We start from the raw sequence: 144,179 nt of genomic DNA, 5'->3' as shown, positions 1-144,179 counted from the left end.
ATGCAGTATAAAAGATATTCAGTAAATATTTGTTTGCAATGAATTCATTTTGAGTGAGTTTTGTTAGTGGATGGCTTTTATATTTGAAATTTTTCATTCTGGCCTTATAATAGAAGACCATATACAAATATCGTGACTACCCTCAATTGGGTGCTCTTAATATAATTTGATATGTATTATTTAACAAATTTTTAACTCACTTTAAATGCTATATATTATTTGTCAAAGGACGAGTTTAAAGTAACTTTTTCTCTTGGACTATTGTAGAACTCAAGTTTTCATTTGGCACATTATTTTCTGATTAGGTGTATACAGAAATGATGCTCACTAACTTGTATTAGAAAACCACTTGAAACAGAAATGTCTTGTTAATCAATAGTAATTATTAAAGATATTATGAAGCTTTGACAGCATACTAAATGAAAAGAATATAGACCTATGCTTTGTTTTTTCCTTTATACATATACATACATAAATATACATCACCTTAAGATAATTTCTAGCACAGCATAAATATATTTAGCATTTTTAATTCAGAATAATTCCCTTTTCCTATTTTTTGAAAATACAATGACAAATTTTTTCCCAAGCCTTTGTATACTTATTGAAATGCAACTTCTGAAAAGTTAATCATACTAATCCTGGCTTGTTTGCTTTTATTCAGTCCTTAGCACACTTTCAAAGTTCTAGTAATATCAATATACCTAGAATAACTCTTTAGATAGCATTCCCTTGTCTACCTTCTTGAACATATAAAGTATGTTATATAATAGCTGTTTTAACATCTTTGTCTACTAATCTGTGTCATCTGTGTCATTTCTGGGTCTATTTCTACTGATTGATTTTTCTCTTCCTGCTTTTTGCACACCTGATAATGTTATCTTGGGTCGCAGACATTGTGAATTTTACATTAATGGGTGCTGGAGATTTTTGTGTTCCTTAACTGTTTTAAGGCCTTGTTCTGGAACGCAGTCTTGGAATTAATTCTATTGATTGATTGATTGATTGATTGATTGATTGAGACAGAGTCTCACTCTGTTGCCCAGGCTGGAGTGCAGTGGCACCAGCCGTCTTAGCTCACTGCAACTTCTCCCTCCTGGGTTCAAGCAATTCTCCTGTCTCATCCTCCAGAGTAGGTGGGACTACATGCATGCACCACCATGCCTGGCTAATTTTTGTATTTTTAGTAGAGACAAGGTTTCACCATGTTGATTTTGATGCTTGCTTTTAAGCTTTGTTAGGTAGGTCTAGACAACCATTAGTCCAGGTCTAATTGGGCCCCAATACTGAAGGAATACCCTTCTGAGAACTTCAATGCCACATGTATTAGATGGTCTTCTCACTCTAAGGAGAATACAAACTATTTTCAGCCTTCTCTGAACTCTAAGGCTTGCTTGGCTTGCTCTTTTCCAATAGTTCTTTCCCAGCCTTAGTGAAGTTTCTTCATAAGCATGTGATGATCAATACTCAGTTGAAGACTAGAACCTTATACAGATCTCCAGAGTTCTCTCTCTCTATGCAGTTATCTTCTCTTCAGTACTCTGCTTTGTGAATTCTAGCTACTGTGGCCTTCTTGGCCTGGAATTCTTGTATTCTCAACTCAGGGAGACTGCTGGGCTCTGCTTGGGTTCTCCTCTTTCCTGTGAGGCAGCCTAGAAATGCCTTCTAAGCAGAAGCTGGGTAATTGAAGGGCTTATTTTGTTTCTTTTCATGCAGGCATCACTGTTCTAAACTGACTATTGTTTCATGTCTTAAACCACTGTTTTACATATTTGGTCTGATTTCTACAATTGTTTAAGGCAGGAGGATACATCCAGTCCTTGTTCCTCTCCATCATGACTAGAAGTAGAAGTTCTTGGATAGCATTGTGAAAGACAAAAATTGCTCTAAGGGTCAGAGTGAAAATGAGCTTTTCTTATTCAGAATTGCCAAAGAATAAAAAAAAAATAGAAATGAAAATTTACCCTCTCTAAAACAAGCCCTTTGGCAATAGTATCCAATTCAAAGTAGAAAAAGAAAAATACATTGACTCTTTAGAGTAAAAATTTTAATTTATATACATATGAGAAGGTAATTCAACAAATTAAAGGTAACCTACCTGTCCTATTTCAAAATTACTTTAAATTCTTAGAAGTCACTAAAAACATTGTTTCAATAGCCAGAAATATTTTCTGATGTAAAACATAAGTTATTTCTTCATTTCTATTTGGTAACAAAACAAAAAATAGTATGACTGCAACACAAATCTGTGCACAGATTTGTCTCAAAAAGAGAGAGAAAGAAAGAAAGGAATGAAATAAACAGAAAAATTGGCCTGAGCAAGCTGGGACTTTTCTTCTTACATGCCCCACTTTGTATTGGTAAGACCAGATAATGAGTAGCACTTTTTCTTTGTAACAATTCATTAATCAGCGAAATGATCCTTGCTAGTGTTTAGATGTTTTACTTAATTTGGTACCTCTGGCCTGCTGCCCCACTCATGCCAAAATTATTATTTCTCACCCAGCAGGTGATAAATAACAACTTCAGTTGTGATTAATACCATGAATCCTTCAACCTGACGAATGCAAAAAAACTTGAGACCTACAGGACAAGTGGGTGATAATTGTTGTGAGAACTGTTGAAGCTCTGCTCAGCTTGTGAGGGAAGAAATCCACAGGAAATGAAGCGTTTGCTAGCAGTCCAACTGATCCTAAGAGGCTTCATTAAGCCCATCTCAGCAACATTCGCCATCTGAATACCAGTGCTAGCTTTTCTCCCTCCCAATACTAAGTTTTAAATATCTTCAGAGAAAAGAAATCATGAACTCATTTTTGCATGCATTTAAAATATTTATTGAATGGATGAATAAATGAATAATAAATAAGAAAACAGAATTTTCGCCCATGTACTAGACATTATAATGTGGGTCATTTGAGAGCTGCATATGGTTATCTCTTGTCATTTCTCTAATAAAGCAATTGTGCACAAGTGTAGTTTTGCTAAAATCCATAGCAAAATTAACATTCTCTGCTGGCAAAAAGAAAACTGTTAGCAATGGCCGGTAACTAAAGCCACATGGTGCCATCAACTTGATCATTATTATTTAGCCCTAGATACCAACATAGTATACCAGTGGTCCTCAATTAGGCAGATGGTAAAGGGACTGCATGTTATTTGAAAAAGCTTCCCAAGATATTCCTTGACTCCTCATTGAGAAACTGCTTTAAATGGTGGTATATATTTTAAGTCACAAGTCAATGGATGCATAGTGATGGTCAACCAGTTGAATATTGCCTACAGACATTTTGGTTTGGCAGGCAAGTTGTTTTAATTCTTTTACTTTAATGCCTTAAGGTACAGGGATGCATTATCCACTTTGGCACAGCCCCTGCTATGCCTTTTGTCTAATAACTAGTCGGTCTCATTCTATTCATTACATATCTGGCTTCTGAACTGAGTTTGTGATCCCTGGCTGAATGGAGAGGTACTAAACAATAACAACCAAAAAAACCAAAAAAGTAAAAAAATAACTTAGCTTGCAATGTTTATCTTATATAAATTTCAGGGAACAGAAGAAAGTGTCACCCAATTCATTTCTTTAAATCAACTTTATTATGTTATAATTACATACAATAAAATGAAGTTTGGTGAGTTTTTGACAAATGTGTACATCTTATAAACATCAAAACCAATATATAGAATTCTTCCATTACCCCCCCAAGTGCCTTGTACATTCAATACAAAAAGAAAACCAACAACAACAAAAATCTGACCTCAGATAACCCTTGATCTGCTGTCATTATAGATTAACTTTGTGTATTGTAAAATTTATATATGCATAGAGAATGTACTTTCACGTCTGCCCTCTTACCTGCAGCATATGCAATGGTTTAGGGATTCACCCAGATTGTTGCAAGTAACAGTTGTTCGTTACTTTTTTTACTGAGTAGTGTCCTATTGTTTAAAGGTACCATAATTTATCTACTCACCTGTAAATGGACTTTTGGACTTTTTTCTAATTGTGGGATACTATGAATTAAGCTATTGTGAACACCCAGGCATTAATCTTTGCATGGACATGGCCTCATTCCTCTGGGGTACTTAGCTGTAGAATTACTGAATCATACAGTAAATATATTTTTAAGAAACAGCCAGTTTCCTAAAGTACTTGCACCAATTTACACTCCCACTAGCAGTGAATGAGAATTTCAATTGTTTCATGTCCTTCTCAACACATATTATCAAACTTTTCGATTTTATTCATTTCAATAGGTGTGTGATGACATTTCATTGTGATTTAATTTACATTTCCCTGATGACTAATATAATTAAGCTTTTTCTTCATGCATTTATCGGTCATTCATGCATTTTTTTTATAAAATGCCTAAGTCTTTTGCTCATCTTTTAACCTTGTATTTTTAGTTGGCTTTTTATTAATTTCTGAGTTCTTTGTTGTTCTGGATACAAGACCTTTATCAGCTATATTATTGCAAAACTTTTCCCCTATGGTAAGCCTTTTTTAATTTATTGTCTTTGGAAGAGCAAAAGTTTTAAATTTTGATTAAGTCCAATTTTCAAAGTTTTTCATAAATATTTTTGTATCCTACATAGAAAACCTTTTCCTACTCCAAGGTCATAAAAAGTTTCTTCCCAATATTTTCTTTTCTTTTTCTTTTTTTTTTTTTTCTTTTGGAGATGGAGTTTTGCTCTTGTTGCCCAGGCTGGAGTGCAATGGCATGATCTCGACTCACTGCAACCTCCACCTCCCAGGTTCAAACAATTCTCCTGCCTCAGCCTCCCGAGTAGCTGGGATTACAGGCATGCACCACCATGCCTGGCTAATTTTGTATTTTTAGTAGAGATGGGGTTTCTCCATGTTGGTCAGGCTGGTCTCAAACTCCTGACCTCAGGTGATCTGCCCGCCTCAGCCTCCCAAAGTACTGGGATTACAGGCATGAGCCACTGTGCCTGGCCCCAATGCTTTCTTTTAGAAGTTTTAGGGTTTTAACTTTTGTATTTAGATCTATAATACATTTTAATTTTTGTGTATAGCTAAGAGTTAAAGTTTATTTTTTCCACAATGATGCTGTTCCATAACCATCTGCCTAAAAGCCTATTTATCTCCCACCATCCTCTACCTTAGAATTATCTAGAGTTTTATTAATTTTCTCTATTGTGTCCCTCTTTTCTATGCCATTTGGGGTTTTACTTATTTTCTCTCTTGCTTATCCATTTCCCATTTTATTGATTTCCACTTTTTTATTATTTCCTTCATAGTACTTAAAGTTTAATTTCTCTTTTTTCCAGATTATAAAAGTAGAAGCTGAGATCATTGACTATAGACTGTTCTTTTCTAATACAAGCATTTTCTCTGTAGGTTTTGCTTCAGTTGAATCCCACAAATTTTGACATACAGTTGACCCTCGAACAACATGGGTTTGAACATCACAGGCCCACTTACGTATGGATTTTCTTCTGCCTCTGCCACCCCTGAGACACCAAAACCAACCCCTTATTTCCTTCCTCCTCAGCCTACTCAACATGAAGACAAGGATGAAGATCATTAGGATGATCCACTTCCTCATAATGAATAGTAAATATATTTTTTCTTCCTTATGATTTTCTTCATACTGTTTTCTTTTCTCTAACTTACCTTTACTGTAAGAATACAATATGTAATACACATAACATGCAGGATACATGTTAATCTACTGTTTACATTATTGGTAAGGCTTCTAGTCAACAGCAGCCTATTAGTAGTTAAGTTTTAGGGGAGTACAAAGTTATATGTAGATTTTTGACTATACACCGAACAACCCCATGCTGTTCAAGGGTCAACTGTATTGTATTTTCATTACTTCTAAATTCAAAATATTTTCTAATTTGTTTTGTGATTTTTATCTTTGACCCTGGACTATTTTGAAGTGTGTTGTTTAAATTCACAATATTTGGGGATTTTTCCATGACCTACGTTCACTCAATAACTATTTGTCAAGCACTTACCATATGCTCAACAAGTAGGCTCCTGCAGATACGGGGCAGTGAACTAGTCAGCAGTTCTTTATCCAGAGTACTCACCTGGCACAGTCCCTGGAAAATAAATGGTGTTTATTGAATGAATGAAAATAAGCACTTTGGAGAATGTAAACATGAAACCTGATTAGAACTTAACTGTCAAGAGTATTATTCTAGTGATGAAATAAGAATGTGATACTGAGAAATAAAGACTACATGGGTATTGAAGATCTTGCTAAAATAATGCTTCCTATGCTATCCAGTGAAAATTCAGCACTTCTAAATTCTCCAAGGGAACAAATAATGGAAACCTACTCAGTTAGAAAAAACTATTAACATCATGTCAAATGACTGCCAATGAATGATTCAGTGGACTTACATTATATGAATATGAGTTAGTGTTTACACAATGATGGCCTTTTATTCTGGAATATATCATAGGTTGTTAACTAATTTTCCAGTCTACTGAAAACATCAACTATTTATCATGGTAAACATCTAGACAGAGTAATTTTTTCCATTTAAAAGCCTACACATTAAAAAAATGCATTAATTGCCTAAATTTCATTAACTTTCACTTTGAGATTACATGTGTGGTCAATAAAGAGATTCTCTCATGTGTTTTTTCTAGATGACATTTCCATCTTGTCTTTCAGATTCTCTGTTTGTTGTACAAGATCTCAATAGCATCCTTAAGTATATTACTTACTTGTTCAACAGAAACAAGTAATTAGGACAAGGAGTTCAAACTAAATGTGTATAACAAAAAGTTAAAAAAAAAAACCTCAATGTCTTATTTTTAATTATCTCTAATTTTATAGGAGTGAAACATTACACTGATGAAAGTGTGTTACATTAAACTTGGTAAGTCAACATTTTTTAATTAAAGAAAAAAATCACTATAAAATTAGTTTTCTGGTTTAACTTATATTGAGCGTTTTTTTTTTTTTTACACATTATTTTTAAAACTACTTTTGTTAAGTTTAGTTTTAAACTTCAGGTAATGAGAAAACAACAAGGAGCTAATCCTCCAGAAACAACTGTCAATGGTATTTTCTTTGAACGTATGATTAAACCAAAATAAAATAACGTGTTCAACATTAACAAACTACACATGTTATTTGGGAGCAGAGAGATATAAGTATGCTCTCCCCTCTGGAACCCACAAATTTCTACTCAATAATCATTGAAATTTCACATATTAAATATTTGGGTGTGAAAACCATAAAAGTACTGAATAATGTACTTAGGACATCACACCAAACTTTGGACATTGCTCTAAATATTCGGTATAAATTAATCCATCACCTAGGTTAATATCTTAGTAATTTGACATTTTTGGTAAAGTTTTCAAATTACTTAGTACATTTGAAGGTTTTTTTGGTTTCTTTGTTTTTTTGTTGTTGTTCTTTCTTTTTTTAAGGTATCGTCTTTGACTATTCTTCACTAATGGGGAGTGAAGGTAGGAGTCAGGGGGAAAAAACACTATTTTTCAAAATGAAATCAATAATACTTTTTCCTCCAATACACCCTCATCAGTATGTATGTGAGAATAAAGTGAATATTATATATCTTTAGTGTTTAAATGGAATGTAAACAAATCAAATAAACTATGTTTTAGAGCTTTACACATTAACATTTACATAATTATTTAAAAATATATGTTCAAAAATGTTCATTATACCTTATACACACTGTACGTCACTTAAATATTTTATTAATAATGGCTGGTTAATGAGTTAGAGTGAATCATCATAAAATGAAACATTATATAATTGAACATGTGTCTACATCTCCTTATACCCATGTCAGAAAAGATAAACATTTTTGAAAGAAGATGTCCATAGTAACAATGGAAAACAAACAAACAAAAAGTGCTAACAGAGGGGCAGAAATTGTGACAAACTCTCGATTTTAAAAGAGCACACAGATCTACACAGAAATAAGTTTGGAGGAAACCAAGTAGTGGCAGAAACTTATCATAAAAATGGCAATAGAGGCCGGGCACAGTGGCTCATGCCCGTAATCCCAGCCCAGCACTTTGGGAGGCTGAGGCGGGTGGATTATGAGGTCAGGAGATCGAGACCATCCTGGCTAACATGGTAAAACCCTGTCTCCACTAAAAATACAAAAAATTAGCTGGGCGTGGTGGCAGGCGCCTGTAGCCCCAGCTACTCAGGAGGCTGAGGCAGGAGAATGGCGTGAACCTGGGAGGCGGAGTTTGCAGTGAGCCAAGATCATGCCACTGCAATCCAGCCTGGGCAACAAAGCAAGACTCCATCTCAAAAAAAAAAAAAAAAAAATGGCAATAGAGTCCAACTCCAGAAGTCAGTGGCATCTTATTATACAAAGTACATGAGGGGATCCCAGGCATTCAGGTGAAAATTAATTCAGAGCAGCCAGGCTGATGGGACACTTCCTCAATCCCCAGCTTTTGCTTAGGAGCAAGGGGCCAATGGCAGTATTTGCTGTCAGGATGCTGTGGGGAGTGCCCAAGTAACAACTAACCTCAAGAAGGATGAGGAACATCACACCCAGAAGACAAACTGCCACCAAACTCTATTTAGATGCTCATCATAGACAATGAGAAGAAGCAGAGTAAGTAATGTAACCAGTATCCCCAGAGAAATGTATACTAATTCTCAAATGCAAAGAAACGTAAGCAGACAACTAAGAACTGTCCAACATGTAAAGAAAACCAAGCCCATGAGAGAAAGACCCCAAACTCAACAAATTATCATCAAAAAAAGAGTCAATTATACAACCAAAAATAAATTTGAATAATATCTTCAGAGATTCCTGGGTGTCCTGTACACATGAAACAGAAAATAAATAGAAATCTTGGAAACTTAAAATGTTATTGGAATTTCAGTTTCAGCTAAGATGGAGTCATAGGGACTGGGTATTTTTAGGTATTTCAAGTGACTACATATTAGTATTCTATTAGTATTTGATTCTAGCCCACCTGAAATACCTAAAAATCCAGACAAAATACATGGAACAATGGTTTCAAGAAATGGAGGCTGAAAAGTCCTGTGATATGTTACCTGCAAACTAGATAACCAGGAAAGTCAGTATTGCAACTTAGCCTGAGTCTGAAGGCCTAGAGGGTTGAGATTGTCTCACAGTTCGTCGATACGGAAGATTTGTTGTTGGTGGTGGTGTTCTCCTCCCTTTCTTCTAGTCTTTCTTTCCTTTTTGCATATTAGTTTGGATAGTTTTGGGTAGGGACTAGTTAAGTGACCCAGTCCAAAGGCCTGAGAACCTGGAACTCTGATGTCTAAGGGCAGGAGAAAACGGATGCATCAGCTCCAGAAGGGAGACTTAATTTACCTTGTCCCCACCTTTTTGTTCTATCCAGGCCCTAGGTAGGTTGGATGATGCCCACCTACATGGGTGAGGGTGGATCTTCTTTGTTGCTGAATCCAATACTAATATCTTCTGGTCATGCTGTCACAGACACACCCAGAAATAATGTCTTATCAGCTATGTAGTATCCCTTAACCCAGTCAAATTGACACAAAAAGTTAACTAACATCACACCAGGACAGGGCATAGGGGAAGGGAACCCAAGTAGGGCCTGGTAGACTCCCTCTAAGTTGAAGAAGTAGAGGGGAAAGTCCAGGGAGACAAAGGCAGCTAGAGTTTGCAGGGCAGAGTAGTGAGAATGAACTCCATAGATCGGCAGTTGGTGCCCCCTGGGAATCAGGACTATCAGTGCATGAATATGAGAAAACTATCTGAGGCCAGGAAAAGGACACCCAAAAGGATTAAAGGGAGCAATACTGAGAGATCACACAAGGGCAAGAATGGTACTTGTTTGCACCAGTGAGATTGAGAAATTTCTTAATTCACAAGGTGTTAAATAGAATACAGAAGGTCCCCATTTTACTATGGTTCAATTTAAGATTTTTCAACTTTAGGGTGGTATGAAAGTGATATCCATTCGCTATATTCCTCAAGGACAGGGTTACATGCCAATAACTACATCAAGGAGCATCTGTGTTTAAAAGAGAAATTAATTAGCTCTAGACTAAATATTGTTCTGCTCCTAACATATTTTAAAAGACCCAAAAGGATTAAAGTGTTTTCTGGAAACTTAACTGCGTTCAACACAAAGTTAAATAATATTTGTAGGAATAGAAAAATATACAGCCCCCACAAGAAGAAAAAAAAATCACAATATCTGGCATAAAATAAAAAATTATCAGGCATGCAAATAAGCAGGGAAAACTTTTAATAAGGAGAAAAATCGATCAACAGAAACCAATCCAGAACCAACACAAATGTTAGAATAAGCACAAAAGGACAATAAAACTGTTGTTACAACTATATCCAAATGTTTAAAACGTGAGAGGAAAGAACATGTTAGAGACACAAAAGTTCTCGAAAAATTTCTAGACACAAAACTATAATGTCTGAGATGAAGAATATACAAAATGAGGTTAATGACAGATGAGACACTGCAGAAAAAAAGAAAGGTGAACTTAGTGACATAGCAATAGAAATTATCCAAACTAAAACACAGAAGAGAAAAAGGACTAGAAGGAGGAGGAGGAAAACAGTAACAACAATACATTATCAATGAACTGTGAGGCAATTCCAAATGGTTTAATATATGTGTAATGTGAGTCTCTGAAGGAGGGGAGAGGAGATCAGAAAAAAATATTTAAAGAAATACTGGCTGAAATTTTTCCAAAATTAGTGAATAGTGTAAATCCAGAAGTCCAAGATCAACAAACCGTAATCACATGAGAAAAAATTCACTAAACTACATCACAATCATATTGCTCAAATCCAGGGATACAGAAAAAATTGTAAAAGCATCTAGAGAGGAAAAAATGTTACATACAGAGAAACCAAGATAAGGATGATGTTTTCTCATCAGAAATAATGGAAGGGAAAAGGCAGTAGAGCAGATGGCTTAAACTGCTGAAAGGGGGAAAAAAACTGTCAACCTAGAATTTGATACTTAAATATCTTTCAAAAGTGAAAGTGAAATACTTTTTCAAATATACAAAAGTATTCATCACCAGTAAACCCATACTACAAAAAAATGATTAAGAAAGTCCTTCCGACTGAAGAAAAATTTTACCAGATGGAAATATGTATCTATACAAAGAAACAAAGGAATCTTTACAAAATAATTGACCATTTAAACAAAAATAGCAATGTATTGTGGAGGATATAACAGAAGTAGGAGTAAAATAATAGCACAAAAACTCAAAGGAGAGAAATAAAAATATACTTCTGTAAACTTCTTCTTATGTGAAATGGTATAGTATCACTTGACGGTAGGCCATTATAAGTTATAGATATATACTAGAAACCCTAAAACAGGGGTGTGCAATCTTTTGGCTTTCCTGTGCTACATTGGAAGAAAAATTGTCGTGGGCCACACATAAAATACACTATAGCTAATGAGATAAACAACAACAAAAAAAAAGTTGCAAAAAAAATCATAATGTTTTAAGAAAGTTTACAAATTTATGTTGGGCCACATTCAAAGCCATCCTGGGCCATATGCAGCCCACACACAATGGGTTAGACAAGCTTGTCCTAAAACAATCACTAAATAACAAAATGAAGAGTTATAGGTAGTGAACCAACAGAAATGTTAAGATAAAAAATAAACATTCAAAACAAAAGCAGGCAGAAAAACAGAAAAGGAAACAGAAACAGATGGGGCAAACAGAAAACATAGCAAGAAAGTATATTCAAATTTCATTATATCAATAATCACATTAGGTGTAAATGGTCTAAACACTCCAATTAAAAGGCAGACATTGTCAGATTGTATATAAAGACTCAACTACTTGCTGCTTCTAAGAAACTCACTGTGAAATATAAAGATGCAAATAGGTTACATGTAAAAGAATGGACAAAGATATATCATACTACTACTAATTCAAAGAAAGCTAGAGGATTTATGCTATTAAAGTACATTTCAGAACAAAGACTTTTGTGGAAAAAAATGTCTTTTCATAATGATAAAGAGGTCAGCTAATCAAGAGGAAAGAACAATCCTAAATATCTATGCTCCTAAAAAAATTTGCAAACTGTTCATCCAACAAGAGACTAATATCCAGAATATACCAGGAAATCAAAGCAACTCAACAGCAAAAAAAAAAAAAAAGAGAAAAATCTCCAAATATTTGGAAACTAAATAATACACTCCTGAATAACATGGGGTTCAAAGAAGAAATCAAAAGCAAAATTAGAAAGTATTTTGAACTTAATGAAATATACCTGAAACACAATATACCAAACTGAAACACAATATATGAAAATTTGTGGGATATTGCTAAAGCTGTACTTACAGAAAATTACTTACGCATTAAATGTCTATATTACAAAAGTAGAAAGGGTGAATGTTTCCCCCATAAGATTAGTAACAAGGCAAGGATGTACTCTCTCACCAGTTCTGTTGATGTTGTACTAGAGTTCTAGGGGAAAAATAAATAAATAAAATCAGTCAAATTGAAAAGAAACAAGTAAAATTTTTTGTTTGCAGACATTATCATGTAGGTAGAAAATTTGATTGAATCTACAAAAAAGCTATAGTTATACTATAACTGGTCTAGTAATACTAGAATAAGTAAGTTTACCAAGAGGGCAGGATACGAGAGCGATATATAAAAGTTATATTTCTATATACCAGAAACAAACAAATGGAAATTGAAATTTGTAACACCACCTATCTATAATAGCAACAAAAATGTAAAATATTTAGGGATAACTCATCACTATATAGCCTATGTATGAGTTCTCACCCAGGTTTGTGCATTCTGGAGAAGATGCAGAAAAGGTGGTATGATGTTCAATACTTAATTTTTAAAATTTATCTATCTTATTGTGTTGTCTATGTCTTGAAAAGTTGTTGCAGTTATTTTTGATTGGTTCATTTTTTAAATTTTTTTATTTCAATAGATTTTTGGGGAACAGGTGGTGTTTGGTTACATGAGTAAGTTCCTTAGTGGTCATTCTGAGATTTTGGTGCACCCATCACCTAAGCAATGTACACTGTACCCAATGTGTAGTCTTTTATCCCTCTCCACCCCCCACCCTTTCCCCCAAGTCCCCAAAGTCAAGAACCCAAAAGTAAATACAACAAAAACAAAGATAAATAGATGGGACTTAATTAAACCAAAAAGCTTCTGCACAGATGTTGCAGGAAGTCAAGGACCCCGAACGGAGGGACTGGCTGAAGCCATGGCAGAAGAACATGGATTGTGAAGATTTCATGGACATTTGTTAGTTCCTCAAATTAATACTTTTATGATTTCTTACGCCTGTCTTTACTGCAATCTCTGAACATAAATTGTGAAGATTTCATGGACAGTTATCACTTCCTCAATCAATACCTTTGTGATTTCCTATGCCTGTCTTTACTTTAATCTCTTAATCCCATCATCTTCGTAAACTGAGGAGGATGTATGTCGCCTCAGGACCCTGTGATGATTGTGTTAACTGCACAAATTGTTTGTAGAGCATGTGAGTTTGAACAATATGAAATCTGGGCACCTTGAAAAAAGAACACGATAACAGCAATGTTCAGGGAACAAGAGAGAACCTTAAACTCTGACTGCCAGTGGGCCGGGTGGGACAGAGCCATATTTCTCTTCTTTCAAAAGCAAATGGGAGAAATATTGCTGAAATCTTTTTCTCAGCAAGGAACATCCCTGAGAAAGAGAACGCATCCCTGAGGGTAGGCCTCTGAAATGGCTGCTTCAGGGGCGGCTGTCTTTTACAGTTGCAGCTGTAGGGATGAAATAAGCCCCAGTCTCCCGTAGCACTCCCAGGCTTATTAGGATGAGAACATTCTCACCTAATAAATTTTGGTCAGACCAGTTGTCTGCTCTCAAACCCTGTCTCCTGATAAGATGCTATCAATGACAATGCATGCCTGAAACTTCATTAGCAATTTTAATTTTGCCCCAGTCCTGTGGTCCTGTGATCTCGCCCTGCCTCCATTTGCCTTGTGATATTCTATTACCTTGTGAAGCACGTGATCTCTGTGACCCACACCCTATTTGTACACTCCCTCCCCTTTTGAAAATCACTAATAAAAACTTGCTGGTTTTATGGCTCGGGGGGCATCACAGAACCTGCTGACATGTGATGTGTCCTCCGGACACCCAGCTTTAAAATTTCTCTCTTTTGTACTCTTTCCCTTTATTTCTCAGACCAGCCGACACTTAGGGAAAATAGAAAAGAACCTACGTGACTATTGGGGGCAGGTTCCCCTGATAACAGCAAAATAAATAATCAGCAGAGTTAACAGACAACTCACAGAGTGGAAGAAAATCTTCACAATCTGTACATCCAACAAAGGTCTAATATCCAGAATCTACAAAGAACAAAGAACTCAAATCTGCAAGAAAAAAGTATCCCATCAAAAAGTGGGTTAAAAACATGAATACACAATTCTCAAAAGAAGATACACAAATGGCCAACAAGCATACGGAAAAATGCTCAAAATCACTAATTATCAGGGAAATGCAAATCAAAACCACAATGCAATACCATCTCACTCCTGCAAGAATGGCCATAATCAAAAAACAATAGATGTTGGTGGGGATGCAGTGAAAAGGGAACACTTTTACACTGTGGGTGGGAATGTAAACTAATACAACCACTATGGAAAACAGTGTGGAGAGTCCTTAAAGAACTAAAAGCAGATCTATTGCTTGATCCAGCAATCCCACTAGTAGGTATCTAACGAAAGGAAATCATTATATGAAAAAGACATTTGCACACACAGGTTTATAGCAGCACAATTTGCAACTGCAAAAAGATGGAACCAGCCAAATGTCCATCAATCAATGAGTAGATAAATAAAATGTGATATATATAAATACATATATACATACACACACTCAAACACACACATAACCACACACATACACACATGGAATACTACTCAGCCATAAAAAGGAAAAAAATAATAGCATTTGCAGTGACCTGGATGGAACTGGAGACTATTATTCTAAGTGAAGTAACTCAGGAATGGAAAACCAAACATCACATATTCTCACTCATATGTGGGAGCTAAGCTATGAGGATGCAAAGGCAATGCTTAATTTTTTATTGCTGGTGTGACAGGTTAGGTATTTGAGATAACTGGGGAAGGCACTTTTTAAACATGGCTTACACTCAGTTGGCTCAAGATCACATTGTCTTATTAGTGCCTTTACACTCCTAATAAATAAGTTCCATCTTTTGCTTATGAGTTATGTTTTACATAAGCATAATTAAAATTTTAGAGGTTTACATCTTAAGTACATAGCAAATGCTTATCTTTTACAAATGAAGTATTCTTATCTTTAGATAGCCTATACTCACTAACATATTTATCAATTTTAACTAATAGCAACATGTTTATACAAAATATGGTTTAGGAAGCACACACACACACAGAACATAAACTTGTAGGACGAGGTGTCCTCTACAAAGTTTTTCAAATAACACAATTATCTTCTAGGAAACTGTGGATTATTCAAATAGATTCAAGAAGCAGAAAGCTTGGACAGACAATACCCAAAGGATGAAAAAGCCAACTAATTGCACCTAGAAAATAGCAAATCAGGCTTTCTAAAAAACTCTAAGAGTGGGAAAATAAGTTTTTTTTGTTTTTTTTTTTGTTTTGAGATGGTGTCTTGCTCTTTCACCCAGGCAGGAGTGCAGTGGTGCTATCTCGGCTCACTGCAAGCTCTGCCTCCCGGGTTCACGCCATTCTCCTGCCTCAGCCTCTCGAGTAGCTGGGACCACAGGCGCCCGCCACCATGCCTGGCTAATTTTTTGTATTTTTAGTAGAGACGGGGTTTCACCGTGTTAGCCAGGATTGTCTTGATCTCCTGACCTCGTGATCCACCTGCCTCGGCCTCCCAAAGTGCTGGAATTACAGGCATGAGCCACCGCGTCCAGCCAAAAAATAAGTTTTATGGACAAGTTCTACTGAACTTCAAAGAACAGGACTCTATATTCTGTAAGAACTGTTGCAGAGCATAGAAAAAGATGGACAGTTTCCTAACATTGTAAAAGGCTCACAAAACTTGAGAGACAAAACTAGAGCAGACACACACACAAGCTCTAAACTAAGCAGTTCATGAACAATATGCAAAAATCCAAAAATAACCAATTAAGAAGCTTCAGCAACGAAAACAATCAACAGAGTAGAAGAGACAACCTACAGAATGGAAGAAAATATTTGCAAACTATTCATCCAACAAGAGACTAATATTCAGAATATGCAAGGAACTCAAAGCACCCAACAGCACAAAAGCAAAAAAACAAATAATCCAATTTAAGAACAGGTAAAGAACCTGAATAGATATTTCTCAAAAGATATGCAAATGGCCAAGTATATGAAAAAATGCTCAACGTCACTAATCACCAGGGAAATGTCCATCAAAACTACAATGTGGTACCATCTCACCCCAGTTAGAATGGCTGTTACCAAAAAAAAAAAAAAAAAAAAAAGACAAACGCTGGTGAAGACACCAAGAAAAGGGAACTCTTATACATTGTTAGTGGAAATGTAAATTAGTACAGCCATTAGGAAACACAGTATGGAGGTTTCTCAAGAAACTAAAAACAGAACTACCATATGATCCAGCAATCCGACTATGAGTATTTATCCAAAGGAAAGGAAATCAGTATATCTATGAAATATCTACACCCCCATCTTTAATGCAACACTATTCACAATAGCCAAGATACAGAATTGACCTAAATGTTCATCAACAGATAAATGGATAAAGAAAATGTGGTATATATACATAGTGAAATACTATTCAGCCACAAAAAGAATGAAACAGCAACATGGATACAACTGGAGAACATTATGTTAAGTGAAATAAGTCAACCATTTCTATGTAGATAAATACTGCACGTTCTCACTCATATGTAGGAGTTAAAAAAAAACTGAGCTCATAGAAGTGAGGAGTAGAATTATGGTTATTAGAGGCTGAGAAGGATGGGGGAAATTCCTTTCCCCCCATCCCTCCCCAATCAGGAGAGGTTGGTTAATGGATACAAATTACAGCTAGATAGGAGAAATAAGTACTATGAGTCTAAAGCACTGCTGGGTGATTACAGCTAACAATATTATATACTTTTAAATAGCTAGAAGAGAGGACTTTAAATGTTTCCAGCACAAAGAAATGTAAAATATTTGAGGTGATGGATATGCTAATTACTCTGATTTGATCATTACACATTGCATACATGAAGTATCACTCTGTACCCCATAAATATGTAAAATTATGTGTCAACTAAAAATAAAAACTCCTAATATTAAATTAAATAACTGATAAAATAGTAAATAAAATAGGAGAAATCTTTTAATCATCCATAAATACTCTAAAAGTATTTTTAAGTGTTTGATAGAATTTCATTTCCATTCTTGACTTAAGCACACTGACACATAATATTCCAAAACAAAAACTTTACAATTAGAAGGAAATTTCCTTAATCTGATGAAAGGACATTTACTCAAAACATACGGATACACCGTACTGAATGGTGAAATACCAGAAGCATTTCCATTATTACTGGGAACAGGATGTCTGCTATCACTATCTTTCAACAGTGCACCAAGATCTCGCCCCTGCAGTAAAAGAAAAAAAAGAATGAAAGAAAAAGGAAGAGAAGGAGAAGGGGAAGGAAGAGACATTACATTGAAAGGAAAAAGACTTATTCCTCATTAGAAAACCCAAAAGTAACAAAAGCAAAATAATGAAAGAGATCAGTTAGGTGGCTTGATTAAAGATCAGCATGTAAAAACCAAAGCTTTCTGATTCACCAGCAATGATTAACTTAAAAATGAAATGAAAAAAAAAAGATTTAATTGCTAATATTCCCTCAAAACCATAAAACAAGTAGGCAAAAATTTAAAAAAAATGTTTAACATCTACATGCAGTAAAATATATAAAGCTTCAGTGAAGTACACAAAAAACTTAAAGAAATTTACCATGTTTTAAGAGAAAAAAAATTGTTTTAATGTTGATTCCTATCTAATTATAAGAAAAGGATCTTTCTTGGGAGGCCGAGGCAGGCAGATCACAAGGTCAGGAGTTCAAGACCAGCCTGGCCAATATCGTGAAACCCCATCTCTACTAAAAATACAAAAATTAGCTGGGTGTGGTGGTGCATGCCTGTAGTCCCAGCTACTCGGGAGGCTGAGGCAGGAGAATCGCTTCAACCCAGGAAGTGGAGGCTGCAGTGAGCCGAGATCATGCCAATCCACTCCAGCCTGGGCAATGCAGTGAGATGCAGTCTCAAAAAAAAAAAAAGAAAGAAAAGGATCTTTCATTTTTATTTAGCATTAACTTAGAAGTCCTACTAACCACAAAAAGACAAGAAAAGAAAACAAAAATTTTAAAGATTAAAAAGAAACAAAACTGCCATTATCTAGGGTTTATACCTTTCATCCATGGAAAACTACAAAGGATCCTTAGAAAGATCATTAGAATAAGAGAGCTCAAAAGGATTTTACTAGATGGATTCCATACATGAGAACATTTTTTACAGCAAAAATCTTAAATTTCAATTAAATATCATTTATAATAAATAGAAATGGAGAGAACAGGCACACAGGAACATAATCAACAAAAGATGGTCAAGAACTCCATGGAGATAATCATGAAACTTTAATGAAGGACATTAGAAAAAGCCTAAACATGGTAGCATGACACATTTATGGATATAAAGACTTAATTTTGTAAAAATAATGATTCTCTCTAAAACAACCCTGAAATTCAATGTAAATCCAATCAAAATACTAGTTTTTGTTTTTGGTAGATTCTATTATTTAATAGAGTCATCATAAATTGTCATCAAAAATCCCTGTACAGAACATAGGATCTAGGCAAATGGAAGCTGGTGTTTTGTAGGACAATTCTTCATACTAATCAAAACCTGAAGGACTTTTTTTCTCCTAACTTTTATGTGTGGGGGGGGTACCATGCAGTTGAAAATTATACCTTTCTCAATACGTCTGATATAAGTTTCCCATTGACTTCCTCTACAGATTTCAACAAAAAGTAAACCGAATATGTTCAGCAATCTCATAAAGTGTTCTTTGCTGTATTACTTCTGATGTATGATTTTATTTTATTTTTTGAGACAGAGACTCACTCTGTCACCCAGGCTGGAGTGCAGTGGCGCAATCTCGGCTCACTGCAACCTCCGCCCTCAGAGTTCAAGCGATTCTCCTGCCTCAGCCTCCCGAGTAGCTGGGATTACAGGAGCCTGCCACCATACCCGGCTTATTTTTTGGTATTTTTAGTAGAGATGGGGTTTCACCATCTTGGCCAGGCTGGTCTTGAACTCCTGACTTCATGATTCACCTGTCTCGGCCTCCCAAAGTGATGGGATTACAGGCATGAGCCACCACGCCTGGCCTTGATGTATGATTTTTAAGGTCTCGTTTGATAAAGTAGGCAAAACTTAAAATGAAAACACTAAAACACACAGAAATATTTTGGCTCAACACTACACAATGAGTTATGCTTCCAGTCACCTGCTCTATGGTACTAAGGTCCACCACAACCATGTTAGATCCCAAGACCAACAGGTCTAAAACTGAACTCTGACTTATACATAAGAATTGAGAAGGATGTCCTGAACAAGAGACAAAAAGTTCAAATCATAAAAAAAAATTGATCATCACATTGACTATATTAAAGAATTTGTGTACATCCAAAGACACCATAAAAGGATTGAAAAGACAAACCACAAACTAAGAACAGATATTTATAACACTTATAACCAACTAGATGTTAATATCTATAATACCAATAGGATTCCCATAAATCACTAACAATAGAAAAACAACCCAACAGAAAAATAGACAAAGCAATTATGAATAGCTTTTTCACACATACACAAACACACACACACACAAAGAAAATAGCCAATTAACATTCAAATATACTCAGCTCAATGATAATCTGGAAAATACTAATTAAAACCACAATTGAAAAAATTTAAGTCTAATAATCCCAAATGTTGGCAAAGATATAGACAAGTGTAAGTGTGTAAATTGGCACAAGCATTTAGAAAAACAATTTGGAATTATCTAATAAAGTTAAATATACACATACCTGACAACCCAGCAATTACATTCTTAAGTAAACACTCCTGTATACCTGTACCAGGAGATATGTACAGGAGTGTTCATAAACAGCTATTTTTATATTGTAATGGAAAAGTGGACACAATCCAAAAGTGTACCAATGAGAAAACAGAGAAAGTGTTATATTTGCCTATGAAAAAATACTATACAACAGTGAAAGTTAACCAGCACTAGGCTCAAAGTAGGTGAAACAAAAAAATATAATATTGTGTGAAAAAAGCAAAACAAAACAGAGTACACACAGCATGATTCCATTTAAATGAAGATCAAAAACAGAAAAAAGTTAAATCATGAGAATGATTAACACAAAATCAGGATAATGGCAACCTCCACAGGTGGGGTAAAGAGCTGGGATTAGATGAAATTGCTGTCACATAGAGATCTTCTAAGATACTAGTAATGTTCTATTTTTTCACCTAGGTGTAAATATGATCTATGTAATAACAAAATATTAACAAAAAGAAACATGTTTGTGTAACACATTTTTAAAAGCAGACTTACATGAACGTATATGCAACACATATTCTTAATAAAGCTTATTCTAACAATGGGGGTATAGACGGCCCTAAGTTGGTAACTGTTTAAATGAGGTAGTGTTTGATAAGTACACTAGACTCCTTTTTATGACTTACTCTACTTTTATATATGTTTGAAATTTTTCATAATAAAACCTGTTTTGAAAATTCAGTACTTTTAATTCTAAATGAGTATTTCTTATCAAGAATAAAAAGGAACCTAGATTTCCAGCTTCTGCTTACAATGTAGAAAGATTTAAAAAGCACTGCTCCCACCCTCACAATAACAACAAACACCAGACAATATGCAAATTCACCACGGTTCTTGAACTTATCATACAGCTGAGGCTGCAGGACCAACGAATCCAAAATCTAAGGACAGAAGAGTCACAAGCACTTGCTTACCTGAAACAGATACTACTGGACAATGGTAAGAAAAAGTAAGCTAAATTTTTTAACTAATTGCTAAAGGTTTATTATAAGCGAACAAGAGTCTCTAAAAACCCTGGGGGTCACAGACACAAGGGGAATTCATACTCATTCATAGGTTCTTCTCCAAGGACCTCACAGAAAGTTTTTTTAAAAAAATTGCAGACACGGTAGGAATCCTAAGAAAGTGACCCTTGCTCTTTGGAGAGAACAGTTGCAGCTGTAGGAAAGGCTTAAAGCCCCCAGTTGGATCCTTCTCCCCTGTCTCTATCCCTATTTTGTCACATGTTGATGGAACAAAAGGTGCCAAGGAAAATAAATTGCATAGCCATATGAAAAAAATAAAAGAGGAGACTCCTACCTCACACCATACATTAAAATTAACTCAAAATGAATCATAGACTTAAATGTAAGAGCTAAAACAATAAAACTTCTAAAAGAAAAAATAGAAGAAAAACTTTGCAACTTTGGATTAGGCAAAGATTTCTTACATATGACAACACACACTCCATAAAAGAAAAAGTAAGTTGGACTTTATTAAAATTTAAAACTTCCGCTCTTCCAAAGACACCAGTGAAAAATGAAAAGACAAGCCACAGACTGGAGTACAGTGTGTATTATTTGAACATAAGCTGTGATTAAAGATGTATATTGTAAGCCTTGGCTATTATTAAAAAACTGAGTTATAAATAATAAGCCAAGAGTGGAGACAAAATGGCCTCATTAAAAGTCAATCAAAATAATAAACGGTTACAAGAAGCAAAGAACAAGCAGAACAAATAGGAAACAGTTGGCAAGATGATGTTTTAATCCACCTATGTCAATAATTACATTAAATGAAAATGTCCTAAATGCAGCAATTAATACAGCAGTCCCCAACCTTTTTGGCACCAGGGACCAGTTTTGTGGAAGACAATTTTTCCACTGAACAAGGTGGGGTAGGGGTATGGTTTCGGGATGAAACTGTTCCACCCCAGGTCATCATCAGGCATTAGTTAGATTCTTACAAGGATCAGGCAACCTAGGCCAGGATTCACAGGTGTGGCCAGCGTTCCCACTCCTATGAGAATCTAATGCCCGCTGCTGATCTGACAGGAGGTGGGTCTTAGGCGGGAATGCTCACTTGCTGGGCGCTCACTTGCTGTGCAGTCTGGTTCCTAACAGGCCACAGACTGGGACTGGTACTGGTCCATCACCCAGGAGTTGGGAACCCCTGAATTAAAAGAGAGATTGTCAGATAATCCAAGACTCAATTCTGAACTGTTTATACAAACACAGTGTAGGCTGCCACCATGGCTAATGTCTGTGATCCCAACACTTTGGGAAGCCAAGGCAGGAGGATTGCTTGAGGCCAGGAGTTCAAGACCAGCTGGGCAACATAGCGAGACTCCTGACTCCATCCAAATAAAAAAAAAGAAATAAATATACTTTAAATAAAAGGTTACAAGTAGGCTAAAAGAAAAATGATAAAATATATAAACCTTGCAGCTGGGAGCGGTGGCTCATGCCTATAATCCCAGCTCTTTGGGAGGCTGAGGTAGGAGGATCACTTGAGGTCAGGAGCTCGAGATCAGCCTGGCCAACATGGTGAAACCCCATCTGTACTAAAAATAGAAGATTAGCCAAGCACGGTGGTGTGTCCCTGTTGTCCCAGCTACTTGGGAGGCTGAGGAATGAGAAGGGCTTAAACCCAGGAGGTAGAGGTTGCAGTGAGCCGAGACTGCACCATTGCACTCCAGACAGAGTGAGGCTCTGTCTCAAAAATAAAAAATAAAAAATATATAAACTTTACAAACATTAATCTAAAGAAACCCTGAGTAGTAACTGAAATAATTAAATTAATATCAGACAAATAACTGTAGAACAAGAAATATCAGGGATAAAGACAGCACATGTTGCTAAGGGGATCAATTCTTCAAGAAAAAATAATAATCCTAAATGTATGTGCATCTAACAAGAGATCTTCAAAATGCATGAAACAAGTTGATAGAAATGGTAGGAGAAAAAGAAGCCACAATTCAACATCCTTCTCCCAGCAATGCAGAATACTCCTCTCTTAGCAATGAAGAACAAGGAGGCAGAAAATCAGTAAGATATAGAACAATTAAACCAGACAACCAAGAAGAAAATCAACCAACCTGATCAACTTAATATTTATAGAATATTCCTCCCAACAACAGCAGAATAAAACATTCTTCTTTTTGTTTGTTTGTTTGAGACGAGGTCTCACTCCCTCACCTAGGCTGGAGTACAGTGGCACGATCTCAGCTCACAGCAATCTCCACCTCCTGGGTTCAAGTGATTCTCCTCCCTCAGCCTCCCAAGTAGCTGGGATTATAGGTGTGCGCCACCACGCCAGGCTACTTTTTGTATTTTTAGTAGAGACATGGTTTCACCATGTTGGCCAGGCTGGTCTCTAACTCCTGACCTCAAGTGATCCGCCAACCTCAGTCTCCCAAAATGCTGGGATTACAGGGGTGAGCCACAGTGCCCAGCCCCTAAAACATTCTTTACAATTGCACATGGAACATTCACCAAGATAACCACATTCTGAACCGCAATGCAAACTTGAACATATTTAAAAGACTTCAAATTATATAAAGTCTGTTCTAGAAACATAACAGTTAAAGTAGAAATCAATAACAGAACAAAATCTGAGAAATCTTCAAATATTTTCAAATTAAAGAATACAGTTATAAATAACCCATAGATCAAAGAGGAAATTGGAAAATATTTTGTATTAAATGAAAATAAAAGCATAACATATCAAAATTCCAAGCAGTGTTTAGAAGGAAAGTTATAGTATTAAATGCCCATATTAGAAAAGAGTCTCAAGTCAGTCTAAGCTTCCACATTAAGAAACTATTAAACCCAAAGCAAGTATAAGGAAGGAAATGACAATGATAGAACAGAGAAGAAACTGAGAACAAAACTACAGAGAGAAAAAAGAAAGTCAATGAAACTGGAAACTAGGGGGAAATTTTTAATTGATAAGCCTCTAACCGGACTGACATAATTTACAAATATGAAAAGGGAAAGATGGGATATTACTATAGGTGCCACAGATATTAAAAGGATAATAAAAAAATACAAACAACTCTATGCCCATAAATCCAATAACTTAGAGAAAATGGACAAATTCTTTGAAAGGCACAAGCCAAAACTCACCCAACAAGAAACAGATGACCTGAAGAGTCCTAAGTATATTAAAGAAATCAAAATTTTCATTTAAAATCTTCCACAAAAAACCTCCAGGCCCAGGTGGTAAAATTGGTAAATTCTACAGAACATTTACAGAGAAAATAATAATATCAAATCTAAACTCTTCCCAAAAGTAGAATAGGAAAGAACCCTTTCCACCTCTTTTAATGAGGACAATATTAACCTGATACTAAAACCAGGCAAAGGCATTACAGGAAAACTAGAGACCAACATTTCTCATGACTATGGACATAAAGATCCTAAACAAAACACCCGGCAATAAAATCCAACAATATAAAAAGAGATAATATATCACAATTAAATGTGATTTATCCCAGGATACTAGAGTTGACCTAATATTTGAAAATCAATTAATATAATTAGCCACTTCAACAGAATAAAATTTTTAAAAACCTATGATCAACTCGATGGATGCAGAAAAAGCCTTTGATAAAATATACCATCTATTCATGACCTTAAAAAAAAAAAAACACTCGGCAAACCAGGATTAGAAGGGAACTGCCTCAGCTCAGCAAAGGGCATCAACAAAAACCTACTCTCACACTTAATGGTGAAAGACTGAATATTTGCCCCTTAAGATACCACAAACAAGGTAAGAATATCCATTTTTTCATTCCCATTGAACAATGCACTGTGCTAGTTAGTGCAGTAAGGCAAAACAAAAGCAAAACAATAAAAGGCATACAGATTGGAAAAGCTGAAATAAAACTATATTCACAGAAAACAGGATTGTCCAAGGAGAAAATCTCAGAGAAACTATTACAGTCTTATCACAATCGCCATAATTCAGCAAAAATGAAAAAATAAAGATAGAAATCTTATTTCAATTCTTAGAAATTTAAAAACAAATTAGGAAAACATTTATATCAGTCTAGATATAATCAAACCTTTAAATATTTCCTTTTAAGGGTCAATAAAATTTATAAATGATTTAATATATGTAAACATAAATGGATTAGACATACTACAAAATAGTTGACCAAGAAGCCACTGGTTTTAATGAACAAAAATGTCAGTATGTTCAAAAAAATTACAGTATCTTAAATTTTACTGTGGAATGTAACACCTTAAAATACCTCAGTATAACACCTATATGATTAAATGACAACCATATACAACAGTAAAATACCATTCACTATTTGTTCATCAAAAAAGCATCAAAACCTATTATACTAATCTTTCAGATTGACATATTTTATAATTTCTAATTTTTCTGGATTTAGGGGAGGGGTCCCCAAGCCCTGGGCCATGGACCCTTACTGTTAGGAACCAGGCTGCACAGCAAGAGGTGAGCAGCTGGCAAGCAAGCATATAGCCCGAGCCTTGGCTCCTGTGAGATCAGCAGTGGCATTAGATTCTCGTAGGAGCACAAACCCTATTGTGAACTGTGCATGTGAGGGATCTAGGTTGTGTGCTCTTCATGAGAATCTAATGCCTGATGATCTGAAGTAGAACAGTTTCATCCTGAAACCATTCCCCGTTGCCCACTGTCCCATGGAAAAGTTGTCTTCTACAAAACCAGTCCCTGGTGCCAAAAAGGTTGGGGACCACTGATTTTGAGTACCTAATGAACTAATACTACAGCTACTCATCCAATATTCAAATCAATTAAAAAGTAGTACGTTGGATTTCTAAAAAGTGTCATAGAAGATAAAATTATTTTAAACACAATAATGCAGATCATTCCAGTCATCAAATATGATACTGTAGACATTGTTGATTTAAAGTTTCTCATATGTAAAACCATCATTCTGAAGAACTACTTACAATTTAAATTTTTATTTAAATAAGGATGCATGTGCTTATTTTAAAATTCACAATATATGTAAGTATTTTGGCAGCATTTGTCAACAAACTGGTTTTACAGTGATAATTTTTAACTACTATGACTTGGCTTTCCAAACTCAAATTTAAAAGATAAAGGAAAAAAAAAAACTGAATCACGAAATGAGACATCAGTTTCCATTTTCTATTGTATTGTTCCAAGGGTGATTCACCTCAACACTAGAAAGAAACAAGCCCTCTGAGAGTGAGCCATGTAAGTCTTAAATAAGAGTAAGCATCTCAACTTGGAATAAAACAACCAGTTTCCCAGTGTTCCTCATATTAAGAATACAGTCAGTTATAATCATTAAGATTAGAATATCACAACCAGGCCAGGTGTGGTGGCTCATGCTTCTACTCCTAGCACTGAGAGGTGGAGGTGGGCAGATCACTTGAGCTCAGGAGTTTGAGACCACCCTGATCAACATGGTGAGACCTCATCTCTACAAAAAATACCCAAATTAGTCAGGCATGGTGGCAGGCACCTGTAGTCCCAGCTACCTGGGATGCTGAGATGAGAGGATCCATTCAGCCTAAAAGGTCAAGGCTGCAGTGAGCTGAGATTGCACCACTGCACTTCAGCCTGGGCAACAGGGTGAGCTCCTGTCTCAAAAATAAAATAAAATATCACAACCCATGTTGACATTGCATCTTTATATAGAAAAATCTCAAAGAAAAAATCAGAATTGTGTATACTGAGGTACAAATGGTACTTGTACAATTAAATAAATGTGATGGTAGCATTAAAAGAAAAAATACATCATTATATACCAGTACACAAAAATGTATACAAAACCTGTCATAAAAATTGTACAAAAACACAGATAGCTAGGGATTTTAATAATACACATTACAATATTAGCTCAGGAAAACTACTAAGAGCACTATAGTCCAAAGACAGTACTCAAAGTTTACATGGGATTTACACGAAGGCAAACCTAATATATCCTTTACATGGTATAAATCTCTATCTTAAAAAAAAAAAAAAAAAAAAAAGCATGGTGATGAGAAGCCAAACTCGGCCAGGCACCATGGTTCATGCCTGTAATCCCAACACAGGCAGGAGCCTTGGGAGGCCGAGGTGGGTGGAGCACTTGAGTCCAGGAGTTCCACAACAGCCTGGGCAACATGGTGCAATCCCATTTGTACAAAAAAATACAAAAATTAGGCATGGTGGCATACCTGGACTCCCAGCTACATGGAGGCTGAGGGAGGAGGATCAACTGAGCCCGGAGGAAGGTCAAGGCTGCAATTAGTCATGAGCATGCCACTGCACACCAGCTTGGGTGACAGTGAGACCTTGTCCCCCAGAAAAAAAAAAAAAAAAACTTAAAAAAAAAGCCAAACTGATGTCATGACTCATGGGTGTGAATTCCAACTCTACCATTTACCAACTTTATGACCTTGGACAAGGTATTTTTTGTGTCTCCATTTCCTCATCTGTAAACTGGGAATAATAACCTTCATGGTGTTTTGTCTTTGTTGTCAAGTTTTTATTTTATAATCATAAAATTAACCATTCAATCTAGCCAGATGTAGAAGGGAATAAGGAAAATATGGAACCCAAAGTACTACAGTGAGAGCACAAAGATTATGGGATATTGCAAACAAGGAGAGTGGAAGGTTGCTCTCCTGAGCTACAGAAGGAATAGTCTGGTAGTTAAGATAACACAAAACTCAAATTTATTAGAGTTGTCCACAGTTGGCAATGGTGATCTTCTTGCTCATCTTGCCATTCTTGGACCCAAAGTATTCCATGGCTTCCATGACACTCATACCCTCTCTCTCACCTTTTCCCAAGACCACATGCCTACTATCTAAGCCTTCAGTGTTGGCACTACAGATAAAAAATTGGAAACCATTTGTGTTGGGTCCAGCATTTGCCACGGGCAAGATGCTAGGACCTGTACGCTTCAGGATGAAGTTCACATCATCGGATTTTTCCCCACAGATGGTCATGCCACCAGTGCCATTATGGCATGAAGTCACCACCCTGGCATATAAACTCTGGAATAATTCTGTGAAAGCAAGAACTCTTTAACCAAACCCTTTCTCTCCAGTGCTCAGGACACAAAAGTTTTCTGCTGTCTTTGGAACTTTGCCTGCAAACAGCCCAAAGGAGATGTGGAACTCCTACTTGGCAGCTATGTGGGAGAACATGGAGCTGATAATGGCTGATGGCAGGCGCCTCCAGATGGTAGCAGTGTCTGCAAAGCCATCCTATTTTTATAAGGATTAAATAAGTTAAAATTCCCTGGTACATAAAAAGAAAATATAAAAGTACTATTATTCTAGATATTTTTAAGAAATCATTTTTTACATCTATCTCTTCAGAGCATCCCTGGTTTTATACGATATAAACTATGAGAAAATTTGGAAAGGACACAACATATAATCCTTAGTGTTTACATAAAAATTCCTGTTAATGCTTTTGTGAAAACTATCTTCCCTTCCCCACAAAGGAATAAAAGAGCATTATTAAAATGTTCTTGTCTCAAAAAAAAAAAGGTTCCTCAACCTTTTCCTTTATCAAATGTAAATCACAGCTGCTCTGATGAAATGTTTTTTAATTAAGTCTCTATATAAAGAATGTTCTTAAATGTCAAATCTGCACCAAAATTTAATTACCTTAAAACCATCCATATTTTCTAAGTGCACACTTGTTAAGAACGTTTATTCCCATTATCTGCTTCACCATGTAACTAGCAAGGGAATCTTGGGAGTATGTAACACAAATTACTTGCCTTAGAAAAGACACTGTTTATTCCACATGTGTAAAATTCAATGAATGACTTTCAGAAAAATCAAAAGAAAGTAAATGTAACATCCATACAGTTGTTTAAGCTTTATTTTTAAATGCATGCATGTTTCAAGGAAACAAAAATTTCAAGATACAGAATACAACATATCAGATGAAATAATTCAGAATTATTTTAATGTATACACAAATAACAATATAAAGCACATATATAAGATACATTATATAATTTGAGGTTTCAAAAAGCAGTAATTTGGTTTTAAAATTCTGACATCAATATCTAATGTAACATTCAAGTAAAACACATTTCAAAAGTTAAGACTTCTGAGACTAACACATAACTCTATGACAGCCTGCCTTTACCACGATCTTCAAAATAGTGCTGTTCAATTCTCCTACAGAAAGCAAGGAGGTTGCTATAGTTTTTCACCTTCTCAGAAAGTTCATCATTTGTCAATTGTGTGGTAAGAATGGTGTATAGATGGCCAAATACCAGTGCGTCAAGTTCAGTAGGCCTAAAAGTAGAAATGAGAGTAATGTGAGTAAGTAGCATTTAACTCTTACAATAGAAAACACAGTTGGCCCTCTTCACCCACAGGTCCCATACTCGTAGGTTCAACCAACCTCAGATCCAAAATATTTTAAAAGATTAGAAATAACAATATAGGCCAAGCATGGTGGCTCATGCCTGTAATCCCAGCACTTTGGGAGGCTGAGGTGGGCGGACAGTTTGAACTCAGGAATTCACAACCAGCCTGAACAATGTGGCAAAACCTCATCTCTACAAAAAATACAAAAATTAGCCAGGCATGGTGGTGCTTGGCTATAGTCCTAGCTACTTGGGAGGCTGAAGTGGTAGAATGGCTTAAGCCCGGGAGGTGGAGGTTGCAGTGAGCTGAGATCACACTACTGCATATCATTTAGATTGTGTGTATTGGGTACTATAAGTAATCCAGAGATGATTTAAAATATACGGAGGTACATAGATTACATGCAAACACTGCACCATTTTTTCTTTCTTTCTCAATACATTAAGTTTACGTAAGCAATTATGCCATTTTATATAAGAGACTTGAACTCTGCAGATTTTAGTATCTGTGGGGGTCCCGGAACAAATGTCCTGTGGATACTTGAAAGACCCCCGTGGATATGTTTTTTAAAATCATTTTATTCATCAACTTAAAAGAAAAAAGCCACGTAAGAAACAAATCCTACCACAACTTGATATAACTTTTCTTGGAGTTTCTGCTATATGGAAAAAAAATATGATTTGCTAGTTGTGTGACTTGCTTTCTTTAGTAACAACATTTAAGTGTGTTAAAATAATATAGATGTAATGATCATATTCATTTAATTCATTACTTTTCTCACTAAATATAGCAGATCTCCAATGTGCCAGAAACCATACCAAATGCTAGACATAAAAACAAGAAAAATACTCTAAGACATGTACATGAAACATAAATTATAAAGTTGTTTTAATAAATACAATTTATTAAGTGTTTTAATAGATGCATAAACAAAATGCTGTCAAAGCACAAAGGATTTCGCTGTGGTGATAGGACCAAAAAAATGATACCCAATCATAAATCAACAACAAGACACAACTTTAATTTTACCACATTTAAAGTAACTTAGATTTCTGAAGGAGACAAAATCATAAGGATGGCTTCAACATAAAAATTTCTAGGGTTTTTTTTCTCTGTAATTATATATTACTAACAACAAAATGAAATCTACCCCACTACTAATGATCTATAAATGGGGCATCACCAATTTACATTATATTAAAATAATTACTAATGCAATATTACTAAAACAAGAAAATGTCATCATAATTACGAGCTAATTATTACTGTGTCCCACAGTGATAAAGTTTTTGAGAAAATATGTGCTAGCCTACATAAACGTGAAAATATGTTGCAGTAATCTGGTTTGGCAGAATAAATTTGGGGGTTGGTAAAAATCCAAATTTGAACTCCAATACTATCACTTACTAGCTATGTGGCCTTGAACCCTATTGATAAGTAGTCTCCTAGAGATGCACGGCTTTAAATACCATCTTGATGCCACTGACTCCTAAATATTTATCTCTGGTCCTAATGTCTCCCCTGAGCTCTGGATTCATACATTCAAATGCCTACATAACATCTCCACTTCAATGTGGAGTATCTGTGGAGCAGGATGTGGAGCATCTTGACTAAGATGTGTGGGATACTTTATTTTCTCAATAGCAGTAATTTACAGTATCCCAAACCTGCTTGTCCCCCAAACTTCCCAAAATAAAAGGCACCACTATCCAACCAGCTGTTTAGGCCAAAAATTTAGGGGCTACTCTTGAGTTCTTTCTTTCACCCTCCTATATCCATTAGCAAGTCTGGTGAGACACTACCTCCAAAATATGCCCTGAATGCCACCACTTATTCTTCATTATGATTTCACAGTGTAACCTACCATCATCTGTCACCTAGACCACTGAGATAGCCTCCTAAAGTGTCTTACTGCTTCTACTCATTCTCCATACCATGGTCAGAATGACTAATGTTAGCAGATCATACCAACTCCAAGCACAAAATATTCTAATGGATTTCTGTTCTACTTATACTAAAATGCCAAACTCCTTACACTAAGCACACAGAGCCTTGATAATCTGGCCTCTGCCTGCCTCTTTAGCCTCATATCCTACCATTCGTAGCATACAACCCAAACTGGCCTTGTTTCTTGCATTTGAACGTAACAAACTCAAGCCAATTAGGGAACCTTGACTATAACTATTCCTGCTGCCTAATATACTCTTCCTCTGACTTCACACTGGCTCCTTATTTTTTAGAATAAGGTTTAAATGGCACATCTTAAAGTCTCCTCAGACCACTCAAATTAAAGTGGACATGTAGTCACTCCTTATCATGTGGTCCTTTTTTAATTCTACATTTGATAATTAATACCATATAATTTTTTTTTTTTGCTTATTGTGCATCTCCTCTACCAGAAAGTCCTGTAGAGAAAGGACCTCACCTACTTGGTTCCTGCTGTATCCCCAATACCTAGAACAATTCCTTGCACAAAGCAGGAATTGTGCAATAAATTTGTGTTGAATGAACCAATAAAAAGGTGACACACTTCTCATACCATATTATAACTGTGTTCACTTAACTGTTTCCCTCACTACACTCCAAGCTCTTCAAAGGCAATGCTGTATATATCTTTATATTCCCAGTTCTTAGCACAGTATCTAAGGAACTGAAGTAGCACTTGCTGAATAAATACATGAATTAAAAAAGAAAGCATCCTAAGATGTGTGGAATATTTAATTTTCTCAATAGCAGTAACTTACATTCTTTGAAAGCCTTCCACTCTTTTGACATTCATGAAGTGTTAATCAAAGTCAAATGTGCAATCTATGGCCATGTTTAAATGGGTAGCCAACAGTATAGTTTTATAAAAAAAAAATCTCAAGGGTCCTTAGACTCAACAGCACCATAATCTTATCATCACAGGAATGAACCAATAATGAACAGATCCCTGCAAAAAACCAAGGATGCAGAGTGGATAAATGTGGAGCTGAGCTGAGGCACTTGGTGAGAATAATACAAACACCAACTCTTCCACATCCCTAAACATATTTCTTAAGAGGTACATCTTATCTTACCACTTTAGAACTTATTTTCCTAATCCTTGTTTAGTGCCAGCTACCCTATACTTCTTGTACTAGAGCCTAAAAAAGGTGCATATATTCTCTGATGCAACTTCCAGTAGTATAGATGGGCACCCTTTATTAATAAATGAAGGCTCTGAAAGAGTTCAACTATCAATGTATGCTCAAATGACAGTGCTCCAGAAGTACCCCTGAAGTGGTTTGTTGCAAATATATATATCCACATAACTCCAGAGGTATTGAATTATATATGGGCATGAGCATATAAAAACTGATCTGATTTTACATAAAGACAGCAACTTTGTGGCAAGTTACTTTAGAACATCAACAGAAGTAGAACTCAACAGATTAAACCAAAGCACATACAGTTGTGTGTTGCTTAACAGGAATACATTCTGAGAAATGCACTGTTTGGCAATTTTCTCGCTGTGTGAACATCATAGAGTCTACTTACACAAACCTAGATGGTGCTATACACCTAGAGTATATGGTACACCCTACTGCTAATAGGCTACAAACCTATACAGCACATTGCCATACCGAATACTGTAGGCAACTGTAACACAATGATAATGTGTATTTATGGTACACAAATACTTGTGTATTTAAACATATCTAAACACAGAAAAGGTAAGTAAAAATATATTACAATCTCAAGGGACCATCATCATATATTTGGTCCATCACAGACTGAAAGGTTGCCATACAGGGCATGACTGTATATATCCACACACACTTAACCTTTAAAGCATATTTTTTGTAATTTTTCCAAATTTGAGCAACTCCTTACACTGACTCTGACATATATAAATTACTGATTCCAACAAGTCTTTTTAAAAAGTACAAATAATATTTTAGTTGATAGGTGACAGTTACACAACTGTATGCTTTTGTTAAAATTCATAGAACTACACACATAAAAGTGCCAATTTTACTAGATGTAAATTACACATCAATAAACCTGACTTAACAAAAAGACAAGTAACATATATTTTATCCAGTATTTCTACTGAACTATTTAATCAAGTCAAGATCTTCATATACCTCCAATTTTAATTATCTTGCTATATCATGTGAAGAGAAAACACAACTTTCTACCCTTCTGCTTACCAAATAGTTTGTGATTACAATTCAAATATAGATAGCAATTCCCCTCCTATGAGCTCTAAGATGTTTCATATATTATTGCATTTATCTTTATAGACTTTTTATTAGAAAAATATTCCAGGGTGACAAATGTATTTTTAAAGTCCTAAGAAATTTGATGCCTTCTTACATTATTATTCTTTCCACATTCCTGTTGGTTATCTATTTTTTCATTTGAATATCAAAATAAAAACAGTAAAATTCAACGTTTTCATAACATTTTCCATTTAAGATTTTTCTGGCACTCAGTAAAATTCAACATTTTCCTAACATTTTCCATTTAAGATTTTTCTGGCACTCATATTTTTTGCTTTGCTTATTCATTATTTCACATTTATTTCTCTCTGATACCTTCATAGTATCATCTATATTAATGCTTTCAAAAGCATTAATTTTGTCTGAGTGTTTCCTAATTGTTCTTTCCCATTAACTTTTCATCTCTTTATAGTACTAGAAATAATCTACGTTATCTTTTCTTTACATCCCAATCACTTATCTTTAGGGCTGTCACTCAAGTTTTGTAAATCAAGCCCCTTGCTTTTTGGCCTCTTTTCCCAATTATTATTCTTTCTGTGAGATCTCCCTTAACTACCCTCTTCCTTTTCTCTCATCAAGTAACGGTATTTGGTTTCTTTCACGAGTCCTCCCAACATCCCCAGTAGTTGAGCTAGAAGGAAAGTTAATTCTAATTTTAGGGGATTAATTCTAATTGTAGGGGGTTAATTCTAATTTTAGGACTGGCATACACATAGAGAAATTAGAGTAACTTAGAGATATGTCAGAGCCAAGAATAGAATTCAGACCTTCTGACTTGCAGTATAATACTATGTATCCTGACTTAGGCCACAGCTCTATTCAACATAGTATCTCACAAAGTAATGACTCCTGCTACAGATAAAGGAATGAGAAAAATGTTGGCACAAGGAAATGAAATACCAGTTACTTTTTTCTAAATGTACTTTATTTGCATTTTAGTATTAATTAAACGATCGAATAAAATTAAAAATCAAATCTCTTCTATCTTTAATCTTATTTTTAGGGAAAATGTTTATCTAAGTATCATGCAAAGGAAAATTATGTCAAAACTCTACATCATAATATCAATTAAATAGTTCCTCAAAAGCAAGGCTTTGGTGTTTGAACTGTTCTAAGTTAGAAGTTTTCATCACAAGTTTAAATGTAATTGTGCCCTTATGAAGAAAAATGATATCTTGATATTTCCACTGAGTCACATGCCAAACTCTGGTTACTAACACAATGACAATGAGTTTAACTGAGAAGAAAAGTAAATTAGATCTATTCTCCTGGCCTCCTCTAAAGACAGTGTGCATAACAAAACTAAAATAGAATAATGCATTTCAATAAAACACACCCCTTCTGAGCTTTTCAATTCCTAAGAATTCCTCTGTTAGAAAGAAAAGAAATCACGTAATACTGACATTTGGATACATTTCTCTTGTGTTAGGGACTGAAAAATAGAATCTGTAGAGCAAACATCACTAGAAACAGGAACAGAGTTGTAGAAGCTTTACCCACCAGAATTTCACAGTTTGAATTCTGAAGATTTTTCTGCTTCAAAGATCAACAGACCCCAGATTTTAATATCAATTATATATAGTATATATTACTTGTGTTATAGATTAATATAACTTAAATATTTCCAATTATATATAGTATATATTACTTGTGTTATAGATTAATATAACTTAAATATTTCCAAACTATCATCATAGCCATTTTTACTACAAATATTACCTTTACCCAAATATGTTTGATATGGTTATAGAAGAGGAATGCTTATGACGATATAACACATAATAGCAAATAAAGCCTTTTAGAAATTATTAATCTAAAAATCAAATAATTTTTATTAAAATGTCAAGAAAAGGTTAGACTTTCTAGGGAAAGTTTTGAGATTAAAATGCTTTAAGCCCATCTTACACTGGATCACAGGACAGCTGATTCTGATATATTAAAATTATAATTTTTTAACAACGGAAAATTCATTCTTTGCCTTCATTAGAGTCTTTTCAAAACTGCAAAAGTAAATCTATTAATGAAACATTATTCAACTTACATATATACACATATATTTAACCTATATCCTTTATATTAATTTCTGTTTTACAAATATTTTCATTAACATTTAAAAGATAAGTTCATAATAGTGCTTGTCTATCAAACAATATTTTTTAATATTTAGTTTTATTGACTCTTCTAGTCCTCCAGGTATCATTCTATATAGAAAACCATAGTTACATTAATACTAACTTACTTTCCTTCATGTTTAATAGTACTTTACAAGTTTAGAATTTTGTTAAGATTTTGTAGTTCCACGTATAGCACCTTGAACTACCTCATTAAAACCTTATCATACAATGACTGATTTACATGACTGCCTTTAAGAGAAATTCTTAATGATAAGGGCCATATTTTAGAAATCTTAGTCTCCTAGAGCCTAGCACTGTGCCTGAGAGTAAAGTGCCACAAAAATATTTGAGTACAAAAATTATAAAAATAGCTAAATCTTTTCTTGAAAAAGCAATTCTTTTATGAAAAAAAGAAATTTGCAACCTAACAGTACAGAAAATTAACTTTAAAAAAGTAAAATTTCTTACTGCTTATTGAAGAAATACGGTTGTGTTCCCAGTCTTTGAGAGAGAGCTTGACAGCACTGGTCTACATCCTCTAAGACCTAACACAGGCAATGAACCCCAAGGAAAAGTATTTCAATTAGCAAAACAATAAAAAGTATCTAAAACGTAACTTGTATCACAGTTTATAACAAAAATATAAATTTAGGTTAACCTTTTATAATATATTTTAATAAGACCATAGACCACATATATATATAATACTTTCTATATAAGAAATACTTATAAGAAATACTTTCTATATAAGTATATATATATATAATACTTTCTATACAAGAAATAGGAAGAAATTCTCAGTGGATGTCCTTCAAAATACAAGTACATTTAAGTTACTTATAAGGATTTTGTCAAGAACAAAACTGTCTTCCTGAATCCATATATTCAAATGGCTTTGCATATACCGAAAAATCTGCTTAATAAAGGTAACAACATTGACCCACCATGAGTAAAAGCATTTGAGTTATTTTCCCACTAGTGGAGATAGATTTTTATTTATTCTATCCCTATTCATTTACTGAAACCCCCTTGTGGCCAATGGCACACATCAGTGAGATGGCTGGCTAGTATTAAGGGTAGCCTTGGAAAAGACGGGCATTAATTAACTTAATGATGCTTGTGGACAAGATAAGTATTTTTAAGTTTTGCTACTTTAGTAGCAAAAATATAGATAGAGAGAGAGAGAGAGAGATAGATAGATAGATAGATAGACAGACAGACAGACAGACAGACAGACAGACAGACAGACAGATTAAGTACTGTATTTAACAGGGCTTTTTTTTTTAAGCCCTGATGCTGCAGATCTATATTTAGTTACATAAAAGGTGCCCACAATGTATTGTTCAATTAAAAAAAAAAAAACCCTCAGGTTATACAGTAGCAGGCATAATGATCCCATTTGAGAAAATGTTACTAAGAAACATCTAGAAGAAGGCTCTCCAAATAGTTAAGGGTGGTAATTTCTAGGTGATGAGATTTCAGGCAAGTTTTATTGCTTTTTTACACATATCTGCATTGCATTGTTTGCTTTACATCAAGCATGTAGGATTTTTTAGAAATAAAATTACTTCATGTTAGTGAAAATAACAGCAAATGGTTTTCTTGCAAATCTTATATATATATTTTTTAAAGGAGTATCAATATAAAGAATGATTCTTTTAATGCATAAAAGTTGAGGGTTTTGTCAACTTCAACCTGAACTGACCTGGTCCAGAGTCTTCTTTCCCCATCCAATAGCTTTCATCTTACGTTTGACTTCCCACTGTTTTTGATAGGCCAAAATATGATTCAGAGGCCAAGGGTAAGGAGATCCATACCTAGCATGAGTGATCTAAAGCAAAAAGATTTTGTAAAAAAGGTGATCCTTCCTAAAAACAATGCCCGTTTTTACAAATAGAATTCTAAAAGAAATATATTTTCAGAGAACATAAATAGAGCAATCTGAAAAAAATACACACCTTGCAATCTAAAAAATTAAAATTTTAAGCCATTCCCTTTAAAAATATATAAACTTTTATGTACTTTGCAACCCGTTATATCAAACAATGACACATAGCTTCCCTAAAATGTTATGTGCAAGCAAAATTAAAGTAAGTGAAAAACTATATCACTAATGGTATAAACCACAATGTTTCATTTATGAGCAGGGACTTGCGATTCTGAGCAAAAGTGTTTTCTCATTAAATTTTAATTAAGATAAATGTTACAGAACCACTCACCTCCCCTACTGTAGCTTCATCACACCACTGAAGATACAGCTAGGAACAAAAGAAGAGTCACTAAACTTTAGAATACCAAAGAGGAAAAGGATAAAGAAAGTTATTTTTTGCCAAGGCAATTTTTTATAAGCTAATTTCATAAGTCACACATGTAGCGGTTTGTTTTTCTTAGCTGCTATCCACAATTATTAAATGTAATGATGGTACGTTATAAAAATATTTTTTATTCACACAATACATGTCTAAATACCATTAAAGTGTTTTACAGATATTATTTAAGTAAATTTCAAAAGGCCAAAGTAAAATAATGAGTAGGCAAGAATCACTCCTTTTTATAAACAGAAAAACTAGAACTGAAAATGTCAGGTAACTTGTTCAAAGGTAATAATCAAATAATTTAGGTAGCCAACTCAACTCTAGAATTACTTGACTATTTTCCCATTTCTCAATAACTTTAACCCATAAGAAAGATTATATTTTATGAGAATGAGAGAAAAAGCTTATTTTCAAGCCATATCATCTAGTATTTTACCTCTGCTGTCAACAGCATATTGTTGACTAATTCCATGTAAGCTTTCATTTCTGCTTTTTGGACTTCCTCCAGCCCATCACTAAGAGAATGGCCCTAAAGGGAATTTAAAAAAATTTAAAAGAGCATCATATTAAATATACAAACACTTTCAGTTATCTCACTAACAAATAACATAACATGCAACTATACAATGAATTAAACTTCCAAAATGCCCCCTAAAAATTATTTTATATAAAAGCATAAATAATACTCTGCTATCACTATAAAATATTAGTATGTACTTACTTGTCATTATACAAATGTATCTTTCAATAGAGAAAATTACACTATCAACTACTTCGCAAAAGAAGAAAACAGAATGGTCAGCAAACCTTGTTTAAGAGATTAACCTTATTTAGAAATAAAGGAAATGCCAAAAGACTGACATGTGCTGTTTATAAAGTGGTCAAAGATGAAAAAAATACGTTTGTAAAGATATGGGGGGAAAAACCCACTTATTTTAAAATTCTAATACTCTATAGTAACTAGGAGATACATAAAATGATATAACCTTTAGTTCAATCTGGCAATCTATTACAAGATTTAAAAAGTACATAACCTATGACATCCTAATACCACTCTCAGGAATTTATCCTAAGGTACCAATACCAACCTTAGGAATTTATACAAAGATGTATATACAAGAAAATTTATCTTAGTACTCTATAAAAACAAAAAATTGGCCATGACTTAAAAGCCCATCAATAAACTTGAGTAAATAAAATTCTAATTTATCCAATACAGGGGGAGGGTGTTGAAGAAAAAAAAAATATATATATATATATATATTTTGGAGATATATATATATCTCCAATACAGCAGAATACAACAATGTGAAAGGATGATATATATCTACAGCTATTAATATGGAAGAATTTCCAAACATATTTATGATTTTAAAAGGTATGTTGCAAAATAATATACACTAGTATGATCTAGGTTTTTCTATATATGCAAAAAGTCTGGAATGATTTTTCAGAAACACTAATGGGAGTTGTTCCTTAATAACTATTAAAATCTAAACTGAATAAATGAAAAGCAGAATCATTCAAATGGATAAATACATTCAACTTCAAACAAATCCTGTATCTCCCTTTTCAAAGGTCAGCCAGACACTTCAAAACCTAATAGTTTTTCATTTATGACCACAGTTCTAGTAAGCATAAGTTAGAAAATTATCTACCATTTTGTAAAGATCAAACCATCTCTTTTGACTAGATACTAAAATTACATACCTTTAATAAATTTGACATTAATAGAGAAAAAAAAGCTACCTCTTTTGCCATTATATCATGAAAAAATACTAACTTACACTTCAGAAATATTTTCCAGTAGTTTGCATTGGCATTTTATAAAACTAGGTTGAAATCAATGTAAATGTTAAGACACATTAAAGAATGATGAATGACTTGGTAACTGTGATCAAATACATTTAATATCTTTTTATTACCTTGGCTTTAACAAATTGGACTATTGGACCAAGTTCTGATACTACTTGATTTCCCACATGAATAAAAGGGACTTTACCTGTTGAGAGAAAAAAAAAAAGTATTTATAAAAATACTTCCAGTTTGTTAAAGTTTGTGATAATTAAAAAAAATTAACACAAAACTCAGATATTTATAAATAGGGATTTCATAAACTGTAACTTTTGAAAATTTTTGTCAGATGTGTATATTAAATTCTGTAAGTTTTTAAACTGATTACTAACCAACTTTAGAAAAAAAGAACAGGTAAATTCATTTCTAGAGTTCTCACTTAGATATAATAACAGATCACATAACATTCTCTTTTCAGAGCCAACACAAACATATCACCATATAGCAGCAAACACTAATTATCCAAATTACATGAACCAAGCCAGGACACTGGTACATGACCACTGATATATTTCAAAGAAATTTAAGCTTTCTTTTCAGAGTACAGTGAATCAATCTATACTGTAAACTACATTTAAAAAACCTTTTTACATCTTTTAAGTCTTTGATACCCATTGAGATCAACATTTTAAGCAAGTAATTGTATATCAATAAATCTCTTTGACTCAAAATAGCAAGAATTAAAAGAATTAACAATCTTTGAAGGCATGCTAGTTGGTGAGTTGTAATACAGAGTATGTTCCCAACATGTGGGAAAAAATAATAGTATGTTTATAAAAACTAGCTTCTATAGATAAATGTCACATTAAAAAAGAAATATTTCACTTTAACAAATACTAATACTTGGAATTATTAGAGATGAGAGAACAAAATAATCTCCAAATAGCAAGAAGGGTCTACTCCAAATGCTAAAGAATGAAACCTGCTGTCAGACCTAGTTCAAATAGAGTTCACACTAACAGCAGGCTTCTTCCTGTTCCTTTTCAATAGATTCACTCCTCTCTGGCTCAGTCAGCCTGGGGTAATGGATGAAGTACAGAGGCCTAACAAAAGCTTCAACTGCATCCATAGGACAACATGCATTACAAAGAGAAGGCAGGCCTTTTGGAACACAACTCAATAGAGGTATTGAGAAGATATTTCCCTGTTGCCAATTCTGCATTCCTTCCTTCTACTGCTTTATAAATCTTGCAAAAAAAATATTTTTTTATCTGGTTAAGCATTAGGCCATATTGTTTTCTTAACTCGGGATAAAATCTTTGTAACTACTATACTACCAGAATTATTACAGGTCCCCTGAGATCAAATGATCTGAGAATGAAAACTATTTAGTACCTAGACAAAGAGTATTTGGGGGTATAATATTTTTAGAGCAAAGCATATTCCTTGTTTTTAATGACCAGTTTCAGGTTCTTGGAAAAAAGGGTTTGTATTTTTTCTTTTCTTAAAAATACATTGAGCGTTGTCAATTCTGAAGCAAAAAGAAGTGTGGATAGTCAACTGAGTATTAATCTTATATATCTCTAAATATAAAGAGATATATAAAAACAAACACAACAAATTAGAAGTGAATAATGTTTTCTGTCACTAGCCTGCTTAATGAAAATGGAGCCAATGTTATATCCTTATTATTGCAGGTATCAGGCAAAAACACAGTAAGACAGTTATTTTCTGGTGCGAATCAAAGGTCATATAAGAAAACTGAGGGCTTTGTTTACCGTCTTAGACAGAATAATCACTTTTAAAATTTTTATTCTAAAGAAAGCAAGAATATGTTGCCAAACAAGTTGGCAGATTCAAAGAATGCAAGAATGGATGTCATCTAATCCGACTACCTTATATTACACATGAAGTCACTGAGGCTCAGAGAAGTGAAATTTCTCAAGGAAATAGTTAATATGTGACAAAGTCACAGAAGGATTAGTTAAAGATTTCCTAACTCTTTAGGAAATAAGAGTTTAAGTCAACTGGTCTTCTGACTAGTCCATGCTCTCTGCTTTAAAAATCTACCGCAAGATCAAAGAAGCAAATACAATAAAAAACATTTCCCTATCACCTCAAATCATTAAATGAAAGAGAATACCAATCTGAGATATGATAAAATTTAAATATCTTAGTAGAAAGTGCCATTTTCATCTACCTATAGGAGACTCCTATGAAAGAATGTATATTTTTGTATGTCTCTAGAATATTTATGTTTGTCTTTCGCGCAGTCTAATAAAAAGAAAATAGGTATCTACCTAAATGACACTAAGTATAGTAATTTTAGGAAACAGGTAGATAAACTATATTGATATCTCACTTGCCAAAGATCTGAACTTTAGCATTAGATTACTAACCTTTTTACATAAATATACAAATTGTTTGTATGATCACATAGAGGAAAAGGATGGACAAAACACAACATAACTTATTTCACCAGAATTCTGTAGTTCCTAAAATCTACGTATAAAACCAACACAAAAATGAGTCAATGAATGCCCTCCAAGAATCTAAAATCTGTTTACATTTACAAGCCTAGAAATTATTTTATGGAAATGTTTTCTAAATGTATATTAATAAACCTCTAAAACCAGGTATTTATATAAAAGAACATTATGTACAGAAGGGGTGTCTTCATACCTTTTAACAATTTCTACCACCCTTAAAAACTTAAGGTGGAAAAAAGAAAGTTTAACACAAGTCACTCCTAAATTATCATATCAAAATGAAAAATGTCTCCCTAAAAAGCAATGTTACACACTTATACCAATCAGTTATACTTAATAATTTATTCAAAAAGGAGTAATTCTACTTATTATTGCTCCAATAAAACCATAATTACAATAATCATCCATGATAATTATATATAACATTTATTTATCAGCTTTGTAGCACATATTTATATTAAAAATTCTTTGAATTATTTATTTAAAACAGTAATTTAATCTACTGACATAAAGATAATACTTATTTTAAAAAATAGGAAGCTAAAGCATCTCAAAACCTGTTAAAATTAAGCATTAGAAAAAATAATTAGAAACCAAAAACATTCAGTGATGACTTCAAGATCTAATGACAAATTAATTTTTCTACAATCTCTCTTCTTCCACCTGTATTATGGGAGAATATAATTAAGAAAGACACGTTGAATAATAAATGGATTCATTATTACTAAAATTTGTTTTCTCAACAGGAAAGTCTTATGTACATTAAGACTAGGGAAATCTGAGATCATGTATTTCCTTAACATTTACTATTTAAAACAATTCCCTTACTATTAAAACCATTTCCACACGTCAGTAACCATCTCTGATCACAGTTGAAATGAATAGATATGCCAACCCCAAGATTGTCAAATTTGCAATTGTTACTTTCTAAAACCATGGAAAGATTCTTCAAAGGGTAAACAAAAAAAATCAGGCATTTTAACATGTAGATACAAACTGGACTATCACTATAATTTTATCACTCCATAATATTAACAGAGAAGAAAAAAAAACACACTTACCAGATGGAGACATATATTCTGCATTTGCCCTACAAACTACTTTGATAGGCAAGTTACACATTTGCAAAAAGGCCTGTAAATCAAGATACATACAATAAGCCCAGTAAAAAGCATATGCATATTTGAACAGAAATTTGTATGCATTTCTTTTCTAAACTGAATAGTTTCATACTACAAAACTCTAATAGAAAACAATGAACCAATTTAAAGTGAAGGATTTGTTTTCCAAACAAAAATAAAATGTCATGTCACTACTTAAAAATCAGTATGATTTAGACATCAGTAAATACATGAAACTTAAAGTATGTATGTATACCTAAGGAATAAAATGTAAATTATCCACATTTATATTACTGTATTAGTTTATGTAAACCAGCAATACTATATATATAGCTTTAATTTTCTTAAGTAGATGACTAAAGTCCAAATTTTATAAGCTATTGCTTCATTCCACTACTTTCTATAGGATCATCATCTTCCTCATTTTAGAGGAAAACTCAAAATACTATCTCTGCTACCTCAAAGTTCTCTCCAGTAATACCCTATATTCCAACATGTAGTTTCTGTGCTCACGAATTCACTTTTTAAAGACTTAAATTGTTTATCTTTGTTCATAGTTACAAAAATGTTATAAGCAATTTAAATGTCTAATAATAAGGGTATGGGGTAAATCATTATAGTAAATCCAAACTGTGGAATGCTATACACAATCAATTTTAAAACTCATGCTTTAGAAAAAATTTTACATCAAGAAAAAATGTACACATTATAATATTAAGTAAAAAAATGCAAAACTCTATTACTAGATCACACTAATTCATTTTTAAATGTTTTTAAGACACCAGTGAACTCGGCAAAACCCACTGTTTTTTACAATACTCAAAGTCCACTCCTCTTGTTCTCTCTTCTATGACTTCTTGGCTTCTTTTTCTCTACTCACAAAATTTACTATGTTATTTCTATAAAATCATTCAGTTATTCAATTGGGGAGGTCATAAGTTACAATGGTTCTAATTACCACATACAAATTGGAAGACAAACCTTTTGTCTATTTTGAAATTGAAAGTACTATAAATAGCTGTCAAAAGTAAGATAAATTAATAAATTAACAAGGATATTATTTATCATTTTACTCAACAGAGATTTCTCATAGGTTTATTATAATTCCTTCCTCAACTCTATATTAGAAATAAGTGTTAAGACTCTTAAGTGTTAAGGGTACAAAACAGTGATTAATATCTTGTACAAAGAACTCCATTTACCCAAAAGTATGTCAATTCTCTTCTGTTTTCTCAAAACTCCAGTCCTTTAGAGATGCCTGCCTCCAAAAATAAATCCCACGTGAGTCTGATTCCCCCACTAATTGCATCCTCTGATTCTTACATTGCTCTGTAACTTATGTATGCATGTCTGATCTCAAGTAAATGGAATCTCTTAGAAAACCAAGGGGGGAGATTTTTAATTTTTTTTTTTCAATTCTGTTCTCCTTCCCCCAATCTCCCTCATTTTCCCACAATTCATCTTTCATAGTGCACTACTTATGATAAGCAATATTGTTTACTGATTGAGCCATTCAAAGCTCCCAAGAGCTTATCCTGGTAGAGGCTGTTATCCCTGCCACATATGTTCTCCCCTTTCCCTACAGTGGTAGAAACTATCTGCACACAAGGCTGCCTAAAATAAAAACTTATTTTCCGGGCTCCCTTACAACTGGGTATGGCCAACTGGACTAAAAGTTCTGGACAACTGCTGGGAAGTTTCTTTAAAAGGAGAAAGTATCTCCTCTTTTTCCTCCCTCTTGACTAGAATGTAAAAAGGATGGCTATAGCTATAGCAGCCAAACAGAACCATGAAGTAGCAGCTGAGTGTTAGAAATGGTAGAGCAACAAGAGTAAAGGGGCCCAGGTTCTTGATAATCATGTAGTCACCAAACCTGGATTACCCGTGTTTGTCCGAGAAGTGAACTACCTTTTTAAGCTACCACTATATTGGGTTTCTGTCACTCACTGCCAAATCCAATCTTAATTAATTCACCTACAGTTATGATTTCTAAGTTTAAACACCACCCTGCCCCACCAGAAGTTGATTCTTCTGTGTCTATTTAAGTGGAAACTAACGGTCCTTTAAAACCTATAACCAGTGATTCCAATTCATAGCAATAATAGTGAGCTTCCTGACTGACCCACAAAGATAGGGTAGGGTGGTGATTGATTCTCAAACTTCAGCATGCATCAAAATCATGTCAAAGCATGGCTTGCATGGAAAGAATTAGAGAAAATGAATATAAACAGTTCTTTCAAAAAGCCTGGATCTGAAAAAAAGGAAGAAGGGAGGAGAAGAGTTGCCTCCCTTCTATTACATATGAAGAAGAGTGGAGCTTATTAAAACACAAAGAGAAAAAAAATAATGGAGATAGGCTGAAATTACATAAAACAAGTGAAATAACTGATATACAAGATCCATGTGGCCAGAAGCAGTGGCTCACACCTGTAATCTCAGCACTTTTGGGGAGGCCAAGGCAAAAGGACCACTTGAGGCCAGGAGTTCAAGACCAGCTTAGAAAACACAGGGAGAACCCATTCCTACAAAAAAGTTTAAAGAATTAGCTGGGCATGGTGGTGCACACCTTTAGTCTCAGCTACTCAAGAGGCTGAGGTGGGAAGATTGCTTGAACCTGGGAGGTCAAGGCTGCAGTAAGCCATGATCACACCACTACACTCCAGCCTGGGCAATACAACGAGACCCTGTCTCAAAAAAAAAAAAAAGAATAAGTAAAAAGGGAGGAAGTAAGACCTTAGCTGGAGAGATCTGTTTTTGTCAGAACAGGACACTTTTTCCACTGTAATGCAAGAGGTGGTGGGGAATCAGTGATGATGACTGAAAGTTGATAAGAAAGAACAAGAATGTGAGTGCTCATATTTTACGAAATAGAAGGAGAAATCTTTTGCTGAGAATGAAAAACTAAGAAGGGATTGAGGCCTTCAGTAGAACAAAAAAGAGTTTGAAATAACTGTTTAATATATCTTCTCAAAGGCCTGAATAATATTCAACTGTTAATAATAATATTGTATAAAATAGTAAATATAGTATATTTTGCTAAACTACATGCGTAGTGGTAACTATGCTAATTAATATTCCAAAATGCTGTATTTCACTTAAAATAAAAGCAGAATTGTAATGTTCTGCAATTAAACCTATGCTTCTTTTTTTTGAGACAGAATTTCACTCTGTCGCCCAGGCTGGAGTGCAGTGGCGCAATCTCAGCTCAACGCAACCTTCAACTCCCAAAACCCATGCTTCTTAGTCCCGTGCTTTTAATTATTTTATAAAAACTAACTGACAATTTTACCAATTAAATGACACTCAACTTACTACAGACCTCAATTGATAGCATAATTCTAGTCAGTCAATTAATCTGTAGTTCACAAAAAAGTTTGATGTCACAAAGCATTTTCATCCAAACTTTAAAAATGCAAAAACAGGCCAGTCCCAGTGCTTCCAGAGGCCGAGGAGGGAGGATTGCTTGAGGCCAAGAGTTCAAGACCAGCCTGGGAAACATAGTGAGAGCTTCTCTCTACAAAAATTTTTAAAAATTAGCAGCACAGGCCAGGCGCGGTGGCTCATGCCTATAATCGCAGCACTTTGGGAGGCCAAGGCAGGTGGATCACGAGCTCAGGAGTTTGAGACCAGCCTGGCCAACATGGTGAAACCCTGACTCTACTAACAACACAAAAATTAGCCGGGCGTGGTGGTGTGTGCCTGTAGTCCCAGCTACTCAGAAGGCTGAGGCAGGAGAATCACTTGAACCCGGGAGGCAGAGGTTGCAGTGAGCTGAGGTCGCACCAATGCACTCCAGCCTAGGTGACAGAGCAAGACTCCATCTCAAAAAACAAAAAACAAAACAAAACAAACAAACAAAAAAATTAGCAGCATGTGGTGGCAGGCACCTATAGCACCAGCTACTCGAGGAAGCTATGGTAGGATAGCTTGAGTCCAATAATTAAAGGTAAGCTATGATCATGCAAAAAAAAAAAAAAGCAAAGCCAAAACATTACCATGACTATCTTCAATAATGTAAACACCCTAAAACAATAGCAAGGTTTGACTCAAACAGTATTTCCCCTTTCTCTTGAAAGATGGAAGAAAACACTGGAGAGGCTCACTGTCACCTTCCGCTTTGACTTTCAATATCTTATCAGCACAAAAAAATACTCCAAATAACTGGCATGGCACACTCATCTAAAATATATTTTCTTTTCAATTCGGAAATAGCAGTCTGCATATTTTTATTCTTATGGAAGTCAAAGAAAAATGTATTTCAAATTATAATAATGAATAATGAACTTGGAACAACTCAGCTAACTCTTATTCCTCGGTTGAATACTTTATTCCAAACTAATTTAAATGAATAACAACATAAAATAATTTGAATAAAACACTTAGCACATCCTATCAGAATAACGTTTTATAACTATGCTGTCCAATATGGTAGCCACTAGTCACATGTGGCTCCTTAATTAATGTTTGAATAAAATTTTAAATTCAGTTCCCTAGTCACACTAGCCACATTTCAAGTGCTCAACAGGCACGTGTGGCTAGTGGCTACTGTGTTTATTGAACAGCACAGATTTAGAACACTTTCATCATCACAGTGTGATGTGATGATGTCTACTGGATGTCTATCAGACAGCATGGATATATAACAACAGTAATCAGTACATAAAGGAGACCTTAGCAAGAGAGGCTGACATCATCTGAAAGTGATTATAGCAAACATTATTTTTAAAAACCTGCATAATAGCACAGTGTCCAAAAACCCTGCAAGTGATACAATCAACTTTTGATGATGGTGACACATTAAATACTACATTTCCAATTTCTGAGAGAATATAAAGATTTCTCATTTGCTGAGCAACTCCAATTGCTAAAATGAGGAGGCAAATGTATTCTTATGTGAAAACTAAGAACTAAAGAATGAATTAAAACTGCACCCATTCTTTATATATAAATTTAGTGACTACCTGGTAGGAAATTTTTTAAATGTACACATATGTATATGTACACGTAACATAATTGCCTGCACCTGATTTCTAAGACCCTGAAATTTAATCAGCTTGATGTAGTTTCAACATATTGAATACATTAATTGAATTCATAACATCAAAAAAATTCACTTGAAGGGGTAAGGTGTCAGGGGTAGGGTTTTTTACTTTAAAAAAAAAATTCACAGAAAAAAAACTATTACCAGATCATCAATAACTGGTTAAACATGAAGGACTAAATTTACACATTTATCTCTGCAACCCTTAAAAAAAAAATCTATTAAAATAACAATGAAGAAATAGAAAAGGTATACACCCAGAAAAACATAAAGAAGAGCAGAGGAGATAAAAGCAGACCAGAGATGTCAACCCATTTTTCTAAGATGGAAAGCAGACTTAGCAGGGCAGAGGGCAGAGGAAGCTGAAACCTAAGAGTTTGCACAGTAGAAAATCAATACATTTGCATCACAGAAACTAGGAAGATTCCAAAATTGGAAGCACCAAGTAACACAGAAGGCAGAGGTGAGACACAGGACAGCAAATAAAGGACTGGATGAAAGTCTACATAAGCATTAGACAATTAGCCCTCCCCCAGTCTAGCAGGAGACAAAGGTTTATTCTTTGGAGAAACTGAGCTAGAGGGACCCAAACAGCAGAGGGCACTGGGTGAGGTGCCACTCTGAAAGAGGCAAAGTTAAGGGTAAGTATACATACTGATCGAGGTTCACACAGGATCCCTCTCCCTCTCAGCTCCCAAACATAGGATATCACTCCAGGATATCTCTCTGAGGAAAAAAATCTACATATTGATGGTTTTATTAGGGGTGGGGTGGGCTAGGAATAGTGACAAACAAAAATGACCTCTCAATATGTAATCAATCTACAGTGACATCCACATGTCAAAAAGTCCCTCATCTCTTTAGCTTCACTCTTAACTATAAATTGTTAGCAGAGATCAATAGATACTTGAGGAAAGCCTCAAACAAAATACAGAGCCAAAACAAACCACGGAAAAAGGAACTGGCAAACAAAACTGCAGAGAGCAAGACAACTTCACTGAAAAATTATAACGGTGAATATTTACTGAGCACTTACTCTATGCCAAGTACTTGCACAAGAACTTTACACTATAAGGTATGTACAAGTATCACTATCTTAAGATGAGGAAAAAGAACAGAGATCAGGGTGTAGAGAGAGGGAGGGAGAGAAAAAGAAAGGAGGGAAAAAAGGAAGGAAAGAAGTTATGCGCCTGGTACATAACAGGCAGATAATGATTACCAGATGAATAAATAAATGAACATATGAAAATGTAAACAATATTGTCTAGTTTTAGTCATGTGAATTTTTGAAAACAAAGCAACAGAAACTTCTGAAAATAAAAGTTTGTTTTTTTTTTTTAAAAAGACACTTAGTCAAAATCCAAAACACAATTTATAGTCAACCACTGGTTGTAATATACAATCAATGTGACCTTTTGAGGGCACTTTGGTAAGGTCTACCAAAATTCTATACGTACATATCCTTTGAACTAGAAATGTTATTGCTATAAATACATAATACGAACATATATGTATAAAATTATACAAGATATGTGTAAGGATATTCACACTTAAGCCCTATTTATAACAGCAAAATAATCAATAGTTTGATACCTATCAATAAAAGACTGGTTAAAACAAATTGTGATGCATCCATCAACGGAATATTTATAGCCTTCAAAAAAGAATAAGGTTGGCTGGGCAAGGTGGCTCACACCAGTAATCCCAGCACTTTGGGAGGCCGAAGCAGGTGGATCACTTGAGCCCAGGAGTTCAAGACCAGCCTGGGCAACACGGCAAAATCCCGTCTCAACTAAAAATACAAAAAAATGGACAAGCATGATGGTGTGTGCCTGTAGTCCCAGCTACTTGGGAGGCTGAGGTGGGAGAATCACCTAAGCCCAGGAGGTTGAGGCTGTAGTAAGCCGTGATCACACCACTGCACTCGAGCCTGGGTGATGGGCATAAGACCCTGTCAAAACAAAAACCAAACAAACAAATAAATAAATAAATAAAATAAAGAGCAAGGTTGCTCCTCAACTGGATTTCTTACACTAAATTCCAAAAGACATTTCTCCTCTGGAATCTCTAATAAGGGCTACTGAATTATACAAGATGACATATGCCAAATGCAAAATTGCTTTTCATGAGGCTGTTTCTTCTAATGACCTAGAGCAAAACATTAAAACATAGTTCAAAAAGGCCTACAAAGGCTATTTGGTCCACTATGAAACTTCCTGGTGAGCTAACTTGCCAGAAAGACATAACTTTGAGTACCTACAAAAATAAATTCAACATGTATATACTGAGCACCCACTATGTATCAAGGACTGTCCTAGCTACTGGGACAAGCAGGCAACATAAAGTCTCAGTCCTTATGGGGTTTACACCACAATGGATACAGATAACAAGCAAATAAACCAGAAAATATGCATGGTAATTCCTGCTACTTAGAAATACAAAGCAGTGTAAAGGTATGGCTATTAAATATAGGGTAGTCAGATAAAGCCTCACTAATAAGGTAACATTTGACCATAAACCTAAGAAAGTTAGGGAGCAAGCCATGCAGATATCCAAGGAGAGAACAGTCCAAGTTTAAACACCTGAAGCAGGCTTGTGCTTCAACTATGTTTCAGCAACAGTTAACAAGACCAGTATGACTATGTGGGAGTAAAGAAGTGAGTACTAAGAGATGGGATCAGAGAGGCAACCAAAAATATCATGTAGGACCTTATAGGTAATTGTGAAGTCTTTGGCTTCTACTGAGTGAGACAAGAAATCATTAGAAGGTGTTGAGCTGGGGATTGCTGTAATCTGACCAAACCCTTCAAAGGACACAAACAACTACACAGAGATTAGACTGTTGAGAGCAGAACCACTGAAGCAGGAGAACTAATTAGGAGGCTTTTGTAATGATCCAGGCAAGATATGATGGTGGCCTGGACCAGGGTGGGAGTGATGAAAGTGATACGTCAGATTCTAGCTATATTTTTAAGGGAGGGTCAAGAAGTTCTGCTGATAACTCGATGTGGATATAGGAAAAATAATTCCAAAAATGACTAAAAATTTCTGGCATAAACAACTAGAAAGATGGAACTGGTATTTACCAAGCTAGGAAAAACTGTGGGGTGAGCAGGTTTTGGTGGAAGGAAGGGGACCTACATGTCTTTAGATTGTTGTCTCTAATTATCACTTTTTGGATAGACTTCTGACGAGAAATGAATAGCAGACAACTCTACTCTTTTCTCAAAGGCCTAGAATTGCTAAGAGTACGGCCATGTGCTTTGAAAACCAGATAAGCAGGTTCTATTAAAAATTTGAGAAGCCCAATCCTCGAGGCCACCCAACCTCTTTTATGCACACAACTGACAGAAGAGCCTACAAATGTACATCATACTATCTGTTAGCACTTCCTGCAGGTATGATACTTATCAAGGTGCTAAGAAATGAGAAGAACTACAGATGTCAGGCAGAATAAAAATATAATCAAGGACCATCTTCATCTTTGGTCTTTTCTGCTTCCTGCACCTATAGCCTACCAAGTTTAAAAACTGAAAAGTCAATTTAACGTCTTAGTTAAATGAGAAGTTTTAAGAAGCTAAGAAGCTGTCCCATAAGAGCAGTATAATCTTCTGAAAATTTACTGAGAAGTTACACATGAAGGAACCACTGTTAGCTTGAATCCTTTAAAATCTCAGCAATTATGGCCCAATCTTCAGGATGTCAAAAGTAAACAAGCAGGTCTTATAATTAAGAAAAGCAGGTAAACAGAATAACATTAATGTGCAAATCAACAAAACAAAACATCTTAAATATTATACATATCTAATTTCAAGTCTTCAATCCCAAATATACTAATAATACTCCAGAAAGAAATGTTGGAGGAAATCAGTGAAACTAAATGTAAAGCCAAAAAGTAACCCAATTATTTTACAGAAAAAAGTAAATATATTGGGTTTTTTTTTTTTTTTTTTTTTGAGACAGAGTCTTGCTCTGTCACCCAGGCTGGAGTGCAGCAGTGCAATCTCGACTCACCGTAATCTCTGCCTCCCAGGCTCAAGCAATTCTCATGCCTCAGCCTCCCAAGTAGGTGGGACTACAGGCGTGTACTACTACACCCAGCTAATTTTTTGTATTTTTAGTAGACACGGGGTTTTGCCATGTTGGCCAGACTGGTTGCGAACTCCTGGCCTCAAGTGATCTGCCCGTCTTACATTCCAAAGTGCTGGGATTAGAGGCGTGAGTCACCACCACACCCAGCCCTTTAAATATGATGGTTTCTGACACGAGTAAGGGAACAGACTCTACAACACTTTTTAAAATATCAAATATCCTTTGCTTTAACTGCATTAAGTTGAAAAAAAAAAAAAGCAATACACAGTTCAGAAAATGGTAAAAAGGGCTCAATGTGGTTGAATGGAAATAGCCTTGGTGGCTACTGTGCACAAGAATGACGCTAACTCATTGAGATTGCTGTCCTTACCATCCTTTATTCTTACTTTCTGTTGCTGAGTCATAAACCCTACCACTCATGACTGGGCAACCACCAGCACATTTTACTGATTAAGTACCCTAGCAGAACCTAATGGATCCTAACAGAATACAGACTTTGAAAGCAAGTTACCTAAGTGAAAAAAAGATTCAAGTGAACATACATTTAAAAGAAGGAAATCCTCTGCATCAGTCTTAAGAATCAGTATAGAACAATAAGGCCAGGTGCAGTGGCTCATGCCTGTAATCCCAGCACCTTGGGAGGTCAAGGCGGGTGGATTATTTGAGGTCAGGAGTTCAAGACCAGCTGGCCAAAATGGTGAAACCCCGTCTCTACTAAAAACACAAAAATTAGCTGGGTGGTGGTGGTGCGCACCTGTAATCTCAGCTACTTGGGAGGCTGAGGCAGGAGAATCACTTGAGCCTGGGAGATGGAAGTTGCAGTGAGCCAAGATCGCACCACTGCACTCCAGTCTGGGTGACAGAGTGAGACCCTATCTCCAAAAAAAAAAAAAAAAAAGAATCAGTGTAGAACAATAAGAAGTTAATGAGCAGAAGATCAGAGACAGCTCTCTGGGTAGAATCCTGGGAACTGTGTTAGCTTGAAAAAGTACCTTTATCTCAGAAGCTTTCTCATTTCTAAATTAGACAATCAGGCAGATTAACTGAAGTTCTATATGTAAAACATTTTATACACTATCTGACACAGAGTAATTCAAAAAATATTAGGTATTATTATTAATAGTAGTAACAACATTCATAATAATAAATACTCATTTGTTCATCTGCAAAGGAAGAAAGACCACTTAACCTTGGTGACTTCAAAAGAAAGCTGGCTTCATTTATTTTATTACCTTTTAATGTCTCCTTATGAGAAAAATTAAAATAATTATTATGTACTATAATTTAATTGTATTTACTTCTATAAAATCAAAACCAAGATTGTGTACTGAAATAAAAACTTCTAGAAAGATGTTAAAAGAATAAAGGAAAATAACCAAAAGTACTTTTCTTTCTTTCTTTTTTTTTTTTTTTTTTTTTTTGAGATGGCATTTCACTGTTGTTGCCCAGGCTGGAGTGCAATGATGCAATCTTGGCTCACTGCAACCTCCGCCTCCCAGATTCAAGTGATTCTCTCACCTCAGCCTCATGAGTAGCTGGGATTACAGGCATGCGCCACCACCCCTGGCTAATTTTTTGTATTTAGTAGAGATGGGGTTTCACCATGTTGGACAGGCTGGTCTCAAACTCCTGACCTCAGGTGATCCACCCGCCTCAGCCTTCCAAAGTGCTGGGATTACAGGCGTGAGACACCACACCCGGCCCAATAGCACTTTTCAAAAGAATAGTGAATATATGCTTTATGTTTTCAATATATATAATTACATAATATCATCTTTTCTAACAAAGCAAAAACAAGATATCTAAATATTGAAATAGATGTTTGTGAATAATTTTTAGAGTCATACACACTGATAAAACTGATAAATGAACTGACAGAAGGACTCCATCCCCCAAGAATATATGGTTCGTTAGTATACATAGACAATGTCTATCTTGTTTACTACTTTAGTCCTTGGCATACAATAAAGTCTCAATAAACATTTGCTTAATGAACAAGCCATAGATATTCCTAAAAATAAATGCAAACATTCCTAAGTTCACAGAAAGCTAGTAAACTATAGCAAAAATTAGCATTTTGTAATTTTATGGGTTCAGAGCTCACTGCTTTAAAAAGTTAGATGTAACTCTTGTTAAGTTCAGAGATATTTTAAAAAATCAATAGTTACAAATATCAATACGTTGATACTGCTTTAGAAAACAGTAACAGGAATTCAACTTAAAAACTATTAATAATGATCTGTACACAACTGCAAGAGGGCCGAACAGGAATGGCTCCAGTCTGCAGCTCCCAGCATGATCAACGCAGAAGATGGGTGATTTCTCCATTTCCAGCTGAGGTACCTAGTTCATCTCACTGGGACTGGATGGACAGTGGGTGCAGCCCATGGAGGGCTAGGAAAAGCAGGGTGGGGCACTGCCTCACCCAGGAAGCGCAAGGGGTCAGGGGATATCCCTTTCTTAGCCAAAGGAAGCCATGACAGACTGCCTGGAAAAACGGGACACTTCCACCCAAATACTGCGCTCTTCCCATGGTCTTAGCAACTGGCAGACAAGGTGATTCTCTCCCGTGCCTGGCTCAGTGGCTCCCATGCCCACAGAGCCTTGCTCACTGCTAGCACAGCAGTCTGAGATGGATCTGTGAGACAGCCCCCTGGCTGGGGGAGGGGAGTCCTCCATTGCTGAGGCTTGAGTAGGTAAACAAAGCCACCTGGAAGCTCAAACTGGGCGGAGCCCACCGCAGATCAGCAAGGCCTACTGCCTCTATGCTTCACCTCCGTGGGCAGGGCATAGCTGAATAAAAGACAGCAGACAACTTCTGCAGACTTCAATGTCCCTGTCTGACAGCTCTGAAGAGAACAGTGGTTCTCCCACCACAGCGTTTGAGCTCTGAGAACAGACGGACTGCCTCTTCAAGTGGATCCCTGACCCCCGTGTAGCCTAACTCGGAGACATCTCCCAGTAAGGGCCGAAAGACACCTCATATAGTTCGGTGCTCCTCTGGGATGAAGCTTCCAGAGGAAGGAACAGGCAACAATATTTGCCGTTCTGCAGCCTCCACTGGTGATACCCAGGCAAACAGGGTCTGGAGTGGACCTCCAGCAAACTCCAACAGACCTGCAGCTGAGGGACCTGGCTGTTAGAAGGAAAACTAACAAACAGAAAGGAATAGCATCAACATCAATAAAAAGGTCATCTACACCAAAACCCCATCTGTAGGTCACCAACATCAAAGACCAAAGGTAGACAAAACCACAAAGATGGGGAGAAACCAGAGCAGAAAAGCTAAAAATTCTAAATCAGAGCGCCTCTCCTCCTCCAAAGGATAGAAGCTCCTCGCCAGCAATGGAACAAAGCTGGACAGAGAATGACTTTCACAAGTTGACAGAAGTAGGCTTCAGAAGGTCGGTAATAACAAACTACTGCAAGATAAAGGAGGATGTTCGAACCCATCGCAAGGAAGCTAAAAACCTTGAAAAAAGGTTAGACGAATGGCTAACTAGAATAAACAGTGTAGAGAAGACCTTAAATGACCGGACAGAGCTGAAAACCATGGCACAAGAACTTCGTGACGCATGCACAAGCTTCAATAGCTGATTTGATTAAGTGGAAGAAAGGGTATCAGTGATCGAAGATCAAATTAATGAAATAAAGCGAGAAGACAAGGTTAGAGAAAAAAGAGTCAAAAGGAACAAACAAAGCCTCCAAGAAATATGGGACTATGTGAAAAGACCAAATCTACATTGGATTGGTGTATCTGAAAGTGATGGGGAATGGAACCAACCTGGAAAACACTCTTCAGGATATTATCCACTAGAACTTTCTCAGCCTAGCAAGGTAGGCCAACGTCCAAATTCAGGAAATACAGAGAACACCACAAAGATACTCCTCAACAAGAGCAACCCCAACACACATAATTGTCAGATTCACCAAGGTTGAAATGAAGGAAAAGATGTTAAGGGCAGCCAGAGAGAAAGGTCGAGTTACCCACAAAGGGAGGCCCATCAGACTAACAGCAGATCTCTCGGCAGAAACCCTACAAGCCAGAAGAGACTGGGGGCCAATATTCAACATTGTTAAAGAAAAGAATTTTCAACACAGAATTTCCTATCCAGCCAAACTAAGCTTCATAAGTGAAGGAGAAATAAAATCCTTTACAGACAAGCAAATGCTGAGAGAGTTTGTCACCACCAGGCCTGCCTTACAAGAGCTCCTGAAGGAAGCACTAAACATGGAAAGAAAACAACCAGTACTAGCCACGGCAAAAACAGGCCAAACTGTAAAGACCATCGATGTTACGAAGAAACTGCATTAATTAACAGGCAAAATAACCAGCTAATATCATAATGACAGGATCAAATTCACACATAACAATATTAACCTTAAATGTAAATGGGCTAAATGCCCCAATTAAAAGACACAGACTGGCAAATTGGATAAAGAGTCAAGACCCATCAGTGTGCTGTATTCAGGAGATGCATCTCATGTGCAAAGATGCACACAGGCTCAAAATAAAGGGATGGGGGAAGATCTACCAAGCAAATGGAAGGCAAAAAAAAAAAAAAAAAAAAAAAAAAAAAGCAGGGGTTGCAATCCTGGTCTCTGATACAACAGACTTTAAACCAACAAAGATAAAAGAGACAAAGAAGGCCATTACATAATGGTAAAGGGATCAATTCAACAAGAAGAGCTAACTATCCTAAATATATATGCACCCAATACAGGAGCACCCAGATTCATAAAGCAAGTCCTTAGAGACCTACAAAGAGACTTAGACTCCCACACAACAATAATGGGAGACTTTAACACCCCACTGTCAATATCAGACAGATCAACAAGACAGCAGGTTAACAAGGATATCCAGGACCTGAACTCAGCTCTGCCACAAGCAGACCTAATAGACACCTACAGAACTCTCCACTCCAATTCAACAGAATATACATTCTTCTCAGCAACACATTGCACTTATTCTAAAATTGACCACATAATTGGAAGTAAAGCATTCCTCATCAAATGTAAAAGAACTGAAATCACAACAAACTGTCTCTCAGACCACAGTGCAATCAAATTAGAACTCAGGATTAAGAAACTCACTCAGAACTGCTCAGCTACATGGAAACTGAACAACCTGCTTCTGAATGACTACTGGGTAAATAACGAAATGAAGGCAGAAATAAAGATGTTCTTTGAAACCAATAAGAACAAAGACACAACGTATCAGAATCTCTGAAACACATTTAAAGCAGTGTGTAGAGGGAAATTTATAGCACTAAATGCCGACAAGAGAAAGCAGGAAAGATCTAAAATCGACACCCTAACATCACAATTAAAAGAACTAGAGAAGCAAGAGCAAACAAATTCAAAAGCTAGCAGAAGGCAAGAAATAACTAAGATCAGAGCGGAACTGAAAGAGATAGAGACACAAAAAAACCCTTCAAAATATCAATGAATCTAGGAACTGGTTTTTTGAAAAGATCAACAAAATTGATACACCACTAGCATGACTAATAAAGAAGAAAAGAGAGAAGAATCAAATAGACACAATAAAAAATGACAAAGGGGATATCACCAACGATCCCAAAGAAATACAACCTACCATCAGAGAATACTATAAACACCTCTATGCAAATAAACTAGAAAATCTAGAAGAAATGGATACATTCCTGGACACATACACCCTCCCAAGACTAAACCAGGAAGAAGCTGAATCTCTGAATAGACCAATAACAGGCTCTGAAATTGAGGCAATAATTAATAGCGTACCAACCAAAAAACGTCCAGGACCAGATGGATTCACAGCCAAATTCTACCAGAGGTAAAAAGAGGAGCTGGGACCATTGCTTCTCAAACTATTCCAAACAGGGAATCCTCTCAAACTCATTTTATGAGGCCAACATCATCCTGATACCAGAGCCTGGCAGAGACACAACAAAAAAAGAGAATTTTAGACCAACATTACTGATGAAAATCAATGCGAAAATCCTCAATAAAATATTAGCAAACCGAATCCAGCAACAGCACATCAAAAACCTTATCCATCATGATCAAGTCGGCTTTATCCTTGGGATGCAAGGCTGGTTCAACATACGCAAATCAAATAAGTTAATCCATCACATAAACAGAACCAATGAAAAAAACCACATGATTATCTCAACAGATGCAGAAAAGGCCTTTGACAAAATTCAACAGCCCTTCATGCTAAAAACTCTCAATAAACTAAGTATTGATGGAACATATCTCAAAATAGTAAGAGCTATTTATGACAAACCCACAGCCAATATCATACTGAATAGGCAAAAATGGGAAGCACTCCCTTTGAAAACCCGCACAAGACGAGGATGCCCTCTCTCACCACTCCTATTGAACACAGTGTTAGAAGTTCTGGCCAGGTCAATCAGGCAAGAGAAAGAAATGAAGGGTATTCAATTAAGAAATCAGGAAGTCAAATTGTTCCTGTTTGCAGATGATATGATTGTATATTTAGAAAACCCCATCGTCTCAGCCCAAAATCTCAAGCTGATAAGCAACTTCAGCAAAGTGTCAGGATACAAAATCAATGTGCAAAAATCACAAGCATTCCTATACACCATTAACAGACAAACAGAGCCAAATCATGAGTGAACTCCCATTCACAATTGCTACAAAGAGAATAAAATACCTAGGAATCCAACTTACAAGGGATGTGAAGGAACTCTTCAAGGAGAACTACAAACTACTGCTCAAGGAAATAAAAGAGGACACAAACAAATGGAAGAATATTCCATGCTCATGGATAGGAAAAATCAATATCGTGAAAATGGCCATACTGCCTAAAGTAATTTATAGATTCAATGCCATCCCCATCAAGCTACCAATGACTTTCTTCACAGAATTGGAAAAAACTAAAGTTCATATGGAACCAAAAAAGAGTCTGCATTGCCAAGACAATCCTAAGCAAAAAGAACAAAGCTGGAGGCATCACACTACCTGACTTCAAACTACACTACAAGGCTACAGTAACAAAAACAGCTTGGTACTGGTACCAAAACACAGATATAGACCAATGGAACAGAACAGAGCCCTCAGAAATAACACCACACATCTACAACCATCTGATCTTTGACAAACCTGACAAAAACAAGAAATGTGAAAAGGATTCCCTATTTAATAAATGGTGCTGGGAAAACTGGCTAGCCATATGTAGAAAGCTGAAACTGGATCCCTTCCTTACACCTTATACAGAAATTAATTCAAGATGGATTAAAGACTTAAATGTTAGACCTAAAACCATAAAAAAATCTAGAAGAAAACCTAGGCAATACCATTCAGGACACAGGCATGGGCAAGGACTTCATGTCTAACACACCAAAAACAATGGCAACAAAAGCCAAAATAGGCAAATGGGATCTAATTAAACTAAAGAGCTTCTGCACAGCAAAAGAAACTACCATCAGAGTGAACAGGCAACCTACAGAATGGGAGAAAATTTTTGCAATCTACCCATCCGACAAAGGGCTAATATCCAGAATCTATAAAGAACTCAAAAAAATTTACAAGAAAAAAACAACCCCATCAAAAAGTGGGCAAACGATATGAACAGACACTTCTCAAAAGAAGACATCTACGCAGCCAATAGACACACGAAAAAAATACTCATCATCACTGGTCATCAAAGAAATGCAAATCAAAACCAAAATGAGATATCATCTCATGCCAGTTACAATGGCAATCATTAAAAAGTCAGGAAAAAACAGATGCTGGAGAGGATGTGGAGAAATAGGAATGCTTTTACACTGTTGGTGGGAGTGTAAATTAGCTCAACCATTGTGGAAGACGGTGTGGCGATTCCTCAAGGATCTAGAACTAGAATTACCATTTGAGCCAGCAATCCCATTACTGGGTATATACCCAAAGGATTAGGAATCATGCTACTATAAAGACAAATGCACACATGTTTATTGCAGCACTATTCACAATAGTAAAGACTTGGAACCAACCCAAATGTCCATCAGTGATAGACTGGATTAAGAAAATGTGGCACATATACACCGTGGAATACTATGCAGCCATAAAAAAGGATGAATTCATGTCCTTTGTAGGGACATGGATGAAGCTGGAAACCATCATTCTCAGCAAACTATCACAAGGACAGAAAACAAAACACATGTTCTCACTCATAGATGGGAATCAAACAATGAGATCACTTGGACACAGGGCAGGGAACATCACACACTGGGGCCTGTCAGGGGGTGGGGGTGCTGGGGGAGGGATAGCATTAGGAGAAATACCAAATGTAAATGATGAGTAGATGGGTGCAGCAAACCAACATGGCACATGTGTACCTATGTATCAAACCTGCACATTGTGCACATGTACCCTAGAACTTAAAGTATAAAAAATAATAATAATGATCTATGTAGAAATCAGAAACCACAATTCAATAAGCATAAAAAGCTTTAAAGAGAGTGAATTTATTACCAAAAAATATGAAATGTTATTTCAGAGAACATTTGAAGACATATCACTTCATAGACTGACCTTCCTTAATGAAACTCTCACCTAGAAACTACTCCTGGAATATTTGAGTCAATTTTAGATACATCAACATCTGACAGCTATAGAAAAAAATCAGGTTATTTCTGAAAGCAACAAAAGAGACAATTAGAATAGAGAAAGATATAAGCTTTCCCTGTGATAATTACATATAAATAACGCACTGATAAAACCAATAAATGAATGGATAAAAGCCTGTCCTCCCAAGAATATAAGCTTCATTAGTACATACAGACCATGTCTATCTTGTTTACAACTTTCATAAAGTTGTAGGGTCAAAATTAAGCAAGAGTTATAAAATAGTCAAAAGTACAGAAAGAACAATTCTTGTAACCCAATAACCTAACACAACAGCAGTTACATAGTTAGCACTCAATGAACAGTTGGGGAGAAAACGAAAAAATATATATATTCTTTTTCTGAGCTCCTATAATGAATGCTTCAAAATTTTGTTACTTACGAGAAAATTCCCAACTGATAAAAATAATAACAAAAAAATTAAAATTCTTAGGATGAACTAGCAGATGGAAGGAACATATATTCTTTTAAATTAACTAATAGTAACTCAATATTGAAACACTTGCCAATGACCAGCACCAACTGTCTTCTTTCCTCTTCTTTATTCCAAAGACAAAAATGAACATTTGTCTTTCAAGTTAGATACACAGCACACTCTCTTTAGTTGCACCTAAGCAATAAAATCGGCATTGCTTGCCAATAAAAATATAAAAGTAATTCAAAATTTTAAAGAATTGCCTTTAATACGTTTTTAAAGATTAGATGCTTTACACTGATTAATAACATGAGATTCGAGGCGTTATAAACACAGCTTCTAAATTTATGTAAGTCACATGAACAAAGTTATTCAAATTCTAGATAGGTAGCAATCCATTTTCAGTCCAACCAGGTAAAGCTATCCTTAGACAGCAGACCTCAGGTTTTTCTTCTTTAGGACAAAGCTTCTATTTATTTCCTAATTAAATTTGAAATATTTTATGTAAGAATTCACTAACGACTATTCGCAAGCATGCAATGCCATTTTCAGGACACAAAATAAAAATGATTGTGAATTTTAATTCATATCCTTTTTCAACCAGACACAAAGGAAAATTTGTGACAACTGAAGAATTATTTTCTACCTTACTGAAGAGGCACGATTTAAAATTAAAAACCATGAACAAATCTATCTATAAAATAATTCATTTTTATATCAAAGAGCTGCAGACCCTGTAATTTAAATAATGTATCTAAGGTTATAAATGAAAAGTGTTAGGTATCATTCTTGAAGCGACAGATTAAGTTCCTAATCCAGTTACCATAATAGCCATATTTGTAGTTTAACATAAATTAAGACCTTAATTATATTTGTGACTATTTTAAACAAAATAACAAATTCCTTTGTACCTGTGAATGTAATTTATAGCAAAGCCAGGTTCATTTTCCAAACCAATCTATTTCACACTGCAGAAGTACTCTGGTATAACAGTATAATGTAATTCTTGTTGTAGAATGTTGAAAGAATAGATTCACTAAAAGCACAGAAGGGGTTTGAAGATAAATGAAGATGCTATTCATTCAAGGGTAATTTCATCTTAGAACTATATGAAAGATGTTTCACTCACACAGGGTAGTGTATGGCCTCAAATTTAAGTGTACTTTCAGCTCAAATATAATGCTGCTAGATTGATTATGTTGATATTGTATATCTAATAATGAAAAATTCTAGCCTTTTTCTGTTTTTAAAAAAGGCTGTTGTTTTTCCATCTTACTACTGTATCTTTATGGTTCTGTTTAATAGCAACAAACTATAAAATCCTGCTTCCTATTTACTTTTTAAACAAAAAAGTACACAGCTGATATTCTAAGTTGCACTCTCTCAGAACTACAGGAGTGTGAATTTTCGTTAAGTTAAATACGTATTTACATCAGTAAACCATTACCCTTTATAACCATTTTACCTTATTTCACTAATTACTAAAAACAACAACTCCTATAGCCACCTAATTCTATTTTGAATATACTTCATTTCCACAAGTTCTACACTGCCTAATTTTAATGTTTTATATACACCATGCCATTTAAGTGTTGAGAAACTAATATTGAGATTTGTTTTTTAATCTGCTAAATTCTATTTGCAATTTAAGTTCACAATTATCTTGATAAAGATCACATTTTATATACTGAAATAATCCAAGGTCTTATGAGCATAAATCAGCAAAATGCTTTAACATTTCTGGCACACAAACTGTAATAATGTAAGACAATCAGTCTGAAGAATTTAAACTCAGTGATATCAAAGAAACATCTGCAGCCTCCATTTTGCTTGTCTGGAATACTGAAAAGGATTTTACAAGTCTCTATATCTCATAAATGTTCACTAAATTCTATTTATCCCTTAGCTTTCCTTTCCTTCACCTAATCCTGAAAGTGAATTCAGAAGCCTCATCTGACAGAGGATGATCAAATTGAGAGGAATGTACAAATTTTAAAAACCTAAAACTTTATACTTTATGAGGCTTTAATAAAGTTTTGTCAATTTTTAAATCTTTTTCATAAAATATTATATTATTTATTAAAATATGTCCACTCATGTCATCCTACTTCTATTTACACCAGGTTTAAACTGATCCTTTAAAACGGCATAAAACCCTGAACAACTCATTTAAAACAAAATGTATCCAACCAAACTGAAAATTCAAAATCATTTCCTCTAAAATTCTGCAGGTAGCTGTCTACTATGGCCATTTAAATGACAAGACAAATTTACAGCAGCTGTATTTTCACACTCAAAGTTTTGTCTCTAAGGCAGTAATCAACCTGCAGCCTCAAAAGAAAGACAGATATTCCTCTCTCCTGCTCTTTCCCAAACACTACATTTGGATATTATCATTAGCCAATAATTAATGCACCCTTCTAGAAAGCATCATTTGCTAAAAGGAAAATGCAAGGGTCAGCTAAGTATTTATCATCAAATCTGAAATGTGAGTGTTCATGGCCCAGCATTAATGGGGCCTATAAAAATGCTGACTTTTGGTCAGGTGCAGTGGCTCACACCTGTAATCCCAGCACTTTGGGAGGCTGAGGCGGGTGGATCATTTGAGGTCAGGAGTTCAAGATCAGCCTGGCCAACATGGTGAAACCCCGTCTCTATTAAAAATACAAAAAAATCAGCTGGGCTTGGTGGCACACACCTGTAATCCCAGCTACTCAGAAGGCTGAGGTGTGAGAATCACTTGAACCTGGGAAATGGAGGTTGCAGTGAGCCGGAGATCACGCCAGCAGTGAACCAAGATCACGCCACTGCACTCCAGCCTGGGCGACAGAGCTAGACTCCATCTCAAAAAAACAAAACAAAATGCTGACTTTTAAATTATATACTATATTCAACAGAAATAAAATAGTTTTTTTCTGTTGTCTTCCCTTTCATTTTTAGAGAAAAGTATTTATTAACAAAGAGTAAGAGAAAGTAAAAATATTAAATGGAACAAGGACATTCTCCTTCACTTGACCTTAAATGCTATTCTTACTTGAAGTAAAAAGGACAAAGTAAGATTACTTGTTCATGCAATATTCTAATAATGATCATCAGTTTGAGACACTCTAAAAAACAAATTCAAATTTTTATAATATCTAGATTAAGCCATACAAAAAAAAAACACCAGCTTTTTAAAACTGGCTTCACATACATAAAGCGAAATTCTTTCTAAAACTTACTAGAAAGTCTCTGTTGTGCAACGGATAGCACATTGGACTTCTAAAACTTATTAGAAAGTAACATTTTATTATATAAAGACACTCACAAAATATGTACATAAATCTTTGAAGTCAAAATAGGCACTAATTCTGTATTTGACATCTTACATTACTATTCCTTTCACTTTTTTCAAAAGAATTTCCCATTTATTACCTAACTTGAGCTTCATAATATTATAGAGGTAAGACTATCTTTATCCCATTTCAAAGATACAAAAGCTAAGACATGTTCTTTTACTCCTTAATGTAAACTATTAATCATAAGATATAATTTACTAAGAAATGTCAGAAATAATTTGTGATTAAATGATCACTTATTGTTAGGTGAAACTTCAATATCTGTTATCACTGGACTAGACCAATATGCAGCAAAGTGTTATGAGTGTGGACTGTCAATCCAGACTTCCTGGGTCTGCATTCCAGCTGTGCCACATACTATTTATGTAACTTTGAGCTCACTGTTTAACCTCTCTGCCTTACCTTCCTAATCTGTAGGAAAATAGGAATAATAATAGTACCTACCTCATAGGGTAGCTGTGTGAAAGGATTATTTATGATACCTACCTTATACAGCACTTACCTCATACAGTTGTTATAAGGATTAAATGGGTTAATATGAATTAAGAGCTCAGCACAGTGACAAGCACAGGTGGCACTCAACCAATGTTGTTGTTGTTTTCTGTTTATCTGCACAATTTGTGGGTTCTATGAAATGTGGGCGAAGCATCTTTGAGCTTCAGTTTCCACATCTTTAATATGAGGATAATAATAGTACGGTGCACTAGGGTCATGGGAAGGATTGAACGCAATGCTCCACATAAAAGCTTTCAATAGATTATCTTATACAATAAAAGTATTCAATAAATATTGTTTTAAAATATATTATTCAGTATCAATAAAATTTTGTTTGCATTAAAGCATTCAATATTAATTTTTAGATGATACAAAAATTAATGTTCACACAAACACAAACATGTCCAAAAAAGATTCTTACACATAACATTTGTTTTCAATTACTCTAGTGTTTTCAGGTACTATCAAGGCTGCAAGCTTCCATTCCTCTTACTGACATTGAATACGTGTATTTCTTTCAAAGAATTAGGAGAGAAAGAAGTAATAAACAGCATTCATTGCATATTTACAATATGCCAGGTACTCTTCTAAGTGCTTTACATATGTTAACATATTCAATCCTCACATTCAATATGTTAACATATTCAATCCTATCCTACTCAACAGGATAGCTTCTATTATATTTCTATTTTACATTTGAGCAAACTTGAAACAAAGAGCTCTATTTAGGGTTTGCTGTTTTTTGAAACAGATACCAATTGGAATCTTCTATAAAAGACAGCATATACTCAATCAATAGACATAAACTTCTTAAATAAAACAATTTGGCCAAAACCTTTGAGAGCATATATGTATTTGCTCATATTGTATTCTAAACCTGCAGTGTCTAACACAAAAGCCACTAGCTACGTGAGACTAGTGGGCATTTGAAATCTGGCTAGCATAAATTGAGAGGTACTGTAAGTGTAAAATACACATCAGATTTTGAACTTAATATAAAAAGTCCCATTAATAAATTATGTATTGGTTACATATTAAAATAATATTTGGATATACTGGGTAAAATAATGCATATTATTAAAATAAATTTTGCCAATTTCTTTTTACTTTTTTTAAATGAGGCTTCTAGAAAATTTCAAATCACAAATGTGGCCAACATTGTGTATTTATTAGATGGCTGGTTTGGATTTGGGGGTAACAGAGAATAGTAACAGAGAATTATTATCAAAGTTACTTTTTCCGGTCAGCATAAGCTTAAGTCCCTCAAAGCACAAGTACAGAATGGAAGATATCTCTCTCTCTCTCTCTCTGTCTCTCTAGTGTGTGCATGTGTGTATAACACTGCATATATACACATTCGGCTCAAGGGACCAGAGAAACATGCTATACTAATACTTCACTATACTCAACATACAAGAGTGAAGGAAAGCAAATCTAAGGGGAAATAGCTACAGGAAAAAAAAAATTATTTTTAAACTGAAATCATAAAAGTTCTCAGAGTTCAAAAAGACCCAATCACTTAGTTTCGGGGGTATCATAAACACCAAGTGTATGTGTTAAGTAAAATTTAAATTTCCTAATGGCCTAACTGGCAGACTATTAAAATATCTGATGTTTGATATCTGGTATCTTCTAGAAAATAATCCAGTTTGTGGATACCTGTCACATTGTTTTGATCAATTTTATACATCAAATGTAGGCCTTTAACTGATTCTTCTAAACAAATGCTGGCCCACTATATAGAAGAAAATTACTCCATAAAGTTTATATCAGATAACTGGAAAAGTCACATTTATAGTCATGGCTACTATCAGCTGTCAAGCCAAAGAATATTGAAGAAAACCAAGAAATTTTAATATATGCTGCTTAATTTATCATCGAAGTGACATATGTAGGATAAAAACATTGAAATGGTTAAGGAAAATTCTACATTGTAAAAGGTCCTTTTTTCTGGTTTTATTTTTAATTGCAACTATGATTTGAGAAAGCAAATTAATAGAAATCATAAAAATAGAATTAACAAATAAAATACACAGTAAGATTTATTTTTTCCTCCCTTCTCCGGGTTATTTAAAACGTTAGTTTTTTTAAATGGTAATATACTGGTATTTTGGTTTGTACTGAAAACTGGCTAACTCATCTATTCCAGGGTTTGTCAACCTTGACAAATCTATTTACATTTGGGGCTGGATAATTCTTTGTTGTGCAGGGACCACTCTGTATGTTTTAGGATTTTTAGCAGCATCTCTGGCATCTACCCAATGGATGAGAATAGCACTTCAACCGTTGTGACGAGCAAAAACACTTAAATATTGTCAAATGTCACAGGGTGGTGGTAGGGAGAGTACTAAAGAGCTGCCCAGTTGGAAACCACTGTCTATTCCTACCCAAAATACCTTTCTATTTGATGAAAGTTACTTCAGCACTTCCTAAACTAGTATTATGTAGTTTTAGGGGCTCTTCCTAGGGGATCCAGATAGCTTCAGCAGGGAAATCAGTAAACCTACTGAAACCACATGCAGAATAGCCTGGCTATATTTTCTGTTAAAATGTTCTATAGCTTTTGCCAGATCCTGAAAGGGTTATCCCCAAAACAGCAATTTTAAAAGGGTTAAGAATCAGTGCTTCAACTAAAATATTCACAGTGCCTTCAAACTGTCTTTCCAAAGATATAAAGATTGAAAATATTATTTTATACACAGCAAATCATTTACTTTTACATTGGTTATCAAGGCATGATTACTTTCACCACACTTATAAACCATTCATACAACAGACATTTAGTGGATACAGTCTACATGCTCAGTCCTATGTTAAACTACACAAGCTAAGTAAATAGCAGCTAAATATTTAGCAAAATGTTTGGATAACTATAATTCCATAACCTACATCATAAACATTGTTTTTTAAGCAAACCATCCCCAAGTATCCTATTCTTCCTATAATGCAGCTTAAAGTTTACAGGGGCACTAATTTTTTTTGGATTATACAAATGTTATATACAACTTGAAGAGCTGTTACATTTCATAAATGGTTTAGGGGATAATAAACACTCATGTAATCAAAATATATGAGGAGTGGCTAGAGAACCAGAACACTGCTACAAGATTACCAAACAGATTAAAAGCTAGAGGCCAATGAGTGCAATGAGCAAAACAATGCTTAAAAATATGTGATAAATAAATCTTAACAAATTAGAAAATAATTGTGAGTCCACAAATGAACATATCACCCCAAATAATCAACACCATCATATCCAGCCAAAAGCAAAACAACTGCTAAGACACAGAATGTGCCTAGCACACAAAAGTGATTTCTAAAAAAAAAAATTTTTATGTTTATTTTATATACTGACAATTAACTGAATAATATTACATAATAAAATTATTCATCACAAAGAAGCAATGTTATATAGATAATGGTAAATCACACAGAAAAAAATCTAAACATATAGTATCAGACATTTTGGAAGGGGAAAAATATAACTGCAAGTCAAAATGATGCAAATCACCTAGGGGGTGAAAAAGATATTACATTATTTACATATTTACCTGCACTGCAAGAGAAGCTGCATTGTCAGAAAGTAAAATTTGCTCCCCTGTGGAAATACAATGAAGCATAACTGTTAACCAAGTAGAATATAGTATTTTTATTTTTAAAAAGTATTTCTATTTTTTCAAAGGTATCGCCTACCACTAAATTCTAAAGTTTTATATCAATGTTAATATATAATTATAATTTTGGTTAAATTATCACAAATAATGATAAACTAGGACAGTTTCCTCTAAAACTATTTGATCACTTATCTCATTTTATCAGCAATGTAATTAAAATTGTTTACTTAAAATCCAATTCATTTTTCAAGTTTTCAAGAAATGTTCCTCTTCATTAAAATTAAGTAAAATCTGCTGAAACCTTTCTAGTTAAAAGTAAAAGCATTCACAATAATATAAAACCAGCTTGCAGTTAATATTGCACAGTGTGTCTAGGTCTGTCACACAAAAGAAAGATGACAAGTTCGCAGCAATAAAAATTCCATGCTTAGAAGACTAGGGCTGCTGCCTATTAGTCTTCATTACTTTGCAGTCTTCTGACAACTGTAGCAGGCTGCTAAGCCCCAAATGGGGTCCATAATGTGATCTGATGATATATGAAGAGCTGCTAAAGGGAGCCTGAACCATCCTAGCCTATACATTTTAACAGTTCCTTTTTACTGAGAGCCCACTTTACCACAGGACTTCAAAAATCTGCTGTCTCAGCTATTGGTGCAGTAAATCTGCCAACCGCTCCTGCAACCACATCATTTTACACCGCCTACAGCAGCCAATATAATGAGTCAATAATAAACTAAGGACCTTATAGGCCATGAATAGTTGGTTTACACTGGCAGATACAAGTTCAGGTAAAACCTCCTAGACAAATTATACAAGGGAATCCCTTCTTTACATTTTATATTCTCTTTGCAGTAAATTGTATTACTGAGGATTTTTCTGTAATAAATATAGTTTGATACAAAGCCATTTTTAATTGTGAACAAGACTTACCTTTCAATTGCTGATATAATGTAGCATTTTCAGGCCAAGGTTCTGCAGCTATGGAAACAAGGCAGTGATAATTAGGCACATAAAGCAAAAACATATCAGTAACAAACCAAATTAATAAGCATGTACATTTGCCTACAGCATTTAAAGTCATTTGCTAAGGTTGACTTATACATGGCAACTAATCACACTATCTTAGATTCTATGGTAACCTGTATAAGTAGGTTAGATAACTTGTTTTAAAAGCATGTTTGGTTTATTGTTTGGTGATTGTTTTTTAATGGGGAAGAGGGGAAGATACCTTGCCCAATCCAAAATGAGAATTAAAAAAACAAAATAGCTCATATGCTACAATTCCTTTAGCTTCTTTCAAACACAGACATATCCTAAATATTACTCATATGTATAAAAAGATACTGATGTTTAGTTCACTACAAAAAATGTAGTGAAATAATATTTTTAATATTTTACGGCAAACTTTTAACAAAGTAAAATTTCAAGCAGACATTGTAAGAAAGAATCAAATATATCTGTATCAAGCTGTCCATCTTTCCCCACAATCTGGCAGTATCTAAAAATACAGAGGAATCCTGTTGTATTCCAGAAGATTTCATTGCCTTGACCCTACCAACACCACCCCACAAACACAATTAGAGCAAAGTTGCATGATGAAGCATTACATACCTACAACGTGAAATAATGCCAGTAAAGACAATTTTAGGCCTGAAATGAAACTTGACTTGACCCTTAATCTCTCATCCAGAGAAGACTGCAGCTACAAAGAGAATATTACCAACTTCCCAGTGTTTGGGAAAAGTACTAGATTTGAATTTTGTCTAATCAACTGCACTTAAGAAGCAATGGCTCCACTGACAGAATATATAGGATATCAGGATATCACTTGCTGGATTCTTCTTTGTAAAAGCCATAAAACATCAGAATCACCCATTTTAATAACGTAACTACATTTGATCTCAGCAACTAAATATATGAGATTTGATAATAATTGATATATTTCTAATTGTGTTTATACTACTTTAGTCTCTGTGACATAGCAACAAATAACTTTAATATATAATTCTGGCTGATTTTTTAAAAGAAATTTATACATGTGAAGCATTTTTTTCTTAAGACTGATCATTTAAAATGTTCTAAAGCAATCCCTGGAGTGGGAAAAAGAACTCCTTAATTTGCTTTTACTTATGCTTTAGAATACTTATGCTTTAGAATAAAAAGAAAAACAGTATTATTACAATAAATAACAAATGTGACTTTTAGGTTTATTTTGGTTTGGGCTACACAAAATTAAACTCGTATTTAGAGATAATGCCATGAAAACATCAAGTAAATAATGAACTACACATAGTTTTGTATGCTGTTACACACAATATTACACATATACGTAAGGGCTACTGAATTTCAACACACATACCAACACAGCAATGAAACAAAATTTATTTTGCTGTCAACTTTTAACAAAGTAAAATTTCAATAAGAACCCAATTAACTTGTATAACAGTTTTTTAAATAAAAGGAAACAAAAACAAGCTGACATCAGCAAATTACTGAAAAAATAACCTTTCAGGATAAATTGTATGTAAATTACATGTAAACCATGACATGAAAGAAAAAAAATCTCTAGTTTGTTATTCCCTAGGAATGCCAAAAGTGAAAATCCTAAACTGGGCAATGGATCTACAAATCAATCACGCAGGTATCATTCTAGGAAATGAGCTCTATAACGGTCTTCATATGTAAATCTATGAATCATGAAAATTATTATCCACACCTAACAGAAAGAAAGCTTATTTGTTGGTTTGGGAATACCTATTATGTAAAAGACAAAAAAAGACAACTTCTTCCCTACACTTCTCTTTCCCAAGGTCAAAGTCAGTAATCACCCCTTGCTCCTGAGCATGTGTAAAAGAGGAGATTAAGGATTTAAAATCATGATGCTGACAATATACATTTTAAAAATCTGTGGCATTTTAAAAGGAAAGTCATTTTAAAACAACAATAAAACATTTTTATATTTTACTAGTTTTTCTTCAGTTGACCTGAAATGTTTTAGACCACAAACTACTTCAATAGTAAATAAAATGTCATGACTCACCTACTCTACCTATTTTCAGTTTCTATCACCCTGGTGTGAAGTGCCATTTTAAACACACCTAAAGGAAGGGACAGCCTTAGAAGAAACACAGAAGGTGAGACTGAAAGTTTCTAAAAAAGGGGTTGGTAAGAAATGGAGGCTGAGGAAGAAAGTTGTCCAATGCTGTCAAAGTGCAAGTTACTGGTATTCTCACCACATCAAAAGTAAATTTTATGCTTAAGACACATCAATAGTTATGTGTGGTTCTTGGAATAAAGAACAAAATCCTCAACATGGCCTACAGGGCTCTACTTAGCCTTTCAAGTTACCCTCTCTATCAGCCTACCTCATCACACACACATCCCCAACCTTGACTCTCTGCACTCCAGCCCCACTGGCCTTCATCCAGTTTCTGAATGCACCACTCTCCCCACTGCAGTTTCTTCTGCCTGGAACAATTTTATCCTCCTATGGTATTGTCACATCTCAGCTCAAAAATCACTTCCTCAGGTACAGCCAGGTTCATGAGCGTGTAACCTGTGCAGTTGCATAAGGTCTGCACTTGGAAGGGCCCCCCGCTTGGTTTAATGTTCTGCTGTCTCAGTCTTGAAAGTGGATAATATTTGAACACTTTCATGTTGCACTGGGCCTTAAAAATTATGTAGCCAGTTCTATCCTCAGGGAAGTTTTCGCTGACCTCCTTGAATAGTTCAAACACTCCTTTTAGAAGCTCTTACAGCATGCACTCCCCGTCTGTATTTTTACATTTAAGTATTTGATTGTTTATCTTCTCCATGAGAAAATACGCACCATCAATCCAGCATTCACGTCTGATTTTTGCTTACCATTTCATCCCTAGAACCTAGCACATAGCAGGTAATCAGTAAATGTTGCTGAATAAACATTTGTTTTCATTATTAGCACTATCATCATTGTTGTTATTACTCTGTACTATTCAGGCTAAGAATGTAGCAGGGAAGATAAGAAAAATTCATGGCAAAACATAAAAAAATAAAATAAACTTTACTCAAACAACTTCAACACTATAACCAACAACACAACTCAAAAAAATACTAAATAGCTGCCTAAAATTCCTGGAATTTGAATTTTATCTTTTTTAACTCTACTTTCTTTTTTAGTGTATGTTTTATAATGTGCATGATATATCGGCTCAGCAATTAAAAACTTTATGATTTCTAAATTCAGGCCTGCATGCTCAAATTTTTATTGATAAGGACATGAGATTTTCATAAATGGTGATTCTTGGGTTAGAGTCATAGGAAATGGAAAGGGGAAAAGTGAGACTGTCAGATAAGCTGAACTGAGGAGTGATACAGCAGTAACATCTGATGTAAACTATATATTTAATATAAAACATTGTATAGAAAGAGATTTCCAGTTTCAGTGTTAGTGCAAAGGTAAGAAATATATAGTTAATTTATATGTTTTTCTTCCTGTATCTCAAAGGGTTGTCTTGCACACATATTACATGTAAAGCATGACATGAGAGGAAAAAGGAAAAAACTAGTTATTCCCTAGGAGTGCCCAAAGTTGAAATCCTAAACTGGGCAATGAATCTACAAATCAACCATGTAGGTATCATTCTAGGAAATGAGCTCTATAACTGTCTTCATATATAAATCTATGAATCATGAAAATTATTATCCACACCTTATAAAAAGCTGATCTCTTGGTTTGGGAAAAGACAAAATCCAAAAGGACAACTTCTTCTCTACTCTTCTCTTTCCCAAGGTCAGACAAAGTCAGTAATCATCCCTTGCTCCTACATACATCTCATCCCACATTGGAGAATGCCGTTCTAATTAAATAACTACTTATTTGAAGTTTTTGCAGGAAACCCAGTCATTCATGTACTCTAGAGCAAGGAAGAGTCTTGCTCTCTTCTGATAAAATCATCCTTTTTGACCAAGGAGAAAGCTTGCGGGGGGAACACACATGAATTAGTGAGGAGAATGGGGATCCCTGCCTACTACCTCCCTAACATGACCCTTGTATCAACCAGAGTACTTCAAATTTCCCCCACAAACTTCATACTTTCTCATCTTTGTGACTTTGCTCAAATTGTTCCCCTTAAGTTCAGAATACTCCTTCACTGCCATATACCCAAATCCTATACCTTTCTCAACCAAGTTTAAATGCCACATCCATCAAAAAGGCTTTTAGGACTAAGCAAATCTAATTTCTCCTTTATCTATACTGTCCATAGCAGTCTGCATTTTTCTTATATATCATTTTCTACTCTATCATATTGTTATGTCAATACTTATTTCTCTTTCTAGTAGGTAAATTCCTAGAATGTGAAAAATTCCCTGTGGTCCCAAGGTTATTAAAAACGTGGCTTCTCAATTACTCCAAACTGAAGATGACATCTACAATAATACATGCCAAAATATGAAATTTAAATTAACCAAGATTAAATTTTATATAGGCATCATTTAAGCTAATATCTTCATTATAAGAGTTCTAAATTAAACTACCCACCTTTTAGAAATTAATTATTTCATGATAAAGAAATTCCTGTACCACTTTCATACCAAAGCAATAACTTACTCTAAGGTACTCCTAGTGACCTACATTAATTCACTCTTTAAAATTAGAATTACTATTCTAATAGTATTCTCTAACAAAAGATGCATTAAATTTTTATCATTTTTATAAAGAAGAAATATATCCCTATATTGCAGATAAAAAGAATACCTAGAAATAAAGCAAATATCAGAGCACCTCATAACTAAGTGCATATCCAATTAGTTACTAAAAGTCCAGTTAGTTCTTTACCTACTTCCCAATTTTGCCCAGGCCCTGATTAGTCTATATTTAGTGTCTTCTTTACCAGGAGCAAAAGAGATGCTGCTTAAGGTTTCAGGCTTTAGTGGGAGAGTTTTTTTATGCAAATGAATATTTCTTAAAGAAACTCATAAGTATTTATATTGGAGAACAAAGTAAAATCAAAAAGAAGTGACACATATTCTTGAACTTTTGAAAGCCATAAAATAAATAACGCATAAATGTTAGAAATGCACACATGATAAAGCAACACCCATGACCCAAAAAAATAAGTATTTGCTTCTCATTCATTTTAATTATCTTTAAGTTACCTATTTTTAAGCTTTATCAACCAATACAAAAAAAAATATTCTTTACTATTAATCCATTATCATTTTTAACGAAATGACTGCTAACCAATAAATTCACATATGTATACCCGTAAGTCTCTTAAAGACTTTATATATTACTTGTAGTATTCTCTTAAATATTAGGTTAGGATTATGTATCTATTTATTCCATTCAAATCAACGTATTTCAAAATATGAAAGTGCTATGACCTAAAAAAAATTAGTCTAATTCTGAGGTCCATCTCTTGATGATCTAATATAAGAGGATTAAGAGAAGGGCCATGAAAAGAGATGCCCTGTTTGTTTCTTTAAGTTCTGCCTTCTTGATGTACATGACTCCTCTGCCACATGAATGTAGGTGAAGACATAATTTCCAGAATAATAGGCACTAATATTACATGCTGCTTCAGTTCTGTCATATTTCCAATCCATCAAATTGATTAATGCTATAATAACTCTACACAAACCTATCATTTGTGCACTAATGAAGTCAAACTCAGTTTATCCTTAGGCAACTAGATTCCAAAAGCTCATAGATGTCATCTCTTCAGCACAGCAAGACTATTTAGACAGTGTTATATAAAAGGAGCAAGAAACATGGGTAGCCTATCTCCAAATTTGGATGGCTTCCTGCCAAAGTTGTAAATGCAAATACTGCTATTATAACAAAATGTTCAAAGAGCATTCGGCAGCTCTTAAACATGGACAAGTTACTGCAAGACACACAAAGAAAGGAAGGAAATTTGTTAATTTGACATAAATATTATACTAATGATATCAGTGATAACATAGACACCATGCTCAAAACCCATCAAGTTTTAGGCAATATATGAAGGTTTCATTTAAAATAGATTTTTAAGATGTTTAGACTTAAAATATGATGACATGGGACTTTATCAAAACTGAAATTTTAAGGGCTATATATTAAATTCAAAAGCAATTCAACCTGCAAACTATAGTGCAAGTCAAAAATAACTATATAATGATGGTCATGAAATTATTAAATAGTAATGCCCCTTAGCTAGTGTTTCATAGGGAATGTTTAATGATAGGATACGGGATGTGTAGGCAGAAGTGACTCTTCCCACAAAAGGTGTTTAAAACCATTTTCCCATTACCTTAACAGTCAGAGATCAGTGTTTATGTAAGAAAATGGCTTGTGTTGGAGAACAGGGAAGTGCAGCGTCATATTGTCATTTCCATAAACGTTAAAAAAAAAAAAAAAGCAGTCAGTATTGTGTAGCACAGTGGTAAGGCTACTTAAAAAACACATTTGCAAGCAGGTGTAGATACAAAGATACAGACTACCTTCAATTAAAATAGAAATCCTGAAGCAGAAAGCAAACATTATAGGACAAAATAGAGAAGTATTAGACACAAATACAAAAGAAGTCCTAGATTCTAGAAGATTCTTCTAGAAGAAGATTCAGACTAGAACTATTCCTTTGGCTACACATCATCATAAGCTTTTAGGAAAAAGAAACTTGTTGACTGACATAAGAGTCTATTGTATATCCATTATTGCTTGTTACATACAGGTTGAGTATCCCTTATCCAAAATTCCTGACACGAGAAGTGTTTCAATTTTGGATTTTTCTCATAGTCTGGAATATGTGCATTATATACTTACCAGTTAAGCAACCCTAACCCAAAAATCAAACATCCAAAACACTTCAGTGAGCATTTCCTTTGAGCATCATGTTGGCACTCAAAAAGTTTTGGATTTTGGAGCATTTTCAGATTTTGGACTTTCAAATTGGGGATACTCAGTGTATATAAATATGTATAGTAAATTATACATACATCTTATTTCAGAAAGTAAATTTAGCCACAGCTACAAATCAGTTTTATCGTTCATTCAATAAATACATTGAATGCATATAAAATGTCAGGCACCATTCTAAGAGCTAAAGGCACAACTATAAAGAAAACCAAGTAACTGCCCATAAGGCACTTCTATTTTACAGGTATCATGTGGCCTATCTCCTTATGTGTACCTTTACAATGTCTGAAGTTAAAAACACTGAAGTCTACCTCATTATGACAATATTATCTGGTATACATATAACAAGGCTTAATTCTGTTTGGGATACACATTACACACACAAAAAAGAAAAAAAACATACACGACAGTGTATAATCTCTAAAACACCAATTTAGAGATTTACTGAACTACTGAATTTAGAGATTTTCAGTCCAATTTACTGAACTACGGCAAATAACTCAAATAATATTCCACAAATAACTATCTCCAGCAACCCATTCATTTGGAACAAGGTAGTAAGCAAAAGATTAAAATGACCCAGAGTGGGTCGGGCATGGTGGCTCACGCCTGTAATCCCAGCACTTTGGGAGGCTGAGGTGGGTGGATCACCTGAGGTCAGGAGTTCGAGACCAGCCTGGCCAACACGGTGAAACCTCATCTCTACTAAAAATACAAAATTAGCCGGGCATGGTGGTGCACACCTGTAATCCCAGCTACTTGGGAGGCTGAGGCAGGAGAATCGCTTGAACCTGGGAGACGGAGGTTGCAGTGAGCTGAGATCATGCCACTGCACTCCAGCCTGGGCAACCAGAGCGAAACTCCATCTCAGAAAAAAAAAAAAAAAGACTCAGAGTGAGTAATAATGAATGAATGAGGACAGTAGAATACCCAAGGCAGATGGGTCTTAATACCCTGCCATTCTAGAAGCACAAGATGGAAAGCAACAAAGATTGAAAACACAGAAAAAGGAAGGCAGAACTTCCCTCTCACAACCAAAGTTGGAGCCCAAATAAAACTAGAGAGTAACTAGAATCTATCTCCTGGTCAAATACAAACTAGACTTCTATTTAGGCAGATGATGATTACAATAACGACAGCAATTAAGATTCCGCAAAACTCATACAGCATATATCCAAAATATCTAAGAAACTCTTACAACCCTATAATAAAAAGACAACATAACCCAATTTTTAAAATTGAGCAAGGAATGTGAATAGCCATTTTTCCAAAGGAGATATACAAATGGCCAAAAAGCACATGAAAAGATACTCAGCATCATTAGTCATTAGGGAAATGCAAATCAAAACCACCATGAGATGCCACTTCACACCCAATAAGAAGGTCATAATCAACAAGACAGACAATAACAAATGTTTAGCAAATGTGGAGAAATCAAAAATTCTCACACGTTGCTGATGGGACCATGAAATGTTTGGCAATTTCTCAAAATGTTAAACACAGAATTTTACCATATGACCCATCAATTACACTCCTATGTATTCACCCAGGGGAAATAAAAATAAATATCCAAATAAAGACTTACATACACATGTTCATAGCAGCATTATTCACAATAGTCAAAAAGGAAAGCAACCCAGATGTTCATTAACTGGTGAATGGACAGACAAAACGCAGCATATCCATACGATGGAATACTATTTGGCAGTAAGAAAGAACCAAGTTAAGTACTGATACATGCTACAACATAAATACATGGATGACCCTCAAAAAGCATTATGCCCAATAAAAAAAAAGCCAGACACAAAAGAAAACATATGATTCCATTTATATGACATGTCCAGATGAGGCAAATCTACAGAAACAGAGTAGACCAGTGGTTGACTCAGGCTGGTGGTGGGAATGAGGAGTGGCTGTAAATGGGCAAGGAGTTTCTTTTGGAGGTGATGGAAACCTACTGTTAGACTGTGGTAACTGCAGAGATGAGTGGAAAACTAAAAAAAAAAAAAAAAAAAAAAAAAAAAAAATAGATTGTGGCAATAGTCACACAATTATGTAAATATACTAAAAATCATTGAATTATAAATCTAAAAGGGTATGTAAATTATATCTCAAGAAAGCTGAACAGAAAATCTTAAAAGACTTATTGTACTTACTGTACATGTAAGTGCTTGACATATATTAAACATCCCACAACTTTATGAGGTAGACACTATTATTACTATTTTCCCAATTTTACAATAAGAAAACTGAGGCACAAGCTAAGTAATTTGTCCAAAGTCACAATGCTAGTAAGTGACAGCAGCCAGGATTTGAACCCAAGTAGTGTTGCTCTACAGTCAGTGAACACACAACTAAATTAGCTAACCTCCTGCAGAGCTCACAAATAAACATTCTTGGGAAATAATTATTAGAATTAAAGCAATTATAATTATCTTACAACAGTAGTTCTCAACTCTTCCTGTACACTTGAGGAACTTGATAAAGTTATGTATTTCCTAAACTCAGGAGTTCTGATACTGTAGAGATGAGGACCAAAAATCTGCACCTTTAACAAGCACTCCTGGTAAATGTGATGCAGATGGTCTGTGAACACCACAACAAAGACCATCCTAGAGACACAGATGGCACTTGAGATAAGATTATGTTCTTTTTATCTCTTTCATTCATTTAGCTCAGAGAAAATGGTAGTAAGGATGTGTGTAGATTAATTTTTTTCAAGAAGATTTTTGACCATCTTTTTCTCCTTAAGCATTGTGGCTATGGCTTAAAGCCATGTTTTAAAACATGCCTTAGTAACATGTTGCTATTTTATAATGTTCAAGAATAAGCCCTTAAGATTAATGAACTCAGGCCACATTTATTTTGCAATCAAAGTGGTAACATGATAGTTTTTCCATTAGAAGTATTCGATAAGGAAAGTAAAAATAAGTTAGTAATTATGAATATCAGTTGTGATATCTATCTGTGACTAGAGATCAATTTCAAAATGGTATTCAAGGACCAATTTCGTAAACCTGACAAACTTCTAGAGGTTAACAAGGGTCAAGGAAACAAATTCACAGCACCAACAAGCCAATAACTCAGGTAAAGTAAATAAATATAAGTCAAATTTAAAACTTTCCATTCTTCCTTAATAAGTATGTATGTGTCATGTTCTCAAATGGTTATGTTTAGACTTTGATCCATTATAAAAATAATCCATCATAGCTGGACATGGTGGTGTGCACCTGTAGTCCCAGCTACTTGGGAGGCTGAAGCAGAAGGATCCCTTGAGCCCAGAAGTTTGAGGCACGCCTGGGCAACATAATAAGACCCCATCACAAAAAGAAAAGGAAAAAAAAAGGAAAAAATCCATTATTTTTCATTAATTTCCAATAAAAAGCAGGCCAACTACATATGATAATGATAAATTAACAGAAGAGTCTTGTAATTGTTACTCAAACTTTTTTCATTTTCAAAATGGTAATCTGAAATTTAAAAAAAAAAGAAGCACTGATACTATGAGTTTTTCTCAGAACTAAAAATGAATATGAGATCAACAGCAGAACTATAGAAAAACAGCTGGTTAAGAGTAAAAGTCTAATCCATCTGGCCAAAAAACAGATACAAAAACAGCCCTACACAACTGTCAGACCTCAACAACATTAACCTTCACAGTGCAATAGTTTAATGGTTCTCTAAATCTAACTCTAGAGACAGAAAACAAATATCCTTCAAACTAAGTAGTTCTTCCCATCTAAACCAAATACAATCACTGTAATGACAGCACCTATTTTTTTAAGTATCTACTATGTGATTATGGTTCCAGGTACTGTACCTATACTGTGCTATCTCATATCAAGCTAGCTAACCAAAAAACTCTATTCCTCTTCCTTCACTCCTCCCAGCTAGTTATAGAACAAATTATCCCCCACAGAGAATGACTTATTATTATACCACCTGAAATGCTGACAAAACTGCAAGATTCTCCAAGAAGAAGGAAACAGGAAATGAGGTAACAGTCAAGGTAGTAGTCTATGTGCCACAGCTCTGACTACTGAGTGAACAGGTAGTACTAAGGAGAATTGCCTCCTTAAGGAACTCGATGTTGCTTATTGCTTTTATGACTGAATAAGCACCAATAAAAGTCTGACCTTGTGGAAAGACACAAATGTGTGTGGATATGGTTATATCTCACCTTGTGCCACTCACAACATGTGCCCTGTCTGGATTACTGACCCACAGGATTCATAAACATAAGAAAGTGGCTGTTTTACACCTCTAAATTTAGGGTGGTTTGTTACACTGCAAAAGTAACTTGACAGTTAAGACTTTTGATAGTTACTATTAATCACACAAAATGTTGACTCATCTGAAGCCTCAGAATTCCGTTTATCTAAATCGGTTACCAAGCTGACTCCTGACCATATTATGTTTATAAATTCCCTTTACTGCTTCAGACATAGATTTTGACACTTGCACTTTCCCTACCATCAGTTTCACTTTATTAATCCAATATCTTGAATCTTTGCCTTCCTGAAATCTCACTATATCTCCAATTTGCTGACCACATCACCCTGACTCCCTGGCCTCTAGTCCCCAGGATTTGGTACCCAGTGACTAGAATGGCTTACATCCATCTTTAAAAACTGACCTAAATGGCAGTTGCTACATTATTCACAGATTGAGGAAACAAAAGAGAATCCAAGAGAGAAACAACTCTAGCTAAAGTCAAATCTAACTATATCTTTTCATAAAAGTCAAACCAATAGTCATTTACCTATGATACAAAGATAAGCTAAAACAGTAAATAATGAAAGCATAGTTTATATTTGTCTATAATCTGCACTCTGTAATTTCTCACACATTAGCACCGTTTCTAAATATTTATTTTAATATTAAAATTATTTTATATTCTCCAAACAGCCACCAAATGCTAGTATGAGAAAATCAGTGCACGTAGATGGCAAAAAGGAGAAAACTGTTTAGGGAGAAAATACATCAAAAATAATTCACAATCTCAATGTAAGAACAAATGTCAATTATCACTTAAATAGTTAACATTATGTAACTAGTTCTCCTGGACTAGCCAACTTAGAATCTTAAATCGATGAACAGTAATAACAGTAATAGTAAAAATAACAATGATAGCATCTAACAAAAAACTAGATAGCAACTTTTATTTTTATGGTATTTCTCATAAAGACATAATTTTTTTTTAAATTTATAGAATAAGAAAGAAACATTACTTATAATTCATAATGCCAAAACATTTTTCTATAACATAAAAAAGGACTAACAATCAAAAGAAATGGAGGTCAAAAGAAGGCTAGTTCATTGAAGAGTCAGCTGCCAATATTACTTTACAGAAATAAACACTGGAATAATAATGGCCTCTTCATGTTATACAAATGACACAATTTATTCATATAAAGTTCTGATTAGTGCTCTAAATTGACCAGGTAATAAAATATGACGTGGGGGTAAATACCATTGTAATACTCAAAGATACTGTATCCACTGGAATAAATATACACATCAAAAGCCTATTTTTTCCATCTAAAGACAGATCAAGTTATGAAGAAATTCTTTGGCTTATACAAGTTCTTAGAGATAAAATTTATGATCAGCAAAAAAACATAGCTAAGTGTATAAAAACAGTGAAATGCATTTTATGGTTTCTATTTTGCCAACACAGTTACAGTTAACGAGAATTGTCATGACAAAATGATTGCTTTTATGAAAAGAACCTTCTTTATTACTAACCAATCAAATTTCATTTTTATTACTGATGTAAAAAAGTTCAAAACCATCATTCATTTATAGAGTGTACAAAAATAAGAAAAGTGTTCAAGAATAGAGGAGAGGATCATTTACAAAGCAATAAAAAATTAAAGCATGCATTCCTCTTACTGGCAAGGCAAATACTTCTACATATGAATGTCTATAGCTGGATTTTCTGAATATTATAACTTCTGTCTTTGAAAAAAAAATGAGAAGCCTGAATTTTCAATATCTCATCTCTATTTGATATCTTCAGTCCATCTGATAACCGCTTATCAAGAAACTTCAAAAATGTTTGAAAAATATTAAAAAGTTTGGTGGCGTTTTCTTTCAATTTTCACCAAAATATGGCAAGCCTGGGCTAACGTTAATAACTCAAAAGTCTTCAAAGAAATAAGACTGACAAATTTTATGGGGCACCCATCACCAAAATCTTTTAAGTTAAAAACTAAAAATCATGTAATTTCAGAGTATAAAATGTTAATAAACCACATTAAGTAAATTAAAACTCATATTACAGCCTATGAACTATTTCATTAGCAGAAAACAAGCCTCTGAAGGGATCTTATTATCAAAGTTTTCAAAAATTTACATAATATTGCTGTTAAGAATTTAGTTTTGGCCAGGTGCAGTGGCTCACACCTATAATCCCAGCACTGTGGGAGGCTGAGGTGGGCAGATCACATAAGGTCAGCAGTTCAAGACCAGCCTGGCCAACATGGTAAAACCCCGTCTTTACTGAAAATACAAAAACTAGCCAGGTGTGGTGGTGGGCACCTATAATCCCAGCTACTTGGGAGGCTGAGGCAGGAGAATCACTTGAACCTGGGAGGCAGAAGTTGCAGTGAGCTGAGATCACCCCACTGCACTCCAGCCTGGGCAACAGAGCAAGACTCCATCTCAAAAAAAAAAAAAAAAAAACCAGTTTCAACCTATTCAGCAATACAGTATAATAAAATACAGGATCCACTGCTGTCAATAAACTATATCTTGCCTCTAGTCTGAAGTATAACCTATTTTGTCACTGTTTTGCTTTACCATCTGCACCATTCAATCTCAGCTTCGTATCTTCAAGGTCATAAGCACAACTGTGTAAGATTATTCATATGACTAATATGTTTTTTTTTTTTAATTCTCTTAAACGTGACGGTCGGTTCAATAACTTTTTAATAATTCCTCAGTGCCTTCCTCAATACTGGAAAATCCTCAGAATACTGAGTAAAAATAACAAAATATCTTTATTTTCAAGAGCAAAAGATTAAAGGCTGGGCACGGTGGCTCACGCCTGTAATCCCAGCACTTTGGGAGGCCGAGGTGGGCAGATCACCTGAGGTCGGGAGTTCGAGACCAGCCTGAACAATGTGGAGAAACCTGGTCTCTACTAAAAATACAAAATTAGCCAGGTGTGGTGGCACATGCCTGTAATCCCAGCTACTCAGGAGTCTGAGGCAGGAGAATCACTTGAACCCAGGAGGCAGAGGTTGCAGTGAGCCAAGATTGCACCACTGCACTCCAGCCTGGGCAACAAGAGTGCAACTCCATCTCAAAAAAGAGAAAAATGAATTTAATGCCTTGTATTTCTTCAATTATCTGCTGCAACTGTCATCATTAAATATTCTGATACATGGATATACAAGCCTTTACCATCATTTTCTTCATTGTGAGCAATAGCATCACTTCTATATTACAAAAGCCTTTAAACCTTTATTTTCTACTTCCTTTAGCCTCTGGAACTCTTCTAAATGCTTTTCAAGTCCAGATTCCCCAGTACTCATGTGAGGAGGGACGGAATGAAAACACTTTATTACCAATATAAAAACAAATTTTTAAAAACATACCTGTTTTAATCACACTTTCAAGATGCGTACATATGGGTTCCATGGAACCCTGCAAAACTACTTTCCTAGCTCATACTATAAATTAATGCTACTGCTTAAATGAAGTTATTAATAAATTTAAATAATTAAGCACCCAAATGCCCACAACGAGATAAATGGAATATTCCGACCATTCTTTTTTCATCCTTTATATAGTTTACTGAGCTTCTAAATAAAGAACAGAACAGATATTGTTCTTATTTCAAAAGATTAATAAATTATAGTATGATGAAACTAACTGATGTGCTTAAAATATGGCAAGGCACCGGTGGAGTAATAAATCAGAAAAGATGGTATATGAGTAAAGAAAAGTAAGAATACTTTGGGCATTTTCTGCTGTCCAAAATGGTAACGGGATACTACATGTTAAGAGTTAATATCCTCAAAGGACCCCTTACTATAAGGTGAAAGGCTCTTGGGCAATAAAAGTAACAATAGAAAGTAACATGTACTGAACATTTATTATCTATCACCCTATACTAGATACTTAACATACATTATAAATATATTATCCCCTTTTACAAATGAGGAAACTGAGGACTAGAAAGGCCTGTCAACAAGAAGCAGGGTTGAGCTTACTCCAGCTCTTACTCCAATGACCTTGTTCCTAACCTTTATACTGAGTTTCAGTATTCTTATCCACAAAATACCTAACAAGACCAAATTGTTATTATTAGCAATTACGTATATAAATCATTTAACACAGTAGCTCAAAAGCTTACTCTTATTATCAATAACCAGCTATGGCAATTCTAATTAACAGACCGCCAATATGACCTATACCAAGATTCAATTTTATAATGAAAATAAACATGGCTGGAGCATATCAAATGTATATATCTTGAAATAAACATCCTGGAATAACAAATTATTCTAGGATACATTACTAAGTAATTTTAATAACTGCAATAACTGTATGTAGATACTTCATATTATTGAATTAAATTATCTGTTATTTACAAATAAATTTTTAAAGCTTTACCAAAATTGTATCTTTAAAGTAACACATTATTATTTTCACCATTTTACAAATGAGAAATCTCAGGCTTAAAAAGGCAGTTAATTTGCCCAAGTTCACACAGCTAGGAAGTAGCTGAATAAGAACCCAGGTTAGACCTTTCACTTCAAAATCCATAGAAAGTGTAAAAGCAAGGTGAAGGAAGCAATCAACACTGCAGCCAATTTCTGCTGTTTAGTGCTCAACACGTCTCTCCCTTCTTTTGTGTATCTGGTGGCACTGTGGAGCCCTAATACCTGGAGCCACTCCTGGCACAGGGATGGGCAAGTGAGTTAGGCCTGTCCACCCAAGTACTCTACCCTTTTGGCTGCTCCAAATGTGGTCATGTAGCCCAAACGGGATTACACAACCCTCCCCTATGATATATTCATAACCAACTGACTGGAAGAACAAAATTAAAAAAACAAAATGTGAGTAACGTATTGGAAAATCTCGCCATTAAAAAAAGTGAAAACAAATATACAGGTTATAAAATATTTTTAAACTATTTTTAATAATATCCAGGTCTATTTTTATCCTTTTAAAATTCTAGGCCGGGCACAGTGGCTCACACCTGTAATCTCAGCACTTTGGGAGGCTAAGGCAGGCAGATCACTTGAGGCCAGCAGTTCAAGACAAGCCTGGCCAACATGGTAAAATCCCATCTCTACTAAAAATACAAAAATTAGCTGGGCATGGGGGCAGACACCTGTAATCCCAGCTACTCAGGAGGCTGAGGCAGGAGAATAACTTGAACAAGGGAGGTGGAGGTTGCAGTGAGCCAAGGTTGTGCCATTGCCCTCCAGCCTGGGTGATAAGAGTAAAATGCCACCTCAAAAAAAAAAAAAAAATTCTAAATCCAGCACATCATCATCTAGAGAAACAACTATTCATTCAAAAGCATAACTTACCATTTCTTTCCATATTAAGCTAAAAGAACAGTTCAAAATTATCTTCCACTTTAAAAAATACATTCCAAAAAACTACTGAACAGATGCATAAATATGTTTATGTAAGCACTGCTTACAACAGACAAAAATCACACACACGTGTGATGGCTTTGGGACACATCAGCTTACCTACACTGAATACACTTGCCAAAATTCCCTTTCTACTATGTCTCTAGTTAAAGTGGGCTACAAGGGATATTCTCCGCCAGGTGTTGGGAAGAGAAGAGAGGCAACGTCATTTTGTAGCAGACACACACTTCCTCCTAGCTTTTCTAACCCTAATCTAGGTGCTGCCATAAAGAGAGTCTGCTGATATAATTAAAGTCCCTACTTAGTTAGCTTTACATTAATCAAAAGGGAGAGTATCCTAAGTGGCCTGATTTTATCAGTTGAAAGCCCTTTAAAAAAGGGTCTAAGTTCTCCCTGGGATCAGACACTCCAGGCAGTACCTGGTCTTGCCAGTGCTTAGTCCTGGATCTCCCCCGGCTCCTGACTGCCCGCCTTGCATGCTTTGCACTTACTTTGCCAGCCTCCACATTAAGAGCCAATTCTTTGCCATGTGTTTGTGTATGCATATACATGCATGTGTGTGTGTGGCTCGAGAGAGAAATAGATATCCTGGTACTTCTGCTTCTCTGGTTGAACTGACTGATAACAACTCTCTAAATACCCGTCCGAGTAATACTACATAAGTAAATTTTGGCTTCTTCATTACAATGAAATACTACATAACCATTTTAAAATGATGATGTGTAATTCCATTCACAGACATGAAAAGAGATCCCAATATATGACAAAACAGGTTACAAAAAATTATGCATATTATATGTCGATTTTTTTAATTCAGTGAAAGAGAATGAAATAGCTTTGTTCATCAAAGTTTTAATGATGGATGGAATTTTAAAGTCTTAATCTGTGTGGTATGATTTCAGGTAATTTTTACTTTATCTCTGGATTGTTTTCATTTTCCATAATGGCAACATATCATTATCATTATCAGGAAAAAAAAAACTAGACAACAAACCTTTCTCATTTGACAGGAAAAAAATGTCAGGTAGACTTACATTAAATGGTTAAAATGGTGCCCAGAGTCTTAAAGGATGAACAGGAGTTATTCAAGCAAAGTGGACATCTCAGGCAAGGGGCAAGGAAAGAAGTGACAAGACATGAGGCTGTCCTACTGACAATGAGAAACCAACAAAATGTTAAAACAAGAGGAGGTTTTTTTTTTTAAGGAAAATTAAAATAAAACAAAACAAACAAAAAACCCACTGAGGCTTGCAGTGTATGGACTCTACTGGAAGGAAGCCAGACTGGAAGCAGAGAAATCAATTCAGAGACTACTATGGTTATCTAAGCAAAAAATGACAAAGCTTTGAACTAAGGTAACAGCAGTAGAAATGGACAGAATAAGTCCTATTTAGGAATGATAACTGAGAAAAGTTGGCAAGGGAAATACTGGTAGTAAGGAGATAGAAGCAGTTCACTTAAACTGGGGAGTTCCGAGAAGACTTCTAAAAAGATATCCTTATGAATAAGGATCTCAAAGAAGTCACTTCAAGAATACCACAGAGAGATGCCAGATATCTTTAAATGTTTCCAAAAGAAATAATCAGTGTTAGCTCATGTCCACAGGAAGGAAAGGTAATAAGCAAAGTGTTGGATACACTAAAAATTAGAGCTCTCAACTACAAAAACAGATTCATAATTACTTAAGTTATAACAGATCTATACAGATACATATCTCCAACCTGTACTACCAGAAACAGAACACTGTGAACAGTTGCTGGATTTGAGTCACATTTATAAGTCATTTACAAGTCAAACACAGGGTTTCCGATAAATTATTACTTTAACCACTGCTATAGTCTGAATATCCCCTTCACAACTCATGCTGAAATGGAATTACCATTCTGACAGTATTAACAGGTGGGATTGTTAAGAGATGACTAGGTCATGAGGGCTCCACCCTCATGAATGGATTCATCTCTTTATCCCAAGAGTAGGTTGTTATAAAAGCAAGTTCAGCCCTCTCAGTCCCTGGCTCTTGCCCTCCCTGGCCTTTCCACCTTCTGCCACAGGATAATGGAGCACAAAGGCTCGCATCAGATACCGGCACCTTGAAGCTGGAGTTCGTTGCCTCCCAAAATGTGAGACTTGAATTTTTTTTCTTTGTAACTTACCTAGTCTGTGGTATTCTGTTATAGCAACACAAAACAGATTAAGGCAGCCTCCTGTTTTCACTTCTTGGCAAAACATAATCTTATAAATTTTAACAATTACAATCATTTAAATTACAAAAGTAAACTATGCTCACTATAGTAATTCAAACAATTCAGAAATATAGTTCCTCCACCCTCTACCAACAATCTATCTTTATTATCCCAATCGCTAGTTAAAATTAGTTGAATATTCTTAACATATATAAACATATGTATGTTTATATAGATTTCATGAGTTCATACAAAATAGATATTATTTTATAACTTTTTACTTAATATAACCATAGCTTTCAAGACAACGTATTTAACAGATATACTTCTTCATTTCTGGATCTGTAAAAATGTGACCATACCATAATTTTTGTATAAATGTTTTTGACAAATAATAACTGTGTATATTTAGGAGGTACAACGTGATATTTTGAACTAAAGAATAAATCAAAGAATAGAAAGAATAAATCAAGGTAATTAATATATCCATCACCGCACCAACTTAAATTTTTGTGAGAAAATTATAAATCTAAGCCTTTAGCAATTTTGAAATATATAATACATTATTATTAACTGTGGTCACCTTGCAGTGCAATAGATCACTAAAACTTTTTCTTCTAGTCTAACAAACTTTGTTCCCTTTGATCAACATCTCCTCTTCTCCATTCCTCTTCCCCATCTCTCACCTCTGTCCCCTCAGCCTCTGGTAACCACCTTTCTATTCTGTTTCTAGGAGATCAACTTTCTTAGATTTCCCCAAAAAGATTAGATTTTAGATCACTACTTGTCTTTCTATGTCTAGCTTATTTCATTTAGCATAATGTCCTCCAGATCCATCCATTTTATCACAAATGATAGGGTTTCCTTCTTTTTTAAGGCTGAATAGTATTCCATTGTATCTTATATACATTTTCTTTATCCATTCATCCCCTGATAAACACCTGGGTTGCTTCCATAGCTTGGCTATTGTGAATACTGCTGCAATGAACATGGGACGGCACATACCTCTTAGACAATTTCAATTCCTTTGGATACATGCCCAGAAGCGGAATTGCTGGATTGGTGTACAATAATTTGACATATATTTAAAACATTTCTAGCTTTTCGCTATTACAAATAATGCTGCAATTAATATCATTGTGTATTTCTTTAAGTACTGGTCTTTACATTTCTATCAGATAAACCCCCATAAGTAGAATTTTCAGGCCAGAGAATGTCATTTTAATAAATATTGCTACATTACGTTCCCAAAAAGTAATACTAACTTACAGACCCAATAGTTTGAGAGTAACTGTTTTCCCCATGCCCTATTAGTACTAGAAATCATATTCACTTTTGTCCATCTGATGGCAGGGGTGGGAGGATGCTATACATTATTAGGGACAGAGAACATCTTTTCATCTGTTCACTGTCCGTCTATTTTTCACCCTTTTGTGAAATGCCTGTTCCAATCCTTTGTCCTTGATTCTGTTGGTTTGTCTTCTTATTTGTACTAACTTGAGATGTCTTTTATCAAAGTTTTAAAATTTTTTCGGCAATCAAATCTGCCAATTTCTTCTCTTATGGATTATGAATTCTTAAGTTTTGCTTAGGCCTCTTCTGCTATCCAAGAATTATTAAAATAATCTATGTTTTCCTCTAATTATTTTATTACAATTTTGTTGTTTTATATTTAGATCTTTAATCAATCTGGAATTTATTCATGTGGTGTAATGACTTAGTAGTTGTTCCAACACCATTTATTGAATTATCCATTTTTAAATGCTTCCTCCTAGAGTAACAGATCACTACAAATACCTAAGACGGCAGACAGACAAAATGCCTAGAAATTTTTAAACGTCACTACTTAAAGCAGTATCCAAAGTTTATTAACAGACATTCATCATTTTCTCATTAAAAGAAATCACATATTAGGACACATGCACACAGTGAACCACTCTCAACATACACTGGGAAGTTTTTTTTTTTTTAACATAGTAGCAAACTAAATTAAATCGCTGATCTAACTATATAAGCCTGATTTTGTTTCAACATAAATGGTAAAAGTAGAAATAATCATTGCTTGAAATCTCAAGATTAGTCATTGATTTGGGTCGCAAATATTTATTGAGCACCAACTGACTATGGATACAATGGGGAACAAAACAAGTTTGATCCCTACTTTCAGGAAGCTTGCAATCTAGTAGGAGCGTCTCTCCTCTAAAAAATAATGTTTTTAAGTGAAGAAGGAAAAAAAAGAAATGTACGTTCACACAAACGCAAAGCAGTGAAAAACATTCCGGCAAATTTTATGACATATTCTGTACTTCCCATTTCCAAAATACTATCTTATTACTTCAAATGTACCTATTTATTGTGGTAACTGTCTTCATTACTGTACTCATGTTGAAAACACTGCTAGGGAGTTATGACTAATTCCATTAGCCTCTATCTCAAAGTACCTATGTTTAGTCTCCTCACTTTCTCAACAATATTTAATTTCTTTCATTACAATAAATAAAAACCTCAATAAGAGAAATTACAAACCTATATACATCAGTCATGTTCAGTCCACCGACTCAAAAGTATTTCTTTAAAGTACATGCAGATTTAAAAATATTTCCATGAATCCGCGCGGGCGTGGTGGCGGGCGCCTGTAATCCCAACTACTCGGGAGGCTAAGGCAGGAGAATCGCTTGAACCCGGGAAGCGGAGGTTGCAGTGAGCCCAGGTTGTGCCACTGCACTCCAGCCTCGGTGACAAAAGAGAAACTCCGTCTCAACAAATAAATAAATAACTCCTAGAGTCTTAGCAAATGGCACTACTGTGTCGCTGGGAGACGAAGGAAGAAGTCTGGTGTTCCCTCAACAATAGGTAACAACTGATTAGTGACAGTCACCTTAAACTTTGAGTACCAAGACCCAGAAACTGCCACCACTCTTAGACTGAAGCGTTCAGATGCTTGCCCCTGTGGTAACGCCCCCCACCTCAATCCCAATCCAAGGCCTCCTCCTCATACTCCAGCACCTCCCAACTGAATGGGGAGGTGGGACAAAGTACCGCCCAAGGGAAGGAGACGGGACTTCTGCTCCTGCGGGGTGACCTTGGCCAAGTGTCTCCTTCTCAGTTTTCCCATATGTGAGATAAGGTTGGTAGTCCGTGCCCGCCTCCACCATCCGGGCCAGGTTCAGCGTATAATGCCGCAAGGCTGGAGGAAAGCTCCAGCCCTGTACCCCACGCGGCTCCCCGAGACCGCGCCGCCACCTTCTGGGTCTGCGGCCAGCCGCGCTACCTGCAATCTGGGAGACGAAGGCTTCCGCCACTAGAGACATGTCGGCTGGGAGGCCCGGCGCCCGGGTGCCTGCCCCCCACGGGCCTCAGCGTCCTCCACCGCAAACCCGGCGGCTCTCGGCAGTTAATGAGCCTAGCCCCGCCAACGTTCAGACTCGCAAAGCCCACTCCAACAGCAGCGGCGGCTGCAGTGAGGCCCCCAAGGTTACCGCCAGGCCCGGCTAAGAACTTCCGGCGCAGCCGACAACGGCACTCGAGCGCTTCCGCCGGCCCCGCCCCCGCGCCGTCCTACGGGGCGCCGGCGCTGCGAGCTGCGTCCAGCCAATTGCAGGCTGTGCGCTGGGGCCCCGCAGGTGGAAGCGAAGTACCCAACTCGTCTCCCACCCAGGGGACGGGCAGGGGAATCGGGGAGATTTTTAGTGTCCTTTCTGTAAGCCAGAATTTTGTAACCGAGTAACATTTGTAAACGCCCACTGGATACCAGGCACTTATATACCTATATCTACACACACATATATACATATATACACACATACATACACACATATATAATATATACACGTATATATGCACACATGTACATATATACACATATATACATATATATATATACATATATTCTATTTGACTTCGTCTTCTCAACAACCCATTAAAGTAATAATATTATCGCCATTTTACGGATAAGAATATAGGCTTAAGGAGTTTAAACTGCCTGCCCAGGCAGTCCTCCGAGGAGCAGATTCAAGGCTGCATGAATTCCCTCTATTCCATTATATTGCTGGGTTGATTAGTCCGTGGATAGACATTAGTGTTTTTTGTTGTTGTTGTTTATTCAAACATGCTTGGCAGAAAGGAGGCTTGAGCAGTGCCTAAGCCAGAAGGTAATTTGTCCTTCAACTCCATACACCCGAAATGATGCTCAGCTTGGAGAATAAGATACTTTAGTTTCACACACTTCTCACCTTTCGGGGGTGAACGGGGCAGGAAGAGGAGAAACTAAATTCCCTGAGTAACTTTGTCTTAACCTAATAGCTTCTTAAATTACACAATTAAAGAAAAATCATATGCATTACAGATTGGTGGTGTTACAAGTGGGACAGGCTTCAGAGCTGGTAACCCAAAGCCCCCTTCACTGATGAGAAACAGGTTCAGAGAGGTGAGGTAACTCATTTTAAATCACACAGTAAATCAAAAAGTCAGACAGCTTACTAGGTTTTTGCAGAGGAAACCTGTATTCTAAGAATTACTGTCCATGACATTTAGAAAGCTATATTTCCATTCTTTATATCCGTAGATCTCTATTACTGTTCATTCTGCCTCCTTAACTAGCGTGGTTGGTTTCCTAGAGCTGCCAGATTACCACAAACTGGTTGGCTAAACAACAGAAATTCATTCTCACAATTCTGGAGGCTAGAAGTCTGAAATCAAGGTGTCAGCAGGGCCATGCTGTCTTGCAAGTCTCCAGAGAAGGGGGTTGCCGGCAATCTTCCATGTACTTTGGCTTGTAGATACATCACTCCAATCTCTGCCGCCACATCACACGGCATTCCCCCTGTGTGTCAATGTGTTCAAATTTCTCTCTTCTTGAGAAATAACACCAGTCATTGTGTTAGGGACCCCCACCCTAATCCAGTAGGACCTCATCTTAACATGATTTCTTTTCTTTTTTTTTTTTTTTTTGAGATGGAGTCTTGCTCTGTCACCTAGGCTGGAGTGCAGTGGCGTGATCTCAGCCCACTGCAACCTCCACCTTCCAGGTTCAAGCGATTCTCCTGCCTTGGCCTCCCAAATAGCTGAGATTACAGTTGCGTGCCACCATGCCCGGCTAATTTTTGTATTTTTAGTAGAGACCGGGTTTCACCATGTTGGCCAGGCTGGTCTCGAACTCCTGACCTCATGATCCACCCGCCTTGGCTTCACAAAGTGCTGGAATTACAGGCGTGAGCCACTGTGCCCAGCCCCATAATTTTTTTAAGGTTAAGTCATATTTTCATCTCCCTCAGCAAAAGGAAGCTTCTTAAACAGCATTTAAATTTACCCAATAATTTACATTGACATAAACACAGCAGCGTCTTAGGAAGTAGTGTCTTCTCTATAGCTGAAATTCAGAGTTGACAAGCAGCTGTGAATAGTAGAAATACAGGGAAGATAATATTAATAGGTTTTTCTTGTTTGTGCAGAGAGAGGTAACACTGATAGTAAAGAATACATGAGATCCAATTTCCTCCTCATCCCATAGGTATTATTGACCAAGAGAAATGAGCTGTTCCAGATACTTTGTTATCAATCAAAAGAAAAGCTTTCAGGCCCTGTCTGTTCTCCTCACAGTGGAGAATTATGTATAACTGTAATAATGAAGAAGACATATCATCACTTTAAGTTCTATTATTAATTTTGGTTTGTCATTTTTATAAAGCTGAAGACACAATATTTTGACTACTTTTTGACAGATTTGAAGTTTAAGATTTCTCCATATCATAGGGCCTGTGTGGGAACTTGAGCCAAAGTCCCTAGAGAGTAATGAAGATTCAACTGGGGAAACCAAAATCAAACATATCCAAAGGGTAGAAGTGAGCCCCAAAGTGGAAGAGACTGGAAAGAGCCAGAGACTGGACACAGATGCAAGAGAAACAGAGCAAGATTAGAGGCAAAGTAGAATGTGCCCTTAAAATTTAAGTTAAGTACCCATGGCTTGATGCATGATACATGCATGAACTGAGCTGGCTCGAAGGTACTGGTTTGGGACTGACACCAATCATCTTTATTATGGCAAGTGCCTTAGTCCATTAGGGCTGCTATAACAAAATATCTTAGTCTGGATAATTTATAAACAGAAATATACTGCCCTGACTTTCGGAGGTTGGAAAGTCCATGATCAAGGCACCAGCAGATTCAGTGTCTTGGGGGTCCCAGTTCTCACAGATAGCACCTTGTACATGTCCTCACATGGCAGAAGGGCAAAAGGGGCAAATAAACTCCCTTGGGCCTCTTTTATAAGGACACTAATCCCATACATAAGGGCAGAGCCCTCTTGACCTAATTACCTCCTAAATTCCCCACCTCTTCTTAATACTACCATATTGGCAATTGAGTTTCAACATATGAGTTGTTGAGGGACACAAATATTCAAGCCATAGCAGCATGCTTTTTAGAAAAAAACAGAGATGTGCCGGGGGCATTGTCGATACTCAACTCTTTCTTCATTTTAGCCAGGGAAGCAGAATCATCAGCACCATATGGATTCACTTTTTCCCCCTGACTGATGGTTCTTTTGCTTCCCACACAGGCACATTTAGGCTGGAAAGAATCTGTAATGTGGGAGGTCTTTATTACTAAAAATTAAGTTCAATAAAATGCAGATGTCTTTATGGTGCCCACAAATAAACTGTCTTTGTAATAAATAGCCAACTGGAGAAAATATATTTACGCATCTGTATTAAAATGAACGGCAGATTTAAAACTGAAGATCTGTTTAAGATCACCACAATTGAGGGAAATACAAGAAAACAAGCCACCAGAATTTTTAAGAATGAGGTTATAAAACAAAAGTGCTGGGGAATCCATATGTTACTAAAAAAATAATTACACAATTTTTAAAATAAAATATCAATGCATGACATTAACAGTCTTATTGTTTGCCCTAATAAAATCACTTTCTTGCAAAACTATTATAGAATATTTTCATGTCCCTAATCTAGACTTTTATGTTACTGTATTAAATGTAAGAAAATAAGCAGTTATTATGATGAATATATACTTTATTAAGTTTAAAATACTAAGATATTTTATCTACCTTTTAATTTTCTCTGACAGAATGTTAATATTTTTAAGGTAAACGTTTTATTTCTAAAAAGGTGTCAGCAAGGAAACATTTTTGTCTATGATTCCTTTAAAATTACTATTTACTTGAGAACAATATATAAATTCAGACCTTTTTATCAAATTACTCCCTCATACCTCATCAACAGAATTAACTATAGTTAAATCAGTCAACCCAAATAGAGTGTTAATACAGTTAAAAACACTAAAATAACTGTATTAGTTCATTCTCACACTGCTATAAAGAACTACCTGAGACTGGGTAATCTATAAAGAAAAGAGGTTTAATTGATTCACAGTCTGCAGGCTGAACAGGAAGCGTGGCTGGGAGGCCTCAGGAAACTTACAATCATGGTGGAAGGCAAAGGGGAAGCAAGCATGTCTTACCATGGTGGAGCAGGAGGAAGAGAAAGAGAAGGGAGAAGTGCCACACACCTTTAAAGGATCAGATCTCGTGAAAACTCACTCACTATCACGAGAACAGCAAGGGGGAAATCTGCCCCCATGATCCCATCACCTCCCACCAGGCCTCTCCTCCAATTGTACATGAGATTTGAGCAGGGATACAAATCCAAACCATATCCGTAACAATGTTATGCTTCAATGCCTTAAGTTCCTCTGTTAATAGTCTTTACTGCTTTAGAAACAAACTGTAGACAACTATAAGCAATCTAATATATAAGGTTTACAAAGGTATTTTTAAAAGGGTAGATAAATGTGACAGTCATTCATCCTTATATCCCTCAACTCCTTTCCTCCCCTTATAATTCCTAAGAAATTATAACCAACTCAGGACTGTTACATTCTTACCTTTTTCTCACTTTCTGTTCTTACCCCCTATTTTAGGCTAGCACACTCTCACATAAACTATGGCATATTTGACCATGCTTTGGGAAATACCTGCAATATTGATTGTAGTGGACCTAGATTATTCAAATATTAACTGCTTTTCAAAAGATATTAGGATGCTAAATTTCCAAAATATTCTTCCACCTTGAGCCTATATGTTGCCTCATTTTCATAGCTTTACCATATTCTAGGGAGCTGAATCTTTTTACTCTATTGTAAATTTTAATCTATTGCCTGCTCTTTGCTGCTGGTGGTAATGTCTTATCTACAGTTACAGGAACTGTATTAGGACTTTTCTGGTTGCAAGTTATAAAAAAAAATACACAATTTAACTCAGCTTAAGAAAGGTTAATTTTATTGCTCCATAGTGGAAGAAAAGATACAGAAATAATTCACAGAACAGAATGGAGGGTTCTAGGAACCAATACCTTAGTCCTTCAGCTCTCTATCTCTCATCTCTGTTCAGCTTTATTCTTTTTAACTGAAGACATGCCTTCTCTCAGATGGCAGGAAAAATAGCAGCCAGCAGCACCAACTTGACATCTTCCAGGCTTGGCAACCCAACAGTAAAGAGAGTTACTCTCTTCCGACTTCCTTATGCTGTATTCATTTCAGGGAAGAATTATAATTGTCCTTGCTTGCATGGTCTCACTCTGGATTAAGTACTTTGTCCAAGTGAACGGGCTGAATGATTTACCAGGCCAGGGGGAAATGTGGCCTGTGACAAGAAGGAAAATGGAAGAAAATATGCTTGAGGTCGGGCGAAGTGGCTCACGCCTGTAATCCCTGCACTTTGGGAGGTTGAGGCAGGTTTCAGACCAGCCTGGGCAACATAGTGAAACCCCATCTTTACAAAAACTACCAAAATTAGCCCGGCGTGGTGGTATGCACCTGGCGGGAGGATCTGCTCGAGCCTGAGGCTGCAGTGAGCTGTGATTGCACCACTGAATTCCAGCCGGGGAGACAGAGTGAGACCCTGTCTCAGAAAAAAAACAAAAACAAAAAAACAAAAAAACGCCGTATATATATATATATATTTGCTTGACATATATAAGCATATATATGCTTGACAGCCAAAACCATAGTACTGCTGTCCACAGTAAGAATTAGAGTGCTGTACTGTGGATACTCGTTTTAAAACTTAGACAAGCCAGGTGCGGTAGCTCATGCCTGTAATCCCAGCACTTTGGGAGGCCGAGGCAGGTGGATTGCCTGAGGTCAGGAGTTCAAGACCAGGCTGGCCAACATGGTGAAACCCTGTCTCTATTAAAAATACAAAAAATTAGCCAGGCGTGGTGGCACATGTCTGTAATCCCAGCTACTTGGGAGGCTGAGGCAGGAGAATTGCTTGAACCTGGGAGGTGGAGGTTGCAGTGAGCCAATGTCATGCCATTGCACCCCAGCCTGGGGAACGGAGCGAGACTCTGTCTCAAAAAATATATATAAATAAATAAATAAAACTTAGACAAATCATCTAAGCCTTTTAATATTTTTCATTTCTATGAAAGAAGTAGTAAAATATAATGATGCATTAATTACCACCCCTGGGGTGGGCAGGAGGGGGAATTCAGATGATTGGGTTAATCAAGAGGAACAGAACTGAAGATGCCTTCAATAGAAGTATTATACATATGTGAAAGTAACTACTTTCTTTCACGTAAATATAATTATCACTAAACAACGCTAACAAAAATAGTCAACACCAAATCACCACAGCAATAAATTTAATATTTATAAGATAAAGGAAAACACATACACAAAATCGCCTCATCCTTTGGTGTATGTTGTGCTTCCAGATCTGGCTAACAAGGATATACTTTCTTTCTGAAGCTATAATTAATATGTATGAAATCCATGCAATAGCATGAAAAATGTAAACGATGCAATGTTAAGGAAAAACAGCAGAATGTAAAATGTATTTTCTTGTGAATACAAGAATGCAAAAAAGCATGTATATAAAAAAACTGGATGGGATTTCTCAAATGTGATAACACTGTTGTATCAAGGCAACATGGGATTTTTATTTTTATTTTTTGCTGCCTTCTAAACTTCCTGGAATATTTTTATGCCACTTTTACCATTTGGGGAAAAAGGGTGTTTTTGTTACACTGGGTAGAACTTCTTCAAAAGTGACTAATATAGCAAGTGCTCTAACATGTCTGCATCTAGGTCTTGCATAATAGACAGTCTATTAATTATACTGCTGACAGGCTATTTCAAACCAGCTCCATGTTTGATGTTCCATGGCAGAGATTCACTCTTATGGTAATAATGAGAGAACATGTGCAGACAGAACAACAACACCGGCTAGGTGCGGTGGCTCACACCTGTAATCCCAGCACCTTGGGAGGCCAAGGCGGGGGGGTCACGAGGTCAGGAGATCGAGACCATCCTGGCTAATACGATGAAACCCCATCTCTACTAAAAATACAAAAAATTAGCCAGGCGTGGTGGCGGGCGCCTGTAGTCCCAGCTACTCAGGAGGATGAGGCAGGAGAATGGCGTGAACCCCGGAGGCAGAGCTTGCGGTGAGCAGAGATCGCGCCACTGCACTCCAGCCTGGGTGACAGAGGGAGACTCCATTTCAAAAAAAAAAGACTGTATACAAATGGGCAAGACGCATCTGGATATGTGATTTCTATTGTTGAATACTAAATAATGTGTTAAGCAGGGAGAAATTGGCAAACTTTGTAGACCAGTTATAGACACTTTTGTTAATTTGACATTGGTTTTAAACTGTATTTGAGTTGTTACATTTTACCTTACAGCCCCTAAACAAAGCTGAAAGGATGGCAATGATGCTTAAGGAACCCTGAAGCAAGAGCATTGGCAAATAACTGGTAAGGAGTTTACCCTAAGAAAGCAGAAATTTGAAAGGACTCCTGAATACTTGGAACTACTTTGAGGAAGAGGCTGCCATGATGGAGAACTAGGTCCCTCTAATATAAAGCTGGCAATAATGCAAAACAGCATGGTCATCACCATTTTCCTTTGCCTTCTGTTCAAATCAGAATCTATAGTAGAGAATGAGATTCATTCACTCATTCATTCTTCAGGTAATTATTGAATCTCATTTTGGAGTGTTGGGTCCTCAACGTCTAGAGATACATGGTGAACAGAAGTCAGTGTCTGCTCTCCAGGGGTTTACCATCCAATTAAGAAGATGGTCAAGCAAACAGGCCATTTCAACACAGTGTAATACATGCTACTGAAAGAGTGTACAAACACATTCAAAGTTACAGACAATGTTATCTAAGAAAGGTTTTATGTTGCCATGTTGCACAGCTACCACACTCTTCAGGGTAAGTGATATGCCCTTGCCAGTATACTAAATGACTTTCCAAAATTTGGATATCTGAAAAATAACTAACTGGGCTAATAGAAATGCACCTTCAGTAATTTCAGATATTTGAAACCTCATCAAATATCTCAGCATTCACAAGAATAATGACCAACCTTGTTTTGGCACATGCTTGAGCCTCACAATTCCTCAGAGGCACAACATGCTTTGTTCATAGCAATCCCTTCCTTCCTACATAAAATGAAAACATCACACCATATAACTCTTCAAAATTATTGAAAGCAACCATTTTAAGCTGCTGGTTAGTATGAAATATTTGGTATCTTGCCAACTTCCTTTTTCTTTTTCTTAACAGTATCCCAGAAATAAAGCACAGGAACTCAAAAGGAATAAAAACAACTAATATCAGATAGTAGTTCCTCCTGCCAATCACAGCAATCATTTCCATTTTTTCTCTGGATTTTTTTAATTGACTAAATATTCTTCTCTTCCCTGTTGAAGCCAGTTATTCACATGAATCCACATGAACTTTATCTTCTATTTAGTTTTGTCTGCATTTTACTGCAAGTAAAGGACCTAATTCCAAGTATTAAAAATCCCATCTTCCTCTGCTTTGTTTAAAGTTGTTTTTAAAATGCCAGTAGTGCGTCAGGCTACTCCTCCAGTTCAGGGAAAAAAGGATATTTTTTGTATGGAGCACTCCAAGCACATCAGCTGCATCTACACTGCAATCTAAGGCTGAAGTATTAAAAACTCAAGAAGGCCTTTCACTAGCTTAGGAAAGGATCAGAGAATTCAATTTCTCCACACAACTCCCTCATCCAGTTTTCTCCAGAGGATTTGTAACTAGATCCCTACACAGCTGAGAAAAGAGAACTAGCTTATATATCTAGGAGTATAGTTGGGCACATACAAAAACGCAAATATGGAAAACAATTTTAGTGTCTTAAAATTAAATGAAGTCAGGGTAAACAAAGATAATAATAACTTTTTAAAAATAATAATAAATTTACTTTGGTCTCTAACAACAATTTAAAGGTCATATAAGTAACCTGTATATTTTTCTTATATCTCTTAACTTTTCCTTAATGCCCATTAACATGTTGAACTGTATGTTAACAGCAAGACACAGGATTTTAGAAAAAAATTGGCATACCAGAAAGCATGTTAAGCTTACCAGCTATGCCAGATTATGTTGTCATAAGAAAATACTTTATGGGCCCAGCATGCCTCTACTGTGCTACTCTGCTACATAGAAAATACTTTAAAGAAAATGTAAATTGGATTAAAATATACTGTAACAGGCCAAAAATTAAATTAAATATCATTGCTTTCTCAGTAGGTTTTTAAAATTTCAGTTCTTGAGTATTATTTACTCCTAAAAGCTGAAAATTATGTGCTAATTTATCTAATTGTCTTTAACTTTTATTTTGAATAATTTTAGACTTATAGAAAAGTGGCAAACATTGTACAGATAATTCTCATATGCCCTTCACTCAGATTTCTCTAATGTTAATATCTAATAGAGAAATAGAATTTTTTATTTTATGTAAATACAAAGTGGTATTTGCAAATGTAGTGTACTTGTATTTGTAAAATGTACATGTATTTTTTAAGTATAAAATATAACATAGCAAAATTATTGAAACCACGAAATTATAATACAATTGACCAATCTACGAAGTTTATTCTAATTTCTTCCATTTTCCCACTAACTTCCTTCTTCTGGTCCGGATCTCACATTGCATTTAGTTGTCATGTCCCTAGTTTCCAATCAGTGACAGTTTCTCAGTTTTTCTTTTATCTTTGTCTTCCATGACATTGACACTTTTGATAAATACTAGTCAGTTCTTTTGTGCAATGTCTCTTAATTTGAGTTTGCCTGATATTTCTCATGATAAATTGAGGTTATGTGTTTTTGGCAAGCATACCATTGAAGCGACATGGTGCTTTTGCCAGTACATCATGTTACGGGGTACACATCAATATACTTTACTACTGGTAATGTTAAATGTGATCGTTTAGTTAAGGTAGTATCTGCCAGGTTTCTCCATTATAAAGTAACTTTATTTTCTTTGTAATTAATAAGCACGTTGTGGGAGCTACTTTGAGACTATGAAAAACCCTGTTGGTAATCATACTTTTGTCAAGCAACTTTAGTTATCGGTAGATGGTTCTTGCCTGCAACAGTGATTGCTTTGGTGTTTGCCTAATGGCGACTTTCCGTAATATTTTTAACATTTTTTCTACATTTATTCATTTAAATTCTACTTGTAAAGAAGAGTTGTGCCTTCTCCCCCTTTATTTATTTATTTGATTATTTATATCAGTATGAATGTATGGATGTTTATTTTAGGAATCCTATTGGTTATAACCAAAAACTAACTTTTTTTTTTTTTGGCTCAAATTTTCCCAGATTGGTCTATTGGCGATCTTTCAAGTTGATTTCTGTGTCCTTCCAAAAATGCCTGTATTGTCTTTTGAACAATTCTTTATTTCCTTATTTTCTGGTGCTAGAAGATATTCTAGACTAATTTTCTACTTTCCCTGCCCCAGACACAGAAGCAATCATTTTCCAAGGAGCCTTGGTTTCTTTTAATGGAGAGTGATATTTAGAAACCAAGATCTGGGCCGGGCATGGTGGCTCACACCTGTAATCCCAGCACTTTGGGAGGCCAAGGCAGGCAGATCACATGAGGTCAGGAGTTCTAGACCATCCTGGCCAACATGGCAAAACCCCATGTCTACTAAAAATACAAAAAAATTAGCCAGGTGTGGTGGTGCGCACCTGTAATCCCAGCTACTTGGGAGACTGAGGCAAGAGACTCACTTGAACTTGGGAGGCAGAGGTTGCAGTGAGCCAAGATTATGTCACTGTACTCCAGCCTGGGCCACAGAGTGAGACTCCATCTCACAAAAATAAAGAAAGAAAGAAAGAAAGAAAGGAAAGGAAAAGAAAAGAAACCAATATCTGTTTGTTAGGTATGCCCAATGTTCCTGGGTCGTCATTTCTTCCAGGTCTTCTCAGCCCAGAAAGACAGGAAATATGTGTGTATATTAACACACTCTCACATGTCTGCATTTATTTCTAAAAATATCTGTGTGTGTATGTGTATATAAAACCATGAATTTATACTGATACCTTCCATTTTAATCCAACACAAAGTTCATTCTTAGCCTTCCCCTCTTTCCTTATTTGTAAATTTTTCTCTGACAGTGGGAAACCTGGCTCTCATTATCCACAATATATTTTCTTATTTGTTCAATCATAGTAATGTGTACACATAAAGTACTTTAAGAATCGCAAACCCATCTCGCCAAGAAACAAATTTACTAATTAGAGTACAATATTTCTATCCAGATTTTTGGTCTTTCATCTTACAGCTTATAGTCAAAATACTATTTTCCAAGGATACTCAAGTTAGTTCTTTCCTTCCCCACTTACTTCAGTGTGATTATGTTATTCATTTAATGCACTTAGTTTCATCTACCACTCTTCATATTCCATTTGGGGTTCCCCCACATCCTGGGTGATTTTAATTATTTATTTGGGGAGGTGGCTATATGGGCTGTTACCATGTTTATGATAGTCAGAGCTATACAGAAAGATGTACAGTCCCGGCATGGTGGCTCAGGCCTGTAATCCCAGTGCTTTGGGAGGCCTGGGCAGGAGGATCACTTGAGCCCATGAGTTCAAGACCAGCCTGAACAACATAGTAACACCCCCACCTCTACAAAAAATTTTAAAAATTAGCCAGGCAGGCCAGGCACGGTGGCTCATGCCTGTAATCCCAGCACTTGGGGAGGCCGAGGCAGGTGGATCACCTGAGGTCAGGAGTTCAAGACCAGCCTGGCCAACATGGTGAAACACCATCTCTACTAAGAATACAAAAATTAGCTGGGCATGGTGGCACGCACCTGTAGTCGCAGCTACTCAGGAGGCTGAGGCAAGATAATTGCTTGAACCCAGGAGGCAGGGGTTGCAGTGAGCCGCGATTGCGCCACTGTACTTCAGCCTGGCAATGGAGCGAGACTCCGTCTCAAAAAAAAAAAAAAAAAAATTTAGCCAGGTGTGGTGGTGTGTACCTGTAGTCCCAGCTACTCCAAAGGCTGAAGTGGGAGGATCGCTTGAGCCTCGGGGTTTGAGGCTGTAGTAAGCCATCATCATGCCACTGCATTCCAGCCCGGGCGACGGAGCCAGACCCTGTCTCAAAAACAAAACAAAGCAAAAACAAAAGATCTATACAGAGAAGTGGCACTCTCCCCTCATTCTTCCTACACATTCTTTCCGCCCCATCTTTGTCTGCTCCCTGTAGGTAACCTATCTCATTGTTTCTGGTTTATCCCTCTTGCATTCCTTTTTCAAAAGTGAGCAGATAAATGTTTATTTTCTTAAAACCCCCTTTTTACATGAAGTACTTTATCTTCTTCAGTGTTTTTCTTTTCTTGCAGTTTTTGTTTTTCAGTGTTATCCTGACTATTCTTGCATGTGTGTTTTTCCACATGAACTTTGTGTCAATTTATACAACTCCATAAAAAAGCTTCTTGGTATTTTCATTGAGATTGCATTAAATCTATAAATTGATTTAAGGATAACTGACATGTTTATAATATTGACTTATCTTACCCAAGAATAGAGATTGTCTTTCCATTTGCACAAGTCTACTTTTCTGGCTTTCAGGAGTGTTTTAAATTGTTCACATCTAGGTTTTGCATATTTCGTATTGTGTTTATTCCTGAGTTTTTAATCTTCTTTATTGCTATTAAAATGGGATTTTTCTGTAATTTTATGGACTGTAACTGGTTATTGGTTATGTATATGAAGGCTATTCATTTTTGACATTTTGCCTTATATTTTAAATGTTAAATAGTTAACTTTGGTGACTAAATAGAGGTTATCCTTTGTGATTTTAATAAAAGGACATTAAGAGTGATATCATTTCGGCCGGGCGCGGTGGCTCACGCCTGTAATCCCAGCACTTTGGGAGGCCAAGATGGGCGGATCATGAGGTCAGGAGATCGAGACCATCCTGGCTAACACGGTGAAACCCCGTCTCTACTAAAAATACAAAAATTTAGCCGGGCGTGGTAGCGGGCGCCTGTAGTCCCAGCTACTTGGGAGGCTGAGGCAGGAGAATGGCGTGAACCCCGGAGGCGGAGCTTGCAGTGAGCCGAGATTGCGCCACTGCACTCCAGCCTGGGCGACAGAGCGAGACTCCGTCTCAAAAAAAAAAAAAAAAAGAGTGATATCATTTCTTACCACCATAGTTTCTCTTCATCTAGTATCTATAGTACATAATGCAGGCCTGAAAGTGCTAGATTTTGAGGAGCTTTTCCCCTCAATGTATATGTCAGCAAAAAATAATGCCAAATGACAGGGTTCTATTCAAATGAAGCCCTTATTTAATATTTCTAAAAATATATTGTCCACAAAAATCATAGCCAAAGTGACCAGTCCTTGGGGGAAGTCAAAAAGCCTGCATTTTGTGGAAAGTGAGATATAAATATGTTGAATTTGAGGTGCCAGCAAAATACACAAGTGAAAACATTCTGGGGTATTTTGAGATGCAGCACTAGAGCCTGGAGAGATAGTAGGGATTAATTTTTTAAGTCCATATATGAGTGATGATTGAAGACAATATATGGAATGTGACCCCTAAGGAAGAAAAGAAAGAACTGAACTGAGGCCTGGACCTTGGAGAACACCCAGTTTTAGGACACCATGAGGAGGTAGGAGGAGCACTAGAATAAGGAACATCACAGAGACCAAGAAAGAAGAAAGGTCCAGAAAGGGAAAATGAGCTTCTCTGGCAAAGACAACAGTAGCTGCAAAGGAAATGAGGCCTGAGTCAATGCCATTAGGTGCAGGTGGTTCTAGTGTTTTCCAAAGTGTGGTGCCCAGCATTCTAGCTTCTTCTGGATGATAATATGTATTATTCCAAAAAAAGTTGCAGTGGTCAAAAAGTTTGGAAAACACTGTATTAATCAAAGTCAAACAGGTTACCTTACTACAGAGCTTCTCAGGGCTGTTAGCATGCTGCTGTGGATTGCAAATTTCTATGAACAAGGATGGTATGCAGATTTCTATAAATTTCTTTAACCAATTTCACCTGAAGTACTTTGACCAAGCTCGTTTTTCTCCTAGGCATTTCTCAAGATGAGATGTATCATGGAATACACTTTGGAAATTTTAGAGCACACTGTAAACTAATCTTCGTTAGCTTTCTCTCTGCCTTCAAAGTCAAACATAGAAGCTCAGAATCCTATTTTATTTTATGGGAAACAGCACTTTCTAACTCTGGAAGATTGCTGGTACTCCTAGCATTTTGCACAGTTCCAGCTGAACAGAATGCTGAAAATCCTCTAAAGCAGGAACTGTGAGCTGGAGACTGAGATGGGGACAGCAAGAGGATGCGCTGAGGAGGAGGGCTCTGTGGAGGGCAGAGGGGAAGAACAAGGAGCCATTTGAGTCAAGGGTCCCAGAGAATTTGGAATCTCAAATGCAATTTGGCAGCATCAGTTCCCAAGAGATCTGACCCAAAAGGGCCAGAACGACCTTGTGGTTCTCAGAAGCAAACCCTCGACCCTAGGAGTAGGGAAGCTGTAGGCTGTTTCCAGAAAGAAGGGAGCAGCTCATCTGGACTGACCCTGCAGCTGGACAGCAATAAAGCAGGCCATTAAGGTGGAGAGATGAGGGCCAACTGGGATTCCATCTCTCTAACAGAAAACATTCTAAACTTGGGGGGGAAATCCTGGAAAGTTCAAAGTAAAATTTTCTGAAATGAAAAATTACTCCTGTAAAGATACTTTATCAGCAAAAAAGTGCTTTTTGTTTTATAAACACCTTAAAAGAAATTATAGTGATAGTGGAAGCCAGATAGCAGAATTGGATGGACTTATCATGAATGTGTTCAGTGAGATTCAACATTCATTCAAATAGAAGTCATGTCTGCAAAAAGAAGTATTTTTGCATGATGTTTTGAATAAAGTTAAAGGGATGACAGTTGTTTTATTACCCAATACTAATGTAAGATTCATTTTTTAAGACCTAAGGGTATTGCACAGTCTAGAGATAAGTGGACATATAAATATAGTTGGTTGTATCAGTTCCTGCCTCATGAAACTCCAACTAGCAGTAGGCCCTAAATTTGCTCAAGATCTGAGCAAGAAAGCCTGGCAGCATACTGGAAACTCCATTCCCATCAGCGTGTAGGGTTTGGAACTAGCCATGTTAACCTAAGTCTTATATCCAGGGTACCCATATTTCCAACCCTGAACTATGTCATTCCTGCTTTCTATCTTCCTCATGCATGCCTAATCTGTATTACAGGACTTCTTTCCCAATTTGTCTTGTAGGATATACATCTTCCCTACATTCAAGCCTTCTTGACCAGGGTCTTGACAATCACCCAAGTCCTTGTCAGCTGCTATCTTCCACCCCTACTCTGACCCCTCCACCCCTGCTACCTGGTGGCTAGAGTCTTGCTTTGAACTAAACAGAATTTCACAGCCACTATTCTTCCACCATTTTACTTAAATTATCACCACTTAATGAAGATCCATGCCATGAGGCTTCACTAAGAAAATCTGACATTTTAAGTATCAGTATTAATTGAATAGAGTGGAAGTTCACGCTAGCCCCTTGGACACTAGGTTTGAAGTGCTGACAATTCCCAGACATTCATCTTAGCCCTGCTTTGTGCCCAACTTTCTCCCCTTTCCCAATAACCTGCCCAGAATGAGGTCTCAAAATATCTTTTTTAAAAGTTAATGACTTGTTCTTTTCTATTGTTTTTAATTTCTTTTTTGAAGTCTTCAAGTATATAAAGATTTTGTAGGCCAGGTATGGTGGCTTATGCCTGTAATCCCAACACTTTGGGAGGCCGAGGTGGGTGGATCACCTGAGGTCAGGAGTTTGAGACCAGCCTGGCCAACATGGTGAAACCCCCTCTCTACTAAAAATACAAAAATTAGCTGGGCGTGGTGGCAGTCGCCTGTAATCCCAGCTACTTGGGAGGCTGAGGCAGGAGAATCACTTAAACCTGGGAGGCAGAGGTTGCAGTGAGCCGAGATCGTGCCATTGCACTCCAGCCTGGGCAACAAGAACGAGACTCCATCTCAAAAAAAAAAAAAAAGATTTTGTAATATCTAACTAACCAATACTTATATTAATTGAAGCTCTTGAAATATAATCATGCTATTTGATATATCTGCTAACTCTCACTCATAGTAGATTATTTCCTTGTGTCTTTTGTAAGTTTTTATCTGCTCTGCTTGTGTATGGAATTTATGTGCAACTAGGGTGTAAGAGGTAACCCTCCAGAAAGATATTGCATTTGCCTCCACCAAGCACCCTGGAGGTTTACCAGCCTGACCTTGATTACTTTTTTTAGGTTAATTTCTCAGTGTGGAAGAGTTCCTGGGTTCTACAAGTGGTGTAAGTTCAAATGACAAATGAGGGCTTGTGGTTACGAATTTTAAGAGGTTACTATTTTGGTCCATGTGGAGCATACATGAAAATCAAGCTTTCTTGTTACCTTCCTGTGTTGGTAGACATTTTTTTGTTAGCTAGCCCTTTTTTTTGAGGTCACAGCCTTTTGAGAGGTCTAGCAGTATGTGGGAATCTAACCTGTCACTGGCCCAAGGTCTTACATGGGAGAGTAAACCCAAGGCTCTAGGTTAACGAGACCAACAAATCCTTCAGGCAACCATAACATCATCTTCCCTGGCACCACTTTGGTTTTCAATTCCTTCTTCATTTTTGGTGCATGGATATGTTTGATTTTACCCTGAGTTTCCAAATGATTTTTCTTAGTCATTTTTGTTTTGTTTTGTTTTGTTATTGAGAGAGAGTCTCGCTCTGTCACCCAGGCTGGAGTGCAGTGGTGTGAACTCAGCTCACTGCAACCTCCGCCTCCTGGGTTCAAATGATTCTCCTGCCTCAGCCTCCCGAGTAGTTGGGACTACAGGCACCCGCCACCACACCCAGCTAATTTTTGTATTTTTAGTAGAGATGAGGTTTTGCCATGTTGGCCAGTCTGGTCTCGAACTCCTGACCTCAGGTGATCCACCTGCCTTGGCCTCCCAAAGTGCTGGGATTACAGGTGTGAGCCACTGCTCCAGGCCTTCCAAATTATTTACAATGGGAGAGTTTTTCAGGTTATTTAATCCACAGTTTTTCTCTAAAGAGAAATGCCAGTGTGTCTTTTTAATAATGAAAAGGTCAACTGTCAGTATAATTATACATTATTCAATATGTCTTTTACATAAACAAAAGTACCTTCAACAGAAATAATGCAAGACCTTACTAAAGAATATTTCAGAGAACATCTCACTGTAGTTTATACGTTTACTATAAAACAAAAGACCTGGATATATTTTCTGCTCTGTGAAGTATTAATAATAAAATACAATTCATTTCCTATTGTCTTTTTCCATTTTCTTTGCATATTTACTACCACTCTTGTTTGGACCATTGACTCACATCAGGACTTACAAAATAGACTCTTGGGGATTTCCTGTTTCCAGTCTTGCCCAACTCCAAATCATGCCACAGATAACCCTGAGGTTAATCTTGCTAAAATGCTACTCTTGTGGTAACATGTTTTCTGCATATCAGACACTTCTGTGCACAACTTAAACATTTACTCATTATCCCTTTGCTCTCCTTGTTAATTCTTGCATTTGCTCATAATTTTCCTGTCATCTAGTTTTCCCTTCTACCTTCTCTCTGCCTTTCCAACTCCCACCTATTCTTAAAGGCTCTGCATAAATCCTCCATCTTGAAAAGATCTCTCACCTACCCCACTGGAAGCAATCTTGCCCTCTTCAGCACACCTTTAGTGTCTAGTATCTGACACATCCATTTAATATTTATCATAATGAATACAGAGAACCCCCAATTTTATAAACAGGATGTGTTCCAAAAGCACGTTTGTAAATTGGCTGCTTGAAATGCTAAATACCATTTCCCTCAGAAGTCCTATTATAAATGCTGCTTAAATTTCAGAGCTAACTCACAAAAGTCTATTCAGCCTTTGATGAAACAGAACCAAAGTACTGATCATACCAGTTCAAGAATCTGTGGATCAAACTTTATGCTGTCAAGGAAAGAACAAAAGGATATGGTAAAGTATTCCCCCCTTTTGATAAGGCAATAATTTCTATGTTTGAGCAAATTTCTGCTTAATCTGACAAATGCTTACTAAACAATTACTTAGTGCCAATTACTGTTCTCCGTCCTGTAGAAATACAATGAACAGGACAAACACATCCCTCGGCCTCATGGAAATCCTTTGTCACTACCCTTTCAGGTACACAATCTTCCCCGATCCCACTGTGCCTTTCTTCCAGTGCCCAAATCTTCTGACCTGGGGACTGGGTTGCTGGAAGTAGTACCATTCACCAAGGGTAAGAATTGTCAGGGAAAGAATGGTTTGGTGGGGTTTTGTTGTTTTGTGGGGGATGGAGGTGTCAATTGAAGTGGTTTCTGTTTTTCTTATATTTGCTTGTTGTAGGGTGCAGGGGAGATGATGTGTCAGGGAGAAAAAACATGTATTCTATTTGGAACTTAAACTTTGGAATGGAAAACATCAGAGTGAGGCAGGTATCAGGAGGAAAGTGGCTGTGGAGGAGTGCAGCGCCCAGGGGAGCCCTGCAGAGGGCGGGGGAAAGCAAGCATCCTTATCATTGTCATCATCATCAGAAGCCACATCCAATATACAAAAGTGGGGTGTGACCTGAAGGAAGCAGATTCCTCCTGCAGGACCCAGGAGACACCCCAAATACTGTGCTGGTATCCACCACTGAGAGACCCACAGACAGTTCACATCACAGGACTCTGTGCAGACAACCCCCATTACCAGCCCAGAGCCTGGCAGACTTGCTAGGTGGCTAGATCCAGAAGAGAGACAACAATCACTACAGCTTGGCTCTCGGGAAGCCACATCCATAGGAAAAGGGGGAGAGTACTACATCAAGGGAACACCCCACGAGGCAAAAGAATCTGAACAACAGCCTTCAGCCCTAGACCTTCCCTCTGACAGAGACTACCCGAATGAGAAGGAACCAGAAAACCAACTCTGGTAATATGACAAAATAAAGTTATTTACACCCACAAAAAATCACTCTAGCTCACCAGCAACGTACCCAAACCAAGAAGAAATCCCTGATTTACCTGAAAAATAATTCAGGAGGTTAGTTATTAAGCTAATCAGGGAGACAACAGAGAAAGGCGAAGCACAGTGCAAGGAAATCCAAAAAATGACACTAGAAGTGAAGGGAGAAATATTCAAGGAAATAGATAACATAAATAAAAACAATCAAAACTTCAGGAAACAATAGACACACTTATAGAAATGCAAAATGCTGGCCGGGAGTGGTGGCTCACGCCTGTAATCTTAGCACTTTGGGAGGCGGGCGGATCCCCTGAGGTCAGGAGTTTGAGACCAGCCTGACCAACATGGTGAAACCCTGTCTCTACTAAAAAAAAATACAAAAATTAGCCAGGCATGGTGGTGTGCACCTGTAATCCCAGCTACTTGGGGAGCTGAGGCAGGAGAATTGCTTGAACCTGGGAGGTAGAGGTTGCAGTGAGCTGAGATTGTACAACTGCACTCCAGCCTGGGTGACAGAGTGAGACTGTCTTTAAAAAAAAAAAAAAAAAAAAAGAAATGCAAAATGCTTTGGAAAATCTCAGCAATAGAATCGAACAAGTAGAAGAAAGACATTCAGAGCTCGAAGACAAGGTCTTCTAATTAACCCAATCCAACAAAGACAAAGAAAAAAGAATAAGAAAATATGAACAAAGCCTCCAAGAAGTCTGGGATTATGTTAAGCAGCAAAACCTAAGGATAATTAGTGTTCTTGAGAAGAAGAGAAATCTAAAAGTTTGAAAAACATATTTGGAGGAATGATAGAGGAAAACTTCCCCAGCCTTGATAGAGACCTAGACACCCAAATACAAGAAGCACAAAGAACATCTGAGAAATTCATCACAAAAAGATCATCACCTAAGTACATTGTCATCAAGTTACCTAAAGTTAAGATGAAGGAAAGAATCTTAAGAGCTGTGAGACAAAAGCACCAGGTACCCTATCAGGTTAACAGCAGTTTCTCAGCAGAAACCTACAAGCTAGAAGGGAATGGGGCCCTATCTACAGCCTCCTCAAACAAAGCAATTATCAGCCAAGAATTTTGTATCCAGCAAAACTAAGCTTCATGCACGAAGGAAAGATAATCTTTTTCAGACAAATGCTGAGAGAATTCGCCACTACCAAGCCACCACTACAAGAACTGCTAAAAGGAGCTCTAAATCTTGAAACAAATCCTGGAAACACGTCAGAACAGAATCTCTTTAAAGCATAAATCTCACAGGACCTATAAAACAAAAATACAATTTAAAAAACTTTGGAATGTTTGGAGGTCACTAGGTAGAGGATATGTAGTGTGAACAAATGTAAAGGAATCCTGTCCTAGAGTTGGTGGGGTGAAGTAACCTGGACCAGAGCTACAGGCTTGGGGTGATCAGTGTACCAAGGTAATCTTTCTCATCATGGGTATGAGTAAGATCACTTTTGTAACTGTGGGTTGCTTGAAGGTTTACATTTTGAAAAGTGCTAAATTCACTATATAGCCTTGTACCTTATTTTGGTTTTTTCCTTGCAGCCATTTTATAACTGCAACTAGTTTTTTCCCTTAGGGCAAGAAACTTTCCAATCCAGTTTTATACCCCATAAAGACTTGCACACTATATGGATTCAATAAATATTCGTCGATTGTTCCACTGTGTCAGTGTTACATTCTGAGACACATCAATAATTTCCCTAGGGTTAATAAAAGTAATTGTAAACAGTTGGATACTCTGATGTACCACAGGTTGGCTAAATATAGCAATAATAGCTACCACATTTGCTAAAATAACAGCTAAGCTGCTGTATACAATTTGGGATTAAAGACTCGTTAAATAATAACACAGTTCTTTCCAGCCAAACTACCTTACTCTTTATTCTAAGCCAGGCATTGAATATTCCAGCTCTCATGTTTCTGGTGACTCCATTTATCTTGTCTGTTAAGACCTTATCACCACATTGCCACATTCTACCTTAACCTCTCTAAAGTCCCCTCTTTGAAGGTTTTCCCAAATGCCCTGGGCCTAGGTTGTCATTCCCACCCAGTATACAATACTCTGTTTCCTTAATTTTATCTATCTAACCCATCTTCCCAACCAGATCTAGCAGGAATCTTTTAAACCTTTTAGTATCCTCTTGACTAGCACAATGTGGTAAAATAATAGGTATTCCATAACTCATTATTGTCGATGACGATTGAAGGATAGGCACCAAATAAGTCCCAAGATCATAGACTGTTAGTGTTGGAAGGAAACTTTGGGACTTCAATGATCTGAGATTAACACCTGATAGACATTGTATGTTTGACCTCAAATTGACCACATAGGCTAATCAAAGGTTCCCAATCAGGAGTCCCAAGACAGCTGCTGAAACGAGGTCCTCCAGTGATGAAGCTGGTCAGAAAAACTAGTCTAATCCAATGTTATTTTGAAAATGAAGAAACATAGTTGCAAAGAGCTGCAATTATTTTTCCTACGTCACGTGACTGGTTAGTGATAGAGTCTAGAAACCTAGTTTACTGACCTCTACCTTGAAGATCCTTACACAACACCAAAGTATTTGGAGACTGATACTTCAGCCATATTACCTGTATAAAAGACATACATACTTGACAACTTTTCCTTTCTGCTTTCAATAACGATATTTTGAGTTCAAAATCCTTTTAATAATTAAACTAGACAGCGACTGGATAAACATTGTTCTTTGGGTTAACCAAAATAAATTTGTACTTAAAAATACTTTTTATGGTTATCACCACTGAGGCTTAACTACAAATAAAGTGAAGTAAAAGAAATCTTCCATAATCAAATTGCTTCCACAATTCTATCCTTGCTATGACCTCCAACAAGGACAAAGATGCTGTGAACTACTAAATCCTCCAAAATAGTTCTTTAATGTAGGTATGTCTTCTTTGATGTTGTAAAATTATCATGCTTCATTTTGTTTTGAACATTCTAGAAAGAATTCAATTGTCTTAATATATAAGATGCTTTTTAAATGGAGTATGCTATGATACCCTCTCAAAAAGAGAGTTTATTAAGTAATTGAGCATACTTAGCTTTCATTGCATGCTCACGAAGTTCTGGTAATGGGAATAATCACTGCCAAAATAAAAAGCTATTTATTTCAGATCTATTCATGCTTTTAAGATTTTGGGGATACTATCTCAATTTTTTAAATGACATTTAATATATGAATTAGCTTTATTGCTCTCTGCTTTCCCCCATCTTTTAAACTAACAAAAATATATGAATTTTAATTTTTAGACAATTTATTCAGCCTTGCTATTGTTATATCTCCAGGGACTAAATTTACATTTTGAAAAAATACCATGATGTGCAAATGTGCATACCCTATTCAGCCAACATATCATAGATACTGTATAGTAACATCTGGGAATATTAAACTTTGCCTTTACTGGCAACCCAATTGGCATCTTGAATTTACAGTGCAGATGTTTTATGCTGATGTGTTTTGGAAATCTTTGAAGTATTCTCAAGACAGTATTCTGAGGTTTCTGCAGTGGTCCACTTGAGCCTTTTGAAGTTCCCTATACAATAGGATACATACATATATTTTCCAAAACATGTTTTAGTGGGAAAAGAAGAAAAGTTCAAGTTGGCAGTATAATAAGCTTCCCTGAGTTGTCTGAACCGAATTCCTTTTTGGCACTATTGTTTTGGCAGTCAGCAAGCTTTATGAGACCAGTCTGATAAAACCTATCCTCTTCCCAGACTGCTTTGTAGATGCTAAATCATTTTAGTGCCTCATATTTATGAAGCACTCATATTTCTAAAGTACAGATATAAAATTTTAAATTTACCTCTGAGCATCTGATATTTCAGCTGTGCCTTATCCAAGGGTGATGCCCCACAATGGTGGTCACTGCCTGTGTGTTAGGAAATGCTAATGAGCCCAATGTGAAATGATGAGTCCTTCCACAGTGTTCGCCCTGAGCACTGTGCTTTCATTCACAGCCTCAGCCACTTCTGACGGTGCTTGCTCCTGTTTGCACCACTAGCTCCTCCACTGGAGCACAGTGTGGCTTTTGTTTAAAAAGACCTGCCTCAGCCATCTGTTGCTGATGGTTGCCAGTGGTCCACTACAGTGCTGCAGGCTTACAACATGGATTTCAGAACATTTCTAAAGCACAGTTTATATCTCCCCTATTTCAGTGTGGTGTCGTTAGCACATAGAAAGCACATAGCTCTGGAGACAACACATGTTCCCAGATGTAACTCCCAGCTCCATCACTTACTAGCTGTAAATCTTTGGAAAAAATCTCTTTGACTCTCAGTTTTCCTTCTCCTTTGGTAGAGTGGCGATACCTTCCTAATTAGACCGTGGTGAGGATGAAATACAACAATGGGTGTAGAACACTTTTCATATGTCAGACCTCTGTTACAGTGTGCAGTTGCCACTCTCTGAACTCCCTTGGATTAGCCAAATGTTAAAATGCACACTGCTTCAATTCTTTATGTATGTTATGTAAAATACACATAACATAAAATTTGTCATTTTAATCATTTTTAAGTGTTCAGTGTCATTAAACACATTCACATTGTTGTGTTACCATCACCACCATCCATCTCTTTTTCATCATCCCAAACTGAAACCCGGGGCCCATTAAACACTGATTCCCCATTCCTCCCTTGTCCCAGCCCCTGGTAACTACCATTCTAATTTCTGTCTTTATGAATGTGACTATTCTTAGGTATGTCGTATAAGTGGAATCATAATATTTGTCCTTTCTCTTCAATTCTTACAAGTTAGCTGTGATTCCGGAATTATTGATTACCTTGCCTTGGCACTAAATTATTAACATTGCCATATATATAATGTATTCAAGCTGTTAGCATCTGTGTGTGTATGTACTTACTATCCTTCTAATAGGATATTAGATGGCAGGATGATGATGGTGGTGGTGGTGGTGTATCTTCCACTGTTATCTCCCCAGCATCCTCCTTTGCATCCTATGGAGCAATAATTTCACTATTAGCAAAATCTTCTCATCCTCTGTCTCTTCACAAGATCTGCCTCACCTCTTGCCTATGGAGAACTTAAGAACATTCTACACCCCCAGCAAGCTACTGCAGCCCTCTGGAGTGGAGGCTATTCATTTTGCATCTCCCATATTCAGTGGGCCCAGAGGCAATATTGGCATTGTCTTAATATTTCTGTTTTTAAATGCATTACTTTTTTATCTTTATGCAAAAACTCTTCATCCTTTAGGTATCTTGTAAACTGAGATTAGCTAATAAAAGTTGCTAAGGCATTGGATGTGGGGTATGAGAAAAAAAGTGATGTGAATCATGATGCCCAGGTTTTAGGCTTTAGAAGGATGGAGTTACCACTGACTAAAATAGAACTGAAAAGTTGGTTTGAAGTAGAAGGAATACATGGAGCTATGTCAGGACATGTTAAATTTGAGATACTCAGATGCTCATCAGATAGCCAATGGGAGATGGCAACTAGGCAGCCTGGGGGTCAGGAAAGAGGTAAAGGAATTTGAAATTCATCAGCCTCTAGATGGTAAAGTTGTGAAGTTAAATGAGATCATGTAGGGAATAAGTGTAGACAGGAAAGAGGAGAGGGCCAAGAATGGACACGCCAACATTTCCAGGTCAGCCAGAGGAAACGGAAAAGAAAAGGCCAGAAAAGTGGGAGGAAATGCAAGCTAGAACGGTATCCTGGAAGACAGGAAAAGAAAGTTTTTGAAGGAAGAAGGTCATCAATTGTCGAACGTTGCTGACAGGTCAAGAAAGATGAGGACTGAAAAATGTCCATTGGGTTTGGAAATCCGGATATCACTGATGACCTTAAAAAGAGCAGTTTTAGTGCAGTGGTGGGAGTGAAAACCTGCCTTAAGTGGGTCCATGAGAGACTTATGGAGAGAAATTGGAGACAGCTAGTATAAACAACTAATTTAAAGAGTTTTGCAGGAAAGGGACAGAGAAAAAAGTGTGCTTCTTGGAGGAGGGGGGAGGGCCATGAGAGGTTTTCTCAGATGGGAGGAATAGCAGCAGCATGATTGTATGCTGATGGGAATGGGGTCATAGAGAGGAGGAAGAGCTGCCCCAGCAACAGCCTTGCATTGAAGGGCATGACACTAGCATTCAGGCAAAGGGATTGGCCTTTGCTAGGAGCATGGCGGTTTTTCCATAAGTAATGTAAGAGGAGGTAGTGCATGTAGGCACAGATACTGGTAGATAAGTAGAAATGCCAGGGAGAGCTTATGAAAGTTCTCTTGTAATTCCGCCAAGTGTCTTGGTGAAGCAAAATCATCAGCTGATAGTGATGAAGGCTAAGGAAGTGATGGAAGTTTGAGAAGAGAGAAGGTACAAAATATTCTAGTCACTTAAAGCAGTAGAACTCCAGATATATTCTGCAGACCAGTTTTTTTTTTTTTTTTTGCAAATTATTTGTTATCTTTCCATGAAAAGATGAGTTCAGAAATTAAGAATATGTATTTAGAAGATTCCGTAGCAACTGGACAGAGTAAAATTAGAGACCCATATTTTTATGTCTTTCTTTATTTCATTTTTGTTGTAGCCCATTTTTGCTGTAATTTACCAAAGTATTATACCAAGATGGATTTAAAATTATAAGAAGCTGGTCTCTCTCACTATGGATAATTTGGGAAATGCTGGTTTAAAGATGGACCTAAGCAAATATAGGATAATTTCTGGGAAGCATTAAAGGCCCAGTAGATGTTAGTAATCTTAAATTTGAAATAGTCAACATAGTCGTTTTTGTCTTGTCTTATTCAATGGCACAGATCAATTTTTATTAGGAGAGTGGGATTTAAGCAAGGTTTTAGTTTCTCCAGGTGAGTATGGTAAAGGGAGAAAGGACAAGGGTGTCAGAGTGTAGCAAGGATTCAGTTATAACAGTGGTTTCCAACCCTTTTGGCATCAGGGACCGGTTTCTTGAAAGACAATTTTTCCAGGAACAGGGCCTGAGGGTGGGTGGGGGAGTCAATTTTTCTAGCAGCGAGAGCTGGGGAGGGGGAAGGGAAGTAGGGAGGATGGGCGTGGTGGTTTCGGGATGAAGCTGTTCCACCTCAGATCATCAGGCATTAGTTAGATTCTCAGAAGGAGCACCATAACCTAGATTCCTTGCACATGCAGTTCACAATAGGGTTCCAGCTCCTATGAGAATCTAACGCTGCTGCAGATTTGACAGGAGGCAGAGCTCAGGCAGCAGTGCTGGCTCACCTCCTGCTGTGTGGCCCAGTACTAGTCTGAGGCCCAAGGGCTGGGGACCCCTGAGTTATAAAGAACGATATTATTTGCCAAAACTCAACAAATGTAAACTTAAGATTTGTGCATTCCTTCATAAGTACATTTTACATCAAAAGAAGAAAACTATAAACAAATATTGAACTTGATATGCATGCTGAAATATTTAGGGTGAATATACGGAATCTGTGATTTACTTTGAAATATATTTATTTATTTTTCTCTTTTATTTAGAAACTGATGTTTATTTTCCATCAGCGTTATTTCCATGTTGCTTAAGTGCCTATGCAAGAACAGCTTAAGAGCTTAAGACCATTCAGTGGTTGCTTCTACCCATTCAGTGGCCGGAGCAGTGGGAGCTGCACACCAGCCTCCCGTGGCAGGCTGAGCACTCCAGGCTTCAGTAGGGAACTGCTGAATAAGCACAGAGGGCACCTGCATGCGTTCAGACCAGTCTGCACCCTCAGACTGAGTAGCGGAGAACTCAGGAGCTGGCATAGTCCATTCACCCTGAAATTCCTCGTTGGTCACAGTCTTTTCAGCAGCAGCCTGGTCTTTTTCCATCTCTTCAGGATCTCTGCAGATGTAGAAATCAGGCATGACATCCCACGGATGTTTGTGGGAAATGGTGCCAGGCATGTGCAGGACTTTCTGGGCCAGCATCCACCACATCAAACCCCCTGAGTGAGCTCCCTTGTTGTTGCATGGGATGACAACGTCCACATAGCGCAGAGGAGAATCTGTGTGACACAGAGCAATGGTAGGTAGGTTAACATAAGATGCCTCTGTGAGGGGCTAGTGGTCAGCCCTGGGATTAGTAACCACCAGAAGCCATGGCTCCTGGAAGGCTGCCTGGATCTGGTTAGTGAATGTTCTAGGAGTGAAGCAGCCAGTAACAAGAGTGGCTCCAGTGACAGCAGCAAATATCGGCGTGGCTTTCTGGCCAGTTTTCCTGGAGGATATGACACTGACATCAGCAGGGATTTCAATGACAACAATGGCACGAGCTGCCAGCAGAAACTTCTCCCAGGTCTTCTTCTGATTTAGGATGTAGATGCCATCACTTTTCATATAGATGTACTGTTCCATTTGGAAGTCAAGGTTGGTGCCACCTAAGTGGGTTCCTGCTGAAAGGAACTTGAGGACATCCTCCTCCTTCATTGGCAGGACATCAAGGGCTCTGGACATTGTGAACGTTTTCCTTTAAGTTATGAAGGGAATCCAGAACAACACAGTATGGATCCCTCTGCGGGTAGCGCGGAAAGGCAAAATATATTTATAAAATGATGAATTGGATCAGGTGCAGCGGCTCACACCTGTAATCCCAGCACTTCCGGAGACCTAGGCAGGCAGACTGCTTGAGCTCAGGAGTTTGAGACCAACCTGGGCAACCTGGTGAAACCCTGTCTCTACAAAAAAAAATAATTAGCTTGGTGTGGTGGTGTGCACCTGTAGTCCCAGCTATTCGGGAGGCTGAGGTGGGAGGATTGCTTGAGCCTGAGAGGTGGAGGTTGCAGGGAGCTGAGATCGCACCCAGAACTGTACTCCAGCCTGGGTAACAGAGTGAGTGAGTCCATCTCAAAAAAAAAAAAAATTGATGGATGGATAGAGAAATGGCTACATGAATAAATATATAATAAAGCTTAATGGCTGAATTTAAGTGATGGATATATGGGTAGTCACTATAAAATCTTTCCATTTTGCTGTTTGAAAATTTTTATAACAAATATCAGGGGGAAAAAATGTCTTGAATTTTTTTGTGACCATTTTATCTTCTCAGCCAGACTATTAGCTCCGAAGAGCAAAGGCAGTTACATCTGGAAGGTTATCTAGTTATATTTCTTATTTCACAGATGAGGAAACTAAGTCCTGAAGATACTAAATGACTTTATCAAGATCAGGTGGCAACCGGGTGCGGTGGCTCACGCCTGTAATCCTAGCACTTTGGGAGGCCAAGGCAGGTGGATCGTTTGAGTCCAGGAGTTCGAGACCAGCCTGGACAACAAGGCAAAACCCCGTCTGTACAAAAAATACAAAAATTAGCCAGGCATGATGGCACTCGCCTGTAGTCCCAGCTACTTGGGAGGCTGAAGTGGGAAGATCACTTGACCTAGAGGGAGCAGAGGTTGTAGTGAGCAAGATCATGCCATTGCACTCCAGCCTGGGCAACAGTGCAAGTCCCTATCTCAAACAAACAAATGAACAACAGCAGATGGCAAGTTAGGGACATACTTGATTCCATACTTAGTTTCTTCTCATTACACTAGGGACAACTGAAGCCCATAACTCAGGCCTAGAGGATCCATGGAAGGGCTCCTGGAATGCCCATAAAACCCCAAATTCTGAATGTAAAATTTAAGTATATGTTCAAAGATACATTTTCTTTTCTTTTCTGTTTTTTTAAGGCAGTACTTTTATTTTTTCTTACACAATGATGTGTTGCTGGAGCCTAAAGATGCATTTTCTAAGGAGAAAAGTCATAGCTTTCAAAAGATCCTTAAGTGGTCTATGACTCAAAAGGAGTTCCTGACTCTAAAAAGTTACTAGGACTAACTTTATTTCCATCAAATTCCTCCTTGAAAATAGTGAGCACAGTGTTAAGACATTCAAGAAATATCTTTAAACTGATAATATTTTACTGATAATCCATGTTAAGCTAATATTTTTAACTGATTAGTGATAATGGTATTCAAAAAAGCTTTTTGGAGTTCCAAGACAGATTGTAAGAGCGTGTAATGTGAGCCACTCAAGCCCTTTAGAGTTTTTAACTATTTTTTATCTTGTCTCACACAAGGCTGTGGTGACCCACATGAAGTTGGCTAAGTTCTGAAAACATATTTATCTTTTTATTTTTTACTTCCTTGACCTTTGGAGATCACTGTGTTGCTTAGCAAAATCCATCCAGAGCTTTCCCTTCTTAATTTCCAAGCAAAATAGTTTATTGTAACATCCTTCAGGTTCAGGCTATAAGTTGTTCTGCCTTGAGTATGCACTTAGCAAGGGGTTGCCTCCAAGTATAGAGTTAGGCCTGTGAGCTCTAACCTTGTCCTCTGCTCTACCATTAGTTAGAGGAAAGCCGACTTCCTGAGCATTAGCTTTTTTTAACCTATAGACTAAATTTAACATCTCCTAAGGTATCCCACAAGGTTTTGTTAGCATAAGTAAATTGATATTTTAAAAATAGCTTGTAGAATATGACACAGAACTTAAAAATATGGTGTTACTTTTGGTCAAGGAAAAATATATATGTCTTATTTGTATACTTTAAGAAACCAAACACTAAATTATGGAAGAAATAAATAATTTGGCAGAATTTCTTCCAACATTCAGGGAAAATATTCCATATCTCATAGAAGGGTCACTTTCCCGAGTGACCCTTCCATCTACATGTGCCTGAGTTTGCCATTCCTCTATTTTTATTTCTCAACTCAGTCAATGCCTAACATTTGTTATATCACAAAAGCATATAAACATGAATTTTCAGGTTTCTTCTGAATCTCCCAGAGATAAACTGAATAGATACATCAGCACAGCTAAAACAAGACTGTCTGTAAATCTGCTTGGGCTGTCAAAAGAAGAAGAGAAGAAGAATTGTGCAGGAAGTAAAAGAGTCAATGAGACAAATTAAAGGAAATAAAGAATTCTGGTGTGGATTGAACTGACAAGCTCAAGAACAAAATGATAAAGACCTTTAATCACGTCAGAAAGTCTATAAAGCTATGTAAGTACAAGAACTAGCAAATGTTAATAATAAACCTTATCCTATTACATAAGAGGCAAAATGAACTGCCAAAACTCCAGAAAGGTCAGATCTATCATATATTGTATCTGTATTGAATGCTCATATTGAAAACTAATTGGAAGTCTAATGAATAACTTGCTTTGCTAAGAAAGAATGATCTGTTAATGCATCGGATGATTTAAAATTTAGAAGACTCCTGGAACCCTATGATTGCCACAAGATCATGCCTGAATTAGCCTGCTGTGGGATGACATACAAGGAACAAATGAGCTGTCCCAGTGGAGGCCACGCTAGATTAGGCAAACAGCTGGTCAACTGTGAGAGAGCCCTAGCTGAGATCAGAAAAGCCATACAGTCAAGCCCTGCCAAAATCAGCAAAACTGCCCAGCCAACACAGAGTTCAGTCCCTCCGTAAAGAATATCCTTGATGAGGTGGGATGAGGTGGGAGCAAAGGGAGGATGGGAAGACCAGTGAAGAGGCTACTACAATATGCTATGCTAATAGCTCCCAAACTACGGGATCAATGTTAACATCACTAAAAGAGAGATAACAGGCCAGGAGCAGTGGCTTACGCCTGTAATCCTAGCACTTTGGAAAGCTGAGGCAAGTGGATCACTTTAGGTCAGGAGTTCAAAACCAGTCTGGCCAACATGGTGAAACCCCGTCTCTACTGAAAATACAAAAAAATTAGCTGGGCATGGTGGGAGGCACCTGTATTCCCAGCTACTTGGGAGGCTGAGACAAAAGAATTGCCTGAAACCAGGAGGTGGAGGTTGCAGTGAGCTGAGATCACCCTACTGCACTCCAGCCTGGGCAACAGAGTGAGACTCCATCTCAAAAAAAAAAAAAGAGAGAGAGAGAGAAAAAAAAAACAGGCATTATTTGCCTCCTGATGTGATGCATAGGGAATACACAATACCACTTAGGGAGTAGTCTTCCCTCAAATGGAACCTGCTCTGATTAAGTATCCATATCTAACTACAAATTTGCAAGAAATATAGGGGACAGAAAACATATTAAACAATGACGGGGGTTGCAATCGCATAATCTGGAATATGGAAAACCCTACAGGACAAATTAGCTGGTTTCTTCAACAAATAAAGGGTAAATATAAGGAGGGGGGAATCTAGACTAAAAAATATTCTATAGACAAATTGGCTTTAAAATACATATTTATGAAGGAATCAGGAATTTGGACAATGACTGGATATTTAACAATATCAGGGAATTATTAGGTTTTTTATAAAAGATGTGATAATGGTATTGTGGTTACTTTTTTTGAGTCCTTATAGAAATACATACTGAAATACTTATGAATGAAAAGATATATTTGGATTTTCTCCTAAATAATGCACCTGGGAGTGGGGAAGTGAGTGGGGTACAGTATGAACAAAATAAGATTAGACGTGAATTGGTAATTATTGAAGCTGGTTGATGGGTACGTGGGGGTTCATTATATTTTTCTCTCTACTTTTGTGTATCTTTGAATTTTTCCATCAAAAATGTTTTAAAATTTTGGAAGAATATCATTTATATACAACATATGACAGGAAAAGGTTCATGGATACCGCTCTTCCTCATCATTGACAATTAAGCTCTGCTATTGCAAAAAGCCTTTCTCCCTTTGCAGACATGTCCTCTGGAGACTCTCCAGTGATATTATTAGTGCAATGATCCCCCTGGGCTAGAAAGTGGCTCAAACCAATATAAGAATGAAATTCGATTCAGCAATCCTACTTGTGGGAATTTACCCAAAAGATTCAAAATCAGTGTGTCCAAGAGATGTCTGCACTCCCATGTTCACTGCAGCATTATTGATGTAGCCAAGTTATAAAACCAACCTCATCAACAGATGAATAGATAAAGAACACGTGGTACATATGCATAATGGAGTACTATTCAGACTTAGAAAGAATTTCTGTCATGTGCAACAACATGGATGAAATTGGAAGACATGCTAAGTGAAATAAGCCAGACACAGTAAGACAAATACTGCATGTTCTCACTTATATGTGGAATTTAAAACATTCAAACTTATAGAAGCAGAGAGTAGAATGGTGGTTGCCAGAGGCTGGGGTGTGGAAGAAATGGGGAGATAATGGTCAATGAGTACAAATCCTCAATTAGGAGGATTAAGGGTTTTTTTTTTAGCTCTATGGGTACAGCATAGTGAATATAGCTAATAATAATGTATTGTACATTCCAAAATCACTAGGAGTGCATTTCAAGTGTTCTCGCCACATAAAATGATAGGTATTTGAGGTGATAAATATGTTAATTAGCTTGATTTAATTATTCTACATTATATTCATTAATCATGAAATCATTTTGTACCCCCATAAAATATATACAATTATAACTTAGCAATTTGCCATAAAATTTTTTAATTAAAAAAAATTTTTAAAGGTTGAAATGAAAGCATTGTAGTGACACGTATGTATAATGTGTGCTATCCACTACAGTATTTATTTTAATGTACAAATACATACTATGTATTTTATACATAGTCACTGGATTACTTTATTATCCTTCTAAAATTAGACTTATAAAATTATCCAGATTTTTTATTATTAAAATAAAATGTTCATGACCAAAAAACCTAAACAGTACAGAAGATGAGGAAAAGGCAAAAAGTAAAAGTTCTTCCTCTGAACACCCAGTCAGTCTCACTCTCAGTGGTGTGGAATCACTTAATTAACACATTCTTGAGTATCCTTTCAGAAATGTTCAATGCATAATTGTGTGTGTGCTGGAAAAAGTTGTTTTTAAGGAATATTGATTAAGCACAAGGGTGACCTGGCTTTTGGTTAATTTTATTGTAAATAATTGTTAGTTAATATATAATACATCTTTGTTTTGCAGAAATACTTTTATATTCACAAAGAAGGCATACAGCTTAATCATAGCCCTTTTGTCATATGAGTATCCATATCATTATAACATAGTTATTTATGTTTGTATTGATCATTTGAAAATATAACTGAATTTTTCACCCTAATATAAAAAAGATACATTAAAATGAAAACATATTAATGACTTACCATTGTTTCTTTCTTTAAACCCTTCAAATTGAAATTGTTCAATAGATTTTCCTTTGGGGCTATTATGTTGCTGTCTTACATCAACAAAGTAATACAAAATTTTAGGGTATGAAAAGAAAACAAGATTGGTATCTTGCTTATTCTTATATTATCTGCCTGAATTAAAAATTAAAATAAAAATGGTAGATATATGCAATAAAATTTCAAAATATATTAAAATTATGAGGGTATTTCTTTTATATTACCTTTCTGTATGTTGTAACATTCATATTTTAAAAGTTGTAAGATTTGCAGCAATAAAACAGAAACGATTCATTCTTTAAAAAATTTAACCACTAATTTTCCACAGAACTACATGATTAAAGATGGCTTTCAAATGAACATTGACTACGAGTGTTTTTTTTTCTATTAATTTTTTTTTTTACCACATTTCAAGATTCATCTGAGGCTTGAGTTATCCATTACCAAGTTGTTTTTTAATGCTTCCCCATTGGCATGTGCTTATTTTGTTTGTGTTCTTCCAGTGATTACTGATTCTTCAAATTACTGAAAAAGAGAAGGAGAAGAAAGGCAACTCTTACCTTGGTGACATGCAGAGCTGGTTTCAAGGGTGCATGATGTGCACAGTCACAGAGTCCCACAGTCAGAAGTGTCTCATGGTTGGTTTAATGCTCTGCGGTCACCATCTTGAAATTCATAATAATGTTATCTTAAACTTGTATTTTGTAAGTGAAGCCCGAAGAAACATTTTGTGCATGAACAATATGCACAATATGTTTGTATAGTGTTCCTTGCCACCTCATTTGCATACAGCCTTCTGATGTTCCATGAGCAGAGAATTCCAGTGGACCCAGCATGGGAGATCAGCAAGACAGAAGCAAATAGATAAACATTTTATGGGAGCCACTGGCTTCCACAGAGTGTTGGTAGAACAGGCATGTATCAAAAAGTGGAATAAAAAACAGTTGTTAGGTTTTTTGCATCATTTCCAGTGTTCTGGTAAGAACAAAATACATATGCATGCACAAGCTACAAAATACAAATTATATTATATCAGTGGTTCTAAATACAGTTTTGCATTTAAAACTGGCATTCCATAATATAAAGATGAATGGTTTTAAAAAATTATGCCAATAATTTAAATTTTTAATTTTTCTTCACTTAGACCAGCATTAAATAACAAACAACACCATGACAAGTCAAGAAAAAGACTGTGGAAGCAAGAAAAAAGCTTTATATTTAAGTATCTTTAATGGCACTTTTCCCCAGATTTCAAAACAAGGGCCCTGTGTTTTCATTTTGCACGGGGCCTCACAAATACTGTAACCAGTACTGGTTACACATTCTTTGTCTTCCCCCAGAATCCTCCTGCAGGAAGCATCTGTCTTCTATTCTAAAGTCATTAGTTCACCCTTGCAGCTGAGTTTGGGCTGGAGAAAGGACATCTTTATTTTGGCAAATGGCAGAAGAACTGGCAAACAGAAATAGCAAAAGGAATAGACATGTTTCCTGAACTCTAGTATGGTAAAATGCTTAAGCTCTTACAGATTAGGTTTTCTTTGCTTCATTGTGGTTTACAGCTATGGATTTTTCACACTGAAGGGCAGTTGTCAAATAAATATTTTTCCTTCATCACTTCTTTACACTCAAGACTTCTCAGTATCAGTACCATCTTACTATGAATTCATTTTATCTTAGAGCTACTAGAAATGATTTAAGACCAACAAAAAGCTGTGTTATTAATTTTTATTTTGTGCTTTTTGTCATTGTCTCTATGAACCATTTTCAGATTGTTTCAACAAATATTATTGGAGAGCCAGCTTTATGAGGACCACTGTGCTAGACACTGGGGACACCCAGTGAAAAAGAGTCCCCACCTGCCAGGGGTTTAGTTCTAATCATCCTCCAGAGGGAATAAATGGGGCCAAAATATGATGGTGAGGGCTGGTTTATGTGGAAAGTTCTTTGGGTTTTGTTTTTTTTCTTCACACAAAGTGAACTCTATTCTTTGCGGTACATAAATCACTCCCTAATAGTGAGGTAAGTCCATTAAGTTAACTTAGAGCGCCACTGGTTATATTATTGCTGCAGGAAATGGCAAGTCAGGATTGCAACAGACTCATTTTAGAGGAAGAAATGCCCCTTTGAAAAAAACTATTGTTGTCCTTTGGAGTTGAAATTTCTTTCCCTGATTTTTAAAGCCAAGTACAGAAAGGCTGTTTAGGAGAATGAGACTAAAATAAAACTCCCTAAGTCCCAAATCTGTGATTCAGAGTAACTCCACTGACAATGATCAAAATCATTCCTCAAGTCGTGGCAGGCTGCTGTTATCCTTCCAGAGTCCATTTATCCATAAGTCTCTGAGGCCCTTTGTTTTCAACATTCACTCCTTCTTCTTCATTCCTAACACCTACATTAAGAGTGATCAATTGTGATGTGCTTCTGACACCAGGTTCTTGAGAGTGGTGCTTTTAGCTTTATTAGAAAACTCTTCCTGAAAATGGTTTAATGTATATTTTAAATTATGTATTTAACGTGGAAAAACAAACTTTTTGAGACTTGATTTCATGAAATTCTCATGGATACTTTATTCCCAATAGTTCCCAGTTACATCATATTTATCTATTCCCCAACATTTATTCTTTCCTTCTTCCTTGCAATAATACTGATTTTTAGCTGAGCAACCTGGAATAAACCCCACCAGAACAAATTTAGCCACCTGGAATAAAGACATTTCCCAGCTAGGTATCACCACATGACTAAGCTTTATATAATATCCCTTCCTGTTAGCTGCAATGCACATGTAATAGCTGGAACTTTAGCAGCCACTTTGGACTATGAGATGGAACATCAAAGACAGGAAAACAAAAAGACAGAAGTTTGAATCCCTGATGATTTCAAAGACTGCCTACTTCTAGACTTTTTTTTTTTTTTTGAGGCAGTCTTGCTCTGTCACCCAAACTGGAGTGCAGTGGCACGATCTCAGCTTACTGCAACCTCTGTCTCCAGGGTTCAAGCAATTCTCCTGCCTCAGCCTCTTGAGTAGCTGGGACTACAAGCATGCGCCACCACACTTGGCTAATTTTGTATTTTTAGTAGAGACAACATGGGGTTTCACCATGTTGGCCAGGCTGGTCTCGAACTCCTGACCTCAGGTGATCTGACCACATGGGCCTCCCAAAGTGCTGGGATTATAGGCTTAGTCACGGCGCCCGGCTGACTTATAGACTTTTAGATGAAAGAAAAGTGCAACTCCATCTTGTTAAAGTCACTGTATTACTTTTTGTGTCTCTGTTACTTGCAGCTAAACCTAATTCTAAGTGATAATTTATTATAGATTCCTTGTTCATTCTGCCTAGATGAATGCAGTCTTTTTTTTTTTTTCTTTGAGACGGAGTCTTGCTCTGTCGCCCAGGCTGGAGTGCAGTGGGGCCATCTTGGCTCACTGCAAGCTCTGCCTCCCGAGTTCGCGCCATTCTCCTGCCTCAGCCTCCCGAGTAGCTGGGACTACAGGCGCCCGCCACCACGCCTGGCTAATTTTTTGTATTTTTCGTAGAGACAGAGTTTCACCATGTTAGCCAGGATGGTCTCGATCTCCTGACCTCATGATCCGCCCATCTTGGCCTCCCAAAGAGCTGGGATTACAGGCGTGAGCCACTGCGCCCTGCCGGTGAATGCAGTATTAATACTTATTCTTTTTTCTCTACCTTGAAATTTATTGCTCCTTTGGCTAGAGAATCCTTAAGGAATATTATATTTTTCACAGTTCAGTTAATTCATCTTTGTTATAAAAATGACTTAAACAATATAAGAGCAACAAATATTAAAGTAATAGGTGTAAATAGCAGTTATTGGTTTTCTGTCAATGCATATTCTAATTCTGCTAAGACTTTGAGTTTGGCTTATCTAGAGCACTTAGCACTGAGCCCACCTCTGGATTGGTTTCTGGTCCTACCCATTTCACCAGCTTCCACAAATCAATGTTTAATTAGCAAAATAAATAAATTAATTAAATTGAATTAAGGAACAGAGCATCTGAGTACCACCTCAAACCTGTATCAAGTCTGATGGGAGCATCATGTCTCCTTCTAAGTGGAACATGGGAGAGCATGTCCTGAGATGACATTAAGGAATTGCTAGAATGAGGGAGCCAGGAGATGATGCTGAAGTTATAACCTGAAGACTACTGGTGTCCTTCCAATCCAAATGACAAGGTGAGAACTCGATGGACAAATGAGTTATAGAGTCACCAGCAGAGAGAGTCTCAGACGGATGGGGGAACACCAGACTGGGTCTACAAAAACGCTTTAGGACTTAGTCCAGCAGCAGAGTAAGCGCTGGTGGGGAGAGGGCATTACCGAGTGCCTTCCAGACACAAGTGAGAAGGATGTTCCAATGGCCTAAAAATTAAAAAGAAGACCTAAGATCATGAGCAAATTACTACAAATGTGAGAAGAACATGCTGGCTGAAATAAAAATAAAGTACCTAAATAGATAACTACATAAAAATAAAAGTTTTGAAGAAAGTTATGGACAAAATTACCATGCTTTAATTGGTGTAACTTTTTAATTTGAATTTTTGGGTACCTAGATGGATGAGATGACATTAATACCAAGTGATGGTGACCAATATAAGGTCTACTGTCCATTTTAAACTACTCAGTTTCCCTGCACAGAACTATTTCCATCATGAAAATCCTGATGCATAAATAACATTCACTTTAACTCAAAGTAAAAAAGACCAGGAGTGTTGGAAATTAAATTAGTAATTGAAGAGAACCACTCCCAAACAATCTCAAAATATACTTGTTTGAATTACTGGGCACTTTAGTTCCTAAGAGAGCAATGGTAAAATATATCAGCCAGTGGCAATAAATATCAAGAATTTAGCAAGAAAACTAAAACAATAGTTTGTGACTGAACTCCAGTGAGCCTCAGATAAAGTCTTTACTTTCCCATTCTCTTTAATGAGGTGGGTTGGAAAACGGTTTCTCAACCCTGAGAGTTGAAGCCAGTTTAGCCACAGAGCTCCCTGTTCTTTCCTCTTTGGTCTTTTCCTTATTTGAAAAGGGTTTTCACAATGGGGTAGGGTGGCTCACCAAGAACGGGAGCATCTGAGCCCCCAGGAAGAAGGACTGGAATGCAGGAGCTGGCCCAGTCTATCAGACATCTGGAGCTATACAGTCTGATTTGACAGCTGTTTCAGAGTGTACAGAGAGCTAAGCAGGCATTATTCCCAATCTCATTTCCTTCTTTACTTTGAGGCTAGGTACCTGTGATGCCTTTGACACCATGGCAGACAGAGTAACAAACTCTGACTTACTAACAGGAAACATAAAAAGTATTTACTGAATATTGTCTATATGCTTGGTACTCAAAGGATGCAAAATAATAGATACGAGTTCTGCCCTATCCTTATGAGGAAGTTGGCAAAACAAGGAACGAACACATATAATGATCTCTTCATGTATCCCTGACCTCTCTTAGACTGTAAGCTCTATGAGAGTAGGGTCTGTATTCATCATATTACAACTGCTCATAATAACCCAGTTCCTGCCCACTCAATAAATACCAAAAATGAATAAACATGAGCCATTGAAGTAACAATACAAGGAAGCCTCTACACAGTTATGTACCAAAGAGAGAAGTAGACAATTAAAGCTAAAAGCAGTTATAGAAAGCAAGACAGCTAAGTAGACAGTCAGTGGGTTTAAAAGTGAGATTAGGCCAAGTGCAGTAGCTCATGCCTGTAATGAGCTCATGCCTGTAATGAGCATTTTGGGAGGCCAAGGTGGGCGGGTCACCTGAGGTCAGGAGTTCGAGACCAGCCTGGGCAACATGGTGTAACCCCCATCTCTACTAAAAATACTAAATTAGCCGGATGTGGTGGCGCATGCCTGTAGTCCCACCTCCTCGGGAGGCTGAGGCAGGAGAATCACTTGAACCCAGGAGGTTGAGGTTGCAGTAAGCCAACATCGCACCACGCACTCTAGCCTGGGTGAAAGAGTGAGACTCCATCTCAAAAACAAAACAAACAAACAAAAGTGAGATTAGTGTTGGTCTTTCCCATTACCTGCAGAATAGAAGAAGTTCTCTCAGCTGGCTGGAGCCTGACTTTGGGATCTTGACTCTGCCCCATCAAATGTATAAAGCATTCTCAAGAGAGGACATAAAGTGGCAAATGCCCCAGCTCCAATGTCAAGGCTATCTTTCCCATATAGAACAACAGTGGTATCTTGGTAGGGTTTCTCAGGACAATCTCTTATCTGGAGTCTGGGGATCTCCAAACAAATGACACTGTAAAAACACTTTCTTTGGTCACTAGACTGTTCGTTGAAGAATTCAAAGCCTGAACGCCTTAGATACTGCTTTGGTTTGGGTGTGGTTTGTACCTACCAAAACTCGTGTTGAAATTTGATCCCCAATGTGCCAATGTTGGTAGGTAGGGCCTAGTGGGAGGTGTTTAGGTCCTGGGAGCAGGTCTCTCATGAATTGATTAATTCCCTACCAAGGGGTTGAGTGAGTCCTCACTCTTATGGGAATGGATTAGTTTCTGAGACAGTGAACTGTTAAAAAGAGTATGGCTCCCTCAGTTTCTCTCTCTTGCTACCTCTCTTGCTGTTTGATCTCTTTGCACATGCCTGCCTTGATTCTGCTTTCTGCCATGAATGGAAGCAGCATGAGACAGAAGCTGAGCAGATGCTGGCACCATGCCCCTTGAACTTCCCAACCTGCAGAACCCTGAGCTAAAGAAACCTCTTTTCTTCATAAATTATTCAGCCCCAGGTGTTTTGTTATAGCAACACAAAGTAGACTAAGACAAATGCAAAGCTTGATTATAATACTGTAATTTAAGTGTGAATGATAGGCTTGAAAAGTGAGGATTTGGTTGACGTTTAGCTATATAATTTTTAAGAATCAGTAGACGTCTGGACAGCTCAGCCCCAGATTGCCTAGCCACTCTTGACAAGGGTCCAGGCTATACTCAGAGGAGGAATGTAACAGTCATCTCCCCAGGACAGCCCAGGACAAAAGTTCACTGCACAGCCCAGGTCTCTTCTCATGATATGCTGAAGCTAATGGAAATGTCCCTTCATGTTTGACTGGAAGTGGAAGGATCTGGTTTACCTTTTTGTTTTTTGTTTTTTGAGACAGGACAGTGGCACAATCATGGCACACTGCAGCCTTGACCTCCTGTGCTCAAGCAATCCTCCCATTTCAGCCCCCTGAGTAGCTGGGACTACAGGAGCATGCCACTATGCCCAGCTATTTTTCTTTTCTTTTGTAGAGACAGGGTCTCCTTATGTTGGCCAGGCTGGTCTCAAGCTCCTGGGCTCCAGCAATCCTCCTGCCTTGGCCTCTCAAAGTGCTGGGATTACAGGTGTAAGCCACCACACCCAGCCCAGTTTTCTTTGACTCATAGCTGTTGGAATAACTTATCTCCCTTCAGCATTAGCATCTGCCAAACCCAGTCTGGAGTAATGAGAAACCAGATCCTTCTTTGGCCAAGATGCCCCCTCTTTCCTTCCTAAAAGTTCTGGTTTGTGACAATAAAGTTTGTGTATTACTCAAAGTCCCAGTGGAAAACAGATGGCACACTAAAAATGGATAATTTAAGGAGAATTTGGTAAGGGCACTGTTTACGAGGGTGTGAGCAGGCTATAGAGAATCAACAACGGATAGCACTGCAGTACCCTAGGACTGTTGCCACCCTGAAATATATGCAAGGGAATAGAGAAATTGCTGGAACCTGAAGAGAGAGAGGCTACGTGCAGAGGACCACCAGATGGGAGCCAAGGCACCAAGCTGATGAAACCTCTCAGAGAGGAAACAGAAGAATAAGTACTCTCCTCCCACCAGTCTTACTTGGTAATACTCACAGGAAGTTGGAGGGCAAGGGAACCCTTTGATGGAGTCTGTCCAGATGAGACTGGTGCAGAGAGCAAGATGGACAGTGGTGAGAGTGGATCTCAGGGGTAAATGGAAGCTCTCCAGCACAGCTATGCTTTATCCATTCTCCAAGAATCTGTGTCTGTAAAACCCCACTCATTTCAAGTGAAAAAGACCTCCTTTTAGAATTAATCCTTAATCAGACTAATACAGTGAACCAAAAGCAAATAGAATTAGGGAAGCAAGACCCTACATTCTAATCCCATTTCTGCCAGTAATTTGCTGTGTGAGGCTGAGAAAAGTAAGTTTTCTGCATTTAGGCTTGTTTGTCTACTGCTTACTATCTCTTGAGAGTATTGTGAGGATATTTGCAGCACTTGAATATGTATCAGCCTCCTTTTTTTCTTCAATCACTTTCCTTTATAGCATAACTACCAGGTGCTTCCTTGATTCTCTTTCTATTCATTTCTTCTCTCTCTCTCTCCTCTCTCTCTCTCATTTTCTCTTCTTTCCCACCGTGCTTCATTTCATATTGAGGTCTGCCTTGTGGTGTACTGTGAATACTGTGTTGTGGTTTAATTCTATGTCTGTTGTAGTTATTGTTTAGCTCTGCAAAAAGCTGATCCTCCAAATTTGTGTTGAATCATCCCAATGATAATTTTATTACAACTTGTTCAAAACACAAACACTGCTCACAAATATTGTTCTAAATCTCCTTGCATTGCAGTATATGCCAGAGACAGTAAAATGCCAGGAGCTGCATTATTCAAAAAACAACCTATTCTATAGGATTGTGATTGTGATGATGATGACAATGATTAGTTAATCAGTGTTTATATATTACATATGTTTACAAATTACTAATAAATAATTAGTGTTGACTATGTGGCAGGAACCATACTAAGTAGTTTGCACATGTAATTTTATGCCATTATTAATAGGTACTATTAAGTGTAATTATTATCCCCACTTTGTAGAAGAGGAATATGAGGCTTAGAAAGTTAGGTAACTTCCCCACAGTTGTAAAATATTACTCAGATTCAGGACTCAAATCCAGGTGTGTCTAACTCTATAGCCCATGCTCTTAGACACTACAATTTGCTTGAATTTTAAAAGTTAACAGGCACGTGATTTAAACCCTCTGACCCTATAATCACACTCAGGAGCATTTTTCCTAACCTAAAAGAAAAACAGTATCATTCTGATGTTAGATGAAGATAGTCGCACAACAATGTAAATGTACTTAATACCATCGAACTGTACACTTAAAAATGGTTAAAATGACAAAATTTATATTAGGCATATTTTACCACAGTAAGGACCGCAATAATTTGTAAGAATCAACAGGAACAAAAAAGAAAGCATTATGTAAAACTAATAAAGTGACTTTGCAAGGTTGCTTTAAAATTAATGATGAAATTAAATATCATAAATATCTATTACCTACTTTGTTTCCATGTATAAAACTGTATATTCAAGCTGGTTAAAAACTTTGAAAATTTATCTTCTTATTGGGGAGATGGAATTTTTCTTAAGTTTGATATTGCCATATATTTGGGCACGACAATTTTCAATATAAAATGAATAGCTGTCTAAGCTAATACTTAAAGAGGAGAAAAACAAAGATAGCTTTGGATATGATCCGACCCAAATTTTGCTATCCATTGACCACGGAGGATTATCTGAGGAGTTATTACAGCAATTACCAAGGAAGAGAATGGCATGGGAGAAATTGAAATGGAAAGGATAAAAAGGAAAGAACCATATAAACAAAGATTCTGATTGCAACGTTATATTTAATTTCAAATGAAATATGGGAAGTAACTGAAATGCCCAAAGAGAATGAGGAAATTAGCTATTTTATAGTACCTTCACTTGAGAGAATATTATGCAGCCATTAAAAATTATAAGTATGAAGATTTTTGTAGCAACATGGAAATATTTATGGCTTAATGTTAAATAAAAGATAGGATGCAAAATTTTATTCACATTATGCTTACAGTATAAATATGTGTGTGAATATGTGTGCAGACTGAAATAAAACATGCAAAAACTAAAGCAGTGTTTGTGATTCAGTGGTAAAATTATGGGTGATTTTTTCCCCTCTGTTTTCCAAACTTTCTTTAATGTTAAACTTCATTGTTGTGTTAGTTATCTATTGTTATGGAACAAATTACCCCCAAACTTAGAAGCTTAAGACAACAAGCATGAATTTTCTCACAGATTTTGTGGGTGGAATCTAGGCATAAGCTTTGCCAGCTCTCGTAGCCTCAAGACTGCAGTCAGCTCAAGTCTTGACTAAGGGAAGATTCACTTCTAATGGTTGTTGACAGGATTCAGTTCCTCTGCAGCTGTCATAGTGAGGGCTAGGGTTCCTCCCTGGCTGTCACTTGGAAGCCTACCTCAGTTCTTTGTCACATGGCCTCTCCATAGGGCAGCTCAAAACATGGCAGCCCTTTTTTCATCAAAGCAAACACATGAAAGAGCAATCAAGGGCAAGTATGATGGAAACCAAAGTCTTTCTGTAGCCCAATCTCGGAACCAAAATCTCATTACTTCTGCCTTATTCTGTTGGTTAGAAGCAAATTACTAGGTCCGGCCCATACTCAAGAAATCAGGGATCATTGGGACTGTCTTAAAGTCTGCCCACCACAATAGTCTTCAGAAATAAAGAAAATAAAAGGATGAAATAAGAGCTCTTGGGCTGGGCATGGTGGCTCATGTGTGTGATCCCAACACTTTGGAAGGCGGAAATGGGAGGATGGCTGGAGGCCAGGAGTTTGAAATAAGCCTGGGCAACAAAGTAACACTGGATTTCTACAAAAAATTTAAAAATTAGCTGGGCATAGTGGTCCCAGCTACATGGGAGGCTGAAGTGGGAGGATCACTTGAGCCCATGAAGTTGAGGCTGCAGTGAGAAGTGATCTGGCCACTGCATTCCAGCTTGGGCAACAGACCGAGACCCTGTCTCCAATACACACACACACACACATGCACACAAACACACACAAACACACACACACACACACACACACACACACACACACACAGAGCTGTTCTTCTGATCATCCAGCAGGATCTAAAATCAACTCATGACCCATTATTCTTTGGGAATAGGATTTAGCAACTCCTTTTCATGTGAGTATCAGCAGGAGCGATTATCATCAGAAGCGTTTTGATATTGCAAAGTTTATGCTTCTAGGCATGTAAAGAGGCCCGTTGGGGCCTTTTCTGAAAGGGCTGCAATGGAGGTGGAGGCTGAGGAGTGGAGGAGTGCAGAAACAGATTGCTACTGTTACCTAGAAATAGAATCATTTCCTCCCCTAACTCTACAAATCCTAAAAGATTTCCTTATGTCTTGTGGTTGACCAGCATGTCTTTGAATCTTTTGACTTAGGAAAGACCTATTATATTTTTTAAAGGATCAGAGGGAGAATTAAAAGGCAATAAAGAAAAACAATTCTAGCCAAGCCCAATCTGGCAGTTCATCACAGCTACATAGAATTCTACTATAAAAGCTGCACACATTTTACAGAATGGTAACTTATACCTTTTCACTGGGAGGTACTAGGTATCCCTGACAGACAAAAAACATGTGCAGGGATGTGGGAAGAAGAATGGGGGAGACAAAGTTGATCCCCTCCTCCAAAATAGTCAGAAAGAAAAAGAAAAAGATGCATCAATGATGGGGTGTTAGTATCTAATTATGCCCCAGATACCAGTAAAAACCACTGTCTGCGAAATTACCCACCCAGGGTCTGTCAGTACCATAGTTAATGTCTTCATGTCTCCAACAGGGGATTGCAATCTATGCTTTGAGGAAAGGGGAAGCCTGTCCAGCTCTCTTCAACCCAGGTCAGATTACAATGGTACATCTTTCAATTATTCTCTTCAGACAACTGCAAGAAAGTTATTATTTGCCTCAGTTTACTTTTTTTTTTTTTTGAGATGAAGCCTCGCCCTGTCGACCAGGCTGGAGTGCATTGGCTCAATCTTGGCTCATTGAAACCTCCACCTCCCAGGTTCAAGCGATTCTCCTGCCTCAGCCTCCCAGGTAGCTGGGATTACGGGCATGTGCCACCACGCCCAGCTATTTTATTTTTTAATTTTTATTTTTAGTTGAGACGATGTTTCACCATGTTGGCCAGGATGGCCTCGAACTCCTGACCTTAGGTGATCTGCCCACCTCAGCCTCCCAAAGTGCTGAGATTACAGGCATGAGCCACTGAGCCTGGCCTCAGTTTACTATTTGAAACATGAAGTGAGCCCCCAAAGGACTCAAACCTCAATTCTGCTTCTGTGACTGTCACAAATCTGGGAACTTTCCCCAAGCTAGACAAGGCTCACTTGGAGTTTGTGATTCAAAAACATTTGCTCCCAATCCTCAAACCAAATGACAAATCTGTCCAGCTGAGAAGGGTTTTCATTTCACTCTCCTGAAAAAGAGAAATGGATTGCCTTTTTTGTTGTTGTTTTTTGTTTGGGGAGGTGGTTGTTGTTTAATGGGAACATGGGAAGATTTTTTTTTCTGCCTTGTGGTAGGCAATGTCCGTGTCCTAATCTTCAGAATTCGTGAATATGTTATGTTGCTGGGCAAAAGGAATTCAGATTGCAGATGGAATTATGGTTGCTAATCAGCTAAACTTAAAGTAGAGAGGTTATTCTGGATTATCCAAGAATCACAAGGGTCCTTAAGAGTAGAAGCAGGCCAGGCGCAGCGGCTCATGCCTGTAATCCCAGCACTATGGGAGGCCAAGGCGAGTGGATCACCTGAGGTCAGGAGTTTGAGGCCAGCCTGACCAATATGGTGAAACTCCATCTCTATTAAAAATACAAAAATTGACAGGAATCCAGTATCTGGCCTTACTGCCGTAAGACATGGCTTCTGTTCAAACTCTTCTTCTTACCCAAGGAAGACAGTTTATTTCATGAGTCCACTTGGTCAGGGGTTAAGCATCAGATACATTAAAAGTAAATGCAGAGGAGATCTGCTCCAAGATGGCTGAATAGGAACAGCTCTGGTCTGCAGCTCCCAGCATGATCGATGCAGAAGACAGGTGATTTCTGCATTTCCAACTGAGCCTCCACTGGTGATACCCAGGCAAACAGGGTCTGGGGTGGACCTCCAGCAAACTCCAACAGACCTGCAGCTGAGGGACCTGACTGTTAGAAGGAAAACTAACAAACAGAAAGGAATAGCATCAACATCAACAAAAAGGACATCCACACTAAAACCCCATCTGTAGGTCACCAATATCAAAGACCAAAGGTAGATAAACCCACAAAGATGGGGAGAAACCAGAGCAGAAAAGGTGAAAATTCTAAAAATCAGAGCACCTCTTCTCCTCCAAAGGATCACAGCTCCTCGCCAGCAACAGAACAAAGCTGGATGGAGAATGACTTTGACAAGTTGACAGAAGTTGGCTTCAGAAGGTCGGTAATAAGAAACTTCTTTGAGCTAAAGGAGCATGTTCAAATCCATCGCAAGGAAGCTAAAAACCTTGAAAAAAGGTTAGACGAATGGCTAACTAGAATAAACAGTGTAGAGAAGAGCTTAAATGACGTGACGGAGCTGAAAACCATGGCATGAGAACTCTGTGATGCATGCACAAGCTTCAATAGCTGATTCAATCAAGTGGAAGAAAGGGTATCGGTGATTGAAGATCAAATTAATGAAATAAAGTGAGAAGACAAGGTTAGAGAAAAAAGAGTAAAAAGAAACAAACAAAGCCTCAAAGAAATATGGGACTATGTGAAAAGACCAAATATGTGTTTGATTGGTGTACCCGAAAGTGATGAGGAGAATGGAAACAAGTTGGAAAACACTCTTCAGGATATTATCCAGGAGAACTTCCCCAACCTAGCAAGGTAGGCCAACATTCAAATTCAGTAAGTACAGAGAACACTACAAAGATACTCCTCAACAAGAGCAACCCCAGCACACATAATTGTCAGATTCACCAAGGTTGAAATGAAGGAAAAGATGTTAAGGGCAGCCAGAGAGAAAGGTCGAGTTACCCATAAAGGGAGGCCCATCAGACTAACAGCAGATCTCTCGGCAGAAACCCTACAAGCCAGAAGAGACTGGGGGCCAATATTCAACATTGTTAAAGAAAAGAATTTTCAACACAGAATTTCCTATCCAGCCAAACTAAGCTTCATAAGTGAAGGAGAAATAAAATCCTTTACAGACAAGCAAATGTTGAGAGATTTTTGTCAGCACCAGGCCTGCCTTACAAGATCCTGAAGGAAGCACTAAACATGGAAAGAAAACAACCGATACCAGCCACTGCAAAAACATGCCAAATTGTAAAGACCATTAATGTTATGAAGAAACTGCATCAATTAACAGGCAAAATAACCAGCTAATATCATAATGACAGGATCAAATTCACACATAACAATAGTAACCTTCAATGTAAATGGGCTAAATGCCCCAATTAAAAGACACAGACTGGCAAATTGGATAAAGAGTCAAGACCCATCAGTGTGCTGTATTCAGGAGACCCATCTCACATGCAAAGATGCACATAGGCTCAAAATAAAGGGATGGGGGAAGATCTACCAAGCAAATGGAATGCAAAAAAAAAGCAGGGGTTGCAATCCTGGTCTCTGATAAAACAGACTTTAAACCAACAAAGATCAAAAGAGACAAAGAAGGCCATTACATAATGGTAAAGGGATCAATTCAACAAGAAGAGCTAATGATCCTAAATATATATGCACCCAATACAGGAGCACCCAGAATCTTAAAGCAAGTCCTTAGAGACCTACAAAGAGATTTAGACTCCCACACAATAATAATGGGAGACTCTAACACCCCACTGTCAATATTAGACAGATCAACGAGACAGAAGATTAACAAGGATATTGAACTCAGCTCAGCACCAAGCAGACTTAATAGACATCTACAGAACTCTCCACTCCAAATCAACAGAATATACATTCTTCTCAGCACCACTTCGCACTGTCTATTAAGCTCTGCACCAAGCAGACTTAATAGACATCTATAGAACTGTGCACCCCAAGTCAACAGAATATATATTCTTCTCAGCACCACCTCGTACTTATTCTAAAATTGACCACATAATTGGAAGTAAAGCATTCCTCATCAAATGTAAAAGAACTGAAATCACAACAAACTGTCTCTCAGACCACAATGCAATCAAATTAGAACTCAGGATTAAGAAACTCACTCAGAACTGCTCAGCTACATGGAAACTGAACAACCTGCTTCTGAATGACTACTGGGTAAATAACGAAATGAAGGCAGAAATAAAGATGTTCTTTGAAACCAATAAGAACAAAGACACAACGTATCAGAATCTCTGAAACACATTTAAAGCAGTGTGTAGAGGGAAATTTATAGCACTAAATGCCGACAAGAGAAAGCAGGAAAGATCTAAAATCGACACCCTAACATCACAATTAAAAGAACTAGAGAAGCAAGAGCAAACAAATTCAAAAGCTAGCAGAAGGCAAGAAATAACTAAGATCAGAGCGGAACTGAAAGAGATAGAGACACAAAAAACCCTTCAGAACATCAGTGAATCTAGGAACTGGTTTTTTGAAAAGATCAACAAAATTGATAGACCACTAGCAAGACTAATAAAGAAGAAAAGAGAGAAGAATCAAATAGACACAATAAAAAATGACAAAGGGGATATCACCAACGATCCCAAAGAAATACAACCTACCATCAGAGAATACTATAAACACCTCTATGCAAATAAACTAGAAAATCTAGAAGAAATGGATACATTCCTGGACACATACACCCTCCCAAGACTAAACCAGGAAGAAGCTGAATCTCTGAATAGACCAATAACAGGCTCTGAAATTGAGGCAATAATTAATAGCGTACCAACCAAAAAACGTCCAGGACCAGATGGATTCACAGCCAAATTCTACCAGAGGTAAAAAGAGGAGCTGGGACCATTGCTTCTCAAACTATTCCAAACAGGGAATCCTCCCAAATTCATTTTATGAGGCCAACATCATCCTGATACCAGAGCCTGGCAGAGACACAACAAAAAAAGAGAATTTTAGACCAACATTACTGATGAACATCAATGCGAAAATCCTCAATAAAATATTAGCAAACCGAATCCAGCAACAGCACATCAAAAACCTTATCCATCATGATCAAGTCGGCTTTATCCTTGGGATGCAAGGCTGGTTCAACATACGCAAATCAAATAAGTTAATCCATCACATAAACAGAACCAATGAAAAAAACCACATGATTATCTCAACAGATGCAGAAAAGGCCTTTGACAAAATTCAACAGCCCTTCATGCTAAAAACTCTCAATAAACTAAGTATTGATGGAACATATCTCAAAATAGTAAGAGCTATTTATGACAAACCCACAGCCAATATCATACTGAATAGGCAAAAATGGGAAGCACTCCCTTTGAAAACCCGCACAAGACGAGGATGCCCTCTCTCACCACTCCTATTGAACACAGTGTTAGAAGTTCTGGCCAGGTCAATCAGGCAAGAGAAAGAAATGAAGGGTATTCAATTAAGAAATCAGGAAGTCAAATTGTTCCTGTTTGCAGATGATATGATTGTATATTTAGAAAACCCCATCGTCTCAGCCCAAAATCTCAAGCTGATAAGCAACTTCAGCAAAGTGTCAGGATACAAAATCAATGTGCAAAAATCACAAGCATTCCTATACACCATTAACAGACAAACAGAGCCAAATCATGAGTGAACTCCCATTCACAATTGCTACAAAGAGAATAAAATACCTAGGAATCCAACTTACAAGGGATGTGAAGGAACTCTTCAAGGAGAACTACAAACTACTGCTCAAGGAAATAAAAGAGGACACAAACAAATGGAAGAATATTCCATGCTCATGGATAGGAAAAATCAATATCGTGAAAATGGCCATACTGCCTAAAGTAATTTATAGATTCAATGCCATCCCCATCAAGCTACCAATGACTTTCTTCACAGAATTGGAAAAAACTAAAGTTCATATGGAACCAAAAAAGAGTCTGCATTGCCAAGACAATCCTAAGCAAAAAGAACAAAGCTGGAGGCATCACACTACCTGACTTCAAACTACACTACAAGGCTACAGTAACAAAAACAGCTTGGTACTGGTACCAAAACACAGATATAGACCAATGGAACAGAACAGAGCCCTCAGAAATAACACCACACATCTACAACCATCTGATCTTTGACAAACCTGACAAAAACAAGAAATGTGAAAAGGATTCCCTATTTAATAAATGGTGCTGGGAAAACTGGCTAGCCATATGTAGAAAGCTGAAACTGGATCCCTTCCTTACACCTTATACAGAAATTAATTCAAGATGGATTAAAGACTTAAATGTTAGACCTAAAACCATAAAAAAATCTAGAAGAAAACCTAGGCAATACCATTCAGGACACAGGCATGGGCAAGGACTTCATGTCTAAAACACCAAAAACAATGGCAACAAAAGCCAAAATAGGCAAATGGGATCTAATTAAACTAAAGAGCTTCTGCACAGCAAAAGAAACTACCATCAGAGTGAACAGGCAACCTACAGAATGGGAGAAAATTTTTGCAATCTACCCATCCGACAAAGGGCTAATATCCAGAATCTATAAAGAACTCAAAAAAATTTACAAGAAAAAAACAACCCCATCAAAAAGTGGGCAAACGATATGAACAGACACTTCTCAAAAGAAGACATCTACGCAGCCAATAGACACACGAAAAAAATACTCATCATCACTGGTCATCAAAGAAATGCAAATCAAAACCAAAATGAGATATCATCTCATGCCAGTTACAATGGCAATCATTAAAAAGTCAGGAAAAAACAGATGCTGGAGAGGATGTGGAGAAATAGGAATGCTTTTACACTGTTGGTGGGAGTGTAAATTAGCTCAACCATTGTGGAAGACGGTGTGGCGATTCCTCAAGGATCTAGAACTAGAATTACCATTTGAGCCAGCAATCCCATTACTGGGTATATACCCAAAGGATTAGGAATCATGCTACTATAAAGACAAATGCACACATGTTTATTGCAGCACTATTCACAATAGTAAAGACTTGGAACCAACCCAAATGTCCATCAGTGATAGACTGGATTAAGAAAATGTGGCACATATACACCGTGGAATACTATGCAGCCATAAAAAAGGATGAATTCATGTCCTTTGTAGGGACATGGATGAAGCTGGAAACCATCATTCTCAGCAAACTATCACAAGGACAGAAAACAAAACACATGTTCTCACTCATAGATGGGAATCAAACAATGAGATCACTTGGACACAGGGCAGGGAACATCACACACTGGGGCCTGTCAGGGGGTGGGGGTGCTGGGGGAGGGATAGCATTAGGAGAAATACCAAATGTAAATGATGAGTAGATGGGTGCAGCAAACCAACATGGCACATGTGTACCTATGTATCAAACCTGCACATTGTGCACATGTACCCTAGAACTTAAAGTATAAAAAATAATAATAATGATCTATGTAGAAATCAGAAACCACAATTCAATAAGCATAAAAAGCTTTAAAGAGAGTGAATTTATTACCAAAAAATATGAAATGTTATTTCAGAGAACATTTGAAGACATATCACTTCATAGACTGACCTTCCTTAATGAAACTCTCACCTAGAAACTACTCCTGGAATATTTGAGTCAATTTTAGATACATCAACATCTGACAGCTATAGAAAAAAATCAGGTTATTTCTGAAAGCAACAAAAGAGACAATTAGAATAGAGAAAGACATAAGCTTTCCCTGTGATAATTACATATAAATAACGCACTGATAAAACCAATAAATGAATGGATAAAAGCCTGTCCTCCCAAGAATATAAGCTTCATTAGTACATACAGACCATGTCTATCTTGTTTACAACTTTCATAAAGTTGTAGGGTCAAAATTAAGCAAGAGTTATAAAATAGTCAAAAGTACAGAAAGAACAATTCTTGTAACCCAATAACCTAACACAACAGCAGTTACATAGTTAGCACTCAATGAACAGTTGGGGAGAAAACAAAAAAATATATATATTCTTTTTC

At 36.6% G+C, this 144,179-nt stretch overlaps 1 protein-coding gene and 1 pseudogene across 4 annotated transcripts; both read right to left on the bottom strand.

Moving 5' to 3' along the window:
- Nucleotides 1-28,958: 28,958 nt before the first annotated feature.
- Nucleotides 28,959-92,387, bottom strand: MTX2 (metaxin 2). 4 transcript variants are annotated; one of them, XM_001153838.6, is made up of 11 exons: nucleotides 92,115-92,386; nucleotides 91,370-91,574; nucleotides 70,092-70,139; nucleotides 69,099-69,145; nucleotides 43,497-43,569; nucleotides 40,078-40,154; nucleotides 38,589-38,681; nucleotides 38,057-38,095; nucleotides 37,543-37,668; nucleotides 36,306-36,382; nucleotides 28,959-29,401 (listed from the first exon to the last, which is right to left on the bottom strand). In XM_001153838.6, the coding sequence occupies exons 2-11, from the start codon at nucleotides 91,377-91,379 to the stop codon at nucleotides 29,230-29,232; spliced, it is 762 nt and encodes a 253-aa protein (XP_001153838.1). In that variant the 5' UTR covers nucleotides 91,380-91,574; nucleotides 92,115-92,386; the 3' UTR covers nucleotides 28,959-29,229. The 4 variants fall into 4 exon arrangements, with proteins under 4 accessions (XP_001153838.1, XP_515932.2, XP_063646661.1 ...); XM_515932.7 differs by lacking the exon at nucleotides 91,370-91,574 and having other exon boundaries at nucleotides 92,115-92,387; XM_063790591.1 differs by lacking the exon at nucleotides 36,306-36,382 and having other exon boundaries at nucleotides 92,115-92,368.
- Nucleotides 92,388-118,758: 26,371 nt separating this feature from the next.
- Nucleotides 118,759-119,640, bottom strand: LOC739980 (small ribosomal subunit protein uS2-like; annotated as a pseudogene).
- Nucleotides 119,641-144,179: the final 24,539 nt, after the last annotated feature.

This window comes from Pan troglodytes, chromosome 13 (genome assembly GCF_028858775.2).
Source record: "Pan troglodytes isolate AG18354 chromosome 13, NHGRI_mPanTro3-v2.0_pri, whole genome shotgun sequence".
Classification (NCBI taxonomy): domain Eukaryota; kingdom Metazoa; phylum Chordata; class Mammalia; order Primates; family Hominidae; genus Pan; species Pan troglodytes.
This window is presented reverse-complemented; position numbering and strand designations above follow the sequence as displayed.

What these genes read in the sequence shown, in the direction of transcription:
- MTX2 (XM_515932.7), bottom strand. Translation starts at nt 92,154, where the DNA reads ATGTCTCTAGTGGCGGAAGCCTTCGTCTCCCAGATTGCAG. An exon ending in CAGCTTCTCTTGCAGTGCAG is followed by an intron (nt 43,570 to 69,098) that starts GTAAATATGTAA and finishes CTTGATTTACAG; the next exon opens with GCCTTTTTGCAAATGTGTAA. An exon ending in TCCAATTTGTTAAAGCCAAG is followed by an intron (nt 38,682 to 40,077) that starts GTAATAAAAAGA and finishes AATTCCCTTTAG; the next exon opens with GGCCATTCTCTTAGTGATGG.